At 43.4% G+C, this 144,179-nt stretch overlaps 1 protein-coding gene across 1 annotated transcript; it reads left to right on the forward strand.

The window, feature by feature from the left end:
- Positions 1 to 3,630: 3,630 nt before the first annotated feature.
- On the forward strand, positions 3,631 to 92,811 carry LOC126198809 (venom carboxylesterase-6-like). Its single transcript, XM_049935379.1, has 10 exons — positions 3,631 to 3,789; positions 27,738 to 27,872; positions 34,093 to 34,381; positions 37,566 to 37,751; positions 50,908 to 51,107; positions 60,673 to 60,838; positions 65,744 to 65,925; positions 71,554 to 71,683; positions 76,601 to 76,733; positions 92,470 to 92,811. The coding sequence occupies exons 1-10, from the start codon at positions 3,727 to 3,729 to the stop codon at positions 92,615 to 92,617; spliced, it is 1,632 nt and encodes a 543-aa protein (XP_049791336.1). The 5' UTR covers positions 3,631 to 3,726; the 3' UTR covers positions 92,618 to 92,811.
- Positions 92,812 to 144,179: the final 51,368 nt, after the last annotated feature.

A 144,179-nucleotide genomic window follows, 5' to 3' on the forward strand; every position in this document is an offset into this window, starting at 1 on the left:
AAATGGCGTCTGTAAGTGATGTACGTTACAAGCAACGTACCGTCATTGAATTTCTCACTGCAGAGAAAAAAAACTGTGGGAATACTAAAATGTAGACTTTCACGGCCGGAAATATCATGTCCATTATAATTATCCGGGCTGTTATGCCGTGGTCGGTTGATGAATTTTGTCTCAATTCCCAACGTTTCGTCTCCGACTGCGGGAGACATCTTCAAGGGGATCCGTAGGTCGATGGAAGGTTCAACACACCCATTAGCGAGCCAGAGGGTGTGTTGGACCTTCCATCGACCTACGGACTCCCTTGAAGATGTCTCCCGCAGTCGGAGACGAAACGTTGGGAGTTGAGACAAAATTCATCAACCGACCACGGCATAACAGCCCGGATAATTATAATGGACTGTGGGAATATTCACAAATGCTTGTGAAAAGTCTATGGAGCCTCTGCTGTCGATAGACGTACAGTTAGTCGCTGGGCACAGAGGGTGAGGTCATCATAAGCCGGTTCTGCAGAACTCCACTGTTTGCAGTGGTCGGGGAGGTCATCCCGGCTGTCACTTCTGACATGTTCAAGCGATCTCATGTCATTCGCGAGGACAGACACACTACGCCTCAGGAATTGGGGCCGCATCTGTCAGTCAGCGAAGGATGTGTGGATGCAATTATGGATATTCAAAGGCGTGTGCAAGACGGGTCCCGCGGTGAGTAATGCTGGATCAGAAACCGCACGGAAGAAACATTTGTCTTGATTTGTTGCAACGTTTTTAAGCGGAGGAGAAGGCCTACTTGCCGCGGATTGTGACAGGTAATGAAAACTGGGTTCACCATTTTAAGCCAGAAACAAAACTACAGTCGATGGAATGGCGCCATTCCTGCTCCCCACAGAAGAAAAAATTCAAATCAACGACTTCCTCCGGTAAAATCATGATCACCGTCTTCTGCGACTGTGAAGATGTGATTCTCATTGATGTGAAGCCAAAAGGCGGTACCATTAACTGAGAAGCTTATGTCATCACTTTAACAATACTCAAGACGGGCTTCCGGCGACTTCGGTGCCACAGCAACTCAGGAGATGTTTTGCTGCAACACGATAACGCTCAGCCCCACAAAAGTTGAAAATGGTTCAAATGGCTCTGAGCACTATGGGAGTTAACATCTGAAGTCATCAGTCTCCTAGACTTAGAACTACTTAAACCTAATTAACCTAAGGACATCACACACATCCATGCCCGAGGCAGGATTCGAACCTGCGACCGTAGCGGTCGCGCGGTTCCAGACTGAAGCGCCTAGAACCGCACGGCCACACTGTCCGGCCCCACAAAAGTCTGAGGACTGCTGAACACATCACAAAACTAAGTTGGGAAGTGTTACCACCCCCACCCTGCAGTCCTAACCTAGCCCCCTCGGACTTCCACTTGTTTGGCCCATTCGTGGAAGTGATTTTGAGGACGATGAGGAGGTAAGTCACACAGTGTAGTACTGGCTCCGCCACCAGAACAAGGATTGGTACCGACAGGTCATACACGCCTTTGTTTCGCGCTGGAGGAAGGTCATAGAACGGGATGGAGATTACCTGGAAAAATAGGGAGTGATGATAAAACACCATTCTTTCGTGTGTGCAATTCTCATTATGTTCAATAAAGAATTGTTGAAGAAAAAAATGCGATGCATTACTTTTTGTGCAATCCTTGTAAAGAGATGGCGACACGGCTCAAATAGGATGGTGCAGCACGATACTGAATGTTGATTAACTGCAGACTTTGACTTCACGAATGTACACTTTCGAAAAGACTACAGTTATTTTGGTCATTATTTTGTTTTTGCACTACCCGACCAAAGCAGTGCAGTGGCCTGAGGAATAGTCAGATGTCAATGTAACTTGGTATACGTTAACTCCGTCGCCTGGTATGTAAATGATTAATGCTGTAATTTTGTGTAACAGGTAGCACGACCGCCAGAGCGCATTACTGTTGTTAATATTTAGTGTTGTTGATATATAAGTGGAATAACCTTTGTCAAGGACACGGATATGCAACGTACTGGTGGGAGACAGTGTTGTCAGCACTTCGAAAGGTCCTCATTATGGGTCTCCATTTCGCCAGTTGGTAGAATCGTGCAATGCCCACATATGTGGGGTATTCGGATGTGACTGTGGTCCGATGTTGGACGACATGGAAACGTGAGGGCCGACATACTAGTCGTCAATGTGTAACTACCATCAACGTGGATCGTTATATTGTGCTCCAAGCACATGGAAAATCCCTTTACATCTTCGCTAGCCATCCAGGAAACAGCAATGGAATTCCCGCTCATTCTGTGCGATATTACATCATTGGTCGGAGAACAGCAGCATACGGTCTAAGGAATCGTCGTACCACGCGTAGACGACCGTTAACATTACAAAAGAAACAGCTGGATTTGGAGTGACGTGCCTGGGAAGTATGGACTGCTGATGAATGGCGTCGCATTGTATTCATCGATGAATCGCGGTAGCGCATTACCTCGGATGAGAGGCATTGGCTCTTGTGGCGGTAGCGAGATGGGGAGAAGTCCCATTCTTCCCTGTGCTTTAGAGTGGAAAGCAGTGTTACTCGTCGCGTCATTGTGTGAATTGCCATCTGGCATGACTTCAGTTCACAGCAGGTGGTGATTGATGAGGAACCTCTGATTGTATAACGTTGCATCACGCAACGCACTAGTTCCTCATTTGTTACCTCTCATGCAATGATAACGTGGCACCATTTTTGAACAGGACGATGCTCGTGGGGACTGGCACACCTTCCAATCAACTGTCTGCGTGATGTTGTGGTGCTCCTATTGGCCAGCAAAATCCCCATATCTGTCCTCAATAGAGCTTGTGTGGGACCTGTTCGGATGTTAACTCTATCCCAGTGCCACTATCTAGCTTCCCTCAGGAACGGGTACAACTGCTTTACGACACCTTTCTCAACGGAATCATTTCATTCATCCAGGTCTGTTGTGATCTCTAAAATACTAATAAATACCTTCCAAACCTGTGAAGTTTCGTATCGTTTCCTCCTCTCTTCTGAGTGTGTGGCAGGCGGTGTATTTCGAGATGTTTCTTTATTCAGTTAGTCAAGGCCAGTGGTTTCATTTTTCTACATCATTAACTTGAGCGCACTAATAGATAGGCAGGTGGGGAAAAAAATGTTTTGAGCATTTTATAGGATGTGTAGTGTCAGAAGATAAACTATTCATCCTAAAAACAAGATTCTTTTTTAATAAATCGAAGAAGTAATATTGCATTGAAAACTGTTTAATTTCAGCGTCTGATTACCTTGGTTAACTGTATGACTTAGTAATAGACTCATGATCATTAGATAGTAGTGTCTGACTACCTAGAAGATAACGATCTGGTTAGTAAAGCCATCATAATTCGGTGGTAGGCATTAGAGCGACAAAAAAGTCGTTCTAGAGCTGATATTATCTCATTTTCTTTGTAGCACTTCGAAACATCGTCCAGTCACAAACGAGATTTCAGGATATCATTTGAAGATTAAGAAGGTGATGTCGATAGGCACTAGTAGTTATCTCCGCGCTATCGGTAAACAAAACCATTTAAGTAATACAACATGTCTCGTTATGAGTGTGTTATCGAAAGGGGCGACCGACTGATATCACAGGCGAGCTTGATAAGAACCTGAAAAGGAAGAGCACCCAGGGCCTGTCGAATTCCCGCGCGTAGAGACAGCAACTCAGCTAAGCGAAATGGACCGACTTGCCTGGCAGCTGGCAGCAGCGGTCCTTGCCAGTTTAGCGTTCTCGTGCGATGTGAGTATGCAGCTTGGTGTCTTTTCAGAAACAGTATCAAGTGTTTTCAGAGGACTAGATTGATTTATTAGCCATTACAAGTAATAAAATGATGTTTAACATAGAACAGGCCTGGCTAAGATTTGCTCTTCAGAAGCGCGCGCGCACTCCGCCAGACGTTGCCGAGTCTGCTCAGCACTCAGCTCCTCCCCACTACTGTGCTCTTCCAAGAAGATGTGTGAATGAAATGACCATATGCCGCAGCCTGCACACGAGGGAAACTCAGACGTGTTTGTGACACAGTGCAACTACATCTAAGAGGCGAATAATGTAGCATACTTTCATAAACAGGATTTCATCACGTGTGTTTCTTACCAACTTTTAATTTTTCTACTGTAGCAGTAATTCATATTACTTGATTAAACAGTACCTTAGATAGTGCTAATAGAGTGAGCAGTACAAGAAAGCTTCAGTAGAGACATTTACTGGATTTGCAGGGTGACAATCATTGAACAATATGAAATGAAATCGTCATAATTTCTGAACGGTTTGAGTTAGCTCGTTTAAACTGTACGGTTGGCCGCTGGCCATGATGGGAATAAGTATGTGCATGCACGGTTCGGTTTAGCGACGAAGCCCACTTTCGTTTGGATGGGTTCGCCAAAAAGCAAAACTGGCGCATTTGGAGGACTGAGAATCTGCATTTCGCAATCGAGAAGACTCTTCACCCTCAACAGGTGACTGTGGTGTGCAGTGATCAGTCGCGGAATAAACGGTGCCATATTCCTTGACGACACGCTGACTACCGAATGGTACGTGAAGGTTTTGAAAGACAATCTCATCCCCTTATCCAAAGTGCCCCTGATTTCGACCAGATGTTGTTCATGCAAGTCGGAGCTCGACTCCATCGAAGCAGGAGGGTGTTTGATGTCCTGGAGGACGACTTTGGAGACCACATTCTGGGAAGGGCCTCGTTTTGCCGCCATATTCTCCGCATCTGAACACATGCGACTCCTTTTTGTGGGACTATATCAAAGTCAAAGTGTACAGCAACAACTCCAAAACCATAGCTGAGCTGAAAACAACCATTCAGGAAGTCATCGACAGCATCCATGTTGTGACGCTTCTGTGGGTCATGCAGAATTTCGTTATTCGTCTGCGGCACATCATCGCCAATGATGGCAGACATATCGAACATAGCATAACCTAAATCTGAAAATCTGTAGTGACGTTCACATGTTGAATAAAGTGTGTGCACGCCATAATTTGTAAGTAATTAACGTTTCTTTACTTAGTTCGATAATTGTCACCCTGTAACATTACGTTTTGGTGTTTATAAATTTATACACGTTTAGATTTCAAAATATGTAATACACTGACGGAGGAAAACATTAACAACAAGAAGGAGTCGTGCGACGTAAGAAAAGTTGGTAGGCGTATTTTTACATCTGATAGACGAAGTCTATTCAAATTTCACGGCAGTCGGATAGGAGTGGTGCTAGCACCGGCGTCACTGTGAGGACGCAAATAAGGTTTGCTTTAAAGAAACGCTGTAGTGGCCGTGACCGTTATTACCTTTGAGACCGGATGTGGCGAGCTGATGTTATTCAAGAATGCCTTTGAGGCGGGGTATTACAACAAACGGGACGACTTGGAGCAGGAGAGGCACCACAGGACATTTTAATTTCCACTGTCTATACTTTTACAAATAAATTCATAAACCTTCGTGAGAATTACCAGGAAGGATTCAGGATTCACACTCATAGCAGTGGAAGCTCAAAGACATTTCATCGTTTTTTCATTTACCATTGGCTGCATTTGTTGCGATAGGTACTCTTTCCCTCATAATCAAGAAAGACTCTTCGATGAATTTTGCACAGCATACAAACCATAGTTACAGGTTTAAGAAACTCTAGAATTTTCCAAATCTATTAAAAACTGTGGTAAAAATTGAGATGCTGAAGTGTAAAATTTTGGTTTTTTCTAAAGATGAAGTTCAAAATGTAACAGCTCATTCGTTTTTTTCGTAAAGTAAGTAAATTCTAAAGTTTCATACACCTGTAAGTATGGTTTGTATGATGTGCAATGCAAAATTCATCGAAGATTCTCTCTCACTTAGGATAAAAAAGTGTACCTATAGCAACAAATGCAGGCAATAGTAAGTGAAAAAATGTTGAAGATTCATACGCAAAAAAACTTATTTTGTTATGTTTTTGAACTTCCCGTGCTATGAGTGTGAATCCTGAATCTTTTCTGGTCATGCTGACAATGCCTTATGAATTTATTTCTAAAATTACAGAAAGTGGAAATTAAAATGTCCTGTGGTGCCTCTCCTGCTCCACGTTGGCCTCTTTGACGACTATCCCCTTTAAGGCGACCAAGACGCCACTATCAGCATGTCACTGAGTTTGGGCGAGGTCGTTTACTTGGGCTACGAGTAGTTGGATGTTCCTTCTGCGATACTGCGTAACGAGTGGGCAGGAATATAGCCATTGTGCATGATTGCTGGCAGCAGAGGTCACGAGAATGTACGGTCTTAAGAAGAGTGGGCTCCTGACAGCAACGTGGCACTACCAAGAATTAAGACCATCGTGTTTAGTCCATGGTTCTGGCGCACTGCACTGCATATGCATCAGAAATAAGAGTAGCCGTTGGCACTGTAGTGAGCCGGCCGCGGTGGTCTCGCGGTTCTAGGCGCGCAGTCCGGAACTGTGCGACTGCTACGATCGCAGGTTCGAATCCTGCCTCGGGCATGGATGTGTGTGATGTCCTTAGGTTAGTTAAGTTTAAGTAGTTCTAAGTTCTAGGGGACTTATGACCACAGCAGTTGAGTCCCATAGTGCTCAGAGCCATTTGAACCATTTTTGGCACCATAGTGACAAAACAAACTGTTGTAAATCGGTTACTTCAAGGACAGCTCAGAGAAAGAAGTTCTGAATTCCACTGACCCCAAACCACCAACATTAGTGACTTAACTGGTGTCGAGCAAGACCTCTTTGAAGGTCAGGGTGGAGGTCGTGTTTTCTGATGAAGAATGGTTGTACCTCGGTGCTAGTCATGGCCGTGTGTTGGTTAGAAGACGGCCAGTAGGGGGCCTGCAACTACCTTGTCTTTCTTCTAGATACACTGGACCTACATCTGGAGCTATGGTCTGGGGTGCGATTTCATGTGGCATCAGGAGCACTCTGATGGCTATCCCACGCATCCTGACTGCAAATTTGTACGTCCGTCTGGTGAGTCGACCTGTGCTGCCATTCATGAACAGCATTCCAGGAGGTGTTTTCCAACAGGCTTACGCTCGTCTACATAGCACTGTTGTAATCCAGCATATTCTACAGCGTATCAATAGTTGCTTTAGCCTAATCGATCACCAGATCTGTCTCCGTTAGAGCACATATGGGACATCATCAGATGACAACTCCAGAGTTATCCACACCATACACAAACAACATTAACCATTCCTGTATCGACCCACCAAGTACAACGATCATGGAACTCCATTCCACAACCTGATTTCCGGCACATGTACAACACATTGCATGTGATTCCTCCGATTATTAACGTACCAGCATTTCACATTTGCAATGGTTTATTTCGTGCTTACATTAACCTATGATCTTGCAATGTGAATCATTTATACATGTTACTTACAGAAATATAGGCCCGATATTTCATTACTTATATTTCTGTGTTGCAGTTTTTTTCGTCAGTGTATACATGGAAATATGATTTGTGATGGAGTCAAGCACATGGAGATGCGCTGATTAAAATCTGTTAAACCCGAACGCTGGCTGGACTTTGTCAATTTCAACGGAAGAAAAGACTCTCTCGTACTTACATTGAACCAAAAACTGAAATAATTTAAGCGGCTTGTCTATGTGGTCCAGGATTTCGCTCTTTGGAAGCTGTTACATAAGGTTCTTGTAAATTATTAGGTTGGAAAGTGGGGCGTTGAGCTGCCTCGTACACATCACGTCTATCAGCTCAAGTTGAAGGTAATGAGGTACATCAGAACCCGAAACTAGAATGGTCTGAGAAATAAAACGAAATTAGTATTCAGTCTTTCAAAATCTTAGAATCTATTTGAGAGTTTTCAGAGAAATGTTTCGGTTACTGAAACGCAGTCAGTCAGTCCTGGTTCACAAGTGATTGCCTTGAGTTCTGGGAAATTGTTCCTTATAATTATTTTGAAGCTGAATTTTCCATAGGATTAAATTTTGTTTAACAGCATCACCCTTGTCCACCGTATCTGTTACCAAATGATTCCCTCTTGCATTAAGCCGCATAATGAATCCAAATAATTAGTCATGCCGCCGATAAAAATTTTTGTTACTGCTTTTCTAATCCTTAACTCAGTTTTCCTTGACGCCCACCCGCAGTCAACCAGTATTCAGTGTTGTGCATCAGATCGTCGTTGTGGCTGGTGTTGCACAGACGTTCCAACAAGGGTTTTTCCTGCTTATAATAGTGGGATGGAATATAAAGAACTTCGCTCGGCCATCAGACGATAGTAAAGGTATAGAAATTCTCATCCGGCGTTGAACGATGTGACTTCCCCATTTTTTTAAATTTTTTTTTAAGGAAGGCGTAGACGCCGTAGTTTTCCTAAAGCAGAACGTAAATGTAACAAAACGCAACTACACTCATGCTTATAAATTAAGGATAATTGCAGAATGTGGTGCCACACAACGTGGCACTACACAAAACTCGCGCTAATAGCATAGGCACATAGAGAACACACGCGACACAGATCTGTAACTCCACGGTATTGGTGATAAGCTGAGAAAACCGCACCGAAATACATGTGATACAAAATGCCACTGCTTCCTGCGCATGTACTCCGACTGCAGAATGGGATATGATCACCAAGCACACGTACACAGGCCGCACAACGGGTTGGCATACTCTGGATCAGGTGGTCGAGCAGCTCCTGGGGTATATCCTCCCATTCTTGCAGTAGTGCATGTCGGTGCTCCCGATGTGTCGTAGGGGTTAGAAGACGCGCAGCGATACGTCGACCGAGAGAATCCCACACGTGCTCGACGGGGCTTAGGTCTGGAAAACAGGCAGGCCATTCCATTCGCATGATATCTTCTGTTTCAAGGTACTCCCCCACGATGGCAGATCGGTGGGACCGTGCGTTATCATCCAACAGGAGGGAGGTGGGACCAACTGCACCCCTGAAAAGATGGACATGCTGGTGCAAAATGACGTCCCGATACAGCTGACCTGTTACAATTCCTCTGTCAAAGACAAGCAGGGGTGATTTGCACCTATTATAATACCACCCCACACCATCAAACCACGACCTCCATACAGCTCCCTTTCAAGGACATTAAGGGGTTGGTATCTGGTTCCTGGTTCACGCCGGATGAAAACCCGGCGAGAATCACTGTTCAGACTATACTTGGACTCGCCCGTGAACATAAGCTGGGGCCACTGTTCCAATGACCATGTACTGTGTTCTTGACACCAGGTTTTATGGGCTCTCCTGTGACCAGGGGTCAGTGGAATGCACCTTGCAGGTCTCCGGGCGAATAACCATGTGTATTCAGTTGTCTGTAGACTGTGTGTCTGGAGACAACTGTTCTAGTGGCTGCAGTAAGGTCCCTAGCAAGGCTTCCTGCAGTACTCAGTGTCCGTCTGCTGTCACTTATGGTGAGATATCGTCCCGTACTGTACCGCCTGGACACGTTTCCTGTCTGCTGGAATCATTGTCATAATCTTGAGATCACACTTTGTGGAACACGGAGGGCCCTTGCTACGACCTGCTGTGTTTCACCAGCCTCCAATCGCCCTAGTATTCTACCCGTCACAACGTCATCAATATGTGTTCTTTCAGCCATTTTCAAACACAGTCACCATTAGCAAGACTGAAAACGTGTGCACACTTAGCTGCCAGTGCCACGGTGCGACGACAGCAGGTCAAATGCACCGCATGGTCATGGCCCAAGGTGATTTACACCCACAAACCGCCCACCAGAGCGTTGTTTCACCATGTATCAGCATTATCCCTGATTTATGAGCATGAGTATAGTATTCTTAGCATACTGGTTGGCGTCCGACGAAGGTACTGCCTCGCTCTAGCGGCGTCTGGCTGCCGACCTGACCTTTCCTCCTCGCCACTCAGCCCCAGTCGCCACTTCGCTCGGTGCGCTGGACGGCAGTGCGATCGGAGCGCTGTTTGGTCAGGCCTGACGTATGAAGAAAGAGTCGTGTGGTGTTGTTGGCTGGGAGACCTAGAGCGTAGAATCAGCCACTCAGTCGGAAAGGGTTTTATCCCTCAGAGCAGAGAGTTCCTTTGATCCAGTGTTTGTTGTGCAGCATTCCATTGCCGGTGACTGTGGAATGTGCGGATGGATGTCTGTTGCGTATCATACCATTTTCGGTGACTGCTGTGAGTGTGTGTGTGTGTGTGTGTGTGTGTGTGTGTGTGTGTGTGTGTGTGTGTGTGTGTGTATGTGTGTGTGTGTGTGTGTATAGATATGCATTGCAAAAATTTCCATTTTCAAATTTTACACCGTGTACGACACAGAAAATTTATGGGAGAAATTTAGAATATTACTCTGGTTCATTACAAGCACTTGACGATACAATTGTTACATCAGCATTACCATTCAGCACGTCTGCAACGAATAAAACTGGTTTTCAGGTCACGTGTGTCACTTATTAGCTGCTTAAATAGTTCGGAAAGGCATATTGTATAGATTATTGATATCCTCATCAATCTACTAAAATTTAAAGTGGCTTGATTAACGATACAGGAAGTACCTCGTTGCGGAATACTGACTTCTAGTAAAACCATCAAATTAATCTGACGATAATAACTCCCATTCATCTGTCATGTTTCCTTAATTAAGGACTGTATGCGATCTCTCGCTAACAATTGCTACATTAGCGATAACATACTATTTCAGTTCTGTGTAGTTAACTCTTCTTAGCCGGCTGCTGTGGCCGAGCGGTTCTTGCTGCTTCAGTCCGGAACCGCGCTGCTGCTACGGTCGCATGCTCGGGCATGGATGTGTTACAGCAGTATCTACACAACTCACTAATAGCTAGGCTCGGATTAAAGGAGATAAAGTATGTCTTGTTGCTACCATGCTGGAAGTTCGTAAATGAAGCAACAGACTAAAAAGTTAACTGGCTCTAATCGAGCCGGCCGGTGTGGCCGACCGGTTCTAGGCGCTACAGTCTGGAACCGTGCGACCGCTACGGTCGCAGGTTCGAATCCTGCCCCGGGCATGGATGTGTGTGATGTCCTTAGGTTAGTTAGGTTTAAGTAGTTCTAAGTCTAGGGGACTGATGACCTCCGATGTTAAGTCCCATAGTGCTTAGAGCCATTTGAACCATTTTTTAGCCTATGGCAGGTGTCAGTTACTTAGTGACCCACTCTCTTATCATCCGTCATTTACTGATTATTCAAAAATAATGACCCTTCTCTAGAAACTTCCATTTCAGTCTCTCTTTCACAGGGCTTATGCCGTAGTATGAGGTCCGCTGTTTTCACATTGTAATCGGTCAAAACTCGCCGTAGAAGCACTCTGTCATTGCTTGCATAGTTCATGATTTGGAACATTTTCTCCATTGTTTCGGCCTGTAATTGCAACTTCCTTTGAAAAGCGTAGCTGGAGTCAACCCAAAAAGATACTGACCATCACACCTTGCATGCGGGGCCCAGTGTCAATAGAAAGCGTCGGTCTGTTTCCCATTGTAAACATAATTAGCGCAACTGTGGGCTGTTACTCATACGAGACAAAACTGAATGATAAAATAAATGTGTGTGAAATCCTATGGGACATAACTGCTAAGGTCATCAGTCCCTAAGCTTAGACACTATGTAACCTAAATTATCCTTAGGACAAACACACACACCCATGCCCGAGGGAGGACTCGAACCTCCGCCGGGACCAGCCGCACAGTCCATAACTGCAGCGCCTCAGACCGCTCGGCTAATCCGGCGCGGCAAACGAAATGATATTTAAAGCGGAATTTTATGGGTCCATTCGACAGTGTGGTACGAAATTAGCTTAGAGTGACAAACGATTTGTCGATAGGTGTTAACGGGGGCAGTAAAACGGAAATAATTATCAGTACTCAGGCAGGGACTCAAGTGCGCGGTGACTGCTAGAATGCAGCAGCGCTACTCAGTCGCTGCTGGAGTGATAGTAATTCTTTTTGTTTTACTGTTCCTGTTAATATAGCACTTAGTTAAACTGAGGCCACTTTTCGAATGAACGCGTAAAGTTGAGCTCTAAAAATAATTGTTTTTCAGTTGGGAACACACCGACACTTCCCGTTGACACTCGCCGTCGCATGAAACATGTGTGGACCAGTGTTGGTTTGGGCAGATTGCAGGGACAAACATCTACCGAAACACAAGTGAAAATGCTCCTGACGACTCTTAGGAGAGACACCGTGTAAAGGATGCCTAATACAATATAAGAGAGCACTTCAAGCGAGGATAGAGAAAACAACTAATAAAATACGCTTTGGTATCAGTGCTTCCCATTGCAGCATTGCACGCACAGATCTTCTGTTACGCATTTGTGTGAGTAAAGTTCTGTCCTGCAGAGCCAACTGTTATCGTCCTGACGTTCAGACCTCACGCACCGCCACAAGTAACAGCGAAATGAACACAAATTTTGCAAGCAGCCTCACTACATCCTTTCTTAAACCTCTGCTGTATGGCTGTTGAGGCCGATAATAATGTTTCGTTTGCTTATCGGCCATGTAGCAGCAACAACATTAGCTAAGAATTAGTAACATAATTCCATAGAATAGAGGCGTGTCGGGAGGAATGTTAAAACTCCAAAGAGTGGCACTTAGTATGCTAATGTAATCGTCGCTTGTGTACATTACTTCAACTAATGTTCTGTTAGGGAAAGGTTTGGTTATCTTACTGGCAACGGGGATACCTCAAACTCACGCAGACAGTTCATAGAAACAAATGCCATGTGCGAACGAGCACTCTTCTGCACCACGATGCTGTCGCATGAGAGAAAACACACGAGGACGCAGGATGTCCGAAAACGTACCATCGTTCCATCTGAGTTCCCTCGATCACAAATAGCTGTGACCTGAAGTCATAACCGATGGCTCCCTACACCATGAATCTCGGAGCGACTTCTATGTGCAACTTCAAAACATGGGAAGAATGGGACCTCTTTCCCAGGTCGCCGCCATACAAGCCGACGACTGTCATCCGGTGTAGTGCAGAACTGCTATGAATCACTGAACGCAATCCAACGCCATCATCAGCAGTCACGGACTGCCCCAAGCAAAGCCGTTTGTGTTGCGACGTTAACAGCAGCTATGCACAGTAACTCCCTGGTCTCGCTGATGCTAGTCTCAACCAGTGGTAAAGAGTGACACAGAATTTTCGAATAAGTCCATTACTGGTTCTCAGACGGTAAGCGCTGGTGTGAATGTGCCCTGACGTGCTTCGTGTACAATACTGGGATCCTCTTTTGTTGAAGGCCGATGTGGTGAAATGGAACCTTGAGGGCAAAAATGCCTGCCCTCACGTTCACGTGCACTCCAGCATCGTGCTAGTGTCATATCCGAATGACCTACAAATTTGGATACCGCTTCATTCGACGAACAGACCAAATGGTGACACACAATGAGGCCCCTTCCTAGCTGTGTCAGGTGCTGATGACGCTGTTTCACACGAGTACATGGCATCTCCAAATCCTTCACAGAGATCACCCAACATCTGACGCTTTTCACTCCCCTCATAACCCTTACGAGGCATGGTAATAACAGCAAATACATGCAATAGTAACGCCCTTTGTTGGTCTTTCTACCTGTCACAAAGAATTGCTGCTCTAATCATTTAGTTTCACACCGATGGTGTATATGTGTACAAATTTAAATTGACAACTTACCATGTCTTCTCGGTGCTTCACGTTTTGATCAGGCAGTGTTTACTTGTCCGAAAGAACAGGCATCACACATTCCTATAACTGAATCGCCTCGATGGGTAATGAATCCACCACCTTCATTGTGGATGCACAGTTATGTGCACGTGGGAATCTCAAAATGGCGAGTATGGAGGACATGGTCGGGAACTGATGACAGACAGCGCTAGGTGGGAATGTGGTTCGGCCGAGGGATGTACCGAGCTAGTACGGGCAATTGCGATGAACGCTGTGTGCGGGTGGCGCAATGGTTAACGCAACTACTAAGCAGGAAATCCCGGGTTCGAATCTTCCTCCAGCACACATTTTCACTTGCCGCCACTGGTTCCGCAGAAAGTCCCGATGTAGCTGAATTCAGTAATTACTTCCCTTTCCTTCAATTAAAATAATAGACAATGTTCTGATACTAGAACGGATGTTCGGAGACGAACAATTTCTGTAGCACAGCAACAAACAATGTCAGATGTTGAGGTGGTTGCGAGTGGTTGCATTTTCGTGTGGCATATGTTTGTCCTTTCTCTGATTATATCCTATTGTTACATTAGAGGTTAGAATTGGACATTTTTGTCCGCCAGTTTTCTGTAAATTTAAGATAATTAAAACGTAAGATAATTCCGATTTTTACTCTGCACATGATGCGGAAGGCAGGAGCAAAATGTTTGTACCTGTAGCGTAAAAATTGTCTATCTCCCGACAGGTTTCTTGTTCACTTAACCATACACTCTCTACTCGTCCCTAGAGATAGAAGTATTAATTTAGAAATCATTTCTAGAGGTAAGTATTTTTTATTTAGATAAGATATTTTGCAGTTGTAAGAGCCACCAAACGATGTATGTATTGTAGCGGCAGTACTTATCACAAAGTAATGTATTTTCCATATTTTGTCACAGTAAACTAATATTATTGCTTGTGTTTTATGAAGCTTCTCAGCTCATTTACTAAGCTTTTGACATATTCCAAAGAAATAGTACTGTTTACAATAAACTTCGCTGCAAGCTTTAGCGAGCCTTGTATCACGACTCTTATTTCCAGGAGCTAATGGATGCTATTAAGAGAAGTATATCATTTCACTAACTATGAATCCATACGAAATCGTTATGCACAGCGACTGCATGTTATTGTAAGCAAGGATAGGAACGCAGCAGTCAGTCGCAATCCCACTGGTTTTTCCTTATTCTTACACAAATCTAAATTTCAGATATAAATAGCCATCTTCAGTGCATTTGAGTAACTTATAACCCAACAAACCTCCAGCTGTAGCCTGCATGTCACCACATGACTTTACTGGTGTACAGGCATAAGGAAACTGACTGTTTCCTTCTGCCTGCACACCTCTAAAGACATACAGTGATTTGTACTACTGGGAGTTGTTGGGTTATGCACTAATGATGGATATTTGTACCTGAAATCTGGATATGTGTAAGAATAAGGAAAAACCAGCGGGAATGAGACTAATTGCTGTGTTCCTATCCTACCTAATACATCATTGGCGTATCAACAAACGTAAGGAAAATCATGTTTCGATCAATCGAACCGTCTGTGGAATACTGAAAATTTTCACGTAACTTAAATCACCTTTATATGATTAATATTACAGTTTAATCTTCATATCACAGTCATCAACATACTGTTACTGTTAGATACTGTCTTATCTAAGACACTCCTGAGTAAATAACTTCCCACCACTGGTAGGTAATTCACCTCCCTCGAAGCAAATTACAGAGATAAAGCGGTTTCGTCGGCAATAGTTGTGCACGACTGCTTGACGTGTATGTGTAAAGTTTCATCACCTGCAACGATTACGTACTTCATTTGACTGTTTTATTTCTTGGAGATTATAGCGAAACAATATCTTAAAACAACACCAAAATTAATGCTACCATGTGCTTATCGCATTTCTAGGCCACTGGCGTGTTAGGTAAGCGTCTGTTACTCCCAAACTTTTTTTGAGTTATTAGTCTTCTGACTGGTTCACAGCGGCTCGTCATGAATTATTCACTTGTGTCAGCTTCTTCATCTCAGAGTATCACTTGCAGCCTACGTCCTCAGTTAGGTGTTAGATATATCTCAATCTCCAAAAAAAAGTGTTCGTTGATGTTTTAACAAATGTCCTATCATCTGGACCTTTCTTCTTGTCAGTGTTTTCAGTATGACCCTTCTTTCGTCAATTCTGCGGAGGACCTCATCGTTTCTGATCTAATCAGACCACTTAATTTTTAACATCAATCTCTAGCAAGACATATCAAACGCTACGATTTTCTTATGTTTATGTTTACCCACAATCCGAGATTCACAACTATGAAATGCTACAGTCAAAAAGTACATTCTCACGAAATTCTTCTTTTGATTAAGTTCGACGTATGATTTTAGAAGACTCTTGTCCACCTGCAATATTCTCCTTTTTTTAATGTCCTCCCTGTCTCGCCCATCGTGTGTTATTTAGCTTCCAAGGAAGCACAACTCCTTAACTTCGCTTACTCACTGTCGATGTTAAGTTTATCGCTAATCTCATTTCTGTTACACGTCACTAGTTTCGCTTTCTTCGATTTACTCTTAATCGATTTTCCGTACTCGTACAGCTTTCCTTTTCATTCAACACATCCTGTAATTCTTCTACACACTTGCTGAGGACAGCAATGTTATCAGAAAATCTTATCATTGATATCTCTCCGCCTTTAACTTTAATCCCAAGCTTGAACCTTTCTTTTAATTTGGTCATTACTTCTTCGATATATGGATTGAACAGTAGTGGCGAAAGGCTACATCCCTCTCTTATACTCCGAGCACTGCGTTTTTTGTCTTCCACGCTTATTGTTCCCATCTGGCTCTTGTACATATAGAATATTATCCGTCTTCCCCTATAGTTTACTCATACTGTTCTCAGGACTTCTTTTACATTATCGAACGCAAATTTCATGACGACAAATCCTAGCAATGTTCCTTGGTCTTTTGTAAGTGTTGCTTCCATTATCATTCGCAATGTCAGGCTGCTGCTGTGGCGTCTGTACCTTTCCTAAACGCAAACTGATCGTCATATAACATATTATAAAATTTCCTTTCTTTTGTGTATTTGTCTTGTCAGCAAGTTGGTTGCATAACCAGTAGACTGTGCGATAATTCTAGCAAGTATCTGCACTTGCTGCCTTCGAATTTAATGGAAGATATTTTTCCATGCAATTCGATGGTATCTCCAGGCTCATACTTTGCACACACCATGTTTAATAGTCGCTTAGCTTCCACTTCCCAGCTGAATTCAGAAATTCTGAAGGAGTATTATCTGTCTCTTCTGTCTTATTTGATATGAAGTCGTCGAAGCTATATTTAACCTAAACACTGTATCATCTAAGTCTCCCATTTTAGCCACAGTCATATAATCAGACAAATCCTATCCCCTGTAGTGGTCTTTAATGGACTCTATCCGTTCTCTCCTTATCTCTTATCGAATTTCCATAGCCATTAATGTTGACGTCATTGCTTTCACTTTCACTGAAACCTTTTTAAACCCTTCTCTATGCTGTAAACTTCCTTGCGACAACATTTCTTTTCGAGTTCTTCACAACCGTACTGTGCATTGGGTTCCCTGCATTTCCTGTTTATTTAATTCGTAAATGAGTTGCATTTATTTCTGAATTTCTCTGAACGTTTTTGTACTTCTTTCGCCGAACAGTTGAAGTATTTCTTCTGTGTCCAAAGAGTCTTCGCTGTTACCTGCCTTGCCTCTCCCACTTCTTTGATTCCCGTTTTTAGAGGTGCCCCTGTCAGCTTCAACTGATGTGCCTATGTAGTATTCATTATCGCATAATTAATAGCCACAGTAACCTCATTCCTCGGTTCTACAGTATCCCATATTTTCACATTTATTCTTCCGGACGAGTCTCTTAAATTTAAGCCTGCTTCTGATAACTACTAAATTATCACCCGCACTTTTATCTGCGTACTCCATGCAAGCCAGTATACGATTTCGATACCTCTGTGCAACGGATGCAGTCTAGCTGGAATCTTTCCGTATCTAAAGATTTTCTCCAGGTATACATCCTCCTCTTGTGACTTTTGAACAGTGTATTTGCTATTATCGGGTGGAATTTAAAGCAGAAATCAGTTACAGTTTCTCGTCCCTTTCTTACGACCAAGCCCACTTTCTCCCACAATCCTTTGGTCTATTCCTAACACTACTAAGCGTTGAAATCCTCCTTGATTGTCAGACTATCATGTCCTTCTACACAGTGATTTCCTTTTAGTAGCGTTATGTTCTCCCTCTTCTTTCATCTTCTGCTTGTGCCTTTGGCATATATACCTGAAATTCTGGACATAACAATCCGAAAATTTGCGTCACTGTGATGACCTCTTTTGGTGAAATACTCTGTAGTTTTATTGTCGTTACATGTGATTTGCTATCTTCGTTCTCCATGAAAAACATTTCATACTATCGCTCAATGAAGCACAATTTCCGTACTGGGGTGGCTTGGGAAATGCCTTAAGTTTACGCAAAATAGAGAAACATTTTGTCAAGTGCAATGACCGTCATAAACATTCAATTATATAGGTATGACACAGACATTCTTTTTGTTGAATCCGTCTTAAGTGATCGGTGTGATACATGTCACTAAACTTGGTAAACACGGGAATAAGTTGCACTATGCAGTTTTTATTTACAAATAAAGATCTACAACCCAAATCCAAACCAAGCCAAGAAATGAGAATGGAGAGTCCGAAAACGTGATTGTTGTGTCTAGACCATACAGCCTAGACACAATGAGGTAGCTAGGTGCACGCTAAACTAACGCAGACGGGCGTGAAGTCTGAAACAGGATACTGGATGAAAACTATAAAGAAAAGAAGGGAGCTTCTTTTATACTTAACTTTAATGAATCCTTGGAATACATCTCTCTTGAATATTCGTTAGCTATAAGCACTGATACAAATGGCGCCTTGCTAGGTAGTAGCTATGGACTAGCTGAAGGCTATTCAATCTGTCTCTCGGCAAATGAGAGGAAAGCTTCGTACGTCTGGTCGCAAGCTATGTCGTCCGTACAACTGGGACGAGGTCATGTCCGTGTCTTGTGACCTGCCATGTGGTGGCGCTAGGTTTGCGATTACACAGTGGCGACACGCGGGTCCGACATGTACTACAGGACCGCGGCCGATTTAAGTTACCACCTAGCAAGTGTGGTGTCTAGCGGTGACACCACATTCCTCCCCCGCAAATCGGCGAACGGTCGTGAGATAAGGCTTCCGCCCGCCGTGGGGAGGACCCCATGTTGACGTATGCGATGAGGTGGGGAGCCTAACAACAGACGAGGCTGTGCCACCCGCACCCGGCCATTCGGTCCGAGGGGAGCTAGGAAACGCCTGCAAACCTAGTCCAGGGTGCACGTCAACATGCGGTGTATGCGCACGTAAGGAGCCAAGAGGGGCCGAAGGGTCGACCTCCATGTGGTCGGAGCACCCGACGGGCGAAGACGACATCCGGTCCGGAGCGGGCAAGAGGTCCATGGCGGAGGACGGCTGGTCACGGGAAGCGAGCGGCGGCGCGTGACCCAGGGAGGCGCCAGGCGGTTGCAGCGACGCGTCCACTGCGGGCGGCGCCGGCGGCGGCTGCGGCGGCTGCTGCGGCGGCGGCGCGACGCCATGAGGCAAAAGGGAAGGCAGCGTCGGCAACACCTGGGGATGAGGCGAGCCAGTAGATGGGTCCCCAAGGCGCTGACCGGACGGCCCCGTCGCTGAAAGCAGACGGGGAGCGGCAGAACCCAGGCGACGACAGAGGCGCAGCTGATTGAGATGCCGACGCACCTCACCAGAGGCCCCCAAAACCAAATACATCGCGCGGCCGAGGCAGCGAAGAATGCGCCCAGCGAGCCAACGCTGTGAACCGCGATAGTTGCGATAATAGACAACGTCGCCAGGAGCAAAAACCGGAGTCTGCCGCTGCACAGGAACCTGATGCGGCGGATGCAGCAAAGACATCAGGGTGCGATGAGATCGACCATGGAGCAATTCAGCCGGCGAGCGGCCATCGCGGGGCTGAGAGCGATACGAAGACAAAAAGAGCAACAAAGCGTCCTCCCGAGAATGCGACTCTTTCAATTTCAATATCTGGGACTTGAAAGTCCGGACCAATCGTTCCGCGGCACCGTTTGACTGAGGTGAAAACGGCGCGGACGTCAGATGTTGAATACCATTGGCCTTGCAGAATGACTGAAATTCTGCGGACATGAATTGTGGGCCATTGTCGGAAACAATAGTCTGCGGAAGACCCTCAATGCAAAAGATAGCAGACAAGGCTTGTATTGTGGCAGAAGACGTCGTGGAAGACATCCGGACAACAAAAGGAAAATTACTGAAAGCATCGACCACAACCAACCATCGAGCATTCCAGAATGGACCAGCAAAATCGATATGCAAGCGTTGCCAAGGGGAAGTGGCTGTCGGCCATGCAAAGAATTTCCGCGGCGGTGCGGATTGTTGTTCGGCACACGCCACGCAAGAGGAGCACATATTCGTAATCGCAGCATCGATTCCGAACCAAGTACAGTGCTGACGAGCAAGTTGTTTCGTACGCACTATACCCCAATGTCCTTGGTGAAGAAGCTGTAAGACAGAGGACTGTAACGAACGTGGGACCACGACTCTGGATTGATCATTATCGGAACGCAACAACAAAACACCACGTCGTACAAAAAGTCTCTCCTTGTGAGCAAAAAAACGGCGAACCAAAGGATCTTCGATCCGCGACTTTGACAAGGGCCATTGCGTAGCAACAAAACGCAAAACAGTAGCAAGGACAGGGTCAGCAGCTGTGGCTGTAGCTACACGACTAAAATCAATCGGAAACGATTCGAACACGTCATCGGTTTCCGAATCAATGAACATGCAAGCAAGTTCGGAAGAATCGAATGCTTTATCCTCAGCAACAGGCAAACGGGACAACGCATCAGCGTTTCCGTGCTTAGCAGTGGACCGATACAAGATATCGTAGCGGTACTGCGAGAGAAAAAGTGACCAGCGAATGAATTTCTGCGCTGTACGTGGAGGTACAGGCTTGTTCGGATGAAAAAGCGATGTCAACGGTTTGTGGTCTGTGATGATGGTAAAGTGACGACCATACAAGAAGTCATGGAACTTGGTAACACCAAACACGAGAGCTAAAGCTTCTTTCTCTATTTGTGAATAATTTCTTTGCGCAGATGAGAGCAATTTGGACGCAAAGGCAATAGGGCGATCATGCGAGCCATCCTTGTGCGCAAGCACAGCACCGATCCCGAAATCCGATGCATCTACCATCAACAAAAGGGGTTTCTGGGGATCGAATGGCGTAAGGCAAGTATTTGAAAGTAACGCCGATTTCAACTGGCGAAAGGCGCGTTCGCATTCCGTCGTCCAGACGAACGGAACACCTTTACGGCGTAAACGATGAAGCGGAGCTGAAATGGAAGAAGCATTGCGCACATATTTATGGTAGTAATTGATTTTTCCCAGCACACTCTGTAGCTGCTTCAAATTCTGCGGCGAAGGCAAGTCCTGTATGGCACGGAGGTGCTCTGGACTCGGATGTATACCTTGGGCATTGATGACATGCCCCAGGTAGGGTAAGTCCCGAGCAAAAAAAACACATTTGTCCTTCCTCAAGCGAAGACCATTCTGACGCAATACCTGAAATAATGTTCGGAGATTTTGCAAATGTTCTGCTTCTGTCTGTCCTGAGATCACAATATCGTCCAGATAGTTCGCAGCAGTAGGGACCGACGCACAAATAGTTTGTAAATATTGCTGAAACAAAGCAGGGGCGGATGCACACCCGAATGGCAGTCTTTTGAAGCGATACAAGCCAAGATGCGTATTTACCACTAAGACGCGCTGGGATTCTTCGTCCACAGGTATCTGCAAGTACGCATCTGCTAGGTCCAATTTTGAAAAATATTTTCCCGGGCACAGTTTGTCAAAAAGATCTTCCGGGCGGGGCAAAGGAAAAGTAGCAGTCACAAGTTGAGGATTCACAGTTGCCTTGAAGTCCACACAAAGTCTCAGTTTTCCGGAAGGTTTTGGCAAAATTACTAAGGGTGAGGCCCAGAGAGAAGCCTGCACACGTTCAATTACACCTTGAGATTCTAATTCGTGCAATGTTCTTGCGACCTCATCACGCAATGCGTGGGGAACAGTGCGCGCTCTGAAAAATTTCGGTTGCGCGTTGTCTTTCAGTTCCAAATGCGCTTCATAGTTCTTAGCGCAACCAAGGCCCGGTGCAAAAATGTCTGCAAATTCTTCACAAAGACTAGAAACACTGGCGGAAGGCACAGTCGGATTCACTGATAGGACCTGATTTACTATAGACAAATTAAACAATTGAAACAAATCTAAACCAAACAAGCTCACTGCAGTAGAAGAACGAAGAACGTAAAATGATACAAGTTTTGTTTGTCCCTTGTATGTGGCAAGAAGGCTGCACTGGCCTAACACAGGGATCTGTTGTCCTGAGTAACTAGTTAACTCAACATTTGCGGCACGCAATGGCGGTGCGCCCAGCTGTTTGTACGTGTCGGGATTGAGCAATGAAACTGCAGCTCCGGTATCGAGCTGGAATGGTATCACTTTGCCTGCAAAGTCTAAGTCCACAAAAAGTTTATTGTCCTGTTGACGACAAGAGCGACTGTCACGTGCATTTTGAACTGATACAGGTACAGAAGCACTTGCGACTTTACGGGATTTCCGGCGACGTCGACGCACACGTTTTGTGGGACGAACACAGTCACTGTTAGCTAAAGTGTCACTGGACGGGTGGGAATGAACTACATGAATGTCCATGGGTGAAGGTCCACGAGCCTGATTGTCCTGGGTTTGATTCCGGCGCGAAGCAAAGGGCCTGGAATTATTGAAATTGTCTGATCTAATCTTTTTCTGGCAAACACTTTGTACATGTCCTTTCTTTTGACAGTAAAAGCAAATAGCTTGGCGTGACGGGCAATTTTCACGCGAATGTCTAGTTGCACACCGCGGGCATGATTTCACTGCATTGGCTTGCTTACGCGGCGCACGTGTTTGCAAGATAGGCTGCCGCTGCTGTGCGGACGGGCGCGAGGGCCGCCTAGCGTCCCGGGCAGCGCGGCCGGCGGGCCGGTTAATGTGACACACTGCTGGCGAAGTTTCAAAAGATGCCTGAGCACAGTCAAGTGAGTCTTGCCTATCCAATATGTCTATCACTTGTTGAAGGGAGGGATTTACTAGTTTCAAAATCTGTTCCCTTATGCGAACATCAGAAACGTTCTGTGCTATTGCATCACGCACCATAGTATCTGAATATGGGAGGCCACATTCACAGGCAAACGCACAGTCTCTAGTAAGTCCTTGCAAAGTTGCTACCCACTCCCTATTAGTCTGACCGGCCGTACGTTTTGTACGAAAGAACGTATATCGTTTTGCAACTACATTTACTGTTTCTTTGAAATAGGCATCTAAAGCAGACAAAATTTCTTCGTAGGACAGAGTTGCTACGTCGCGTCGGGGAAACAATTTCACTATCACACGGTAGGTAGACACACCGACAAAAGAAAGCAAAAACGGCTGCCGCTCTTTACCTTGAATTCTGTAGGCTGCGAGATGAAAGTTGAACTGGCTGGCCCACTCAGTCCAGGTTTCGCACTCTGCCTCAAAGGGCCTAAATGGCGGTGCGACAGCGTTGTGTGACTGCGGTAGCGATGAAGCGGCGGCTGCCGCATCGGATTGCAGCGCACGTTGACCCTGGACGAGCTGTCCTAGGGCTTCCAATAACGCCTGCGTCTGCTGATTCTGCAAGCGAAAAAATTCGGACAGTACATCTGGAGAATGTGGCGAAGCCATGACACAAACGAATTAATACAAACTCTTTTACTCGTCGCCAAATAATGTTGTGTCTAGACCATACAGCCTAGACACAATGAGGTAGCTAGGTGCACGCTAAACTTACGCAGACGGGCGTGAAGTCTGAAACAGGATACTGGATGAAAACTATAAAGAAAAGAAGGGAGCTTCTTTTATACTTAACTTTAATGAATCCTTGGAATACATCTCTCTTGAATATTCGTTAGCTATAAGCACTGATACAAATGGCGCCTTGCTAGGTAGTAGCTATGGACTAGCTGAAGGCTATTCAATCTGTCTCTCGGCAAATGAGAGGAAAGCTTCGTACGTCTGGTCGCAAGCTATGTCGTCCGTACAACTGGGACGAGGTCATGTCCGTGTCTTGTGACCTGCCATGTGGTGGCGCTAGGTTTGCGATTACACAGTGGCGACACGCGGGTCCGACATGTACTACAGGACCGCGGCCGATTTAAGTTACCACCTAGCAAGTGTGGTGTCTAGCGGTGACACCACAGTGATCACGACCGTTTTTTGCTACATTAACAAAGTTCCAGTCTCCCAGATTCAGTAAATTTCCAGTATATGACGGAGGTCTGAAGTATCTTACTATGGGTGCACTAATTATAATCCGCACAAAAAGTAACCGATTCCAAACCAGTTTTGTGTGTTTCTTGTCATTCAACAAGATACGTCATGCAAAGGAGTACAGATCGTTTCGTCACGTGTTCATTTAGCAAGCGAGAGTGAATGACGTGCAGCTGTTGTTGTTGTTGTTCCGGTATCCACTCCAAATATTGTTGTTGTTATTGTACTGTACAAGTTTCTTCATATCTAGATAACTGCTACAAGCTGCATTCATTTGAACCTAGATCTTCATAATTTTTAGTCCACACTCTTACCTTCATTATGAAACTAGCTGAGGTACAGTGCTGCAGGAAAAATACTGTCAAGGAATCACTCATTTCATTCACATTGTGCCATAAAGTTCTTTATTTCTCACTACGATTCACTACATACTCATTAGCTATCCGATCTATTCATCTTATCCTTCACAATTCTCCTTACACATTTCAAAAGGCTCTGTTCTTTTCTTACTGAACGGCCTATCGTCCACATTCCCTTCCGTATTGGACTACACTCTGTACAAATACACTCAGAAAAAACTTCCTAATACTTTCACAGACGTTCGAGTTTTACAAATTTATCAGCAACTACCGACCAGTCCCGACTTCGCACGAGTACACTTTTAAGTACCCACGGTCAGACGCAAAACACTTGTAATTACTAAATTACTTGCCCAAAACGTTTTGGATAAAACTGTTATTATCTAAATGCACGAAGCGGCGATCATATTTAATTTGATAAAGGTTCGTTTTTTGTTACCATTATAACTCATTTAAGGTGAAATTTTTCATCGTGTGTCTTGGAAACTAATCTGTTTGTTACTGTGCCTTTGTCTTAATAGATATAACGGAGTGTCCTCGACTTTTCTATAGCTCTGGCAACAATTGCTCCACATCATTTTTCGTATAACTAGAACTATTTCATAGCAAAGGTCAGGAAAACTTGCAAGAGCCACAACTTAGTGGACAAACATAATTATAGTTCAGCGAATTTGCGTGAAATATTTACAAATGAAATAGACAAACATTCCTCATGTATCAATGTATTAGTGAAACCCATATCTAAATGCCTACACTAGCTCCAGTGATTATTCTGTACGTACACAGAGAAAAACTCCGGGCAGGACGTTATAATAAGCGTATATATTCGTTCACGTTTCGCTGCTGTCTTGAGTTGTGGCGGCTGTGTACTGCTTTTCCCATCAGACATGGCCACCTGTGTAACTGACCAGCTCGTAGCTCTCATCATTGCTCCAAGATGTCACTCGACATGGCAGCTAATTAAGGAACTGATAACAGTACATACATTGCACACAAATCGTTGCTTAGTGGTAATACGTTACGTCCACAAACATTCCTCCTGAACGAGTATATCTAACAGTGGGAGCCGCATCAGAATCCCTTCAGTAGTTCCTGAGAGTATTTAAGACATACAGGCAGAAACTGCGGCAGAGTATTTCAATTTTCGTGCTATTGTCAGTCTAAATTTTATGCAGGGTGATTTTTTCCACCGTGTACAAGCTCTAGTGATTGATCAATGAGAGGATAAATGCGCTGGCCGGATTGGCCGAGCTGTTCTAGGCGCTTCAGTCCGGAACCCCGTGACTGCTACGGTCGCAGGTTCGAATCCTGCCTCGGGCATGGATGTGTGTGATGTCAATAGGTTACTTAGGTTCCAGTAGTTCTAAGTTCTAGGGAAATGTGACCTCAGATGTTTAGTCCCATAGTACTCAGAGCCATTTGAACCATTTTTTAAACAAATACTAGAGTACATTTATTCAAACATACTTTGTTCAGAGACCGCCGTCTAATAAGCGCTGTACCATGCAGCCACAGTTACACTGTGTATGGTTTTCTCCTAGAGGATGGTACTGCTCCTAATACGTCAGGCCTTAGCGGCCTCTTCTATCATGGCAACTGGTAATGTTGTGTCCAATTCACTTCTCTTGCTGACTCATCTTGTAGTGGATGTGGTACAGCGTTGTAAGCAATGATTCTGTATTCGATCAAGAGCTTGTCGACATTATGTTTACTTGCGGAAAGGCAAATGGCAACGGGTGGCGGGCAGAAAGGTTGTATTAGGAGACCTACCCCGTCGACAACAACCACGGCATTCAATGGTTGCAACAGTGTTTCGCCGTTTGTCCGAGACAGGGTCGTTTTAGGAAGCATGAAATCATGAAGGACGTACCTGAACTATTCGGACTCTAGATTTGGAGGAAGATTCATTAACAGCGTGAAAGGCTACCGCCGTGTCAATACCAGGCAGTTGGCCCGCCAGTACAGGCTAAGCCAGACGACCGTGCGGAACATTTTCAATTGTTACTATCCTTTTCATCAACAGCGTGCGCAGGGCTTACTGGCGACCGACTTTCCACATCAGGAGCAGTTTTTCCACTAGTCTCTTCACCAGACAACCACCATTCTGGGATTTATGTCAACCAGCTTGTTCGTCGATGAGGCCATCTTTATGCGGAGTGCTATCTTCAGCTTTCATTAGAGTCATATGTGGGATAGTATGCAGAACGCCCATTGTATGGTGACAGGGAATCATCAGCATCCGTGCAGCAGTAATGTGAAGGTCGACATGATTGGCGACCGTATTTTGGGACCTATCTTCCTTCCACGTCGCCTAACAGACCGGAACTATGGGCGTTTCTTGCGGGTGACTTTGCTTCCCCTGCTGGAAGAAGGGTTATGTGGCTGCTACATGATGGTTCTCCAGCTCACTTTGACGTTAACGCCCGGACGCATCTTCTCTGGTCGATGGATCAGACGAGGGGGTCCAGTTGCATGGCCTGCTCGTTCACCGGATCCCAGTCAGTGAGATTTCTGGTTATGTGGCCATCTTAAAAGTGTAAGCAGAGCACATTCCAGATGTGGAGACACTGGAGCAGCGCATTCATGCTGCCTCTGGCACAGCTCGAATGCAACCTGGCCGATTTTACGTGTGAGACAGAACATGCTACGGCGCGTAAACGCATGCGTTGAGTCACATTTGCAACACATACAGTAACGGTGGCTTCACGGTACAGCGAGAATTAGACCGCAGTCTCTGTAACAATGTATGATTGAATAAATGGTCTCGAGCATGGAAACCGTGCATTTACGGAAATAAGTTCATCAGACTTTTTCTGTTCGGCTTCCTGACATCGGTCAATCCCTAGAGTTTGTATGCGGTGGAAAAATCACCGTGTATAATCTCTGCTTCGGTCGTCGACAGTCTGCCAAAATGGAAACCACTCTTAGAGTCTCATTTCCTAATCTATTTTCCTTAAAATAACTTGTTTTAATTCAACTACACTTCATAACCCTCATTTTGCTATTTTCCATATTCACCTTGTAATCTCTTCAAGACGTTGTCCATTCCGTTTCAGTGTCATCTTCAAAATAAAGTTTTTACTTCTTCCCCCTAAAATATAATTCCCTTTCCAAATCTCTGCTTGGATTCTTTTTCTGCTTGTTCAATGAATATTAAGCGGGGTTACTCTACAGCCATGTCTCCTCATTGCTATAAAAAAATAGAAATAGTTTTAAAGTTAGTAATTCAACCCAGATTCAACATCTCTTGCTGACACGTTACCTCCGTCCACAGGCGCAGTACGCGTACGCCACGGTGGAGCAGGGCGACCTGCGAGGCAGCGTGGAGCAGACGGTGCTGGGGACGACGTACCACAGGTACCTCGCCATCCCGTTCGCCGAGCCACCGCTAGGGGAGCTGCGGTTCGTGGTGAGTATATCAACGTCTCTCCTGTAGCCGGCCTCCAGTTGAGCCCCGTCCGTAGACATTACAATGGGTCGATGGCACTTGTTTCACTGCCTGACTGTTCAGACTGTATCACCTCCGTTTTTTATCTCGACCTGATCTGATCGATTAGCAGCCCAATATTTATTATTAACATGACCGTGAACCTAATGGGGCTGGTAATCTGAATTGACTGCTACGGAAGTTGTTACTTTCCAGTTCGTTCTGATCAATACTATAATACTGAATGTCTGGTAATAAGGAACACCAACACAGTTTTACTAATTACGAACTTATATTCCTCTCAAAACACAAAAAAGAGACAGCTACTGCCTTCGTCATACATACCAAATTACGGCTAATCTCAGCACAGGCTTTCTTCATTTTCCATTATCGTTACACGCTAATCCATCACTGCATCCAACACTGCAATCCAAGGTTAGGCCGGCGCGGTAGACGCGAAACTAGACATCGTCACTAGTAACGTCACTGATCACTTTCATAATGATAGTTCATCACTTTCCAGTATTAATTTATTATTTAGGGGTCTAACCACGGCGATGGTGACACCCTTCTCGGTTAAAGACCCTGTATTTCAATAACGGCCTCCACACACACACCATTCCCGCCAACCACTCTGGCGCAACTCGACACTCGATCTCTCAACACGTCACAATCGATTGTTCGCCCTATTGACCTGTGCCGAGTGCAAAGTTATAGTAAGGGCCTACAGACCCCTTACAAGACCATCACATGGAGTGCCCCTCACATCTCTATAAATATCTTCATCGACTCGCTCAAATCGTCAAGCGTTCATCAAATATTTACCCGATTGCTAATATCCGATACGAGTATTTCCGTATTTTTCGGTAATAGAAGCCACGTGACACTAAGCTAAAATCATGTACGGCAACGGTCCCAAAACTGAGCATTATAGCGACCAAGATCTTGAAGGGGAGGGTTGTTTTATCACTTTACTGGGTACTGGGGGCAGGGAGGGCGGGGGGAGGTGACGGAAAGATAAGGGTTTCAGTGAGAGTGGATACGTTGCAAAGAGAAAGGGGCGCGGATAAGACGGTGGGAAGCAGGCGTTTTGTGTTACCTTTCACGGATGTACATGTAGTTACTTACGGAGAGAAATATATGAAAACTCAGTTCCCTAAATATTGGTACGACAATACAAGACAGTTTTTAATACGTTCTCACTGAGCGTACTCTAGCTGACTAACCATACGCTCTGGTATTCTTTATTGTTGCGTTTTTTTTTCTTGTGGTGGCCGGGATACTGTCGCATCCAGCAGATAAATGATTACGGTTGACATCGACCGACTTGACATCTGGAAATGGAGTCACGGCAAATGGGCAAGTGAAAACATGAGAAGTTCAAATGGTTCAAATGGCTCTGAGCACTATGGGACTTAACTTCAATGGTCATCAGTACCCTAGAACTTGGAACTACTTAAACCTAACTAACCTAAGGACAGCACACAACACCCAGCCATCACGAGGCAGAGAAAATCTCTGACCCCGCCGGGAATCGAACCCGGGAACCCGGGCGTGGGAAGCGAGAACGCTACCGAACGACCACGAGATGCGGGCAACATGAGAAGTACTCGAGCAGTTATACTTCGAGCGGATGTTGTTTGATGTGCGTGGTGTAACGGGTATAAGAGCATATATTTTTATATGTGGCACCTTGATCTGAACACACATCAGTGTATTGATTCTTTTTTTCTCTCCGACGAACAATCTTCCAACAAACGCTTCGCAAACTTCACGACCTGTCGTGCACTGCATGGCCCTAACTGGCCCTAACTGAACGAAACCTGGCACTATAGACTAACCGTTTTGCATCCACATGTCCACACTTCAACACGTGACCTGCTTCCTGGGGAAAAGTAGGTGTTAGTAGCTTGTTCTTGCCACATGTATTTGAAGGTAATACCCAACTTAAAAACATAATACTCGTAATAGCCATTACTATTAGTCAGCAAATGACTTAAATATGCCCGCATCTTGTGGTCGTGCGGTAGCGTTCTCGCTTCCCACGCCCGGGTTCCCGGGTTCGATTCCCGGCGGGGTCAGGGATTTTCTCTGCCTCGTGATGGCTGGGTGTTGTGTGCTGTCCTTAGGTTAGTTAGGTTTAAGTAGTTCTAAGTTCTAGGGGACTGATGACCATAGATGTTAAGTCCCATAGTGCTCAGAGCCATTTGAACCATTTTGAACTTAAATATGGTTATAATGTTGGTCAGTACATCGTCTTCAGCCACCAATAGAAAAATTTGCACTTCTATCAGTTACACCCTGAAGAAAGATTAATCAAATGACGTGAATTGCAGACTATTTCTCATTGACTTGATGTAAATTTACGCAACCAGATGTCACCCACACAGTTTGCGTGAATACCTAACATTAATATCGATACCGGCACGCCAAATAATTTATAGGCAACATGAACAAACAATGGTTTCAGTGGAATAAACGACTTTAGTTTCCGCATTACGTCACTGTAAATAGTAAAGACATACGAATGAACGACTTCAGTTCCCGAATTACATCAATGTAAATAGCAAAGACATACATGGGCATGTTCTATCGTTTGAAGATTAATAAAGTAAATCAGCGGACGTTGCCTTTTACTGTCGGCAATAATTATTAAATTTGTTTGGTAATTACTTACAACCACGTCGCGTGTGGTAGGCACTAGGTATCACTTGTTGCCAGGTATGTTCTGTTTGAAACTTTCCGTTCGAAAGATCCGACTGTCTTCATATCGAATGAACTCTAGTTTTTCAAGAAACTGAGGGCGAACTTACAAGACAAATTGAATACCATTGATTAAAATCATATTCGACCAGGAGTTGCTTTATGAATGACACCATAAATACTTCAAAAGATTACATATGAAGATGATTACAGATAAAGTTTTATACGTATTAAAACTTTAACTTACAAGCCTACCGCAATGTCATAATGTATTCTGTGTTGCTATCAGTACTGATACACCAAGTCGGAAGAGCGCAGTATCAGAACAAACCCCGATAAGGGAGTTTCCAAATCCACATGGAATTTTTCACACCTTTAGCAGCCACCGAGTGTTGGAACTGGAACCGCTATAGCAACGTTTGCGTTCTGGTGCGTTGTGGCAATATTCAGTGCAGCACTGAGAAAATCTTCTGTGTCTACTCAGTGATACAAAACGCTCCCTTTAGACACATATTTTCTCAAAATCGTTGAGAAGGGGAAGTACGGCCAGTGATCGAATTAATACCTCAATGTGGATTCATTCCTTAGCGTACATACACTATGTAATCAAAAGTATCCGGAGACCTTGATGGAAATGACCTACAAGTTCTTGGCCCCCCAATCGGTAATGCTTGAATTGAATATCGTGTTGGCCCACCCTTAGACTTGATGACAGCTTCCCCCTCGCAGACATACATTCAATCAGGCGCTGGAAGGTTTCTTGAGGAATGGCACTTAGGAGAGGTATCGATGTCGGTCAGTGAGGCCAAAGTTGTTCTACAGGATTCAGGTTAGGACTCAGTGCAGGCCAGTGCATTACAGGGATGTTATTGTCATATAAACACTCCGCTGCAGGCCGTGCATTATGAACAGGTGCTCGATCGTGTTGGAAGATGCAATCGTCAAACCGAATTGCTCTTCGCCAGTGGGAAACAAGAAGGTGCTTAAAACAGAAATGTAGCCCTATGCTGGAATAGAGCCACGCAGAACAATAAGGGGTGCAAGCCTTCTCCAAGAAAAATACAACCACGCCATGACACCACCGTCTCCGAATTTTACTGTTGGCACTACACACGCTGGCATATGACGTTCACCGGGCATTCGCCATACCCACACCCAGCCATCGGATCGCCACATTGTGTATCGTGATTCGTCACTCCACACAACTTTTTTCCACTGTTCAATCGTGCATTGTTTACGCTCTTTACACCACGCGAGGCGTCGTTTGGCATTTACCGGCGCCATGTGTGGCTTATGAGCAGTCGCTCGACCATGAAATCCTAGTTTTCTCACCTCCCGCTTAACTGTCATAGTACTTTAAGTGGATCCTGATGCAGTTTGGAATTCCTGTGTGATGGTCTGGATAGACGTCTGCCCATTACACATTACGACCGTCTTCATTTGTCGGCGGTCTCAGTCAGTCAACAGACGATGTCGACCTGTACGCTTTTGTGCTGTACGTGTTCCTTCACGTTTCCACTTCACTACCACTTCGGAAATAGTGGACCTAGGGATGTTTGAGAGTGTAGAAATCTCGCTTACAGACATATGACACAAGTAACACCCAATCACCTGACTACGTTCGTAGTCCGTGAGTTCCGCGGAGCACCCCATCCTACTCTTTCACAATGTCTAATGACTACTTAGGTCGCTGATATAGAGTACCTGGCAGTAGGTGGCAGCACAATGCACCTAATAGGTAAAACGTACGTTTTGCGGGTGTTCGGATACTTTTGATCACATAGTGTATACACAACAATCACTGTGTTTGGTTTGTGAGAATGCACTATCAAAGGAACCTTCCAGACTAAGTGCTCCATTTTCATTTTCCGAAGTTTCAATTAAGACAGCATTTATGGTTAGAAATAGTCATTATTTCCAAGAAAAGTCTCTTCACCATCAGATCTGAATTATTATTGCATCTACAAGATACAATTTGTCCGCCCCTCGTGGTCTCGCGGTAGCGTTCTCGCTTCCCGAGCACGGGGTCCCGGGTTCGATTCACGGCGGGGTCACGGATTTTTCCTGCCTCGAGATGACTGGGTGTTGTTGTGTCGTCTTCATCATCTTCATTCATGCCCATTACGGTCGGAGGAAGGCAACGGCAAACCACCTCCATTAGGACCTTGCCTAGTAAGGCGGTGCGGGTCTCCCGCATCGTTCCCCTACGCTCTGTAAAGAAGCATGGGACTCCATTTCCATTTATTTAAGATACAATTGTGTAAAGATTCATGGCAATAAAATATCTCTTTGTCAGTCTCACAAAGATATCGTGTTGAAAAATGCCAAAAATATACAAAAACATGCACTGTCTTTCGTTTTTTTTAAAAAAAAAGCTTGGGGGGGGGGGGATGCTGTGGAGGTTTGATGGACAGGTTTCTGGCGACGATTCCTGGGCAGCAACTGACTCACAATTACTTGTAAAGGATGGAGGACTACTGCTGTAGGCTACCCAAAAGTATGAGTAAATGGTTGAATGACTTCCAGTTTGATATAGTAGTCAGCTAGTATCTGAGAATGGAAACTGCTACACAAAGAGAAAAAGAAATCTTGATAATTTGCTAACAAATGGGGGTGTGGTGCGGAGGAATTGCAGAAGAAGAGCAACGCTTGACGAGAGTAGTTGTCTCAAATGAATGTAGGTTGCAACAGCTATGGAGAGTTGAAGAGGCTAGCATGGGATAGACTGGTGAGGAGAGCTGCAACAAACCACACTGAAGGCCACAACGACAGCACTCCTACCCATGCTCAGAAAAAGTGATGTTCAACTCATTCTTCTTACAGGTCAAGAGACATGTTGTGGATGTCGCCTGACATTCATTAAGTTCCCTATTTTATTGTAGTACAGTATATGAAGTGCCTTTCCAAAACCTATAAGCCTAAAATGAATTTCCAAGTATTTAATCCTAAGTAACGAGCCTAGTCGTACCTAATAAATTCTATCGGTGACCACACTGGTCACCATTTCGAGCAGAGATGGAAATAATAGCCAGCACAGGAAATAACAAGAGAAGAAACGTCTATGACCTGACGTATAGTAGGACTGTACGTGCCATTTCACATCAATAAAACTCTCCGATGCATCCTCAAAGCAAACAACCCCAGCTTAACGATACCTGTCTTAGAAATTTCGCACTGCAGGTATAGTGGGTTACTCTGTTGTGGGTCGCATCCTGATGAAACAAAGCACTTTGAAAGCTTCGAGCGCTGTGGTTTCGATTCTCGATGTGTACCGGTCCACCGGTTCTACACCACCAAAATCAAATTCAGGTTGTGCCTCCCACCATCTCCCAGGTGGCGCTAGCTGTGTGCACCACCAATTCCACAGCGCCGCCTCGTGGGTTTTCGCGACGTGAAAACTGTGCCGTTCTCGTCCATGACGGACACTCCCACTATCCCGTCATGGCATACTAATTCATCATTTACCGTGCGAGCTAGAACAAAGCATTGCCTGTTACAGAGATCCCGGCCCCCTGTTGCCTGGGAGGGCGTACGGGACGCCCTGGAGGAGGCGCCGCTGTGCCTGCAGCCGGACAAGGGTTCCGAGGACTGCCTCTACCTCAACGTCTTCGTGCCGGAGGAGGCGGCGGCGGCTGCCAACGCCTCTGGGGAGCTGCTGCCCGTGCTCGCCTGGATACCAGGCGGCGCCTACGAACACGGAGGAGCCTCGCTGGCCTCCTTTGGGCCAGACTTCTTCCTCGACCGCGGCATCATCCTCGTCACCATGAACTACAGAGTCGCAGCTCTGGGTGGGTATATACGTGTTCTCGTGGTGTTCAACCCTTCCTCACGTTACTCTGCTGTCCATGAAAATTGGAACAGCCTGAAGGACAGCAAGTAACAAATGGTCCAAATTCTGAGCGCTATGGGACTTAACTTCTGGGGCCATCAGTCCCCTATAACTTAAAACTACTTAAACCTAACTAACCTAAGGACATCACACACATCCATGCCCGACTCAGGATTTGAACCTGCGACCGTAGTGATCACGCGGTTCCAGACTGTTTCACCTAGAACCGCTCAGCCACTCCAGCAGGCCAGTAAGTAACAAAATACCTATATAGTACACTAGTATGAATAAATGATTGACTTTGTATGTTCTTTGGGAGGCATGCAGGGTGCGTAATTTAATAGTGAGTTGCTACACTAGATAGATACAGTGGCTCCAACGTGGAAGGGTGTCGAGTCGAACTGAACTTGCATTACAGATTCGAGAATCTTCACCGCGCTGTTTCGATTCATTGTCAGAACATCAACCTTAGGAGCTGGCGAGTGATGAAGTGCCAGTCTCTACGCAATACACAACGACATGCTTTCGATGGGTAGCATCTGGAGAAGGTGTTCGTGAGAGCAACAGTCGAACAGCTCTGCGTAGAGTTATATCACAGCCAAGCGGTATTGCATTATTATGCTTAAATATAGTGTCACAGTGATTTGCAACATAAGGGCACATCTACCGGCCTCACTACACTGTAAACACCTGTCAAACGAGCCAAAGATGATCGTATTATGTACCCAGCTGTAATGATGACGATGAATGTAAATTTGGCAACGTTCGTTCTCTTTGGAAGCTCCTAAATTGGATACCTCCATCGTGATGTTGTATGCGAATTCTGGAGTCATCTGAAAAAGAGTACGTGTTGTTGACACTCCTGCGTCCGGTTACGTCGCGCCTCCCTCCATCAGCTGCCATGTCGGAATAAGCCGCAGCCTTGATTGCCGCACTGAATGTTTGTCGTTCTCCAGATGTCGTTAGACCCATTAGGTTGATGTCAGAGCGCCCCAGATATCAGAATCTAGCTTCAGTGGCAAAAGGCATGACAAAAAGTGTTATTGTAAAAATTCCGGTTTCGCACATTTCAAAGATAAATCTAACAAAATATTACTTCTTTTTCCATGCTTGTCTGGAAATGACAGATACAATCCGAGAAGATTGTGCGTATAAGGGACTCACTGAAAGTAACTTTACTTCACACACAATTATTTCCGTCGGTGCTTGGTGGAACAGCATTATGGTAAATGAAATGCACTGTATTGCATATGTACTACCGCACTAATTTATTAGATTTTCGGCTTACAAGGCCATCATCACAAGTTACAATGTATCTAAACAACATTAGAAAAGAAGCTAATAATCTAAAATGACGCACAACCGTATAGTAAGAGTCATCTTTGACAGTTTGGTGTGGCTCGAAGACTTCTTAAGTAATGAAACACAGTACGTTGTCCTCGATGGTGAGTGTTCATAGGAGGTGAGGGTGTCATCTGGAGTGCCACAGGGAAGTGTGGTAGGTCCGCTGTTGTTTTCTATCTATATAAAAGATCTTTTGGATAGAGTGGATAGCAATGTGCGACTGTTTGCTGATGATGCTGTGGTGTCCGGGAAGGTGTCGTTGAGTGACTGTAGGACGATACAAGATGACTCGGACAGGATTTGTGATTGGTGTGAAGAAAGGCAGCTAACTCTAAATATAGATAAATGTAAATTAATGCAGATGAATAGGAAAAAGAATCCTGTAATGTTTGAATACTCCATTAGTAGTGTATCCCTTGACACAGTCACGTCGATTAAATATTTGGGCGTAACATTGCAGAGCGATATGAAGTGTGACAAGCATGTAATGGCAGTTGTGGGGAAGGCGGATAGTCGTCTTCGGTTCATTGGTAGAATTTTGGGAAGATGTGGTTCATCTGTAGAGGAGACAGCTTATAAAACACTAATACGACCTATTCTTGAGTACTGCTCGAGCGTTTGGGATCCGTATCAGGTCGGATTGAGGGAGGACATAGAAGCAATTCAGAGGCGGGCTGCTACATTTGTTACTGGTAGGTTTGATCATCACGCGAGTGTTACGGAAATGCTTCAGGAACTCGGGTGGGAGTCTCTGGAGGAAAGGAGGCGTTCTTTTCGTGAATCGCTACTGAGGAAATTTAGAGAACCAGCATTTGAGGCTGACTGCAGTACAATTTTACTGCCGCCAACTTATATTTCGCGGAAAGACCACAAAGATAAGATAAGAGAGATTAGGGCTCGTACAGAGGCATATAGGCAGCCATTTTTCCCTCGTTCTGTTTGGAAATAGAACAGGGAGAGAAGATGCTAGTTGTGGTATGAGGTACTCTCCGCCACGCACCGTATGGTGGATTGCGGAGTATGTATGTAGATGTAGTAATATAATTTATAAAAGTAAAAAGTAGCACAATAAATCCACATAAGGGGACCAAACAGTTAAAATGATATAAAATCAGATAATAAACGGCTTCAGTTGTAAAGTATTCACTTGTTCAGTCACGACCGGTTTCAGGTTACTATAACCTAATCTTCGGGTGAAACAAAACCGAAGAGGCACGTGGCCGCTGCACACTGGACGCGTATCATCGTTTTTGTTCACCGGAAGATGGTCTTAAAATTGCCAGAAACAGTTTGAGAATGAACAAATCAATCCTTTATAACTGGAGCGGTTTATGACATGATTCAACGATGCTCAGTTGCGAATATCTCGTCAACCAAATATTACAAACACTATACTCGAAAACTGTGCCTATAACAGATATCACTAATAAATAAACACAATAAAATAAGATTAATAGCTCACAGGACTACTTTAAGAGATATTAAATGTGGAAAGTGATAGAGAAATCAATTACAAGAAAGAATCAATAAAACATCCGAATATATGTAATACTTCGGCTACCACAATAAAATAAAAATAAATGATCACATACAGGAAAATGGAGGAATATGAAGCAGCAGACAGTGTGGAAAGTACTAGAAAATAGACAGGATTATGTGACATTTTGAAAATTCTTAACCGGAAGATAGTGACAGTATTGTAGTATAATACAATGAGTCCTCCACGACCAAGATTGCAGGTAAAAATCTACGTGTTGGTGTAGAGCTGGCTGAAACTTAAGCACACTTTCTGCTTCCAGGTTTCCTGAGCCTGGAGGATGAGCTGATCCCTGGCAACGCAGGCCTCAAGGACCAGCAGATGGCGCTGCAGTGGGTGCAGCGCAACATCGCTTCCTTCGGCGGCGACCCCGCCAAGGTCTCCATTGGGGGAGAGAGTGCGGGAGGCTGTTCCAGTTCGCACCACTTCATCACGCCCAAGTCCGCTGGTAGGTCCATGTATACTCGTACAACAGCCAACGGTGCCTGCCAAATGTTTGTCCACTCTCACAGTGTAGCACTGCAAATTGCTTATAAATCTATACTCATTTATTTAGGTTTGAAGCTCCTTTTGTTCTTTTTCCATGCCCGGCGATTTAAAATTGGGTTGTTTTGAAAATCAGCCTGATGCAAACACAATTTGTTTATTTTTTTGTATTTAGCTACACGTGTTTCGACACCTTTGTGTCATCTTCTGTATGTCAAATTTTTATTTCTGTAAAGTACAATACGAAATTTATAATAATTTAAATATTGTAGGCCTAAAAATTACAATATGTGCAATTTGCTTTGTTTTGCTTAGACGCTCACCTTAAAATTACATCGCAAAATGAACTGTATTGTTATACCCCGGTATATATATGTGTGTGTGTGCGAGCACGCGCGCGCACGAGAGAGAGTGTGTGTGTGTGTGTGTGTGCATTATAACACTCAAACAGCCTCAACATAAAAAAGACCTGTTTTGTCATTCCTTCCCAACCGCTTATTCCAGCTCTCTCTCTCTCCCTCCCTCCCCCCCCCTCTCTCTCTCTCTCTCTCTTATTCCACACGTACACACACACACACACACACACACACACACACACACACACACACATACAAACAAATTACATACATTCAGCTCTCTCCCAGCAGCCACACCACACCAGTTCTGACGAAACATTCAAAATTATCTCCTAAACAAAGACAAGGCCACCGATCAACAAGTGAGCAGTGGCAAAAACATAACACTTTTCACTGAGAACGGAGTCAGAAATGTGTGCTCAGGTCACGTTTTACCACATTCTGTGTAAGTGCATGTGAAGTGAACCAGTGAGCAAAAATTGTGTGAAGAAGAATTGTGTGGCGACAGTACGATGAATAGCCATTGATCGAGACACCAACCAAACATGCAACGGGACGAAAAATGTAAGTACAGAAACGCACATAACCTCTGTCCATGAAACAATTCTTGATAGAAACGCATTAATTTTCTTCGTAGCTAGTTTGCAGATGACACTCTGTCAGAAGAGCGACAAAAAAGAACACACAAAACTGTCGTATAATAATGCATTTCAATTAGCGATGTAATTTTAAAGTGAGCGTCTAAAGAAAACAAAGCAATTTTCTCATAATGTAATTCTTAGGCCTACAACAGTTACATTATTATAAATGTCATATTTTACTTTACAAAAATTAAAAAAACTGACCCACAGAAGATGACATACGGGTGCCAAAACATGTGTGAGTAAATACAAAAGTAAACAAATTGTGTTTGAATAAGGCTGATTTTGAAAAGAACCCAATTTTATAAATCACTAATCGATTATTTGTCAGGTTCCCTTCCGACTGCACTCTACGACCTTGAAGATGTGTGGACATGTAGCTTATTCACCTATGAGTCTCGTACAGGAAAAATCATGAAAAGTCAAAATTCTTCTATGACCTAAGGCTTTCAAAGCGCGTCACATATCTGTGTGGCAAGTCACATAACGTTTTAGGTATGGCTTGAAGTTTTGACAAGTGTCCTAACGTATTGAGAAACATGCCACGCCCCTCTTATGTGCACAACATATACTCTAACACGTGGGAACCCACTGAATACTGTGTGATGGATCTTGTTGTTAGCCCCTTTCCTTCGTGTTCTCATTGTGAGCAGAACGTGCTGAAGACAAGGGCTACCATTACTCCTCCGTTGGCGCTGTATGTCTTACCTTGCAATGATGTTGCTGTGATAAACGCAGTGGATAATTTAGACTGGATTACTATCTTGAAACATGGTACTTGATGGATAAGGCCGTGGCCTAAGTGTAGCGTCTTTGGCTAGTAATGAAAATTAATAGGTTGAGTGGTACATCCCATCAACTGATTCCAAATAAAAATCAACAGCAATGGCGGCCGAATACTATCTGTGGAAGGAGTCACACTCGTTCTGACAAAAGTCTGTTGGCAGTAGGAATAATAAAAATCGTTAGGGATGGAGCACAAGCTCGTGTTAAGGAAGGATGAGGAAGGAAATCCGTCACGCCCTTTCAAAGGAGTCTTCTCGGAATTTGCCTTAAGTGATTTAGGAAAATCACGGAAAACCAAAAATTGCATGATTGGAAAGGGGATTTAACCACCGTCCTCGAGAATACTAGTTCAGTGTGCTAACCATAAGAGAGAGGAAAGGCTAATTGAGTTCTGCAATAAATTTGAGCTACTAATAGTGAATATAGTGTTCGAATATCCTAAGAGGAGGAGGTATACTTGGAAAAGACGTAGAAAAGAAGGGAAGATTCCAGCTATATTCCAAAATGGTGACACAAAAATTCGTAAATCAAGTATTGAATAGTAAGGCGTACCCAGAAGCAAAGGTAGACATAGATCAAAGTTTAATAATAATAAAGAGTAGATTGAAGTTTAAGGGAATGGTCACAATTCACAATTTAATATAGATGAAGAGTAGATAGACGTTCAAGAGGATAGTCTCGGAAATCCAATGCGGAAAGAAACAGGTTACTGAAAGAGGAATGATGAGGTACGTTTGAAGTTTTCGAAAGCTGTAGATACTTCGACAGTGAATATCACAGTAGATAGTTCACTTGGAAAAGAATGGATTTCTGTACAAACGGCTGTCACACAAGTTGAAAAGACAACCATAGGTACAACCAAGCAAACTGCAAATAAACCATGGGTAGCTCGAGAAATACTTCAATTCATAGGCTAAAGAAGAAGGTATAAAAATGTTCAGAGAAAGTCAGGAATACAACAATACATACTGATGAGCCGAAACATTATGACCATCAGCTTAATATATTGTTTGCCCGCGTTTAGAACAAAATACATAAATTATTCGGCGTGTCACGGATCCGAAAGCTTTTTGGTAGGTTTGTGGAGGTATGTGGCATTCGATGTCTACGCACAATTCATGTAATTCGCGGCAATAAGGGGCCGCTGACTTGCGTACGCGGTGAGGGCTCAAGATAGCAACCGATGGGTTCTATAGGATTTACATCAGATGAATTTGGTCGCCAGGACGTCAGCTATAACGCTCCTCAAGCCACTGTAGCAGGGTGTAGCAGTGTTCTTCTCCTGAAAGATGACATTGCCGTCGGGGAGGACATCTAGCATGAAGGGATGCAGGTGGTTTCCAGTTGTCAGCGTGTCTTCGATTACTACCACAGGTCCCATGCAAGTGCAGGAGAATGTCTCCCGTAGCATAATACTGCTCCCACCAGCCTGCACCCGTGGCGCGCTGCTTATTTCGAGTCGTCGTTCACCTCTACGACGGCGCTTGTGGAGACGACCGTCGACGTAATGTAGCAAAAATGTGATTCACCCAGAGAGCCGACATGATTTCATTGATTGACAGTTGATTCTCGATGGTCCCATGTCATATGCAATCGTAATTGATGATGTTGTTGGGTTAACAAGAGAACACGTAGAGATAGTCTGCTGCAGAGCTCAATGTTCAACAACCTACGATGAATGGTGTGCTCTGAAACACTTGTGCGTGAACCATTATTGTGCTCTTTCGGACAGAGATGCCAGAGGTCACCATGTACCGCAGATTACAGACAAGTATCCGAATCCCAGATTCTGTGAAGAGGCGTCGACGTCCAACCACTTAGCTCTTAGTGGTAGTTTCATTGTCATTCCACATCTTTCTGTAGATGCTCAAGGCAAGCATGTGAACATTCGGCCCGCTTCGTTGTTTTCGAGATACCCGTTCACACTATCTGCGTAGTAATAATCTGCCCTTTGTCCAAGTCGCTTATCTCAATGGTTTTCTCCATCTGCAGCCTATTCTTCGCTAGGGTGATGCCCCGTCCGGGTTTGCTCAGCGTACATACTTTTGTTACCGCGTCACGTGTCCGCAACACTACCATCAAACATCGCGATGGACAGTGGTCGTTATAAGTGTAAATCACTTCATAATGAAACAAGCAATACGTGCTGGGCAGCTAGTGATGGAGGAAAATTATGTTGTTGTGGTCTTCAGTCATGAGACTGGTTTGATGCAGCTATCCAAGCTACTCTATCCTGTGCAAGCTTCTTCTTCTCCCAGTACGTACTGCAGTCTACATCCTTCTTAATACGCTTAGTGTATTCATCTCTTGGTCTCCCTCTTGGAGTTTTACCCTCCACGCTGCCCTCCAATGCTAAATTTTGGATCCCTTCATGCCTCAGAACATGTCCTACCAACCGGTCCCTTCTTCTTGTCAAGTTGCGCCACAAACTCTTCTCCCCAATTCTATTCAACACCTCCTCGTTAGTTATGTGATCTACCCACCTAATCTTCAGCGTTCTTCTGTAGCACCACAATTCGAAAGCTTCTATTCTCCTCTTGTCCAAACTGTTTATCGTCCATGTTTCACTTCCATACATGGCTACACTCCATACAAATACTTTCAGAAACGACTTCCTGACACTTAAATCTATACTCGATGTTAACAAATTTCTCTTCTTCAGAAACACTTTCCTTGCCATTGCCAGCCTACATTTTATATCTTCCCTACTTCGACAATCATCAATTATTTTGCTCCCAAAATACCAAAACTCCTTTACTACTTTAAGTGTCTCATTATACAGACTGAATAACATCGGGGAGAGGCTACAGCCCTGTCTCACTCCCTTGCCAACCACTGCTTCTCTTGCATGCCCCTTGACTCTTATAACTGTACAAATTGTAAATAGCCTTTCGCTCCCTGTATTTTACCCCTGCCACCGTCAGAATTTGAAAGAGACTATTCCAGTCAACATTGTCAAAAGCTTTCTCTAAGTCTACAAATGCTAAAAACGTAGGTTTTCCTTTTGTTAATCCAGCTTCTAAGATAAGTCATAGTGTCAGTATTGCCTCACGTGTTCTCATATTTCTACGGAATCCAAACTGATCTTCCCCAAGGTCGGCTTCTATTAGTTTTCCATTCGTCTGTAAATAATTCCCGTTAGTATTTTGCAGCCGTGACTTATTAATCTGATAGTTCGCTAATATTCACATCTGTCAACACCTGCTTTCTTTGGGATTGGAATTATTATATTCTTCTTGAAGTCTGAGGGTTTTTGCTCACCAGATGGTAGAGTTTTGTCAGAACTGGCTCTTCCAAGGCTGTCAGTAGTTCTAATGGAATGTTGTCTACTACCGGGGCCTTGTTTCGACTTAGGTCTTTCAGTGCTCTATCAAACTCTTCACGCAGTATCATATCTCCCATTTCATCTTCATCTATATCCTCTTCCCTTTCTATAACATTGCACTCAAGTACATCGGCCTTGTATAGTCCCTCTATATACTCCTTCCACCTTTCTGCTTTCCCATCTTTGCTTAGAACTGGGTTTCCACCTGAGCTCTTGACATACATACAAGTGGTTCTCTTTTCTCCAAAGGTCTCTATAATTTTCCTGTAGGCAGTATCTATCTTACCTCTAGTGAGTTAAGCCTCTACATCCTTACATTTGTCCTCCACTTCCTGTCGATCTCATTTTTGAGACGTTTGTATTCCGTTTTGCCTGCTTCATTTACTGCATTTTTATATTTTCTCCTTTTATCAATTACATTCAATATTTCTTCTGTTACCCAAGGATTTCTACTAGCCCTTGCCTTTTTACCTACTTGATCCTCTGCTGCCTTCACTGCTTCATCCCTCAAAGCTATCCATTCGTCTTCTACTGTATTTCTTTCCCCTATTCCTGTCAATCGTTCCCTAATGCTATCCCTGAAACTCTCTACCACCGCTGGTTCTGTCAGTTTATCCACGTCCCATCTCCTTAAATTATCAAATTTTTGCAGTTTCTTTAGTTTTAATCTACAGTTCATAACCAATAGATTGTGGTCAGAGTCCACATCTGCTCCTGGAAATGTTTTACAATTTCAAACCTGGTTCCTAAATCTTTGTCTTACCATTATATAATCTATCTGATACCTTTTAGTATCTCCAGGATTGTTCCATGTATACAACCTTCTTTTATGATTCTTGAACCAAGTGTTAGCTATGATTAAGTTATGCTGTGTGCAAAATTCTACCAGGCGGCTTCCTCTTTCATTTCTTAGCCCCAATCGATATTCACCTACTATGTTTCCTTCTCTCCCTTTTCCTACTCTCGAATTCCAGTCACCCATGACTATTAAATTTTCGTCTCCCTTCACTATCTGAATAATTTCATTTATTTCACCATGTTGTTGTGGTCTTCAGTCCTGAGACTGGTTTGATGCAGCTCTCCATGCTACTCTATCCTGTGCAAGCTTCTTCATCTCCCAGTACCTACTGCAACCTACATCCACATTTCTTCAATTTCTTCGTCATCTGCAGAGCTAGTTGGCATATAAATTTGTACTACTGTAGTAGGCGTCGGCTTCGTGTCTATCTTGGCGCCGGCCGAAGTGGCCGTGCGGTTAAAGGCGCTGCAGTCTGGAACCGCAAGACCGCTACCATCGCAGGTTCGAATCCTGCCTCTGGCATGGATGTTTGTGATGTCCTTAGGTTAGTTAGGTTTAACTAGTTCTAAGTTCTAGGGGACTAATGACCTCAGCAGTTGAGTCCCATAGTGCTCAGAGCCATTTGAACCATTTTTTCTATCTTGGCCACAATAAGGCGTTCACTATACTGTTTGTAGTAGCTTATCCGCACTCCTACGACTCCTGGATTACCCCTATTTGACTTTGCATATACAACCCTGTATTCGCCTGACGAAAGTCTTGTTCCTCCTGCCACCGAACTTCACTAATTCCTACTATATCTAACTTTAACCTATCCATTTCTCTTTTTAAATTTTCTAACCCACCTGCTTGATTAAGGGATGTGACATTCCACGCTCCGATCCGTAGAACGCTAGTTTTCTTTCTACTGATAACGACGTCCTCTTGAGTAATCCCCGCCCGGAGATCAGAATGGGGGACTATTTTATCTCCGGAATATTTTACCCAAGAGGACGCCATCATCATTTAACCATACAGTATAGCTGCATGCCCTCGGGAAAAATTACGGCTGTAGTTTCCCCTTGCTTTCAGCCGTTCGCAGTACCAGCACAGCAAGGCCGTTTTGGTGAGTGTTCCAAGGCCAGATCAGTCAATCATCCAGACTGTTGCCCTTGCAACTACTGAAAAGGCTGCTGCCCCTCTTCAGGAACCATACGTTTGTCTGGCCTCTCAACAGACACCCCTCCGTTGTGGTTGCACCTACGGTACGGCTATCTGTATCGCAGAGGCACGCAAGCCTCCCCACCAACGGCAAGGTCTGTGGTTCATGGCGGGGAATATGAAGAAGAAACTGAAAAATAAGTGGAAATTCAGCAAATAGAAGACTAAAAAAAACCTATGACGAAATTAAAATCAGTGGCAGCAACATTCAGAGTGCAAGTGGAACTCCATCATCAAGCTCAGGTGAGAGATCGGACACGAGAAAAGAGTACATTAAAGGAGCCGCTACGACGGGCAGATCTTGCCTGATGACCTGATGGAAGTAGAGATGGGACTCAATATGGAAGACACAGGCAGAGTTTAAAGAGCTTTGGAACACATGCAATCAAACACAGAAGGGATTGGTAAAATTTATTTGTACTTTCTGAAACCAGTGGGGGAAGCGGCAACCAAAAGACTAATTTAAGGCGGTGTGTAGAACCTATGAGACAGGAGGCACAGCATCAGACTTTTGGAAGAATATCGTCCACACATCCAAAACAGGTAGCAAATCAGGTAAATGCAAGATTTTTCGCACAGTGGGCTAAAAGGCTGATGCATCGAAGTGTTGATAAGACTAATATACAGAAGAATGGAAAAGAAAATTGATGATCCGTTAGATGACTGTCAGTTTGGCTTTCGATAAGGTAATGGAAGCAGAGAGGCAGTTCTGACATTGAATTTGAAAATGGAAACTTAACTTAAAAAAAATAAAGACACATTTACAGTATTTTTCGAGTTAGTAAAGGCGTTTGAGATGGTAGAACGGTGCAAGATGCTCGAAATTATGTGAAAAATAGGCGTGAGCTCTCGGGAAAGATGGGCAATATAGTTTCTACAAAAATCACGAGGGAATAAAAACAATTGAGGATAAAGAACAGTGAACTTAAAATCTTCTGGGTTATTAGGCCGCGGCATGTTTCTTCTAAAATGATCGACATTTCGACCCCTCTGCTGGGATCTTCCTCAGGAGCTACCGGTGTCCACTACTGTTAGAACACTGTCAGAGACGAGTGTTGAGTCCTCTTATAAAGGGGGAGTTTTCACGTGTTCGTGCTGGGGAAGTGATAGTATTGGTTAAAATTCATACGGCTACCATTGGTGGGCCATAGTTATAGGCTAATATTCCCGCTCTGATGCAGAATAAGGGGCGTCGGTAGCTCATCTCCTGTGGATATCATTGGCGGCCCATCGTCACTGTACAGACTATTCCACACTTATGCTGGAGAAGGGTTATTGGTTGAAATGCCTCTACCGTTATTGGTTGGTCGTCATCAGTGGCTAGATTCGAAACGGACAGAACTAGAGAGGGGGAATATTTACCTAAAATATTATTGTCCGCCGAGGTGACTTGGAGCGCGTTGTTTATGCCGCTCACACACCGCGGCCGCGTATTTACTTCCTTGATGGCAGGGAGCCACGATGCCGGAACCCTACAGCCGTCCTCTCTATTGAAATTAGATGGATTCTTAGAAACTTGAACCGCTTATCGGACCTTTGTTCTATAAATGTTTGTTTCTTTAGCCAGTACACGTATGTTATTAAAGTCGATGTCAGAGCCACAGTTCTCATGATGTTCCGCTACTGTCGTATTTGCACTTTGTTTTAGCCGCGCGTACCTTAAAGCGTTCTTTAACAGTTCTTCCCGTTTCGCCTATATACACTTTGCCGCAGCCACATGTCATTTGATAGACGCCTGCATTGTGGAGGCAATCAGGTGCATCCGTTTTCCGTAGGAAAAAAGTCTTTTATTTTGTTCTGACTAAAGAAAGATGTCTGAATACCATTTTTCTTTAAAATTCTGCTTATGCGGTCAGTGACCCCAGAAACGAACGGTAACCTGACGGAGTGAGAAGGGGGTTCCTCGTCATTCATATTAGCGGTATAAATACTCCACCTAAAAGCTCTGCCGATTGAATAACAATCATACCCATTTGCCTTCAATGTCCTCTTTAAAAAATTCAACTCCGATTCCAAGTTGTCGTCATCACTGATACAGAAGGCACGTTAAGACAGAGGGTTGAGTACTGCTTGCTTCTGGGCTGGGTGGTGGTGCGAAGTGGTATCTAAATACCTGTTTGTGTAAGTCGGCTTTCTGTACACTCTGTGTTCTAGAGTGTTATCAGATCTTCTGTATACCAACACATCTAGGAACGGGAGATCGACCTCACTCTCAGCCTCCAAGGTGAATTTGATTTTGGGGTGAACTCCATTTAAGAAATTGTGGAACGCATGAAGTTCTTCTTCGCCGTGTGGCCATATAACAAATGTATCGTCCACATAGCGGAGCCAGCAAGAAGGCTTCAAAGGAGCACTACTTAACGCTTGTTGCTCAAAATGTTCCATAAACACCTCAGCTGCAACTGGCGAAATGGGTGCGCCCATTGCAAGGCCGTCAGCTTGTTCATAGAATTCATCATTGTATTTAAAATAGCTCGAACGAAGACATAGTTCAATTAAGTCACAAACATGTGGAGCAACATTCTCTCTTATGATCTCCAATGTATCTGATACTGGGACGTTAGTAAATAACGATGTCACATCGAAGCTGACAAGAATGTCACCTGCAGATATCCTCAGATTGCGTATAATTTCTAAAAAATGTTTCGAATCTTTTATAAAAGTATTTGTTTTACCAGTTATATGTCTCAGTTTGCCAGATAAAGAACAGATAGCTCGGATTAAATGGGTTTAAGATGGTGCTGAATCTCTCGTCCTTTACTATTCAGTCTCAACGTCGAAGAATCAGTAACGTAAATAAAACGAAATTTCAGGAGTTGGATTAAAATTAAAGGCGGAAGTATATCAGTGATAAGAGTCGCTGATGATATTGCTGTCGTTAGTGTAAGTGAAGAAGACTTACAGCACGGAGTGAATGTAATGAAAATCTAATGTGGAGAGAAAATTTATTGAAACCGAAGAAAGACGAAAGAGTATTAGAAATGAGGTTAATTTTAAGCTTAAGATCAAAATTTATGTTTATGTAGTAGACGAAATCAGAGAACTCTGATACTTTGGAAGCAAAATGAAATGTAACAGACGAAGAAAGGTTGGCATAAAAAGCAAGCTACAAAAGACAAAACGGGAATTCCCGAACAATTGTCGTTTATTAGTTACAACATGTATTATGAGAATGAAATTCCTAAGAATATGTATTTGGAGCGGAGTTTTGTACGGTAGAGAACCATAGACTGCGGTAAAACCGGAAAAGAAGATAACAGAAGTATTTCAGATGTGTTGTTACAGTAGAATGCTGAAAATTAAGGGGAGCGACTAGAGGAGGAATGAGGAAGTTCTCCGGTGATTTGCCGGGGAGAAGAAGTGTGGAAATTATTAACAAGAAGTTGAAACAAGATGACACAGTATGTATTAAGACATCAGGGAATAAATGTGTATGCTATTAGAGATAGCTTAGAGCACGAAAGCTGCACGGGAAGACAAGAGTACATACAACATAAAACTGAAGAAACGAGGCAGTTGCTGCTACTCCGAGACGAAGAGTTTAGTGCAGGAGAGTAATTCGCGTCAGAGCACGTTACTAACTCTGTTCTCTAAACAGCTGGTCACAGCTTCAACGTATTTAAAGAACGCTAACAAAGAGAGCACCGAAAGCTGTTGTAACATGTATTTATTCATGGACACCAGCAGTCATTTAAGTCACGGGTGAACATTGCTTCGTGTTAAAGGAAGTTTACTTGGTGTTAATGTTCACTGCTGATTTGATTATGAGTTGACTGTCTGTAAGCTCCAGAGCGAGAAAGTGATTACCGATTTTGTCTTTTCCACTATGCCACAAGAGCTGCTTTTTGTAACGTAGTTCGGTAGGTCAGCAGTTTGCAGACCTACCTGAACGAAGGAGGGAAAGGCGTGATAACAGTCCAGTGACCTACCTTCCATGGCACTTTTAACCTCCACCACCATCCTGCTCTTCAGCCAGTTGCACTCCCAGAACACAATTTATTCCTTAGTATGGCTCTACTGCAAATAAACGTGGTACACAAATTTAATATTTGTTCTTAACCCATGTTGTTTACCAATAAACACTAATTTTATACCATTAAAACGCCAATTTTAATAATTTGCAGTTTCTGCATAGCCTACAGTACGGCACTATTAGTCTTAGAGAAAAGAAAATGAATAGGAGCATGTAAGAAATTTAATGAAGTCTAATTTTGTTCCGCGGAACATTTTCGTTACACGTTGCGATTCTTGAGCTATTCCAGAAAAACATTAAAAAGTGGCCGTCGAATGCCCCTCCACCCCTATGCTCCCCAGTGGGAATTTTTGCTATGATGTTCATGACACTCAATCCCACCACCGTACAAAAATTTGCAGCTGCAGAGGTTTTTCTCTCTATTCCACCTTTTTTGGTCTTGGTAGGCTGGGCTGTTATCGAGCTCCTTTCATGTAATTTCAGTGCTGACAGCGTTCGCGAGTGCGACTTCAATTTTGTCGTCCTCTCATTCTGCGGCAAAATCCTCTTCAGCGAACGTCCGTCACGATCACTCAACAAACGTTCCGTCCGGGTTGTGAGAGGAGATGATGTCGTTCCGCTTTCCCGGTACGCGATATATATCTTAGATACGTTGCGTCGAGAAACATTGAACACTTTGGCTATCTTGGTTACGAAAGCAAGCACCACAGAAGCACCATCAACACGTCCGCTTTAGAATGCCCTCAGCTCCGACATAATGCACTCAAAATTGCTGCTCAGAACACTGTTCTGAAGACGACTGTGAATTGCAACACTTTGAGGACATTGTACAGACGCTGTTCGTGGTCAAATACAACAGTGGGTTCTGCAAGCTCTGCTAGCATCTGCGTTTATGTTCAAGCATGCATATTCCACGGTGTTTCCATATTTTTGTCCAACGCCTGTAAATTACACATGTCGTCCCACACTACGACCATTGCGCAACAACAGTAGTGCCTTGTCAGAAGAAAGTGTGTATATGATCTGGTTTTTCTGTAGATACGGTTTTGTTGCGATTAGGGAAACAGATGCATGAAAGTGTGCGAGTGAAGTGGCAGAACAACTTGAAACTTGCTCCTAAGTTAAAGTACGCTATGCTGTACGATTCTGGTGGACAACACATGTAATTTGCACACAAATTTTGGTGGCATACGGAACAAGTGCAATGTCGCGTCCAGCGGTTGTGAAATGGTGCCAACAAGTTGATCTAAACTGCGCGGATATGACTTATGGTGAATGGGAAGGAAGACTTGCGAAATCGACCACAGAGGACAATGTACAGGCAATCGAGGAAATGACTCGTAGCAATCTGAGATTTTCCGACGATGAGAACCTTCACAAAGCGCTTCTCAAATGGACCAAGGAGCAGATTTCAATCGTCGAGGATATGATCGAGTGGTAAAAAGTTGTAATCCTTGTTTACAGAGACTTGGTGACTTTCTTGAAAAATAGTGTCGTGTACCTGTCACTTTCATTCGAAATGCAGCGTTCAATAAAATTTCTTGCCGTGACACAATAATACGGCCTTACCGCAGTGGCTACACCGGTTCCCGTGAGATCACCGAAGTTACAGCGCTGTCGGGCGTGGTCGCCACTTGGATGGGTGACCATCCGGGCCGCCATGAGCTGTTTCCATTTTTCGGGTTGAACTCAGCCTCGTGATGCCAACTGAGGAGCTACTCGACCGACCAGTAGCGGCTTCTCTCAAAAATACCACCATAACGACCGGGAGAGTGGTGTGCTGACCACACGCCCCTCCCATCCGCATCCTCCCCTTAGGATGACACAGCGGTCGGATGATCCCGGTAGGCCACTCGTGGCCTGAAGGCGGAGTGTGACACAATAATATGTAACTTACCTTTTCGTAGCAACTAGTCTGATGACCACTATTTGCATCTTTTTCCTGCGGTTTGTAAACCATCCCCGAGCAGAACGGATTGGTCAGCAATAAATTTTACTGCCTTGGAGGTCTCCAGCATGTATGTTGGTCTGCACGCAGGTCTGTTCCGGGCCGTGATGATCCAGAACGGGCAGTCGGTGTCTCCGTGGGGAATCTTCCAGAACGCACGTGGTATGGCCTTCCGGCTCGGCGCTCTCCTGGGTCTGCAGACCAACGACTCGCAGGAGCTGGCCGCCTTCCTGCGGCAGCAGGACGCCAACCTCTTCATCGACCGCCTCGACGACCTGCTCACCGAAGACGTCAGTATACACAAATAAACACTTCTACTACGCTACGTGTCTAACGATAAAGCCTCTTTAAAGACAGACCGCGTATCGCACTGCGCTCTTAGCGAAAATGTGGTTTATGCTCTTCCAAGATTTCCATCTACGCTTCTTTTGAAGACAGTTTCCCACTTTACGCTGCTTACATAGCGCCTCACATAAACTGTTCTGGCTTCTATTTTATCCCACCATTTAGATTCCTACACTGGACAATATCAGGATTCAGTGTTCTCTTATAATACGAATACAATATCCATTTCGTAACGAAGAGTTCGTTATCATCTTTATCATGATCATTACCCTTTCGGCATCGATTTCTTACTTTCTATATCCTGGCATTTATTCCGTCTAGTATGGGGCTCATCTTTTCAGGATTTCAGTTTCTTTTTAACTTTGTGGTCGGACGTCGTTTCTGAGACCACCGTCGTAAATATAACCTGTCTGTGAATCGTATTTACCTTGTTCTGTGTCTTATCGTACACTAATGGACAAGAAAATTAGTACACTCTTTCAGAGGTTTACAATTCACCCAATATATTCTGTTGCAACAGTGCATATGTGTGTTCACTAGTTGCGCAAGTCACTTCTCGTTGAATCACATCCCACACGTGCTCGATTGGAGACAAGTTCGGAGAACATACTGGCCAGGGTAGTTGCTAAGTGTCTTGCAGAGGACGTTTTCACGGGTAGTGTGTGGGCAATATCCTATTGGAAAAACACACAACCTTTCTGTTCCAAGAACGCCAAAAGATCGAGTCTAACAACATTCTGCAAGTACCGAGATCTGTTTAGCGCCCCATACAGAAACACCAAAGTTGAATTAAGATTGTTTCTTATAGCACCCCAGACCATAAGGCCTTGGGTGGGACAGTGTGTCTTTGACGAATGCTCCCTACGAAACAGCGCTCTCCATGTCTACGTAGTAAGCGGAAAGGACCGTCACTTGCGTGCGTAAAAAATCTGCCTTCATCGCTGAAGACCACGGAACGCCATTCGATCTTCCCAGTAATCCTAAGACGTCGATGCTGTGGCGCGAGTGGAAGAAGGACTAGAAGTGCTCGTGCCAGAACTTCCACTGCTAGTAACCAGTTCGTAACAGTCCGTGATGGACGGTGGGCTCACAAGGCTAGTCGGTGGTGTGGTAGCTGTACGGTCTGCCATTGCTGCCCTTGCAGTACGATCATCGTGGCGTGCGTCTTTGCTGCGCAGACGCCCAGAACTTCGTGTGTGAGTATGACAATGTTCACGTGACCATGGATATCAGCACTGTTACACAACTGACGTAGCGCGTGGAAATTGTGAGGCAGTTCTCCGAAAGGACCATCTTGTCACTCGTAAGGTGATATCTTCACCCCTTTCAAACTCGCTCATTTGGCATCTCCGTGGCATTGATTGCCTGTTTGCACAACACAGAGCCTTCTAACTACGAGTATTCCATATTGACGGACGACGCTGAAACCATTACCAGTGCATCAATTATCCCTCAGGTGGCATGTCGTCGCATCAAAATCGACATCGGCTTTCCAGGTATATAATTGTTTTTCCTGTAGTCCAATTTACGTAATTTTTCTCTGAGGTGAGATCTGGTGATCAGCCCAGTGTTTGCCTGAACGAGTGTGTGAAATCGCGTAAAAACTACACACAGGTTGCCCGCGGTCGCTAATCTGCCGTGCGAATCCGATCTGGGTCACTCGCTATACGAACTAGTATTACACTTTTGTGTCCATTGTTAGATTGTTCAGTGCATACGGTCTTCAACTATATGTGCCCAGGTTTATGCTACTTGTTTTCTATTGCCTTATGTCCACCTGCCATTTAATCGTTGTTTCGACCTCTTCTTGTCTCTTGGATCCTGCAGAGAACTTCCTTACTGCATTTTACCATCGATTCGCTAGCATCACGTCGAGTCCATCTTAATTTCATTTTCATTACTGTCCTACTTGCCTACAATCATTTCAATGTTACACTGCCTCTTCTAGTTAAGGACGTCATGGTTTTCTCCAGCGAACCACGCTGTAAGCTTTCCTTTTCAGGTAAATTAGTACGTGACGAAAATCCTCTTTAGATTAATCTTCCGTTTATTTTTATTGTTGTTCTACGAGTCAAGGTTTCGAATTGTTGTAAGTATAAAAACTTATAAATTCCTTCTATGGCTTGTTTGTTAACTTACACTAGTTCTTAAAGTTCATTGTTCGGATTTCTTTGCACTGGTGGAAAACAGTACAGTGTCACAATCAAGGAAGTTTGCTCTTTCAATTTCTGTACAAGAACCTGAAAACACCCTCTAGCGCTTCTGAGATTGTTCCAGTGGTACGAAACCACAATGTTTAACTCTCTTTTATCCTTTGAATATATATATATATATATATATATATATATATATATATATATATATATATATATATATAGGGTTATTACAAATGATTGAAGCGATTTCACAGCTCTACAAAAACTTTATTATTTAAGATATTTTCACAATGCTTTGAACACACATACAAAAACTCAAAAAGTTTTTTTAGGCATTCACAAATGTTCGATATGTGCCCCTTTAGTGATTTGGCAGACATCAAGCCGATAATCAAGTTCCTCCCACACTCGGCGCAACATGTCCCCATCAATGAGTTCGAAAGCATCGTTGATGCGAGCTCGCAGTTCTGGCACGTTTCTTGGTAGAGGAGGTTTAAACACTGAATCTTTCACATAACCCCACAGAAAGAAATCGCATGAGGTTAAGTCGGGAGAGCGTGGAGGCCGTGACATGAATTGCTGATCATGATCTCCACCACGACCGATCCATCGGTTTTCCAATCTCCTGTTTAAGAAATGCCGAACATCATGATGGAAGTGCGGTGGAGCACCATACTGTTGAAAGATGAAGTCGGCGCTGTCAGTCTCCAGTTGTGGCATGAGGCAATTTTCCAGCATGTCCAGATACACGTGTCCTGTAACGTTCTTTTCGCAGAAGAAAAAGGGGCCGTAAATTTTAAATCGTGAGATTGCACAAAACACGTTAACTTTTGGTGAATTGCGAATTTGCTGCACGAATTCGTGAGGATTCTCTACCGCCCAGATTCGCACATTGTGTCTGTTCACTTCACCATTAAGAAAAAATGTTGTTTCATCACTGAAAACTGAACGCATCCTCTTCCATGAGCTGTTGCAACCGCGCCGAAAATTCAAAGCGTTTGACTTTGTCATCGGGTGTCAGGGCTCGTAGCAACTGTAAACGGTAAGGCTTCTGCTTTAGCCTTTTCCGTAAGATTTTCCAAACCGTCGGCTGTGGTACGTTTAGCTCCCTGCTTGCTTTATTCGTCGACTTCCACGGGCTACGCGTGAAACTTGCCCGCACGCGTTCAACCGTTTCTTCGCTCACTGCAGGCCGACCCGTTGATTTCCCCTTACAGAGGCATCCAGAAGCTTTAAACTGGGCATACCATAGCCGAACGGAGCTAGCAGTTGGTGGATCTTTGTTGAACTTCGTCCTGAAATGTCGTTGCACTGTTATGACTGACTGATGTGAGTGCATTTCAAGCACGACATACGCTTTCTCGGCTCCTGTCGCCATTTTGTCTCACTGCGCTCTGGAGCGCTCTGGCGGCAGAAACCTGAAGTGCGGCTTCAGCCGAACAAAACTTTATGAGTTTACTACGTATCTGTAGTGTGTCGTGACCATATGTCAAAGAATGGAGCTACAGTGAATTTATGAAATCGCTTCAATCATTTGTAATAGCCCTATATTAGAAACCTGAGATATCATAGTTACGTTCATTAGTCGGTGAGTATGCGGAGCACGCTCAAAAATAATAATTCTACTTCTTGCCACCAGGTGAAAATATGGCGCTGTGAGCACTCAGAATGTGAAATGTTTCCTGCCTTGCCATCAGCATGTCGAGTGGCGACGCGTGCTGATTTCTTTTGTGAAGTTACTATTAGTGTGAAGGCTGAGAGGTCACTGAGAAGAAAGATCGTGCACAGCTGGTAAAGTTGTTTTATCGGAACGGCAGCAATAGCAGTGCTTCATTGCGGGAATACTCCAGCCAGACCCAGCTGCGAAGAGGCCCCATGCCAATGAATCGGCTAAAGAATATGACCAATAAATTTAAAGAAACGGGTGAATTACTTGATGCATCAGGGAGAGGGAGACGGCCTATACCCAGTCAGTTGTTAATGACGTTAATAGCCGACCGTGCAGTACATGTCTCAATTTATGCAGCCAGTGCTCGAGCTGTGCCAGGGGAATTTTCTATCCCACTCGAAATTTCAAGAAAATTTGCAACGCATTTTACGCTGCAATCCTTATAAGAATCAGAATGTGCACCAAATGAAGGCATAAGATAGGCTACAGCAATGTGACTTTGCCCTTCATTTTTTCCACACATGAAAATGGATGACATGTGGCTCGGAAATAATTCTTTGAACGAACGAGGCACATTTTACTCAGCACGGTGCAGAAAATGCACAAAACTATCGCCTATGGGGTTCTATACTGTTGTGCAGGAACATCCAATTCACTCAGCTTATGTGACTGTCTGGCGTGGTTTCACAAGTTTCCTCATTTTTGGTCCTTTTTTCTTCCAGGAGATAACACCTCATGGGTCTGTCAGGTGTGCGGTGTAAATGTTACGTTAGAAGGACCTCCTCATGCAACACGTGCTTCCAGCTTTGCAAGAACACAAGTATGTCCACGCCACCATTTTCATGCACACAAGTCAGTTGCCGGGTGAAAGATTTGCTTCGAGAAACTTTCGGTATTGACTGCATCATCTCTAGGCATTTTCAAGATATGTTCTCCGTCCTAGATCCATACAATATAAGGTGGTCGGGATTTAACCATACAGTAGCGCTGCGAGCCCTCGGGAAAAATTACGGTTGTTTTTCCCCTTGCTTTCATGCATTCGGAGTACAAGCGTAGTAACTCCGTTTTGTTTGCTATTACAAGGCCAGAACAGTTAATAAGCTAGAATATTGTCCCTGCAACTTCTTAAAATGCTGCTGCCCCTCTTCAGGAACCAAACGTTTGGTTGGCCACTCAACAGATACCCCTCCGTTTTGGTTGTACCTATGGTATATGTATCGCCGAAGCACACAAGCCACGCCACAAAAGACAAGGTCCATGGGGAAGGTTACTCCTAACTGCTGACTTATTACGGTGCCATATTTTCCCCTGGTGGCAGTAAGTGAAACTATTACTTTTTCGGCATACTCAGAGAGCACGCCGATTAACGAACATACCTGATGCTTCAGCACCCTGCTATATGTACAGCCCGCACTGCAGCAATGGGAACACGATCGGTTTAATTACAGCCACATGCCATGCATATCACTTCGTGGACTTCCTCGCTTCTGTGATGCAAATTGCATCGTTCTGAAATTAGAGAGCTCCGAATTATAGCGTGTAACATGCTGGTGTGTAATGTAACTTTGTGTTTGAAAAAACCTCAGAAAACTGAATGCGCGAGCTAGAAGAGTTCTTTCACATGTGGAGTACCCTCCCTTCAGCTTGTCACTGCCAGACCACACACGAGGGCTGCGACATCTGCAACAATCCAACGCCATTGTTTCGCTGTGATCGGTAATACTCCGTACATTACCGACTAGGCCCAACCGATTTTCATCTGTTTCTAAAACATAAAGAACAGCTTCGAGGACTTCACTTAATAGTGATGAAGCGGTGCAAGCAGATGTGAGGCTCCGTCACCAGCGTCAAAAATTCTAAAGCGACGGTATTAACGTGTCTTTGGCACCGAAAGGGGTAAAATATTCTGGTATAAAAATTTTTGAAAATTACTAGATGAAATAAAATATCTGACAAACAGCAGTAATAGCTTCAAAAATAAATTGAAATCATATCTTCTTGACAACTCCTTCTATACCATAGATGAATTCTTGAATAGGAATAAATAAATCTATAAATATCGTAAATGCATATTGTGCCATTTAAGGTAATGGGGTAAATAATAGAAATATTCATCCTTAACTCTATATATATATATATATATATATATATATATATATATATATATATATATATATATAGAGAGAGAGAGAGAGAGAGAGAGAGAGAGAGAGAGAGAGAGAGAGATTAAAAAATCTTGTTTCATATGTGCAATTCTTGTGCACTTGACACGCTCCACATCATAATGGCTAACGTAGCGTGCGATTGATCAATGAAACACGCAACCAACTAACTAACTAACTAACTAACTAACTGGTCTCTCGGTGGGAGAAATGCTTTCGTCACCAGGGTGACTTCGTTGAGAAATAAATATATAGACACGAAGAATAAAAGTGTAGAACATTAATAAAATTTGTTATATTTAAAAAAGTTTAAGAGTTTTCACGGGAAAATTTCGAAGGCATTACTTTTCAGCACGACCTCGTATTTCATGTAACGTAGATAGGCAACCCATCTCACACCATGTTCCCCAGGTGTGGATGATGCAACATGGGATGCGTGTCTTCAGGTGTATGATTTTTCTCACCCTATAAGAAGAATATAATAATCCCAATCCCAAAGAAAGCAGGTGCTGACAGATGTGAAAATTACCGAACTATCAGTTTAATAAGTCACAGCTGCAAAATACTAACGCGAATTCTTTACAGACGAATGGAAAAACTGGTAGAAGCGGACCTCGGGGAAGATCAGTTTGGATTCCGTAGAAATGTTGGAACACGTGAGGCAATACTAACCTTACGACTTATCTTAGAAGAAAGATTAAGAAAAGGCAAACCTACGTTTCTAGCATTTGTAGACTTAGAGAAAGCTTTTGACAGTGGTAACTGGAATACTCTCTTTCAAATTCTGAAGGTGGCAGGGGTAAAATACAGGGAGCGAAAGGCTATTTACAATTTGTACAGAAACCAGATGGCAGTTATAAGAGTCGAGGGGCATGAAAGGGAAACAGTGGTTGGGAAAGGAGTGAGACAGGGTTGTAGCCTCTCCCCGATGTTATTCAATCTGTATATTGAGCAAGCAGTAAAGGAAACAAAAGAAAAATTCGGAGTAGGTATTAAAATTCATGGAGAAGAAGTAAAAACTTTGAGGTTCGCCGATGACATTGTAATTCTGTCAGAGACAGCAAAGGACTTGGAAGAGCAGTTGAACGGAATGGACAGTGTCTTGAAAGGAGGATATAAGATGAACATCAACAAAAGAAAAACGAGGATAATGGAATGTAGTCAAATTAAATCGGGTGATGCTGAGGGAATTAGATTAGGAAATGAGACACTTAAAGTAGTAAAGGAGTTTTGCTATTTAGGGAGTAAAATAACTGATGATGGTCGAAGTAGAGAGGATATAAAATGTAGACTGGCAATGGCAATGAAATCGTTTCTGAAGAAGAGAAATTTGTTAACATCGAGTATAGATTTAAGTGTCAGGAAGTCGTTTCTGAAAGTATTTGTATGGAGTGTAGCCATGTATGGAAGTGAAACATGGACGATAACTAGTTTGGACAAGAAGAGAATAGAAGCTTTCGAAATGTGGTGCTACAGAAGAATGCTGAAGATAAGGTGGGTAGATCACGTAACTAATGAGGAGGTATTGAATAGGATTGGGGAGAAGAGAAGTTTGTGGCACAACTTGACTAGAAGAAGGGATCGGTTGGTGGGACATGTTTTGAGGCATCAAGGGATCACAAATGTAGCATTGGAGGGCAGCGTGGAGGGTAAAAATCGTAGAGGGAGACCAAGAGATAAATACACTAAGCAGATTCAGAAGGATGTAGGTTGCAGTAGGTACTGGGAGATGAAGAAGCTTGCACAGGATAGAGTAGCATGGAGAGCTGCATCAAACCAGTCTCAGGACTGAAGACCACAACAACAACAACAAGAGAATTGCCTTAAAATATGTTTTATTTCGTTTTATAATTATTATGTGAAACTTTTGTACGTTCGAAACAGTCAAACTATTCAATATCCATATGAAATTCGCTACTATATTTTGCTAGAAGCAGCACGTCACCTATCGAATCTCCTGAAAGCGTACATCCTTTATCGGTTGTAAACTATGTGAACTGCGTTTGCCATTACTTCTATGTCTGAGTGTTTGTTAAATGATAACAGATATTCATAAGTAACATCTAAGGCACTTTAAGTCAATGTTCTAGTGAATGTACAAATAATTACACAGCGACCGTGACGCAGTAGGCCATACCTCAGCTATATCCGAATCGGCAATGATTATTTAAGAGATGCTGTAAAGCCTTGGCGCACAGGAAAGTGTAAAGACGACCTTGGGAAGGGGAGGGGAAAGAGGAAGAAACGGTACACGCACTGCCGAAGAAGACAGCTTGTTGTGCATACTGGCACATCCTGAATTACGTCATCACACGCATCTCTGGGTTGATCAATTGCAGTGTGATTTCATACACACCGGCATCTTCACGTTCCCACGCAAATTATCGGTGTTTGTAACTGACCCTGCAGACCATTGTAGCACCAGGTAAAATTCACAAGTGTCTACAGCACTATTGACAGTATACCATTCCACTGGATCACTGGCTGCCTGTTCCCAGAACAGTCAAGATCGCCTTCGTCTCTGAAAGCTTCGCACCCTCGACGAACTTTCTGTAATCGATTTGTCCACTCTCTGCCGTTGCTTCGTTCGATGCAGTTCATGTGCATGAGAACCGTCTCCTTCGGGAAAGTACATCATGCACCGACTTAGAGTGGCATAACACATTTGTAAACTGTCCCTTATCATAATGGAATGTAAGATCTGTTCCCGTGCTTGCAGTAAACAATAATCAATTGAAAGTTTCCGCCTTCTTTCTAGAACTGAATTTTCTGTCTTTCTTAAACAAATTTCATCTCAGCGGGTGTTTCTTTTATTGCTTCTGAATGATAAACATACAAAAATTTTTCTGGATTACAAACATAAATATACTGACAGAGCTTGTCTTCTGTTGATTAGATTACAAATGGCATTTGGTTTTAAACTTTCGTTATAAGAATGTCTGCCCAGTGAGAGTAAAAGCAAATCAGCCGCAAGTCAGCATTAATAGAATATGCCATCTGCAAAACAGGGACGTTGGGAAAACGTCAGTGTACGCTAGAAAAACAGACACTGTCTTAACATCCCTCTGTTACAGGTGACAGAGAAAACTCATGTTCATAATCAATCCAAATTTTGTATGCATATATTTCAGAGGCAATAAAAAGAAAACCCAATAAATGTGACACAACTGCGGTGAAATGTGTTTGGGGAATAAAACGAAACTGTGTTCTTGCAAGAAGTCAAGCACTTTTAATTCATTATCAGTTCCTGATATTTGGAGGACGTCGTAGACTCGTCGGTCTATTTGTTCACAATTGACATCTTTATACATCACGGATACATGTATTTTGGGCTATAAAGAGGAAGCTAGTCAATACTCCATATTGACGATATGCAAGACAAACTGCATATAACTGTCAATCCTACTTATTTCTGAAACTATTGTCGATGTTGAAACGAGGTTATCGACAAGTCGTAGTAAGAAAAAATCCGAATATCATGCTGGTATCTTCATTCCTCGTCACTACAACGGTCGCGTTTCAGGAGAAAGCAAGACTGTCCCACCTCGGCTTCGCACCTGTCGTCGAACCCGACGTCGAAGGCGCTATCGTCACCGAACACCCCATCAAAGTACTCAAGGAGGGACGCTTCAACAAGGTTCCCGTCATCACGGGAGTAACATCTGGAGAGGGTTTGCTCTTCGTCACAAGTAAGTGTCTTCACACTAGCGTTAATTACTATCTTGTTATGGTATAACTTTAATATTTATCCTAGTGCTTGTCTACAATTCCATATTATTGCGATATGATCTGGAATTGTAACAAATGTAAGTTATTTCCTGACATGTTTTGTGCACCAATTTGACAGTTTCTAGCTTATAACTTGTATCTTTGCCGTGAGGTTACACTCGTTATTCGCAGGTAGGTGCATGTAGCACTTTATCGCGTTTACTGTTCACACTGATGTTCCAGATAAGCATGTATGTTTTTATGTGCTTGATAATGGAGCCGTACCTAAACGACAACAATTAAATCACTCTTCCACAGCCCTGGGACTGTAGGCCGGCCGCGGTGGTCTCGCGGTTCTAGGCGCGCAGTCCGGAACCGCGCGACTGCTACGGTCGCAGGTTCGAATCCTGCCTCGGGCATGGATGTGTGTGATGTCCTTAGGTTAGTTAGGTTTAACTAGTTCTAAGTTCTAGGGGACTGATGACCTAAGATGTTAAGTCCCATAGTGCTCAGAGCCCTGGGACTGTAGAGAGATTTTACATAACGTTTAATACACTGAAGGTCCAAAGAAACAGTTATAGATAGGCGTATTCAAACACAGAGATGTGTAAACAAGCAGATTACGGCACTGCGGTCGGCAACGTCTATACAAAACAAGTGTCTGGCGCAGTTGTTAGATCGGAAACTGCTGCTGCAATGGCAGGTCATCAAGATTTAAGGGAGTTTGAACGTGATGTTATAGTCGGCGCACGAGCGATGAGATGCAGCATCTCCGAGGTAGGGATGAAGAGATTTTCCTGTGCGACCATTTCAGAAATGTAACGTGAATATTAGGAATCCGGTAAAACATCAAATGTCCGACTTCGCTGCCGTCGAAAAAAATCCTACAAGAACGAGACCAACAACTGAAGAGAATCTTTCAATGCGACAGAATGTCAATCCTAAGGGGCCGGGTTCGATTCTCGCTGGGTCGGAGATTTTCTCCGGTCAAGGACTGGTTGTTGTGTTGCCCTAATCATCATCATTTCATCACCATCGACCTGCAGGTCACCGAAGTGGCGTCAAATCGAAAGATTTGTACCCGGCGAACGGTCTACCCAACGGGATGCCCTAGTCACGCGACATTTACATTTTAATGTGACAGAATTCCAACCATTCCGCAAATTGCTGCAGATTTCAGTACCGGGGCATCAAAAAGTGTCTGCGTGCGAACAATTCAACGAAACATCGTCGATATGGGCTTTCGGAGCCGAAGGCCGAGTCGTGTACCCTTGATGACTACACGACACGAAGATTTACGCCTCGCTTGGACCCGTCAACACCGACATTGGACTGTTAATGACTGGAAATGTGTTGCCTGGTCGCACGAATATCATTTCAAATTATATCGAGCAGATGGGCATGTACTGGAATGGAGACAACCTCAGGAATTCATGGACCCTGTATGTCAGTAGGGGACTGCTGGAGCTGGTGGAGACTCTGTAATGGTGTGGGGCGTGTGCAGTTCGAGTGATATGAGACCCCTGATACGCCTACACACGACTCTGACAGGTGGCACGCACGTAAGCATCCTTTGTGATCACCTGCGTCCATTCATGTCCATTGTGTATTTCGACGAACTAGGGCAATTCCAACAGGACAACGTGACACCCAACACGTTCAAAATTGCTACACAGTGGCTCCGGGAACATTCTTCTGAGTTTATACACTTCGCCTGGCTACCAAATTCCCCAGACATAAACATTATTGAGCAAATCTGCGATGCCTTGCAACGTGCTGTTCAGAAGAGATCACCATCCCCTCGTACTTTTACGGATTTATGGACCGCCCTGCAGGCTTCATGGTGTCAATTCCCTCCAACACTACTTCAGACATTAGTCGAGTCCATGCCACGTCGTGTTGAGGCACTTCTACGTGCTCGCCGTGTCCCTACACGATACTAGGCAGGTGTGCCGGTTTCTTTGGCTCTTCAGTGTCTCACACATTGGACGAGAATCCTCGGATAAGGAAAGGTATCTAAGAAGAACAGACATCCATCAGGACTCTCAGTACGAAATGAATTTCGGCTTAAATTTGATGAATGGTACTTGCACGACCATTACAGAAGTATTAAAGTACTTTAGGCAAACTTTTGATAATTAATAGTACATTGTTTTCTGAAGTCTCAACGCAGCCCTGAATACTATCACATGTGAAGCCTTGTTTCCTTCCATGCCACCGGGAGCAGTAATTAAAACTTTGCATCAATGACGATTTGAGAAGGCGAAGCTAGTCACGCTGCTGGCCTAGGCAGGTAGCACGGCGAAAAACGACTTTCCCCCTGTCGAGGCACTGCCAATAGACTCTTGACACAGTGATAGGTGAGAACCTACGGGACCACACAGACGGAGTATCCCAGGTATGGAGTTCGATGTATCTGCGATTCATTGAGATACTATCAAGCGTCCTGTCCGCCATACAGCATGATGTGTATGCGAACAAATGAGGTAGTACCAAGTGTCTTGTACATCCTACAGTCTACCGTCACGCGGAAGGCAAGTAAAAGATCAGATTACATTCCGATCGTGTGGCAGCACGCCGCATTATCCCATTCGATATGGTAACCGGAACAGGCAATGTCCAACTCAGTATGTGTCTACAACCACAATGAGCAAGTGAATACTTTCTACATACATACTTGAGTTGAAGACTTTTGGTATATGTGAATGTCGGGGAACGGAGAGACTCATGAAATAAGAGATGTTGAAGCATACGGGTTCCTCGGGATCACTATGTACAGATATACGCTGACCAGCTAGTCTCAGAAAATAAATATTTCAAGATATTTGACATCGAACATAAAATACATGGGCTACCAAAAAAGTGAAACTTCAGGAAGGAGAGGACGAAACGAAATTAAACTCCACGGGTTAAGGCGATATTTGACATTACTGTAGTCATTAAAAATCGAGTCAAATTCGCTACTAATCAGTATGGCATTTCGCTCCCCTCTGGCCTGGTTGCAGGCACTGATTCGGTTGGGAACTTTCCCCAAGCTGTCGTATCCTCTTCTGAGGCAAGCTGATCCGCAACTCTTGTAACACTTGAAACATATCGCGGATACTGGTACTGGAACGGAGTTGACATTCGAGCTTGTTCCTCATATGCTCAATCGGGGCAGACCTAGGGATCACCTCGGCTTCACGCAGACAGTTCACTGAGACAAGAGCTATGTGGGGACGAGCACTGCGTACAGAAAAACGGCAAAAGAATACTGTACCATTCGAGTTAACACATGAAGACGCAGGATGTAGGCATACAAGGCGTATATGTTGTATCGTCACAGTCTCCTCAATCATTGACATTCGTGACCTGAAGTCGAACTTGATAGGTCCCCCCACCATGAGCCCGGAAGTAACACCGCTGTGCCTCTCCAAGACATCGGAAGGACGGGAACTCTACCTACCACAGTCGTTGACGATGGTCGTCCAGGAGACAGCAGAACCGCGATTCACCGCTGAACACGATGTGCGCCATTGAACAGCAGCCCATGCTTCCCATTCAGGGCACCGTTCCAGACGCAACAGTTTATGTAATAGCGTTTAAGCCAGTTTATGCGTGGAACGGTAATTCCCTGTCCCAGCTGCTGCTAGTCTACGACCCATGATGCGGCATGACACAGAATGTTGCAGAAGTCCACTACTTGTTCTCGGATGGCAGATACAGGCGCGAAGGGCTTACGGTGTGCTTCGTCCACCATACTACGATCATCCCTTGCGATGGTCAGATGCGGTCGACAGCAAACTTTAGGATGAGTACGTCTGCTCTCTCGTTCTGATGCAGTCCAACATACGACTTCCCAAAAATATGAATATTGCAGGAATTGACCAGCTGGCCGAATGGAAAGTTATACTGAAGCGCGGTTCAAACACTGTCAGGTGCTGATAATGCTGTATCATATTAGTACCCGTCATCACCGTGTCCTTCATAGTGATCAGCCAACATCTGACGCCGTTCTTCCTCCTTTCCTACACTGCCATACCTGGTAACAAGACTAAACGCGAAGAAAACTAATGCAATCGTTGTCTTTCTACTTGTTACAGAGAACTGTAACTCGAGTCATATCATTATCGGCAGACAGTGTGTGCGTACACGAAGTTACATTGAAATGCGACCATCCGTTCTGTGCGTTTCACTTTTTTCATCGGGCAGTGTACTACGTCACCAGTGATACATATCACGGTGCTTTCCTGTCTTTGACAAACACTATATTTGCCTTCCGTACCATTTCGTTGTTGTTGATTATTCCAATCCGCTTCCTATAAAGGGAAGGTTCACAGGACGCATAATGATCCATCAAGAAGTAGTTGATTTGATAACGGACAGAAGGATTGGTACCACCAACGGTTTTTTTTTTTTTTGCGTTATCAATCTGACTGGTTTGATGCGGTGCACCACGAATTCGTCTCCTGTGCAAACCTTTTCATCTTAGAGTAGCACTTGCAAGAGACATCCCAGGCTATTTGCTGGATGTGGTCCAATTTCAGTCTTTCTCTGCATATTTTATCCTCTACAGCTTCCTCTAATACCGAGGTAGATATTTTGTACTGTCTTAAAAGATGTCCTGTCATCCTGTTCCTTCTTCATGACAGTGTATTCACTGCCGATTCAGACCAAGTAAACACATTCAAATTTTTGTAGCTTTCAGTAATAAGGAAAGAATGATGACGTGTTGAGAGATACATTATAGAAGTGAAAAAAACTAGGACAATAGCAACAACAACTGCCACAGCCACAGAACCATTACAGGATGTTGCTGAACGAAGCTGTATGTACATGCTGCAGTGACTCCTAACGCGTGTAAAGTTGTATTAATAAACATCTGCTAAGCGTCTTGTTTCTTGCAGATGAAGGCCTCCTGGCAGACCCGGCGGAGCTGCAGAACTTCAACGACAAGTTTGAGGTCGCCACGGCCCCGCACGTGCACTTACCCACCGAAGAGGAGCGCATCAACGCCACGAGGAAGATTCACGACTTCTACTTCGGGGACGGCGACATCACACTGGACGATGCTCAGGGTCTTGTCGACGTGAGTACTGAAACTTTATCGGTTACAAGTTTCTCCTGCCGTCGGTAGTTTGGCACGCTGATTGCCGTTAGCTGTTTGTCGTGTCTCTTGCCGTGACATTAAACATGTGGCCATTGGCTTAAGCGTGTCCTTTAGCGCCTTTTCGGATACCAATGTGGCTCCACAAAGACCGTGTAATTTGACTGAAATCATCACGAATATTCACCACACACTATCATAAGACCGACACGATTGCATCACTAATGACACAGTCGTCGGCGACGCAACTTATCGGAAGACACGCTGGCCACCAACCCTGTAAATCGCGGGCCCGCAAGCTTACCTTTATGGAAGGTATAATGGGGCGTTTACACAGAATTGGCGGACAGAATTTGCTTTACTGGAAAACAACTTCAGCGTTTCGTCAGATGAGCCGGCCGTAGTGGCCGAGCGGTTCTAGGCGCTACAGTCTGGAACCGTGCGACCGCTACGGTCGCAGGTTCGAATCCTGCCTCGGGCATGGATGTGTGTGATGTCCTTAGGTTAGTTATGTTGAAGTACTTCTAAGTTCTAGGGGACTGATGACCTCAGAAGTTAAGTCCCATAGTGCTCAGAGCCATTTGATTTGTTTCGTCAGATGGTGCATACATTATAAAAAACGAGTGTCCCTCTAGTGTCAGGTGAAGGCGTGGTAGGACCGTTTCTATTAGCAATGTATCTAAATGAAATAGTAGGAAGTATATGATGTATAGATGTAAATAGAAGGATATGCATTTCCGGCGTTACAACACCTACCTGCTCTCTCCTCTGAATTTGGTAGTGGAATTCCCGTTGCAATCTTAATGTTACCACCCTTGCATTTAATGTCACCAAAGATTGTTTTGACTTACCTACATGCTGAGTCTGTCCTTCCGACAATCACTTCTTTTTCGATGTCTTCACATTTTTCCTCCAGCCATTTCGTCTTAGGTTCCCTGCACTTCCTGTTTCTTTCATTCCTCAGCGACTTGTAATTCTGTATTCCTGAGTTTCCCGGAACATTTTTGTACTTCCTCCTTTCATCAATAAACTGAAGTATTTCTTCTTTTACCAATGCTTTCTTCGCAGTTACCATCTTGGTACCTATGTATTCCTTCCCAACTTCTGTGATGGCCCTCTTTAGAGATGTCCATTCCTCTTCAAATGTACTGCCTACTGAGTTATTCCTTATTGCTGTACCTGTAGCCTTAGAGAACTTCAAGCGTATCTCGTCATTCCTCAGTACTTCCGTATGCCACTTCTTTGAGTATTGAGTCTTCCTGACTAATGTCTTAAGCTTAAGCATATTCTTCATCACTACTATATTGTAATCTGAGCCTATATCTACTCCTGGGTACGCCTTACAATCCGTATCTGATTTCGGAATCTCTGTCAGAAGATAATGTAACATAATTGAAATCTTCACGTATCAACCGGCCTTTGCCACTAATACCTGCTCCTCTTGTCGTTCTTGAACAGGGTATTCGCTATTACTAGCTGAAACTTGTTACAGAACTCAATTAGTCTTTCTCCTCTCTCATTCCTTGTACCAAGCCCATATTGTACTGAAACCTTTTCTTCTACTCCTTAGCCTACTACTGCATTCCAGTTCCCCACGACCATTAGGTTTTCATCCCCCTTTATAGACTGTTTTATCCTTTCAGTATCCTCATACACTATCTCTTCATCTGCAGCTTGTGACATCGGCATGTATACCTGAACTATCGTTGTCGGTGTAGGTTTGCTGTCGATTCTGATAAGAAAAACCCTGTCACTGAACTGTTCACAGTAACACACCCTCTGCAATGCCTTCCTATTCATAACGTATCCTACACCTTTTACACCATTTTCTGCTGGTGTTGATATTACCCTATACTTATATGACGAGAAATCCTTGTCTTCTTTCTACTTCACTTCACTGATCCCTACTATATCTAGACTGAGCCTTTTCATTTCCCTTTTCAGATTTTCTAGTTTCCCTACCACGTTCAAGCTTTTGACGTTCCACGCCTCGACTCGTAGAACGTTATCTTTCCGATGATTATTCAACTATGTCCTATTAGAACAAAATTTCAATTTTAATCCTGGTACAAAGTCACTCTCTCATTCAGAATAGCTTTTGATAAGTCTTAAGAAACCAATACTTTTCCCTATATCTAATGTTACGGGTAAATTTGGATGGTGCCAGAAGCAAATAAGGTATTAATATGAAGGAAAAAACAGCGGTAAATCAGTATGCAAATTTACTTTGAAACTTCAGTATATTTGTATTGTTCTGGCATTGTTCAACTTTAATCACTGTTGCAAGAAGCTGTCTTCACTGCCAGCCGGCCGAAGTGGCCGTGCGGTTAAAGGCGCTGCAGTCTGGAACCGCAAGACCGCTACGGTCGCAGGTTCGAATCCTGCCTCGGGCATGGATGTTTGTGATGTCGTTAGGTTAGTTAGGTTTAACTAGTTCTAAGTTCTAGGGGACTAATGACCTCAGAAGTTGAGTCCCATAGTGCTCAGAGCCATTTGAACCATTTGAACCATCTTCACTGACAACGCAATTAAAGTATAATCACAGGCTTAAGAGCTTGTAGGAAGTTGAAAGACAACTGAAAAACTAATTAGAAGGCACAGAGGTAATAAAACGGTTTATTTTAGTACAATCTAATGCAAGTAAGTGGGGCAGCAGTCATCTGAAACAAGAGTAGTAACTGGTACAATGATGCCCTCACTGGTATAAAGTTACCCTGATTGATGGTGCTAAGATCCAAGGTCTCTTGGCAGTGTAATAAATGTAAACAAACCTCTAACTCAATGCAGCCAATAGATACGTCTATTTATGTCACATATTTTGATACTCGAAAACTCATCCACTAAAACGAGGAATGGTCTCTGACCGCACTCGAGAAACTCGCAAAGCTAAGGTAAATCTCGATAACATTTCAGGTCCTCTTGAGAAGTTATCGGCGGTGCTGCGCTCTCTGAGCGACTGCAAGGAACTATTGAACTATTGAACAAGGAAGCACTGAGCTTCACGAGTCGTAATCGTTATTTTCCGTACGTGCAAGGAAGAATTTCAAATTGCGCTTTCTACGTTGGTGTGAAGTGTACAACTTTCACTAATTATTATTGAACAATAGTATATTTTTCAGAAGACAAAAATCGTAGAATTATCATATAACTGTTATTTAAGAAAAACGCAGAACTCACATAAAACAAAAACTTTATTCTTTTTAAAAGAAAAAAACCATTACGCTTTCCTCACGTACGTACACTTAAACAACAGAAAATGCTCTAACTTATAATGCCCAGAAACTCTTACATAGATTTACTTATTATAGACAAAAAGTAGTGTTAGCCACCATAACGCATTTTACTTCCAGTTGTAGCACTAGCGTCGATTTTCGATTAGAGCGAGTTGGATTTTTAGACTGCTGTTTTATTTACGAACTTCCAGCATGGTAGCAACTGCACATACTTCGTCTCTTTTAATACGAGCCTAGCCATTAGTGAGTTGTGTAGATGCTGCTGTAACTCTTTCGCTGCCGTGGTAGCCCACTTTCCATTGCATACGGTTAGAATTAGCTGCCTGATTATTGTAATAGCTTTAGCAAGACAGGGGTAGCTTTATGTAGAAATTTCAGTGTTTGGAATTAAATGGCTCAAGTACACTTAAAATTTGTTCAAAATTGGCCACTCGTCAGCCTTTATGATATGTGTGAGAAGTGTTTCACTAAAAGTTAACCTAATATTTTGATTTGCCATAATCTGTAGAAACGAAATTCTGTATAAAACAAACTTAATAACTGTATTATCAATTTCTGGTTATTTGAGTCAACCTTCTGAGGACGTAGAAACTTAGAGCTAAGGCGTATAGTTTGTACTTATTTCAGTTTAATATATATAATCGTTTACGATGTAACTAAAACCTTTTGTAACAAAAATGATTCTTTTCAAGTTACAATTTTATCTCTAATACAACCCAACAAAAATTAAAATGACGAACACTCCATGGATGGAAAAATACGTGTAAGAAATCGACCAACGTATGCTCCTTTCAGACTGAGATCTGTTATTCTGGTAAGGCAGGAAGACCTTATGTATTTACTCAATGAAATTTAGCATTCAGCAATCGCAAACACTATCTTTTATGAGAACTATTTTGTCCCAAATCATTACGATCGAAACCACAGTGACATGGAGTACCATGAACATCTGAGGTATCAATACCTAGAAATAAATATTTCAAAACGTTACACCACCAGAAATTATTATTTTTGACCTTTAATTCCTTAGAGGGTTAAGCTCCTCCCCTGCCTTGTCGTTTCTGTGATAATGGTTCCGGACACACTGTTTTGCACAAGAGATGAATATGACGTTCGCTGAACGCTAAATTTCACTGAATCAGCACAATCTTCTTTCCTTATCAGTTGCACCTACTTCATATCACAAAAAATCCATTAAATTCAAACGCTCAACTTCGAATCCCTGTCTGTACTACCAGGCCGTCAAACACTCCGCTTAAAGATCTCTCGTAAGCATAGCAACGCCACACATATATATGCTTAAATGCTGATGTGAGGTATGCTTGAAAGATGGCTGTCCTATTTGCTAAAAGATTTCTGAGTTTTGTAGTGGGTCACAAAGAAGAGTTAATTTGTAAATCTGGTAAATGTTGTCAAGCCTTGTAATATCGCTTTAACATTCCCTTTATAATCATACTCATTGGAACAACACTAGTGACCAGAGATCCTGGGCAGAGAGGTTAGTTTTACTTTTATAGAGAGTAGCAAATAGTTAAATGGCTCTGAGCACTATGGGACTTAACTTCTGAGGTCATCAGTCCCCTAGAACTTAGAACTACTTAAACCTAACTAACCTAAGGACATCACACACATCCATGCCCGAGGCAGGATTCGAACCTGCGACCGTAGCGGTAGCGCGGTTCCAGACTGTAGCGCCTAGAACCGCTCGGCCACTCTGGCCGGCAGAGAGTAGCAGTGAGTCAGTATGTATTGGACAGTCTGGCTATGTACTTGCTTTGAGAAAGATAGAAGCTGGTCTGCCGTGTGGTGGAGGCTGCATTATTTCAAACGGATATTGTAATAGTATGTTCCGAAGCAAATTTTGTGGAAATGAGATTATGTGAATGCAGGAATATTTACAGAAGAATTTTTAATATATAGAAACACATTCATAAAGGTAAAGAATGAGAAATGGGAAGCTGAACTTAACAACCGATAACTGAGAACAGAGCCTCCAAGATAAACTATGCTTCATTAAGTCATAACAACAATACACCCTTTAATGAAGTTCTCACAACTAGAGAAATCAGCAAAATGTTTCTTAAAAACTTTCTTGTGTATAACTGCCTTCTTTGACTCTTACTTCAACTATCAGACAAGTCCATATGCTTCACTATAAAATTTCTGCAGCAAACTTGAACCACACTCAGTGTTCCAACAACAAGAAATTACACATTATATGTGTATATATAAAACGTGTAATTTCTTGTTGTTGGAATATATAAATAATTGTCTGATGTACTGAATAGTCTAGATGTAGCGTTTAGGTTGATCTTTCGCGCTGCTACACCGCGTATGAGAACAACTCCTGGCTGACTGCCCTCTTGTGTTGCTGCAGCTGGGGACGGACCAGCACTTTGCCGAGCCGACGGACTCGCTGGTCCGCTACGTGTCGCAGCTGTCCGACCAGCCCGTGTACTACTACCTGTTCGACTACCGCGGCGCCAGCGGCGGCAACACCACCTATGGTACGTAGGCTGCGACACCGGCTGTAGAGCGCTTTTGTTTTAGAAGTGAGATGATTATAATAAATTTAAACTTTTCGCAGTGTGTTTTCACGGAACGTATTAATCGTCATTAGATGTTTGACGATCACCTCTGGATAAAGTCCTTCTTTAGTCTCTCCGCTGCACAAAGATCTCCCAGTACATGTCTCCATTCATCTACATGTACAAGGATAATGGCAAATCACACTGAAGTGCCTGGCAGAGGGTTCATCGAACAAGCTTCCCAATAATTCTGTTTTATTCCAATCTCGAACAAAGGACGGAAAAAACGATCACCTATACCTTTCCGTGCGGTCTGTGGTTTATTATGATGATCGTTTCTTATTATGTAGGTCGGCCTCAATAAAATATTTTCACATTCAGAGGAGAAATTTTGTGATCGAAATTTCGTGATAAAATTTCGCTGCAACGAAAAACGCTTTTGTTTTAATAATGTTCATCCCATGTCCTGTATCATGTCCGTCAAACTTTCTCCCCCAATTCGCGAGAATACAAAACATGTTGTTCTTCTGTGAACTTTCTCGGTGTACTCAGTAAATCCTATCTAGTAAGGATCCCACACCGCGCGGCAGTACTCCAAAACAGAACGGACAAGCTTAGTGTAGGCAGTCTCTTTAGTAAATCTGTTACATTTTCTATGTGTTCTGCCAATATGACGCAGTCTTTGGTTTCTTTTCTATGTGTTCTTTCGAATTTAAGTTGTTTGCAATTGTAGTTCCTAGGCATTTAGTTGAATTTAGGCCTTTACATTTGACTGATTTATCGTATAGTTGAAGTTTGACGGATTCCTTTCAGGTCTCATGTGAATCACCTCACACTTTTAATTTTTGATTGCGTCTGTAATTACATCTTCAACTCTACTCTGTTCGCTGATACATTTTACTGTTATTCCTATTTTTTCGTGTAAATCCCATCAGGCATCTTGCATTTAAAGACCATACCACACTGTTATAAGACAAACTACATAAACACTGCAAAATTTCGCTCTCACCAGCATAAGAAGATTAGTTTTGAAAGTAATATTTGGCTTACCAAAACAAGCACCGCATTTCCTTGTTAAGTGAGACGCAAAAAGTGTCCTAGGAGTCAGAAGAAACCTTCGTCTGGAGAATGAGACAGATGCCTTGCGCGAACTAAGAATTTGTTTACTATCTAGCTATGTAGTATACCTCATTTTTCATGTTGCTAGTCTTAGTTTAGATTAGTTACAAGAAGCGGTTTCTATATACACTGTCAACTCACAAAAATATGACCACCTGTCAAAAACCTGAAACGTTTTGCAGCACGTACAGCTACCGGACCTGCAGAAAGAGAGTCAGTGAGATTCTGGAAGCTACTGACAGGGCCATGGAGCTGTGGAGTCACGCCAACTCCAGGGCCGTGGCCAGCTGTGCTATTTTACTCGGTTGAGGGAGGACCCATGGTGCGAACAGCCCGATCGATGTGCCCCCACAAACTCATGATTGGGTTTAAATGCGGGGAACCGGTGGCTAGGGGAACATGATAAACTCATCCTAGTGCCCTTCGAACCACGCACGTACACTGCGAGTTGTTTGACACGTTGTGCTGGTAGATGTCATCGAGGGAGGAAGAACAAACTGTATGTAGGGGTGGTCATCTTTCCCCAAGGATAAATGCATACTTGTGTTAAACCATTGTGCCTTCCAGAATGACGAGCTCACGGAATACCACGAAAATATTCCCCGGATGATAAAGCTCCCTGCACCTCCTCTTGTTTCCAGATGTTTCACTCAGTACACTCCAACGGTCATTTGTCCTATGATGATGATGAGGTTCCATACTCCAAGGAGTGTAAGGGACGATGCGGGCAACCCGCACAGCTGTACTAACAAGGCCCTAGTGGAGGTGGTTTGCCATTGCCTCCCTCCGACCGTAGTGGGGATGAATGATAATGATGACACAAGAACACCCAGTCATCTCAATGTAGGAAAAATCCCTGATCCCGCCGGGAATCGAACCCGCGACCCTGTGCGCGAAAAACGAGAACGCTACCGCAAGACCACGAGCTGAATCTGTCCGATGGAACGTTAAATGTGATTCACATGAAAAGGCGATGTGTCACCACTCAGTGGACGTCCAGTTACGGTGTGTGTGTGTGTGTGTGTGTGTGTGTGTGTGTGTGTGTGAAATCTAATGGGACTTAACTGCTAAGATCATCAGTCCCTAAGCTTACACACTACTTATCCTAAATTATCCTAAGGACAAACACAGACACCCCTGCCCGAGGGAGGACTCGAACCTCCGTCCCGACCAGCGGCACAGTCCCAGTTGCGGTGTTGGCGAGCAAATTACATCCTTCGCCACCCATGAACGGCAGTCATCATTGGTGTGTTCACCAGACGCCTGCTGCGGAGGCCCGTAGTCAGCAATGATCGGCGAACGGTCGTTGAGGAGGCACTCCCTTTAGCCCCTTTGTTGATCTGGGCAATCAGCTGCTCATCCATCCACCCGTACACATCTCCGCAGCCCTTGTTCACGCCTGTCACCTGGGGCCTTTGGTGCACAACAGTTATCTCGGCTACGGTTTCAGATGGCGCCATTTTACTATGCATGGGATACTTAAGCCACAGCGTACAGTTTATAAACTCAAACCTTTTGGGAAATGTTTTAGCTCTTGGCCCAAATGCCAGTGACCATGCCATTTTGGACGACCGACAAATCACTTCGTTTCTGCATTACGACAGCGTCTGCACTGTTTTCCATGTTCTCACGACACGCTTCATATCCCCTCCACTACTAGTGCTGTCACCTGCCGTCTGTGATTGGTTATTGCACGATGAAGTCGAATATAGCAGATGATCACATTAATGTCGCTGGGCCATCTACGTTGGTATTTCCAGTGAGTTTTTTTGGTTGTGAATTAGTTCGTTAAGTGATGAGTATGTGCGTTGTTTCATTAGGCTATGTAATTGATAATCCTTTCACACTGTAATAAAACCAGCACAGGCATTTTACACCGTAAAGAACGATGAGTCATTTACAGTGTGTTCTGTTCAAGGGGCGTCAAAGACGAAATGTGATGTAACAAGACCAGTCCTAATCAGAGGGTTCAGAAATATAAAATGGCTCTGAGCACTATGGGACTTAACATCTATGGTCATCAGTCTCAGAAATATAAGAAAGTTTGTTTCATCACCATAGGTCACATAAGTAATGAATATCAAAATACATCATATGATTTAATTGAATCACGGAGGAAGAATGTCAAGAATTAGAGCAAGAAACGTCCTTACACCCATTTTCAATAAATTAGTCATCTTTCAAACAAAGAATGAATTTGTCTTCAACCAAAATATAGTACTATCACATAAACTATAGCTTTGTGTAAAACATGATTCACTTTCAGTGACAGAAATATTCACGGAAAGAATCTGACACATTACACTATTAAAAAAGGCCCGGTCTTACGGAATATGTTCACAGATGTATGAGCGTTCGAAGACTTCTTATGTTATAGAAGGCAATACTGGACGGTAAGTGTGCGTCGGAGAGAAAAGCATCGTCAGGAGTGCCCGAGGTATGTGATCTGGCGGATGATCTGAGCATCGGTTTAAGACTGTTTGCTGATAACGTTGCAGTGCCCGGGAAGTGTCATAAAGGGTGACTGTACAAGATTTTCTATTTGGTTAAACGAATGGAAGCTTATTATGAGTCTGGAAAAATGTAAATCAATGCAGATGTGTGTGAAACACAAACCTATAATCTTCGAATACAGTGTTACTGTTGTGCTGCTTGCCACAGTCACGTCGATTAAATATTTAGGCGTAACGTCGCAAAGCGACGTATTATCGAACGAGCTCGTAATGTTAATTGTAAGCAAGAGGAATGATTGATTTCAGTTCATGTTTGATGGAGACTGTGTAGAAAAAACTTTCGTGACCACTTCTGGGTAATGCTCAAGTCTCTGGACTCCCCACCAGGTCGGAGGTCGGATTAAAGGTAGACATCGTAGCAATTCAGAGGTATAGGGCTATATTTATTACCGGTAGATTTGATCAACACATAAGTGTTACGGAAATGCTACGTGAGTTGCGACAGTAATCCATGGAGTGATGAAGGCGTTCTTATCGCTAGAAAGTATTGAGAAAGGTTATAGAAGGGCGTGACAGGCTGCAGAATGGTACTGCTGCCACCAACATACATTACGCCTAAGGACTGCGAAGACAAGAGTGCTCGTGGATCGTACAAAAGCATATAATCGCTTTTCCCTCGCCCTATTTGAACGTGGAACACAAAAGGGTAGGACGAACAGGGTACCTTCCACAATACTCGTAAGGTAAGGTAACAGTATGTATATAGAAATAAACGGATAAGTAGACAAGTCGGATGGAAGAACTTGTAGCTGGTGGAGGCAAGTTACGTTCTCTCTTGGGCATACGTAGTTTCGAAAAGTGTTCCACGTTTATGAAACCTGAAGTCAGTGAGTGAACTTTGTGACTAAGTAAATCATTTTACATTACGGTAGACGTACAAGAATTCCGAAAGAACATAGCCCTGAGAGAGGATGATAATATAAACAATAAACCCCTGATATGGTGTTCAGTTCTCTTGCGATCGGAAATTCTTTCATTGTTTTTCTTTTTCAGTCGCTCTGATGGACAAACGCCTCTCACGTAAATAACCGAATTAGAATAATCTCTACAGAAATTAAAGCCTATCATCGATATACTGTACGGACATCTTTACGTGATTGACATATGTCTTCATGTGCAAGTAATTTTTTATGGTGATGAATACGTTTTTACTAATGGACGAAGGTCACCATTTGGATTTACAAAATGCTCTACGAAGTTAACATGTCTCACTATTTGCTTTGTTGGCAACCTGGTGTTACTATAAAGGAATTATCTCTCATAGGTACCCCTCACGCAGCGGAAACGAAATTCCTGTTCCTTAACACCGCTAGCACTGTGGAGTGGGACCCGAACACTCTGGAGGGTGCTTTGAGACAGAGGATGGTTGACACATGGAGCAACTTCATAAAGTTTGGGTGAGTATGCAAAATAAGGTATTTTCAAGAACTGCTTGACAGGTAAATTTACATTATTCCCTGCTTCTCTCCGCTAACTTTATGTAAATAGTCGCCTTGCATCGAAGAAAACATTGTTATACACCGGTCAGAATCACCAGATCGGGTTGTTGGCTGAGGTTTATCGCGGTACTAGGGATTGGGAGTTTTGTTAAATTCTATAGGTTATGAGCAGTGATTAATCAAAAAAATAAATACTGAATACTGCAATATTATTCACTCTGTACTGTAAGATTATTTACTCTGTTAAATATTGTGGGCTAGCATGAGACTCTGAAATAACCCAGTACCACGATAACATACGTACGGACATTGACTATTCCGAAGTACGCACGAAATAATATTTTATACACAGTGCGCGACTCACCGCCTTCTAACAAATAGTTCGCGTGGCGCTGCTATTATGGAGAGAAAATATACGTGCTTTTACCCAAACTGTAATGATTAATTTGGTTCTCAGGGGCTACTGGTCATTTATGTACCAGGTTTCACACAGAAACTGATACATTTTTTATGCTTATCAAACGGAATATTTTTCTGTATTTACTATTCGTTATCTGCAAGGCAAAAACTGAGGAGAATCACATCTGCCGTTAAGCAGCCAATCTTAAACATACTGAAATCATTCAGTACGAAAACATTAATGAATGGAATTTGTCCTTACTTTACTAGCTTTGAAACTATTAAAAGATCAAAATACATAAGTCCCCCGCATTTACATTTAATATTAAAGACTGAATTTCTAACTAAAAAAATATCGTCAGCGTAATGGCCGACCAAATGCTGCTAGGGAAAGACAGCTCCCCACAACACGAAGTTCTGAAATAGAGTTATTAACTACAATTAATTGTTGCTATTATGGGAGGTGCTCACTTCTTCAATAACCAACACTTTCTAATAACAATTGGAATATATTCTGATAACTTACAGACGACTTACATTAAATATCAGACTGTGAGATGATGGCGGCCTTCCGCTAGACGAAGCAAGCTAGGAAAAAAAATACAACCCAAAAAAAAAAATCTCTGTTCTTCTTCATCTACATTACACATATACTATAAACAAAAGGCTATTTGTTCAACGCATCGCTGGTTTCGAGCTTTACAGATAATAAACTACACTTTTTAGTATTTGATATTCATCGCGCACGTGGACAGTCTTTCAGCAATTCATAGTTCACACCTCACTATTTTTTAGCACACAAAAAGTCCTTTTAATTTTTCTCGAAATGTCAATTTATGGGGAATTCCGTAACAGTTTATATACAGGGGGCTCCGTCAGTCCTGACCACCTCAGTCAGCTTTTAGTTCTGAAACAAAATAAAATAGGTATCAAAGCAAATGGTGAACTACCAGTTGGACATAAAGTCTTTCACTGCCTTCCTCGTGGTCTCGTACCTAACAAAGATGTGAGCAACAATTCATCTTTTTAAATAACACTCCATATTTTTATTCGGTAATCCAGTTACTCTCCTCAACGCCTGTTTAACAACGTGTCTCAGAGCAGCTTCCTCCTCTACTATTAGCTCACAGTGCAGCAACATAGGATAACGCAAGGAAAATGATCGTCGATCATTCAGTCAACCGTCTTCAGTTGAAGACTTATGCGAGTACAATTTACACCAGCACAGAGATGAGGGTAGAAATGCTACTCATTTGTGGAGAATGTGCGTTAACAGCAGAGTAGCTGCAATAATGATTTCTTATTTACAACACGGGTGCATGTGGTACAGTTGTGTAGTACTTTTAAACGATAGGTTGCATTTCTACCTCCAGTTCGTTGGTGTACGTTGTATTCACACACACTAACTCGAGACAGTAGAGAGAATGACTGGTGTGCATTTGAAAGCTGTCATCTTCTGTATCCTCAGCACTCAAGCCAAAATTTAAGCAGTTTGTAACTGTTTATAGCCGTTATTCCGACGGAACCTATTAAACACGCATCACTATTCATTATGGAACGACATGTAACATTCACAGGCCAGTCCAAAACAAACTCTTGAATAACGAAAAGTAGTGATTGCCAAATACCATAAAAAAGGTAGGCGACTTAGTGAATTCAATGTTTACGAACTTTTTGTCAGTGTGTTAGAAATCGCCTCGTAGGAGGTCATCCGTGCAATGCACATGTTGTGCAATTTGCATAATGTGAAAACTCTGAACATTGGTTCAATACAAAAGCCCAGAGCTATGAACAAAAAACGAATTATTGTTGGGTGAGATCTGATCTGTAGTGTACGCTGACTGCACTGCTGTATTTACCATCAGTCTGCTGCATGATTACTTAACCAAAAACGCTGAAAATCACGTAACATAGAAAACACAATAATATATAATAACATAGCGCTGGGAACTATGCAAGATATTGGTGTGTGTGAGATGCAATTAAACATTGGGTAGTGAGCTTACATAAGAACATTGTCACGGAAAAAAAACGACGAAAGTTTCGGGAAGACAGGCACATTAATACCATATTTGCTAATAACTTGCTATACTAGAAAAATCACTTTTTTAATGGAATAGGAAGATGTACATTCAAACTCATTATTTAACATCGAGTTTCAGCATATTGAAAAAGAAATAGATAACATTACAGGATCTACAATATAATCGAGTCGACTTGTTATTGAGTGAGAGGGGGTATTTTATACAGATTATTCATGGGTGGCAATAGGATAAAAGAGTCATTCAAGAAGTAAAAAACCAGGATGTTTTAAGAGTCTATTACGAGAATGGAATACGACACTTAGGAATTTTTCAGTATAATTCCCCATACTTATCCCAATGCTGGACTATCTTCTGAATTCCACGTGCAAACAATTTTTGGGGGCGTGTGCGTAACTAGTTATCCCCTACTGCCCGGACTTCATCATCAGTGAACCTTGAGCCACTATGAGCGTCATTCATTGGGTTAGAAATGTGATAATTTGAAGGTACCTTCTCTGCCTCGTGATGACTGGGTGTTGTGTGATGTCCTTAGGTTAGTTAGGTTTAAGTAGTTCTAAGTTCTAGGGGACTGATGACCGTAGATGTTAAGTCCCATAGTGCTCAGAGCCATTTCTTTGAAGGTACCAAATTCGGTAAATATGAGGGGGTGGGTGGGGTGGGGGAGTGGTGGGGAGGGGAGGGACAAGGAGATGGACTTTAGGCATTTGATGGTGACTAATATGAATCTAGCGCTGGGTGGCTTCGTGTTGTCACTCAGTAACACGACGCCACTAGAAACCAGTCCTAGACGCTTCTTCAAAATTTGTTGGTTTCACATTTTCAAGCATAGCTTTGGGTAAGTCACACTGTTCATATTTTGACTTCGCTTCATGTAATGTCCAAGAACTGCTCCCTTATTGAGACAAAACGAAGTCAACATGACGTTAACAGCACTTATATCAGTTCGTTTCTTCTGGGATTTTGAAGATGAAGATTGTCGCCACTCCACTGATGCCTGTTTTCGTTTAGATGCGTAAAAATGCACCCACATTTCATCTATCGTTACAATACTGTGAAAAAATAACTCCTTTTCAGCCTCGTACTGTCGGAAAAGCTCCCTCCATACATTCATGTACCTTTCTTTCATTTCTGATGGCAAATGTTTTAGAACCCACCTCGGATACACTTTCTTGAACATCAGTGCATCACGAACATTATGGGGTGCTAAGCAGACACTAATGTTCATCGTCGCTGCAATATTTAACTCTCGCACTGTTGTTCTCCATAACTGCATAGACAGAGCGTCATGAACGTGACAAATCCCCAACAATTTTTACAACCCGTTTGTAAAGAACCTACACACTCGACCACGTGTGTTCGACTCAAACAGCTTTCACCATACTGCACTGCTATCTAATGGTGAATTTAGATGGCTTTCACCCCTTTAGCTAACATAATTCTAGTGACACTCTGCTGCTACATGCTGGTGCAAACCTGAAAGGGTGCTGTTACTTTTTCACTGATCCCCAGCATCCTGTTCGCGAGACAGGCGTGCCAACCAGATCTGACAATTGTTCTAGCATATCACAAAAGAAACGAAGGGAAACTTGGTCGAAGTTTTGTTTTTTTATATAACTTTATACAACTTTATTTATTGAGTGGACCTTGTACAGTGATATAATGGTCCACGTGGGCACACGACTGAAACCCGTCTTCGGAGAGCTATGTTAAGTGTTTATATCAGAATGCCACCTAAAAGTAGATTTACTGTGTGTAACCGCGACATCGGAAACATGCAGGTGGGTGATGTTTGCAATATGTTGCTCAAGCCAACTGCATGTAGTGATCTCACAGTCAGATCTGCAGCGACGTGTATTAAAACAGCGAACTACGACTTCACAGCCGAGCGTCACCAGGGCAAGCCATCAGAGTAACTGGGAACACCACATCGCAATTCAATTCCATCTCTGGCAGAAAGCATCCGATTGTCGACGCAAGCCAAGAGCCTCCCCGCGATATGGAGAGTGTCTTGCTAGGCCAAAGAGCTAAGCAAGATAGTGCTCCATAGGTACCAGATTGTTTATGTGCATGCCTCCTTGAATAAGATAGGACAGCGTCATGTTGATGTATCACTGAGACGAGTCGAGACAAAAATAAACGTATTTCACAGATTTATTGTGTTTCCATTTATTTTCTGTCAACTTTAGTAAGAGGACGAGTTACATCACCCAGCATGGCTGCACTATGTGCTAATATGTGAGAGTCAATCTCGTGTTACATTTTTAGTAACGTCATCATGGCGTGAATACTATATTACGAAAAGTTTTTGAACAGGTGTTGCTGACAGGAAGTGGCTCACCAGACAAAAATACTGAGAAAAGAGGAACTACTGGTCAAGTCTTAGAAACTTTACAAGGAAGAGAGTCTTCTTGATTAAGGTCCCCCTGACAGCTGAAGAACATTTACAAGGAAGAGAGTCTTCTTGATTAAGGTCCCCCTGACAGCTGAAGAACATTTGTTTCGTATCCTTTTTATTTTGCTTCTGGACGAAAAGTTATTTGGGGCGTTCAAGAAAAATTAGACACTTCGTATGGGGATGGGACTAGACGGATCTTTATGGCACCTAAAGAAAACTGATCAAAAATTGTACAGAAATAAACGAAAGCAATAACCCTAATAGCACATCGATTTCCACTAATTCAGTGTTATATTTTGAATGACTCCGCCGGCCGGTGTGGCCAAGCGGTTAAAGGCGCTACAGTCTGGAACCGCGTGGCCGCTACGGTCGCAGGCTCGAATCCTGCCTCGGGCATGGATGTGTGTAATGTCCTTAGATTAGTTAGGTTTAAGTAGTTCTAAGTTCTAGGGGACTGATGACCTTAGAAGTTAAGTCCCATAGTGCTCCGAGCCATTTGAACCATTTTGAATGACACCATTTTGCCTTCAGTTGTTAGTTTACGTTTCATTTCCGTTAACAATTGCGGGTATCGTTCAAATTTGCTGATGAAACTCCACTACACTTTTAAGGTTTCAGTACCGTAAATGTTGCTATGACATCCTCTATTTCCAAAAGCTAACATCAGAACGAAAGCACGTGTAATAAACTAACATTTCCACACTTTTAAATGGAGCAGAAATATGAATTTCACATAACAATAAGCAGACCACAGACCGCAGAACGTACGAATGGCTCAAGTCAGGATGGCACAAACAAGACATTAACGTTTATCTTCCACCGGGCATCAGGTCGGGTACTGAAGTGTGAGCGCTTGGACACAAAACGGGCAGTCTATACCAACAAGCGTAGTCTACTTCACGGCGCAGTTATGACTGTGCTGGAAACATCAGGTAGGAAATTTTGTGTTGTGTTTGCGGGAAGATCGTTAAACTCAGAGAAAAAACAGCTGATATACTGAAGAGGGCAAACATTTTTAAGGTACTAATTATTACAATGTCTGTAACTTTACGCCTAATAACATCCTGTACATTCACACTTCAACGCTACACATTAATCCGAACGACAAATTAATCGCCGAGACCTTAGCTGTAGAAGTCTGCATTTTCTGTTCAAAAACTTTACATCTCGAAAATAACCTCGATGTCTTTCTGGAAATTCTTTCCGAGCAATGGTTTCTTCTTCCAAGGAAAGACAGTAACGGCGGTGCGGCAATACTTTAGAGGCCAACCAAGCAGTGTAGAATGATCTGGGACTTTGTCGTGGAGCAAATACACCCCCTTCAACAAATCCTTGCAAAGCTTCGTCTTCATAGCCTCTCGTAGCCTCACCAGGAGATTTCGGTAATACGCTCCTGTGACAGTTCGCCATTTACGACCATAATTTGTTACCACTACGCCAGTACAAAAAACTTCTCAGCACTACCATTTTAGGCGAGGATGAAGACACATGTTTCCATTGCTCGCTTTGCTCGTTTGTCCTGGGTGATAGTGATATACTCTAAGCGGAAAACGATGTATCACGAAAGAATTAATCAGTAGACGTGAGGTGCATTTTAGAAAAACGACCCACCCCGAAAAAATCAGTAAATATGAAATACAAATACAGACAAACAAATCATAAAAGTTTCAGAAAAATTGGATGATTTATTCAAGACAGAGAGATACATAAATTAAGCAAGTCAGTAAAGTCAGTATGCAAGCGGTTATTCGGCTTGGCATTGATTGATAAAATTGTTGGATGTCCTTATGAGGGATATCGAGTCAAATTCTGTCAAAGTGGCGCGTTAGATCTTCGAAATCCCGATATGGTTGAAGTGCCCTCGCCTTATTGCTCGAAACACTCTCAATTGGGGGTTATCCAGAGACTTTGCTGGCCAAGGTAAGAATTGGAAAGCGCGAAGACAAGCAGTAGAAACTCTCTGCATGTGCGGGTGGCCATTATCTTGCTGAAATCTAAATCCAGGATGGCTTGCCGGCCGCAAAAATTTATAACTTTGCATTTTCCGCCGATACCTCTATGGATTTCAGTTTGTGACCAATTTGCATAAACTCCTCCGAGGTGGATCGTGTTTTTTTTGTGTGTGTTTGTGTGTCAGAGTGTATACTAAGCAGTCACTCATGTAAAGAGAACATGCGGACTCGCCTGACACACTGCAACATTCACTGGATTGTTTCGGTTGGCATTCTGAATTGAAATGAGCAGTCTCGAAACCTAGCGGGTCGACCAATTTCCTAAAAACAGATCCGTGGTTCTTCTTCTTCAAATGTTTAGCCGTGAGGTTGGTTTGCAGCAGAGCGCCATGCCCCTCTTCTGTCTGCCTTCCTCTTCATTTCCACGTATGTGTTACATCCAACGTCATTCATGATCCGTTGTATGTATGGTATCCTTGGTCGCCCCGCCGATTCCTTTCTTCAATTGCTCCTTCTGCTATTGTTCCAATGATGTTGTAGTGTAGTAGGATGTGCCCTACAAGTTTGTCTTATTGTTTGGATGTGGCTCCATAGAGATATGGTTACCTGTACTCTTCAAAGCATCTCTTCTTTTGTTACTTTGTCGCACCAGGTGATCTTCATCGTCCTTCTATAGCACCACATCTCCAGGGCCTCTAGCCGTCTTCTCTCTTCTCTTCCAATTGTCCAAGTTTCACATCCGTATAGGGCCACACTCCAAACGAAAGCTTTCATGATACCTTTCCTTATTACCAGACTGATGTTCTTGCTGGTGAGTAAGATACTCCTCCGATCAAATGCAGTTTTGCCTTTTGTATTCTGCTCGCAATTTCTTTCCAGATTCTACAATCCCTATTGTTTTTGCTTCCCAGGTAACTAAATTCCTCTATCACTTCCAGCTCCTCTCTTCCAATTTTCATTCTCAGAGGTTCATATTCTGCTCGTGTACTGCATACCATCCCTCTAGTCTTTTTCCTGTTCGTTCTCATTCCATGCTGATTGCATAGAATCCTTTCCATTGATCTGAGGACTTCCTGTAGATCTTCTTCCGTGACTATAGCAATATCATCTGCATAACGTAGCATGTCTGTCTTCTGCACATTAATTTTTTTCCCCACCTCAGTAGTTTCTCGAACTTGGTCTGTAGCTTCCTGGATATAAGCGTTTAATATAAGAGGAGAGAGAGAGCACATCCTTGTCTTACCTCTTTACTAATATTTTCTTCTTGTTCCTACTGACAGTTCCTAATCACTGCCACCTCATTCTTATAGAAACTGAGTATGACACGGATGTCTTTGTACTTCATTCCACTTTTCCTCAGCATTCTGAACATCTGTTGCCAGATAACGTTATCAAAAGCCTTTTCCAGGTCAACAAAGGCAATATAAGTGAGTTTATTTTTCTGTAATTGCTTTTCGAATAGGAGTCTCAGTGTCAGAATCGTTTCTTTTGTTCCCAATCCCCTACTGGAACCAAACTGATCTCCACTCAGCATATCCTCCACTTTCTCTTCAATTATCTTCAGAACAATTTTTATGAGAATTTTTGATGCATGTGATATTAGGCTTAAAGTTCGGTACTATTCACATTTTGTAGCTGCTGCCTTCTTTGGTACAGGAACAATGATACAATTCTTGAAGTCTGTCGGTGTCTCTCCTGTGTTATAGATGGACCTAATAAGCTTAAGCAGCATCGTTTTCAAGCTGTCACCAGCATTCTTTATTAGTTCTGCAGGGATGTCATCAATACCCGTTGCTTTGTTCTCCCGTAGTTCTTGTAGAGTTTTGGGAATTTTTCCTTACAGAATGTCGTCTTCCTTGTCATCTTCGTCTACTTGTTCTTCTCTTTCTTTTACTACCTCCAAAAGAGGTGTTCCGGCATACAACTACTCTACGTTTTCTTTTCATCTCTTCACCATGTCTTCAACAAACAGCATTTTCCCTTATTTATTTTCCATTTTGCCTGAGACTGCTGTTTTACGTTTGTTAAAAAATTGATTTGCCGTTCTGTAGGCTAAATCATTTCTTCCGTATACATATTTTCTTACACTTCCCTGCACATTTCCTCAAGAAAATTTTCTTTTGCTTTCTTATCTTCTCTATTGACTAAATTCCTTAGTCTTCTATATTCAGCTTTTCCTTGTTCAGCAGTTGCATTTTTGTATAATCTCTTACTCTCTAAAAGATCAATAATATCTGCTGTAATCCATTTCCTCTTGGTTTTGGTTTTAGTTTTTCCAGCCATCTTTTCTGCTGCTTTGTATATATCAGATTTAATTTGATCCCAGTCTTCATTTACTCCACCATGTTGAAAATTTTTAGCTAGGTTGTCTGTTTCGTGAGCATAGACCTTGGCCAGCCCATCAGTTTTCAGTTTTTCTAGTTTCCATTTAAGTTTTAATGGCTTCTTCATCAAACATTTGAATCTGAGTGAATTTGTCATCAGAACCAAGTTATGATCACTGCCTATGTCTGCAGATGGATAGCTCCTGCAATCTTTTACCTGGTTCCTGAAACGTGCTTCCTCTAGAATGTAATCAATCTGTTGTTCCCCCTGGTCTCCAGGGGCCATTCATGTGTATCTTCTTCGTCTGTGATGTTGGAAAAGTGTGTTTGCAACAACTAACTGTTGCCTGGACCAGAACTCGAGTAGTCGATCTCCTCTTTCATTTCCTCTTCCAAGTCCATATTTGCCACAATTTCTTCCTCCAGTTCTTCACTCACAACCGCATTCCAGTCCCCCGTGACAAACTCAGGTTTTAATCTCCCTTAACATTTCTCATCGCATTACTTATTTCTTCAACGACTGCATCTTATTCTTTGGATGTTGGCATGTATATTTGTATTATCACAGTGTCCTTTGGTTTTGTTTCAAGTTTGACTAGTATTATTGCCCATATACCTTGACACGTGAGCCATAGATTTTCCTCAAAATTATTCCATCCCCATTCCTGGTCTATCTTGGTCAGTTCCGGTGTTGATGACTCTGTATTCTCCAGACCAGAAATCACCTGGTTGGGGCCATATCATCTCCGATATGCCTAGGATATCGATTTCCAGTCGTTCCTTTTCAAGTTTTACATTTTCTAGCTTGCTACACTGAAGCAGTGTTCTCACATTCCAAGTTGCTATGTTAAAATCGAGATTCTTTTTCTTCACCTTATCTGTATCTTCTGTAAACCCCACCCAGAGATCCGATTAGGGGACTATTTTATCTCCGGAAAATTTTACAGAAGATACTGACATGGTTTAGTGCTGATGTTGGAATAACCATAGTTCTTTAATGTGATGGTTTCCCGTTGTCTTCCACATCCTATGCCGTTGACCACCAGCTGGTTCTTCAGCCTTTGGAAATGATTTCTCATTTCCAGAGCAAGAGGGTGCCCTGCCCAGCAAATGCTGGGATGATGACTTATCCCATCATTCCTCGGCCCCTGTCTACGTTATCCATCACATGAAGTGACGTTGCCCACTTTCTACCGCGTGGACGTCTAGATCAGGAGTTTCCCTTCATCGGGTCTAGGAACTTAACGGCATATCCTAGTTCCCTCCAGTACTTTAGAGAGCAATACGTGGTTGTATTACCCATTTTAGATTGTCGACTCGATTGTAATGTACCGGTATTCAACCATCACAGCCTTTGCTTCTCTTATAGTTCTCCTTCAAGAGAGATAATATGACATTTAATTTTTCGTCACTAAGTTGCATTTGACCACACTGGAAGTGTCTGCACGACCTCACCACTGCCTGATATGAAACTTAATTACCGAACGGTACTCATTTTGCGGCGTTTTGTTTCGGATCCTCTAGTTTCATGCTACTGAAATGCGGTATGAGGGTTGGAATGTGTACAGATACTATATACATGTCATGACAAAACTTATCTCGTATTCCATGAAGTTTTGGGGTTGCAGCCGGATAACGCGGACTTCTTGCCACGATATTTCGGCAGACAACCATTCATTCATCTCGAGGTGAGTGCTTATCAACAGAGACTGCTAGTTCACATCCTAACTTCATACCAAATATTGTGCCCTTCTTCGTTCGGCAAAGGACGATCTGGGGTTGCAGAGGGCTGGAATCTGCACAATACCTTGACAGTGTGGCAAAGCCTGCATTGGTCCGCCAATGCTCACAATATATTGTGAAAGATGCGTTGGACATGATCACCACACACTCCTTTCGCAGCCCAGTTAAGTCAGACATAGCTGAGCGTTCTATCTCCACAGGCAATTTCTATGTTTTTTTTTCTTCATTGTTATTTTGCATCTCAGACAAGGTGGGCTGGCAGCCACAAGCAGTACAACAAAAGAGAAAACCAATGAAGACAGAAAAGTAACACAATGGCGGTTAAAAAACAGTAGATACAATAATTTAAAAAAAAAAACCATGAAGCCGTTCACGCTCGACGAAAAACAAGAAAACTGTCGGCACTGTGCACAAACACTGATGATTTAGACGACACACGTGAACGAAGGAGCGTGGGCGGCGAAAAACACAGAATCACAAACACGTCGGCACACACACGAAAAACTGATGGCGATGACCTCTGGTGCATGAATGTCCACTTAATGTGTGCCATTCCGGGGACCTGCCAAGAGGGGAAGAAGGTGGTCGGGGCGGGAGAGAGGAGAGCAGAGATGCCAGTTGCAGGTCGCAGAGGATATGGGGGGAGGAGTGAAGGTATGGGGGTATGGGAAGCCCGGGGGAGGAGGGAGGAGGAAGGGGAGGGAGGGAAGGGAGAGAGAAGGGAGAGAGGGTGCCCTGAGAAAAAACACAGGAAGTGGGGTGGGAGGGGAGGCACAAAGTTGATAGGAGGTGTAGATGGAGGGGAGGAGGGCATAATCAGGGAGGGGGAGCTGGCGGAAGCCACCTAGGGAGAGGGTAAGGAGAGTGGAGAGATGGAGAGCAGGTGGGACGTGGAAATACAGGCGCAGCAGTGGACGGGGGTGGGAGTGGATGTGAGAGACAAGCGGGTGAGGGGGATCTAGTTTACGGGAGGTGTAGATGATCTGTATCGGTTCGAGGAAAAGGAGGAGGTGGGGGAACGGGATAAGGTCGTACAGGATCCGCATGGGGGAGGGGAGACGGATACGATAGGCGAAGCGAAGAGCATGGCGTTCGAGGATTTGAAGGCATTTGTAAAAGGTAGGAGGAGCGGAGATGCAGGCAGGGTGGGCGTAGCAGATGTTAGGGTGGATGAGGGATTTATAGGTGTGGAAGATGGTGGAGGGGTCCAGACCCCATGTACGGCCTGAAAGGAGCTTGAGGAGACGGAGTCAGCAGCGTGCCTTGGCTTGGATCGTCCAGAGATGGGGGGGTCCAGGAGAGGCGACGGTAAAGGATGACGCCAAGGTACTTAAGGGTGGGGGTGAGGGCGATGGGACGGCCATAGACGGGAATTCCATGGATTATTCTGCCGCTTAAATCTTGGCATCGACGGGATTCTTCTGGGATCGGTGGAAATAGGTACATTTCGCGCAAGATCTTGTTCATCGTGATGGCGGTTTTCAGCTGTATAAGTCGTGGGAGCCGTTGATCTCTTTAATTTTTTCAGAAAGAGAACACTTTATTACTAAAGACAGTTTAGCGACCATTAATTTTATCAGTTTTGACGTCCGTATCTCATCTCCTCGAGAGCACATTCCGACAGAGAGCGCGCATGCAGTTCCAACATTACGTATGTGCCTGCGCGCGATAGATGGAGCAATATTCGAAGAAGATGCGGAACTCGACAGATGTCGCTCATGTAGCGTCTGCCTTTGCACCAGTTTTTGGCAGTCAGTTAGCGACATGATCTAACAATTTCCAGTGGTAAACACCCCCGAAGATGGGTGAATGCTTGTCAGCCGAAATATCGTGACCAGAAGTCGACGTTATCCGGTTAGCAGTCCCGAAACTTCATGCAATACTCTTTGTGCCTGGAAAATTTCAAGAACCACAACTTGGCTCGTTTACATTAAGGAAACCTGAGAAATTATTTGTGGAAAATAGGGCATTTGCTGACGAACATTGTGATTACCGCTGCAGACTCTGATATCCTGTAAGACAATGAGTGTTCGATGAACACTTCAGGCTTATTGAATCTGCTTCTTTAGCTGCCAAAAGTAAGTGACCTCTAAACTATTGAGCACCTGCACCACTAATTTGCGTTAGGTGATGTTATGCATTCAGAAAGCTACAGCATAGTGATTTAACAAGAACAATAATTTCGCGCATACGTTCGTACCCAAAATCTAAAATAACAAACATCTCGTTATTAATCACTGAATTTTTACGTATCGCTATACCTAATAAGGAACTGCATGGTACCATATGAACTACCTAACACATTACAAAGGGTGCTAAATCAGCGTCTCGGCTCCTACACAAAAATATATTATTCTTGGTGTATGCGACACGACTAATTAGTCAGATCACACTGTCTGTCAAACCCCACAACGTTACAAATGATGAGCATGTTAAGACAAAAATTCTGGTGGTCATTCATAGACACACATGTTACAAAATTGGCTGATACGATCACGAGCCATCACATCTCTACGTCGCATATGTGAGGGCTCGTCAACATAAAATTATCATTTTTTGTGGTCATAATTTCCTGCGGAGGAATTTAATCTTCTGATATTCGGTTAGCTTAATATACACTCCTGGAAATTGAAATAAGAACACCGTGAATTCATTGTCCCAGGAAGGGGAAACTTTATTGACACATTCCTGAGGTCAGATACATCACATGATCACACTGACAGAACCACAGGCACATAGACACAGGCAACAGAGCATGCACAATGTCGGCACTAGTACAGTGTATATCCACCTTTCGCAGCAATGCAGGCTGCTATTCTCCCATGGAGACGATCGTAGAGATGCTGGATGTAGTCCTGTGGAACGGCTTGCCATGCCATTTCCACCTGGCGCCTCAGTTGGACCAGCGTTCGTGCTGGACGTGAAGACCGCGTGAGACGACGCTTCATCCAGTCCCAAACATGCTCAAAGGGGGACAGATCCGGAGATCTTGCTGGCCAGGCTAGTTGAGTTGGACCAGCGTTCGTGCTGGACGTGCAGACCGCGTGAGACGACGCTTCATCCAGTCCCAAACATGCTCAAAGGGGGACAGATCCGGAGATCTTGCTGGCCAGGCTAGTTGAGTTACACCTTCTAGAGCACGTTGGGTGGCACGGGATACATGCGGACGTGCATTGTCCTGTTGGAACAGCAAGTTCCCTTGCCGGTCTACGAATGGTAGAACGATGGGTTCGATGACGGTTTGGATGTACCGTGCACTATTCAGTGTCCCCTCGACGATCACCAGTGGTGTACGGCCAGTGTAGGAGATCGCTCCCCACACCATGATGCCGGGTGTTGGCCCTGTGTGCCTCGGTCGCATGCAGTCCTGATTGTGGCGCTCACCTGCACGGCGCCAAACACGCATACGACCATCATTGGCACCAAGGCAGAAGCGACTCTCATCGCTGAAGACGACACGTCTCCATTCGTCCCTCCATTCACGCCTGTCGCGACACCACTGGAGGCGGGCTGCACGATGTTGGGGCGTGAGCGGAAGACGGCCTAACGGTGTGCGGGACCGTAGCCCAGCTTCATGGAGACGGTTGCGAATGGTCCTCGCCGATACCCCAGGAGCAACAGTGTCCCTAATTTGCTGGGAAGTGGCGGTGCGGTCCCCTACGGCACTGCGTAGGATCCTACGGTCTTGGCGTGCATCCGTGCGTCGCTGCGGTCCGGTCCCAGGTCGACGGGGACGTGCACCTTCCGCCGACCACTGGCGACAACATCGATGTACTGTGGAGACCTCACGCCCCACGTGTTGAGCAATTCGGCGGTACGTCCACCCGGCCTCCCGCATGCCCACTATACGCCCTCGCTCAAAGTCCGTCAACTGCACATACGGTTCACGTCCACGCTGTCGCGGCATGCTACCAGTGTTAAAGACTGCGATGGAGCTCCGTATGCCACGGCAAACTGGCTGACACTGACGGCGGCGGTGCACAAATGCTGCGCAGCTAGCGCCATTCGACGGCCAACACCGCGGTTCCTGGTGCGTCCGCTGTGCCGTGCGTGTGATCATTGCTTGTACAGTCCTCTCGCAGTGTCCGGAGCAAGTATGGTGGGTCTGACACACCGGTGTCAATGTGTTCTTTTTTCCATTTCCAGGAGTGTATAATAAACACGCTGTACTAGTTTCATTGTTGGTATGTTTGGTTCTCGCCTGTGAGAGGCTGGCAAACTGCAGCGTTCGCCTACCGCAGCAGCAGGTGTGCGAGATTGCAGAGCCGCATATTGTAGATGTTGTTAATGAAGGTCTTGCAAAAAACACCGTGAAGTGCATCTTTTACCATCCACATAGTCCGGATATAGCCGCTGGCGACTCTTCTATATTCCTTAACCTGAAGAAATATCTTCGTATCTGGCAGTTTCCTTCTTAAGAAGTAGTAATTAGAACTGGCGGAGGCGATTCTGAAGGACCTTACAAAAAACAAATTTGTGATACGCCTTTGCAATCTGTCTGAAACCCTGGGACTAGTACATCAAATTCGTATGAGGCTAGTTTGAGTAGGACACCCAACGGTATGAGGTTGGGTAATGGTATGTATGTTTCAAAAATATTATGATCATTCTTTATTAAACTTCCCTCGTAGTATTTTGTGGAGGTCACGGAGCGAGCGGGCCACTGTCCTAAAAGAGAATGAACGTGTTCTATGGTACAAATAATTCACCCGATCATTATAGTTTTACAATATTGGATGTTTTTTGTATGCTATACGTTTAATATAATTAACCTGACAAAGACTTGACTTTGTGAAACAATGATTCATTACGGAAACCATCAATCATGTATTGCAGGGATCCAAATGCTGGCAATGACAGTGTGAGGTGGGAGCCATTCAGCGTGTCGTCACCAAACTTCCTGCACATCACTGAAGAGTACAGTCTGGAGCAGAACAAGGATAAGGAGCGGATGGACTTCTGGCACGAGAACATTCCCATGTGAAACTGCGTTCGGCTGGCGAAGGAGGACGACCTTCTGACAACAGTGTGTCGTAAAAGTTCTACAAGACGTCTAAGAACTGCGAAATTCATAAGTTAAATGCTGGTATAGTTACTACACAAATACTTTATTGTCTACTGATGTTTTGTATTACATTTTTATGTTGGAAATACAAGATCCAGTTTGATGACTAGTTACTCACTCCTCCTCACTTAACGACAGATGTTGAAGTAATCTTAATAACACATAGATACACTTTCTTCGAAAATATTCTGGACCAAGACCAATCGAATGATCTTCAACTGATATACAGTAGGTACTAATACACGCCATCAAGAGTGGATTGGCCATTGCTAGACGTCCATCGAAATCCAAAGTAGTAGTTAAGCATAGTAGCATACCCACACCTGCACTAGATCGATGAAACTTAAACTTTATAGATAAACCGAAACAAATTTATACAGCCCAACCAAAATTGTGTAGGATGTGGTACAGAGAGTGTTTTTCAACCACTGGAACGTCTAAATAAGTAAGCAATTACATTGCCAGATGTATTATGAATTGGAGAGGGATCCTACATAACTCCCTTTGCCTGATAACGATTTCGTCACATAATATAGCGTTTATTGTGTGATATTGTAGTAACCGAGTCATCCGAATATATCTCAAGGTCAGGCATAATGAGTATACCTACTAACATTATTTCATTTACAACATTCAGAAAGAGATCAGGTCAACCAATATGTCTTTCCTACACTTTTCTGAATTCGCAGAAGGCTCTAATTTTCCACTGTCTACATGTTTCTAAATTCTGTGAATGGAATTCATCAACTAGTGCCTCTTTCATCCCGTAAAATTTTCAGAGAGCACTGAACCATCTTCTCATCTACCCTCAAGAGAGCTACAATTTAAACTGTAGTATATTAGCAACGTTCTCCAATATATCTAAATTACTGAAAAAGTATTATCAAAAACTCTCCACTTTTTTTCCTATCGCCAGTGAGTGTTATCATGTTTTCGTATACTGACGACTTCTCTCAAATATGATTCCTCTAACGAGAGGTGTGGTTTTCCTGCATCTCTATTCCGCTTTTCTTAATATTAAAGATTTGTCAACGATCTGTCAAACAGACTTCACTGACTTCGATCATTTCAGGGTTCATCTCAGAGTTCATAGCTTCTGGAATCATGATAGTTGATTAATATAAGAAAGAAGGTTCGAACATAATTAGTATGTATCCGGTCCGTTATTTAAGATCTGTTGGTCCAAACCGCATTGCGATCTGACAAGGATCTTGCAATATTCCACACTTGGTTAAGCGCTGGATTCAGAATTTGCTGTAGCGTGTGAAGGAGGAAGGAATCCACTGTCGCACTTTGTGTCGGTAGAGTACCCGGCAATGACAAGTCACAATGGCGGGGGTTCCGAGCGCGGCCACAGAAAAGTTTTTGGAAACCTGGCTTAGGAATACGAAGGACAAGAACTAATAGTTGACGCAGTTTGTGGAGTAGACACACCTTAGTATCAAGCAGGAGGATCCATCCCAGGCCTTGTAGTCTGAGAAAGGAAACATAGTCCATCCACAAATTACGTTTTTTATGAGTTGGCATGAAAGGAAAATATAATTTCACGTAGCATTCTGAAAGAGTCTACACAGGAAAAACTGATGTAGTGCACTATACTCTCAAAAGGAAAAATATTATTTATGTTGCTTGTCTGATGTCACAGTAGTCCAAAAAGTCATAAATAGGGGTGACAAACCATTGTGTAAAAGGAAAGCTGAGGCAGGACCTGAGTCAAATAGGAGAACCACCTCAGCTGAAAAATACGAGGTGCATTCAAGTTCTAAGGCCTCCGATTTTTTTCCTCCGGACTGGAAAGAGATAGAAACATACGCATTGTTTTAAAATGAGGCTGCGTTCATTGTCAATACATCCCAGAGATGGCAGTACCGTACAGCAGATGGTATTTTACCGCCAGCGGCGAGAATGAGAACTGTTTTAAATACTTAAAATGGCGACGTTTTCCTTACTTGAACAGCGTGCAATCATTCGTTTTCTGAATTTGCGTGGTGTGAAACCAACTGAAATTCATCGACAGTTGAAGGAGACATGTGGTGATGGAGTTAGGGATGTGTCGAAAGTGCGTTCGTGGGTGCGACAGTTTAATCAAGGCAGAACATCATGTGACAACAAACCGAAACAACCTCGGGCTCGCACAAGCCGGTCTGACGACATGATCGAGAAAGTGGAGAGAATTGTTTTGGGGGAGCTCCGAATGACTGTTGAACAGATCGCATCCAGAGTTGGCATTTCTGTGGGTTCTGTGCACACAATCCTGCATGACGACCTGAAAATGCGAAAAGTATCATCCAGGTGGGTGCCACGAATGCTGACGGACAACCACATGGCTGCCCGTGTGGCATGTTGCCAAGCAATGTTGACGCGCAACGACAGCATGAATGGGACTTTCATTTCGTCGGTTGTGACAATGGATGAGACGTGGATGCCATTTTTCAATCCAGAAACAAAGCGCCAGTCAGCTCAATGTAAGCACACAGATTCACCACCACCAAAAAAATTTCGGGTAACCGCCAGTGCTGAAAAAATGATGGTGTCCATGTTCTGGGACAGCGAGGGCGTAATCCTTACCCATTGCGTTCCAAAGGGCACTACGGTAACAGGTGCATCCTACGAAAATGTTTTGAAGAACATATTTCTTCCTGCACTGCAACAAAAACGTCCGGGAAGGGCTGCGCGTGTGCTGTTTCACCAAGACAACGCACCCGCACATCGAGCTAACGTTACGCAACAGTTTCTTCGTGATAACAACTTTGAAGTGATTCCTCATGCTCCCTACTCACCTGACCTGGCCCCTAGTGACTTTTGGCTTTTTCCAACAATGAAAGACACTCTCCGAGGCCGCACATTCACCAGCCGTGCTGCTATTGCCTCAGCGATTTTCCAGTGGTCAAAACAGACTCCTAAAGAAGCCTTCGCCGCTGCCATGAAATCATGGCGTCAGCGTTGTGAAAAATGTGTACGTCTGCAGGGCGATTACGTCGAGAAGTAACGCCAGTTTCATCGATTTCGGGTGAGTAATTAATTAGAAAAAAATTGGAGGCCTTAGAAGTTGAATGCACCTCGTAAGCTTTCTATTTGTTTGTTGTATGCCGACAAATTCTGAATACGTACATTCACATAAACAGTGCTTTTAGTTGGTGTCGTTAAAGTATGTTTTGATATTTACATTATTTACAGCTTTAGATGAAGGTAGTGTATTGAACAAAACTTGTGTCACTTAATACGCTATCATTCAACCTAATGTTGGTAAGTTGATGTTGAATATCTGGTTTTATACTTTCTCAGTGTTGTTAATATATCATCACTCACGACCCTCCGCTTGCGACTGTGGATTTAGACTATTCTGTGTCTTGGAGAATATCGTGTCAGCAGAAGGAGAACTATCCTGGTGTTTCTTTTCCTGAGTTCCATGCGGCGGAGCAGCAACTGTTTATTGTACTTTTATGCCATACTAGCTGTTTCGGTGAAGGTGGAAGTGTCTCGACAATCGGAATTAGTTTTAGATGATTTCTGCTGATTATCAGTTGCACCTCTGCATAGTTTTTGTAACTATACACCATCCAAACAGGAGGACACATGGCCTCAACAACGTACCAAACCTCCACGGAGGTTTGTAAATGTAATGTTTAGTCAGCTATCCCGTTTGGGAGCGCAGCGCGTGAACAACTGGCAGGTAAGGTTAACAAGTCGAGCTTCTACAGCTGGTCTTCGAGTACACAGCGTAATAAGGTAGATCCGTGCTGTAACTTAGTCATGCGCTCCCGTTAGTCTTCCGCTTTCTGGTCCAGGCACTTTGTTATATATTACGTCGCAGTTTTTGGATTTGTAAACTGATGTATAAATAAGTCAGGAATAGTTCATCAGTGAAGTGTGGACTATGGCAGGTCTTATTCTCATGAGCAGCAAAAATGGTAAATGAATTTATTTACTAACAGGGAGAAAATAAAATATTCCAAGTGTATTCCGCAAGAGGCAAAAATTCAGTGTCTAGAGTTCTCAACCTCGGTCGGTAAAACCAGACTGCTACATCAACTCGTTCATAATTCCTGTACAATAATCGCTGACCAACTCGCAGACACAGTCGGAAGTTCACCGAGCGCAGGAGCGGCCAAAATAAACTGAACACGTTCGCAAATGCTGGTTCACTTTGTCAATTTCTGGACTTGTAAAAGAATGGATCTTTCTGCCGTAGCGCATTACTGCACCGGAATATAAAACTTTCTTAAGGTGTTTCCTACATAAGGCTCCGTATCAAGGGCCACATTGGATAAAAACTGCGAACGTAAATTACGACCAGTCTGCACTCATTGGTTCACTGATTGATGAGAGAACTGTTTACTTTATGTTTTCTAAAGATGTCTCGTTGATTCCATTGGAATGGAGTCGCAGGAACGAATCGAGAGTCCAATTCTGGGGCACTGGGATCCGATCATAGTTTGTAAATGTCTTTGTGTCAGTTTTCTTTTTTATGAGGGTGGAGGGAAGTGGGGCGGGGAAGGAATCGGGCTTTACTTTTCTGTATCGCCCTGCTGAACTTCTTGTGGTTTGCAGGTTAAACCTGGACTCATTTTCTAGACTTAGCTTCCATGTTATATTATTCTGTTACAGTTAACTGTGAAATTTGCAAATCGACGTACTTGTAGTCAAATAATAAGTTTCAGGGATTGTTTTCCTGTGATTGGTGCAAATTTGCGTTATTGTGTTGTAAAACATGTCAGTAAAGCTTGTGTGCAGTGATACGTATAGCGAGTATGTAGTCTCCTGTCAGTTGTCCAAATTATTACACGTGTTTTTGTAGTAGCGGTGGTTGTTTCTTTTGTATTAAATTTCATTATAAGAACGATATAAAGTGCAGCAAAGTTCTTGCATTGGCAGATATTGCTTTTGATGAGTCTGATAAGAACAAAACAGGTTAACGGGTGGTATACGCGTTTCGAGGAAAGTCGTGAAGACGCTGAAAATGATTAGCGCTCTGGACGTACCAGCACGTCATCAACCAATGAAATTGTGAAAAGAGCGAGAAAAATGGTTATTAACGATCTTTGAAACACAATCAGAGAAAAGGCTGAGGATGTTGGCGTATCAGTTCTAGCATGCTATGACATTATTTGGGATATTTTCAGTATGAGGCGTGTGAGAGCTAAATTGTTCCTCAACTGTTAAATATCGCACAAAAACAGCTACAACGAAAGTCAATGTTAAAATGAACAATGATGCAGAACTACTGAAGTGTGTCATAACAGATGATTAAGCGTGATACAACGTCGAAACTAATGCTCATTCGTCCCAATGGAAGCATGCTGTATCGCCAATCTTTGATTACGACATTGTGCGCCAAGATTCCTTGTCGCAATGCCTAACGATCAATAAGGACTGCCACTTTCCACTTTGAACGGCGTTTACGTGAAGCTGTCCGAAAAGAAACACCCGGGTTTGTGGCGAAATAAGCCATGGCTTCTACGCCATGGTGATTCACCTGCTCGCAGTTTTTGATGATTTTTTTGGTCAAAAACAATACTGCAACGATGCCTCCCCACACCATAATCGCCAGGCATGGCACTGTCCGACTTTCTTCTGTTCCCAAAACTACAGAAAATCTCAAACGGTCGTCGCTCTACAAGCACGGATGAAATTAAAAACGCGGGAGCTAAGGGAGCTAAAAGCTATCCTAAAGATCTACTTCCTGAAGTCTTTCGTGGATTTCATAATATCTAATGGAGGCTATTTTGTGCTTCATCTTGTCCTTCTTATTCTTCCTCGGCTCTTCGCCCTAGGAGTTTGCTGTACTTTTGCTCAAATCTATTCAAATAAAACAACCGTTATTGAGATGCTACTTTTTTTTTTCGTGTCTAAATATTTATTTCTCAAAATATTCGCCCTGGCGGGAACGCATTTCCTTCAACAAGAGACCAGTTTGTGGATACCGTCACTGCGGAATGTTTGACTTTGTTGGAGCCACAGCGTCACTTCTGCTAGCACAGCTTCTTCGTATCAAAGTGAAGTTCTTGATTACGTTTTGGAACGAGATGATAGTCGCATGGGGTCAAGTCGCAACTGTATGGAGGATGATGAATGACAGAAAATCCAAGGCATCGGATTGTTGCAGATGTCGTAGCACTCGTGTGTGGTCTGTAGTTGTCATACTGAAGTAGAGGGTGTCCCATGTGTGAGTGAATTATTCGAATCCGAAACTCGATTACTGTACGCTTTTTCTCACCCATCGGCATAGTTACGTTACAGACCGGTACGCTAAAAATCGGAGCTCTCTAGCGACAGAGAGCTAGAGAGCTTGAAATGTGCGGACATGAAGAACGAAGTTGTAGAATGTTAGGAATGTTTGTTTTCTTTAAAAGGCTTTAATAGTTTTCAAATAAAAAATCGGGGGCATTACTTTTAAGCGTGCCCTCATAGTATAGGTTGTATACAGTCTTTTGCGCTGCAACATATGTCTTAATAACATATACGCGTTTCGTTTGTTTCAATGCATCTTCATTGGTCACCGCAACAATTTTATTTATTGATCTATTTTTATAAGTCTGTTTGTGAAGATCGCAATCAGTTCTGCTGTTATATTAATACCGTTAATCAGTATTAAATTATAATTATTACTCGCGTTTTCCTTTTTTTTCTTTGTTATCTAGTTAATTCCAAGAAAACTTAGCTATTCGACCTCAGTGGCACTGAATCGATAACCTACATGCAGAAGAACATTAGGAATCAGATACAAAACAAAAATTCGTGACTAACAATTGTAATTTAATACTGTTTGTCAACAGTAATTTAAAACATGAGGACCGTTTGCGATCTTGGCATACATATTTTTAAGGAAAACCACAATTACACAGTGATAACAGAACATGCTTTGAAATGAAGCGAAACACATATGCTCTAAATAAGACTTCATTACAGTCGCAAAAGACGGAATGTACGCTACTGGCCATTAACATTGCTACACCACGAAGATGACGTGCTACAGACGCGAAATTTAACCGACAGGAAGAAGATGCTGTGATATGCAAAGGATTAGCTTTTCAGAGCATTCACACAAGGTTGGCGCCGGTGGCGACACCTGCAACGTGCTGACATGAGGAAAGTTTCCAACCTATACTTCATACACAAACAGCAGTTGACCGGCGTTGCCTGGTGAAACGTTGTTGTGATGTGTAAGGAGCAGAAATGCGTACCATCACGTTTCAGATTTTGATAAAGGTAGGACTGTAGCCTATTGCGATTGCGGTTTATCGTATCACGACATTGCTGCTCGCGTTGGTATAGCTTCAATGACTGTTAGCAGAATATGGAATCGGTGAGTTCAGGAGGGTAATACGGAACGCCGTGCTGGATCCCAACGGCCTCGTACCACTAGCAGTCCAGATGTCAGGCATCTTATCCACAAGGCTGTAACGGATCGTGCAGCCACGTCTCGATCCCTGATCACATGGGGACGTTTGCAAGACAACAACCATCTGCACGAACAGTTCGACGACGTTTGCAGCAGCATGGACTATCAGCTCGAAGACCATGGCTGCGGTTACTCTTGACGCTGCATCACAGACAGGAGCGCCTGCGATGGTGTACTCAACGACGAACCTGGGTGCACGAATGCAAAACGTCACTTTTTCGGATGAATCCTGGTTCTGTTTACAGCATCATGATGGTCGCCTCCGTGTTTGGCGACATCGCGGTGAACGCACATAGGAAGCTTGTATTCGTCATCGCCATACTGGCGTATAACCCGGCGTTTGGGTATGGGGTGCCATTGGTTACCCATCAAGTTCACCTCTTGTTTGCATTGACGGCACTTTGAACAGAGGACGTTACATTTCAGATGTGTTACGACCCGAGGCACTACCTTTCATTCGATCCCTGCGAAACGCTACATTTCAGCAGGATAACGCACGACTGCATGTTCCAGGTCCTGTACGGGCCTTTCTGGATACAGAAACTGTAGTGGACTGACAAGGCAGCCAGTCCACCGTGACGGGTAGCCGAAAGGGCACACGTACACACACGCCGACTGGCGCGAAGTCTGGAACAGGATACGTGATGAATGTGATAAAGAAAAGAACGTAGCTACTAGAACACTTACTTTTATATCGTCCTTTGGTATACAGCCTTCTTGATGATACAAGTGAGACTATCTTGAGATACATGCAATGGTACAAATGGCGCCTTGCTAGGTCGTAGCCATTAACTTAGCTGAAGGCTATTGTAACTGTCTCTCGGCAAATGAGAGAAACGCTTCGTCAGTGTAGTCGCTAGCAACGTCGTCGTACAACTGGGGCGAGTGCTCGTACGTCTCTCTAGACCTGCCGTGTGGTGGCGCTCGGTCTGCGATCACACAGTGGCGACACGCGGGTCCGACATGTACTAATGGACCGCGGCCAATTTAAGCTACCACCTAGCAAGTGTGGTGTCTGGCGGTGACACCACATTCCTCCCCCGCAAATCGGCGAACGGTCGTGTGATAAGGCTTCCGCCCGACGTGGGGAGGACCCCATGTTGACGTATGCGATGAGGTGGGGAGCCTAACAACAGGCGAGGCTGTGCCACCCGCACCCTGCCATTCGGTCCGAGGGGGCTAGGAAACGCCTGAAAACCTAGTCCAGGGTGCACGTCAACATGCGGCGTATGCGCCCGTAATGAGACAGGAGGGGCCGAAGGGTCGACCTCCATGTGGTCGGGGCACCCGACGGGCGAAGACGACATCTGGTCCGGAGCGGGCAATAGTTTTATGGCGGATGATGGCTGGTCACGGGAAGCGATCGGCGGCGCGTGACCCAGGGAGGCGCCGGGCGGCTGCAGCGAAGCGTCCACTGCGGGCGGCGCTGGCGGCGGCTGCGGCGGCTGCGGCGGCGGCGTGACGCCATGAGGCAAAATGGAAGGCATCGTCGGCAACACCTGGGGATGAGGCGAGGCGGTAGATGGGTCCCCAGGGCGCTGACCGGACGGCACCGTCGCTGAAAGCAGACGGGGCGGCAGAACCCGTGCGACGACAGAGGCGCAGCTGATTGAGATGCCGACGCACCTCACCAGAGGCCCCCAAAACCAAATACATAGCGCGGCCGAGGCAGCGAAGAATGCGCCCTGCGAGCCAACGCCGTGAACCGCGATAGTGGCGATAATAGACAACGTCGCCAGGAGCAAAAGCAGGAGTCTGCCGCTGCACAGGAGCCTGATGCGGCGGATGCAGCAAAGACATCAAGGTTCGATGAGGACGACCGTGGAGCAACTCAGCCGGCGAGCGACCATCGCGGGGCTGAGAGCGATACAAGGACAAAAAGAGCCACAATGCGTCCTCCCGAGAGTGCGACTCTTTCAACTTCAACATCTGTGACTTGAAAGTCCGGACCAACCGTTCAGCGGCACCGTTTGACTGAGGCGAAAACGGCGCGGATGTCAGATGTTGAATACCATTGGCCTTGCAGAATGACTGAAATTCGGCAGACATGAATTGTGGGCCATTGTCGGAAACAATAGTCTGCGGAAGACCTTCAAAGCAAAAGATAGCAGATAACGCTTGGATTGTGGCAGAAGACGTCGTGGAAGACATCCGGACAACAAATGGAAAATTACTGAAGGAATCGACAACAACCAACCATCGAGCATTCCAGAAGGGACCAGCAAAATCGATATGTAAGCTTTGCCAAGGGGAAGTGGCGTTCGGCCATGCAAAGAATGTCCGCGGTGGTGTGGATCATTGTTCGGCACACGCCATGCAAGAAGAGCACAAATTCGTAATCACAGCATCGATTCTGAACCAAGTACAGTGCTGACGAGCAAGTTGTTTCGTGCGCACTATACCCCAATGTCCTTGGTGAAGAAGTCGTAAGACAGAGGACTGTAACGAACGTGGGACCACGACTCTGGACTGATCATTATCAGAACGCAACAACAAAACACCACGTCGTACAAAAAGTCTCTCCTTGTGAGGAAAAAAATTGGCGAACCAACGGATCCTCGATCCGTGACTTCGACAAGGGCCATTGCGTAGCAACAAAACGCAAAACAGTAGCAAGGACAGGGTCAGCAGCTGTGGCTGTAGCTACACGACGAAAAGCAATCGGAAACGATTCGACCACGTCATCGGTTTCCGCATCAATGAACATGCAAGCAAGTTCGGAAGACTCGAATGCTTTATCCTCAGCAACAGGCAAACGGGACAACGCTTCGGCGTTGCCGTGCTTAGCAGTGGACCGATACAAGATATCGTAGCGGTCAGCGACCACATAACGCAATGCGTGGGGAACATTGCGCGCTCTGAAACATTTCGGTTGCACGTTTACTTTCAGTTCCAAATGTGCTTCATAGTTCTTAGCGCAACCAAGGCCCGTTGCAAAAATGTCTGCAAATTCGTCACATAGACTAGAAACACTGGCGGAAGGCACAGTCTGATTCACTGATAGGACCTGATTTACTATAGACAACAACTGAAATAAATCTAAACCAAACAAGTTCACTGCAGTAGAAGAACGAAGAACGTAAAACGACACAAGTTGTGTTTGTTCCTTGTATGTAGCAAGAAGAGTGCACTGTCCTAACACAGGGATAGCTTGTCCGGAATAACTCGTGAGCTGAACATTTGCGGCACGCAACGGAGGTGCGCCCAGTTGTTTGTACGTGGCGTGATTGAGCAATGAAACTGCAGCTCCGGTATCGAGCTGGAACGGTATCACTTGTCCGGCAAAGTCCAAATCTACAAAAAGTTTATTGTCCTGCTGACGACAAGAGCGACTGTTTTGTGCAACGTGAACAGACACTGGTACAGAATCACGTGCGACGTGACGGGAGTTGCGTCGACGGCGACGCACACTTGTTGTGGGACGAACACAGTCACTGTTAGCGAGAGGAACACTGGGCGGAGTGGCACTAACCATTTGAATGTCCATGGGCGAAGGTTCCCGAGCCTGTGTGTCCTTGTTTCGATTCCGGCGCGAAGCAAAGGGCCTGGAATGGTTGAGTGTCTGATCTGAGCTTTTTCTGGCAAACACTTTGAACATGCCCTTTCTTATTATAGTAAAAGCAAATAGCCTGGCGTGACGGGCAAATCTCACGCGAATGTCTAGTTGCACACCGCGGGCATGATTTCACTGCATTTGCTTGCTTGCGCGGGACACGTGGCTGCGCGGACGTGCGCGAGGGCAGGTGAGCGTTCCGTGCAGCGGGCCCGGCGGGCCGGTTAATGTGACACACGGCTGGCGAAGTTGCAAATGATTCCTGAGCAAAGTCAAGTGTGTCTTGCCTATCCAATATGTCTATCACTTGTTGAAGGGAGGGACTGACGAGTTTCAAAATCTGTTCCCGTATGCGAACATCAGAAACGTTCTGTGCAATTGCATCACGCACCATAGTATCTGAATAAGGGAGGCCACAGTCACATTCAAATGCACAATCCCTAGTAAGTCCTTGCAAAGTTGCAACCCACTCCCTATTAGTCTGACCGGCCGTACGTTTTGTACGAAAGAACGCATACCTTTTTGCAACTACATTAACTGTGTCTTTGAAATAGGCATCTAACGCTGACAAAATTTCTTCATCTGACAGAGTTGCTACGTCGCGCCGGGGAAACAATTTCACTATACACGGTAGGTGGAGATACCTACACACGAAAGCAAAAACGGCTGCCGCTCATTACCTTGAATTCTGTAGGCGGCGAGATGAAATCCAAATTGTCGGGACCATTCCGGCCATGTCTCGTTGGCCGCCTCGTAGGGCCTAAATTGAGGTGCAACAGCATGGTGTGGCTGCGGTAGCGATGAAGCGGCGGCGGCCGCGTCGTTTTGCAGCGCACGTTGACCCTGGACGAGCTGTCCAAGGGCATCCAATAAGGCCTGCGTCTGCTGATTCTGCAAGCGATAAAATTCGGACAGTACATGTGGAGAATGTGGCGAAGCCATGACACAAGCAAAGTAATACAATACGAACCCTAAAGTCCCTTTTTAGACTCGTCGCCAATGTAGTGGTCTGACAAGGTAGCCAGTCCACAGTGACGGGTAGCCGAAAGGGCACACGTACACACACGCCGACTGGCGCGAAGTCTGGAACAGGATATGTGATGAATGTGATAAAGAAAAGAACGTAGCTACTAGAACACTTACTTTTATATCGTCCTTTGGTATACAGCATTCTTGATGATACAAGTGAGACTATCTTGAGATACATGCAATGGTACAAATGGCGCCTTGCTAGGTCGTAGCCATTAACTTAGCTGAAGGCTATTCTAACTGTCTCTCGGCAAATGAGAGAAACGCTTCGTCAGTGTAGTCGCTAGCAACGTCGTCGTACAACTGGGGCGAGTGCTCGTACGTTTCTCTAGACCTGCCGTGTGGTGGCGCTCGGTCTGCGATCACACAGTGGCGACACGCGGGTCCGACATGTACTAATGGACCGCGGCCGATTTAAGCTACCACCTAGCAAGTGTGGTGTCTCGCGGTGACACCACATTCCTCCCCCGCAAATCGGCGAACGGTCGTGTGATAAGGCTTCCGCCCGCCGTGGGGAGGACCCCATGTTGACGTATGCGATGAGGTGGGGAGCCTAACAACAGGCGAGGCTGTGCCACCCGCACCCTGCCATTCGGTCCGAGGGGAGCTAGGAAACGCCTGAAAGCCTAGTCCAGGGTGTACGTCAACATGCGGCGTATGCGCCCGTAATGAGACAGGAGGGGCCGAAGGGTCGACCTCCATGTGGTCGGGGCACCCGACGGGCGAAGACGACATCTGGTCCGGAGCGGGCAATAGTTTCATGGCGGATGACGGCTTGTCACGGGAAGCAATCGGCGGCGCGTGACCCAGGGAGGCGCCGGGCGGCTGCAGGGAAGTGTCCACTGCGGGCGGCGCTGGCGGCGGCTGCGGCGGCTGCGGCGGCGGCGCGACGCCATGAGGCAAAATGGAAGGCATCGTCGGCAACACCTGGGGATGAGGCGAGGCAGTAGATGGGTCCCCAGGGCGCTGACCGGACGGCACCGTCGCTGAAAGCATACGGGGAGCGGCAGAACCCGTGCGACGACAGAGGCGCAGCTGATTGAGATGCCGACGCACCTCACCAGAGGCCCCCAAAACCAAATACATAGCGCGGCCGAGGCAGCGAAGAATGCGCCCTGCGAGCCAACGCATTGAACCGCAATAGTGGCGATAATAGACAACGTCACCAGGAGCAAAAGCAGGAGTCTGCCGCTGCACAGGAACCTGATGCGGCGGATGCAGCAAAGACATCAAGGTTCGATGAGGACGACCGTGGAGCAACTCAGCCGGCGAGCGACCATCGCAGGGCTGAGAGCGATACAAGGACAAAAAGAGCAACAATGCGTCCTCCCGAGAGTGCGACTCTTTCAACTTCAACATCTGTGACTTGAAAGTCCGGACCAACCGTTCAGCGGCACCGTTTGACTGAGGCGAAAACGGCGCAGATGTCAGATGTTGAATACCATTGGCCTTGCAGAATGACTGAAATTCGGCAGACATGAATTGTGGGCCATTGTCGGAAACAATAGTCTGCGGAAGACCTTCAAAGCAAAAGATAGCAGATAACACTTGGATTGTGGCAGAAGACGTCGTGGAAGACATCCGGACAACAAATGGAAAATTACTGAAGGAATCGACAACAACCAACCATCGAGCATTCCAGAAGGGACCAGCAAAATCGATATGTAAGCGTTGCCAAGGGGAAGTGGCGTTCGGCCATGCAAAGAATGTCCGCGGTGGTGCGGATCGTTGTTCGGCACACGCCATGCAAGAAGAGCACAAATTCGTAATCGCAGCATAGATTCTGAACCAAGTACAGTGCTGACGAGCAAGTTGTTTCGTGCGCACTATACCCCAATGTCCTTGGTGAAGAAGCCGTAAGACAGAGGACTGTAACGAACGTGGGACCACGACTCTGGACTGATCATTATCAGAACGCAACAACAAAACACCACGTCGTACAAAAAGTCTCTCCTTGTGAGGAAAAAAATTGGCGAACCAAAGGATCCTCGATCCGTGACTTCGACAAGGGCCATTGCGTAGCAACAAAACGCAAAACAGTAGCAAGGACAGGGTCAGCAGCTGTGGCTGTAGCTACACAACGAAAATCAATCGGAAACGATTCGACCACGTCATCGGTTTCCGCATCAATGAACATGCAAGCAAGTTCGGAAGACTCGAATGCTTTATCCTCAGCAACAGGCAAACGGGACAACGCATTGGCGTTGCCGTGCTTAGCAGTGGACCGATACAAGATATTGTAGCGGTTGGCGACCTCATAACGCAATGCGTGGGGAACATTGCGCGCTCTGAAAAATTTCGGTTGTGCGTTTACTTTCAGTTCCAAATGTGCTTCATAGTTCTTAGCGCAACCAAGGCCCGTTGCAAAAATGTCTGCAAATTCGTCACATAGACTAGAAACACTGGCGGAAGGCACAGTCTGATTCACTGATAGGACCTGATTTACTATAGACAACAACTGAAATAAATCTAAACCAAACAAGTTCACTGCAGTAGAAGAATGAAGAACGTAAAACGACACAAGTTGTGTTTGTTCCTTGTATGTAGCAAGAAGAGTGCACTGTCCTAACACAGGGATAGCTTGTCCGGAATAACTCGTGAGCTGAACATTTGCGGCACGCAACGGAGGTGCGCCCAGTTGTTTGTACGTGGCGTGATTGAGCAATGAAACTGCAGCTCCAGTATCGAGCTGGAACGGTATCACTTGTCCGGCAAAGTCCAAATCTACAAAAAGTTTATTGTCCTGCTGACGACAAGAGCGACTGTTTTGTGCCACATGAACAGACACTGGTACAGAATCACGTGCGACGTGACGGGAGTTGCGTCGACGGCGACACACACTTGTTGTGGGACGAACACAGTCACTGTTAGCGAGAGGAACACTGGGCGGAGTGGCACTAACCACATGAATGTCCATGGGCGAATGTTCCCGAGCCTGTGTGTCCTTGATTCGATTCCGGCACGAAGCAAAGGGCCTGGAATGGTTGTGAGTGTCTGATCTGAGCTTTTTCTGGCAAACACTTTGAACATGCCCTTTCTTATTATAGTAAAAGCAAATAGCCTGGCGTGACGGGCAATTCTCACGCGAATGTCTAGTTGCACACCGCGGGCATGATTTCACTGCATTTGCTTGCTTGCGCGGGACACGTGGCTGCGCGGACGTGCGCGAGGGCAGGTGAGCGTTCCGTGCAGCAGGCCCGGCGGGCCGGTTAATGTGACACACGGCTGGCGAAGTTGCAAATGATTCCTGAGCAAAGTCAAGTGTGTCTTGCCTATCCAATATGTCTATCACTTGTTGAAGGGAGGGATTGACGAGTTTCAAAATCTGTTCCCGTATGCGAACATCAGAAACGTTCTGTGCAATTGCATCACGCACCATAGTATCTGAATAAGGGAGGCCACAGTCACATTCAAATGCACAATCCCTAGTAAGTCCTTGCAAAGTTGCAACCCACTCCCTATTAGTCTGACCGGCCGTACGTTTTGTACGAAAGAACGCATACCTTTTTGCAACTACATTAACTGTGTCTTTGAAATAGGCATCTAACGCTGACAAAATTTCTTCGTCTGACAGAGTTGCTACGTCACGCCGGGGAAACAATTTCACTATACACGGTAGGTGGACACACCTACACACGAAAGCAAAAACGGCTGCTGCTCATTACCTTGAATTCTGTAGGCGGCGAGATGAAATCCAAATTGTCGGGACCATTCCGGCCATGTCTCGTTGGCCGCCTCGTAGGGCCTAAATTGAGGTGCAACAGCATGGTGTGGCTGCGGTAGCGATGAAGCGGCGGCGGCCGCGTCGTTTTGCAGCGCACGTTGACCCTGGACGAGCTGTCCAAGGGCATCCAATAAGGCCTGCGTCTGCTGATTCTGCAAGCGATAAAATTCGGACAGTACATGTGGAGAATGTGGCGAAGCCATGACACAAGCAAAGTAATACAATACGAACGCTAAAGTCCCTTTTTAGACTCGTCGCCAATGTAGTGGTCTGACAAGGCAGCCAGTCCACAGTGACGGGTAGCCAAAAGGGCACACGTACACACACGCCGACTGGCGCGAAGTCTGGAACAGGATACGTGATGAATGTGATAAAGAAAAAAACGTAGCTACTAGAACACTTAACTTTTATATCGTCCTTTGGTGTACAGCATTCTTGATGATACAAGTGAGACTATCTTGAGATACATGCAATGGTACAAATGGCGCCTTGCTAGGTCGTAGCCATTAACTTAGCTGAAGGCTATTCTAACTGTCTCTCGGCAAATGAGAGAAACGCTTCGTCAGTGTAGTCGCTAGCAACGTCGTCGTACAACTGGGGCGAGTGCTCGTACGTCTCTCTAGACCTGCCGTGTGGTGGCGCTCGGTCTGCGATCACAGAGTGGCGACACGCGGGTCCGACATGTACTAATGGACCGCGGCCGATTTAAGCTACCACCTAGCAAGTGTGGTGTCTGGCGGTGACACCACAGAAAATGTCCGACTACTGCCCTGGCCAGTACATTCTCCAGATCTCTCACCAATTGAAAACGTCTGGTGAGTTGTAGCCGAGGAACTTTCTCGTCACAATACACCAGTCACTACTCTTGATGAACTGTGATATGGTGTTGAAGCTGCATGGGCAGCTGTACCTGTACACGCCATCCAAGCTCTGTTTGACTCAATGCCGAGGCGTATCAAGGCCGTTATTACGGCCAGAGGTGGTTGTTCTGGGTACTGATTTCTCTGGATCTATGCACCCAAATCGCATGAAAATGTAATCAGATATCAGTTCTAGTATAATATATTTGTCGAATGAATACCCGTTTCTCATCTGTATTTCTTCTTGGTGTAGCAATTTTAATGGCCAGTAGTGTAACATGCATTATTTCTATAATAGCGACAGTGGAAACGGGGCTCTAAGAACAAACACCGTTGTATCTAATTTAATTGTCTTTATCTGAGAATTCTTTAATATAGTACCAAATTTGTCCAAGGTACTTGTCCGCTCTTTAACGTCCCCAGGCGGCGAACCTTTTCAGTTACGTAGTTCAACATGGTTCAAATGGCTCTGAGCACTATGGGACTCAACTGCTGAGGTCATTAGTCCCCTAGAACTTAGAACTAGTTAAACCTAACTAACCTAAGGACATCACAAACATCCATGCCCGAGGCAGGATTCGAACCTGCGACCGTAGCGGTCTTGCGGTTCCAGACTGCAGCGCCTTTAACCGCACGGCCACTTCGGCCGGCAGTTACGTAGTGATACCAATAAAAGATACAAGTGGAGGAGCCTTCAGCTGAACTATTAATACTTTCTGGCGTTCTTGCAAATCTATCGCTCTCTGGAATTCTGGTTGTTGACAGAGCCGAACGCATCCGTATGTTTTAGCATTAGTCTACCTATTAACGCAGTGAGAACTTAATTATCGTCCCACAAGTAAACAATGTGATTGTATAAAACTTTCCTATTTATATGAAATGTTTCCACAGTTGCGAATGTAGACAACCATCAGCTGTATAACAAAATGACAAGAAAATCTGTGCTTGACCATGACTCGAACCCTAATTACCATCTTATATTGAGAGGTCGCCTTACCATTAGGCTACCCGAGCATGTGCCACGGCCAGCCCGAACTCCCATACGTCGTCCACAATGTTTCTACAACCAGCAGTGGTACATTCATTATGTATGTTATCGTATACAGGGGAAAAATTTTAATTGAAAGTCACTTGCTCGGTGTAGGGGAATAAATACGATATTGCAGTTTCTGTGTTGTTCAGAATTACGATGCAATGTTCCTTCGGACGTGCATGCATGTCTGAAGGGACATTGCACCGCAATTCTGAACAACACAGCCACTGCAATATCGTATTTATTCGCCGTATTTATCGCACTTTCTATATATTGATTATAATCAAGACGGATCACGGCCTAAATCAAATTCTGCAGTCGGAAATCTAGCAGAGCCTGACTGGATATTTCCGCCAACAGGAAAGCGATCACAACGACATTAGAGGTAGTACTTTCATTTCCACCGAAGCCCGACTGCCTTCATTTACAATAGGAATTCAGCATCCCCTATAATGCGGATTATGAGAGTTCGTTTTATACATAAAGGATGCAACTGAATTCCATTATAGAGTGTAGAGTAATAGCCGCTACCGACTGAATAAAAGATTATTTCATTTAACACAGGAATGGTGTAGCTGGAGTATCGCGTCCACATTCCTTTTATAATAACACCAACATCTAAAACTTCACTACGTCACCATATTAGCTGCAGTGAGTGCTTCTGAAGTTACTAACATGTAAAGCGTCACTACTGTATCTACATCTACATTTATATTCCGCAAGCCACCCGACGGTGTGTGGCGGAGGGCACTTCACGTGCCACTGTCATTACCTCCCTTTTCTGTTCCAGTCGCGTATGGAAGAACGACTGTCTGAAAGCCTCCATGCGCGCTCGAATCTCTCTAATTTTACATTCGTGATCTCCTCGGGAGGTATAAGTAGGGGGACGCAATATATTCGATACCTCATCCAGAAACGCACCCTCTCGAAACCTGGCGAGCAAGTTACACCGCGATGCAGAGCGCCTCTCTTGCAGAGTCTGCCACTTGAGTTTGCTAAACATCTCCGTAACGCTATCACGCTTACCAAATAACCCTGTGACGAAACGCGCCGCTCTTCTTTGGATCTTCTGTATCTCCTCCGTCAACCCGATCTGGTACGGATCCCACACTGATGAGCAATACTCAAGTATAGGTCGAACGAGTGTTTTGGAAGCCACCTCCTTTGTTGATGGACTACATTTTCTAAGGACTCTCCCAATTAATCTCAACCTGGTACCCGCCTTACCAACAATTAATTTTATATGATCAGTCCACTTCAAATCGTTCCGCACGCATACTCCCAGATATTTTACAGAAGTAACTGCTACCAGTGTTTGTTCCGCTATCATATAATCATACAATAAAGGATCCTGCTTTCTATGTATTCGCAATACTTTACATTTGTCTATGTTAAGGGTCAGTTGCCACTCCCTGCACCAAGTGCCTATCGGCTGCAGATCTTCCTGCATTTCGCTACAATTTTCTAATGCTGCAACTTCTCTGTATACTACAGCATTATCCGCGAAAAGCCGCATCTACTAGGTCATTTATATACATTGTGAAAAGCAATGGTCGCATAACACTCCTCTGTGGCACGCCAGAGGTTACTTAAGACATATATGGCAGTACAATAATTATCATGTTAACTAATAACATATTTTCGTGCAAAAAGTGGAAAATGTAATGTGGAAACTATATGTATACTTCAGCTACATTGATATCCAGCACTAAGTATGGGAACATGTAGATGAATGTATTCCACCGGGAGACTGGCCCAAGTCCGAAACAGGTCTTGTGTTATGAGAGTTTGTTAACGAGCACGGAGCTAGGCTCTGCTTAATGTCCACACCTAACACTATCTCACGTACCCGCACTGACCCCAATTCCACCACAAACCAGCCATCTCCGCTAACATTCATCAAGTTAATTTTCATCTACATCTACATCTACATGATTACTCTGCAATTCACATTTAAGTGCTTGGCAGAGGGTTCATCGAACCACAATCATACTATCTCTCTACCATTCCACTCCCGAACTGCGCGCGGAAAAAACGAACACTTAAACCTCTCTGTTCGAGCTCTGATTTCTCTTATTTTATTTTGATGTTCATTGCTACCTATGTAGGTTGGGCTAAACAAAATATTTTCGCACTCGGAAGAGAAAGTTGGTGACTGAAATTTTGTAAATAGATCTCGCCGCGACGAAAAACGTCTTTGCTTTAATGACTTCCATCCCAACTCGCGTATCATATCTGCCACACTCTCTCCCCTATTACGTGATAATACAAAACGAGCTGCCCTTTTTTGCACCCTTTCGATGTCCTCCGTCAATCCCACCTGGTAAAGATCTGTCACCGCGCAGCAATATTCTAACAAAGGAAGAACGAGTGTAGTGTAAGCTGTCTCTTTTATTCATTTATTAACTCTTATGACTGACCTCTCAATTATCAACTAGCCTGTCTTGCAATATTCAATAACACATTAGAGATACTATTAGAAATCTGTATCATTAGGTTTAAGTGTCATTAAAATTTTTGTGTTTACACCACAGATTTACATAGCTTGGGTCCGATGAACCCTGTGGTTTATCTTGTACTGTCAATAAATTTGACTGAGCTGTAATCAATTACATTTTGCCGGAATTCAAGGAACACGTTATTGGCACATATACGTGTTGTTGTGATCGTAAAAAATACATTGTTACAGTTTGCAACTCAGTTCAATTGTCAGAAAGCGTCGTGTAAATACTGCAGTAGATAGTCACGAGTGTGTGAAGCGGTGTAGAAATGCTATAGCGTTTTGCTATACAGCTGTGTTGAGTTTGATGTTAGTGCTAATCTCAAGCCCAAATTTTTAATCAGTTCTTATTCAATAGGTAGCTGAAGATGACGATTTTCTTTCAGATACAAGTTGTGCTTCCGATGAAAACCATGAAGATGTATCTCAGGTAGTGGCATGCAACTTTTTGGATTAACAATATATATGGCGAAAAGGGAACGGCAATGCTCTAGAAGATCACAGCGAGCGGGAGCGGACCGCAGAGGGGGCGCCTGGTGAAGGGGAAAGGCCACAGGCATAAATACTGGACCAGGTCCACTCGAGGAGTAGTCTTGGGTTGCACCTGATGAAGGTAACGAGTTACGCTACCGAAGTATCGTGCAAGTACGACGCTGATATCCGGCAGAACACTCGGCAACCCAAGATGTCAAAATAAATTATGTTTAATATTGCTACTATGTACTTTGATTCCTACCTTTAGCAACCAGTATCCCGCATTTCCCAAGTTCATTAAAAAACAAATAATAATAAAAATGTCTAGCTTTACACGTATCAGATTCTAAAAGATCACTAATTTGTTCAATTTAGAAGTGTCAAGTTTGTACAGTATTCCGACTTCACTTGGAAAAAAGAAGGTTTTCCACCAAGAAGTGGTTTCGAAAGGTCGCGAAAATAAACAAACATAATTTGGTAAAGGGGACAATAGGAATTTACAAGTTCGTGACGAAATGAAATAAAGGTAGTGATTGAACGATAATATAAAACGATGTTACGGCTATCTGTCACGTCATATTACATTAAAGGATACCGTCTTTGTTTAGGAATAACGTGATAACCCCACAACGACTTAGAAAGATTGTGAGAATAAACCTCTGGAACTTTGGTAAGAGGGACAATAGAAACTAAGTGTATGAAAACAAAATAGACGGTGTTACCTGAACGATAATAAGAAATGATCTGTAATCGTATTACCTCATACCGTGTTAAAGAATCCCGAATTTAGTTAGAAAAAACATGATAAGGCTACAACCGTTTCGAAAGATTTTCAGAGCAAACAGTGAAAATTTGCTAGGATGAAAAGTGTAAAAACAAAAAGTATATGGCGAAAACAAAGCAGAAGATACTGCTATAGACAATAATACGAAACAATATCAGTTTCGGTTATCTAGCAGCCTCTACTACATCACTCTTACTTGTATTACTATATTTTCATCATCCTGTAATTACTGTGTAAAATGAAGATGTATTTCAGTTTTACTAAATACTTTCAATTATGTAGGTTGAAACGCGTACGTTTCATATGTAATCATTACCAGCGATGGCGAGACATGACAGAATCTCTGACCAGAGAGTTGTTTATCGTTGCTAGTCTGCGCTTGACCGCACGAGAATTCAGTTGTGTGTGTGGAGTCGGCAGAACGAGTAGTCAGTTGCGAGTTGCACTCAGTCGGCAGTAGTAGTAGCGAGTGGACGGTTGTACTGAGCGGGCGTCGACATGGGTCGGCGGCGTGCTCTCCTTACATCTCTGGTCACGGTTCTGGACGAGGTATATTGTTATCGAAGGTAATGAAGCAGCTTTGCGCTCTGCTAATAACATATGTTAATTGTAATTAATTTGTTCAAGAATTGTCCCTATAATAATGTTCTTTTAAAGTAACTGTTTTAAACAAAAAGATTCATTTCAAGTTAAATAATATTTCCTATGCATTCCCTCCAAGAATCAAAATTAAACATGGGCCAGCATTGCACGGAGCTGTGCCGAAAAATAAGAGCAGATGTAGAAGCAGTTTACTGAGGTAAGAATTTTGGTTTTTGTGTTCAGGTTTAATTATTGCACAGGGCCGAAGGTCAGCGCAGCTACCCTTATAAAATTTGTCAGGTTCATCTTAACGTTAATTTTGTGGGGACTTAACATTTTTTGCACATTTTTGTTATCATTGAGTTTTATTACTGTGGGAAGCTAACATTTGGCACTATTTGCATTTTTATTCAATTCCTTTCATTTAAAAAATTTTGTGGGGAGGTTACACTTGGCGACATCCGGACCAGGATCGTATTTCTTAGTGAATCTTCTGATAAGTAGTCAGATATCTGCTCTTATTTACTTAATATAATTAGCATTTGGCGCAACGCTTTTACTAATTTTGTGACTTTCTTTCACAGATCATCGGCAATTTGTTGCTCTTTGTTGTAATAGTGTTTGTTCGATTTTGCATTGTCTTTGTTTCATTTGTGAATAATTGTGATTAGTGTTAAAATGCCGCGAAAAACTGTTAATAGTACATCGCGAAGTATAATGAGTGAAATAACCGACTTAAACAACTTGACCGATAGTACTTGTGACACACAGTGTAATGATGACAACCTTCCATTTACGGACAATCAATGTGTACCGACCACTAATAATGATTGGTATTTTAATGATGAACAAACGAATTCAATTGTGTCCTCTGTTAATTTGACGACAATTGATGACGCGGGACGTTCTGTTGCAATGAGCGCTGCCCCACTTAACACAACCGGTTTGCAAAATGCACGTGACGAACAGACGAATTTTTATAATGAAAATGAACAGGATACCCAAAGTAGGACAGATTTTCTTGATTCCGAGGTAGTGACTAACAATGCACGTCCGATTAGCAAACATTTTCAAGAATCACAGAATATCCAAATGGATACACAAAACGTGACAATTGCAGATACACCAACACACAGCACAGAGAATAGAGTTACTAATTTTGGCTCGGATCAAATTATTACACTATTGCTACAACAGAGTGAGGATAACAAACAACTTAGGGAAAGTTTTAAACAACTTAATAAAAAAATAGACAGCAATTCCAAACAACAGAATGAAAGGCAAGACAACAATCACAAACAACTTAGTGAAAATCACAAACAACAACTTAATGAAAATAACGAAAGTCTCAAACAACAGCTTAATGAAAAATTAGACAACAATTCCAGACAGATTAGTGAACAGATTAGAGCCGTTGCCGCGCAGTATCATGATACTAAGGAACAATTACGTGAGGAAATTGAGACTTGTGCTAGGAAAAATAGCGAAGAAATTAGATCTGTTGCTCAAGAATTAAGGGATATGCAATCAGCTGCAACAGAATCACTTAGAGACGAAATTAATGCAGTCGGTAAACAATGCTCTGAGAAGGCAACACAATTACGCGACGAGTTTAAATTAATGACAGCAGAAATTTCGAGCACAATGGATGCAAAGATAGACGCAAAATTTGAACAACAGAACAGTCAAATCGACGAGCGTTTTAATCTTCACCTACAAAACAGTGATGCGCGTTTCCGTAAATTTATACAGGAACAGAATAAAGTAAAACGACAAGTCATGGTAACAATCACTGCACAGAGACAGGATGATAAACGTAAATTGTTTGCGAAGGCAAAAACATACGTAGACAACAATATTGCTACAGTGTCAGACAAAATTAATACCATCGAACAGTTGAACACCGAATTGCGTGATGAAATTTCCGATCTTAAATCAAAAACAGATACACAGTAGATTTTCAAACAGTGATAGACAGACTCGAACAATTAGAACTAACACAGAATTCTGATGTTATCAAAGTAGACGTTAAAATATTGAGCGAAACCACACGTAAAATACAAAAACAGATTAACGCTTCTGACACTAAAAACGATGATCAGGTAAAAATACTGACTGAAAAATATGATGATTTGGCCAGTCGTATTGATGTTATTGAAAGTAATAATGACAGCAAATCAGACGATACGGCACCGATTTTGTTTAACCAAACACCTGAATTCCAAAATTTACAGCAGACGATCAGTGAGATAGATTCGTCTAATAATACATTACGTAGAAAATTGTCAAGTTTACAGCAAGAAGTAACAGAGATGAAAAATGTTTCAGCGTTTAACACATCACAGCAGACGCCACTTTGCGAACATTTGTCAGATTCACACAGCGTGTGTAATTTAGATTCTGAACAGTCACAGACAAATAGATTCTCATACAATCCTGAACCTGTTCCGACATACAGAGACGATAATTTTGATTACAAACATTTTCTATCAGTGAGAAAATTTAAAGTATTTAAAAATGACAGAACACAGATTCACCCACTAGATTGGATACAACAATTTAGCTTTGCTTTTCCACCGACTTGACCCGTAACACATAAACTTGAATTTATTTGCAGTTTTTTGGAAGGCAAACCGGCAACTCGTATGAGACCGATCGCGAGACAATGCTATTCGGTAGAAGAATTTCAGAATACTTTTCTGTCAGCGTATTGGTCAAAGACGACACAGCGCGGAATTAAGGATCAATTAATTAGTTTACCAAATTATGAGAACTCAAATTTTCCCAGTGTCACACAATTTTTTGAGCACATGGTCCAACAAAATCAGTACTTAAGTTAACCATACAGTGAATCTGCACTTATACAATTATGCGTTTCTAAATTACCACGGTCATTAAGAGTGTCACTTTTAACGGGTCAGCAAAAAGAAAATATCTCGGCATTCAGGGATCTGTTACAGCTTTTGGAAGTGCAGCAATCGGATTATTCCTTTATAAACAAAAATTTTTCATATAATAACCAAGGCCAACAAACTTACAGTAAGCCGGCCGAAGTGGCCGTGCGGTTAAAGGCGCTGCAGTCTGGAACCGCAAGACCGCTACGGCCGCAGGTTCGAATCCTGCCTCGGGCATGGATGTTTGTGATGTCCTTAGGTTAGTTAGGTTTAACTAGTTCTAAGTTCTAGGGGACTAATAACCTCAGCAGTTGAGTCCCATAGTGCTCAGAGCCATTTGAACCAAACTTACAGTAATTACGATCAGCCACGTAATTTCAATAGCAAAGCTAACAGACGCTTTAGGAACGACAACCACCAAAACTTTAATAACAGACAAAATTCTAATTATCAATATTGTCAAAATTATCAGCAACAGGATCCACATTTTGGTAACAATAGAAGTTCTCCACCGCAACAGCATGAAAGTCAGCTGGTTAGCATACCTAACCAACAATGTAATGCACAAGGTCAACCAAACTTTAATGTTACGCCGCGTGGACGTATAGTCCTTGGTACAACAAATAGTAACGCACGGCAGCAAAGAAACAACTACGTACAGAAAACACAGTATTTCAATTCCTATCGCAATGCACCGTATAGAAATGGCTATCACGACAGACGTAAAAATAATGAGCACAATTTTCAGCGTACATATAATAACAATCGGTCTTACCAACAGCAAAATCATCCGCAAGAACATATTCTCATGAATGAACCAGATAGTAGATATCATCCAGAGCGTAATACGTCTGGTAGAAACAACAGAACAGTTCAAATAGTTGAAATGCCACAGAATCCTCCTGATAATAATAACACGTCAGATAGAATTTGACTAAATACAGTGCAGGTTGCATCTTCCAGCAACGTAAGCAATACTTCAGATACACAGAATCTTATTCACGAAAATGTTATTACTTTCGACGACATCCGGGACACTCTTTTGCAGGAAAGACCAGTTGTTCAAAAAACCATTTCACACCCTGTCATCGAAATTAAAATTGGTTCATCGAAATTCTCAGCAGTAATCAATTCCGGATCACCTATGTCAGTAATAAATGAAGAAACTTTCAACGAGTGTAATAAAGAGAATACCTATCCTACATTACCATTAGGCAAAACGAAAGTAAAAGGAGCAGTATCGAGTAAAGGAGTAGATGTAAAATTACAGACACATTTATCATTTTGTATTGCAGGTCATACGTTTCACTCAAATTTTTGGATTGTTCCATTATTGACAACAGACATTATTTTAGGTACGAATTTTCTGGTACAACACGATGCCATTATTGACTTTCAAAACTCATATTTAATGTTGAAGGATGAAAATGTACAACTAGCTTTAGAATTTCAGCACTCTTTATCTGCAGAAGGACAAACAATCGTACAGAGGTCACTTCTGCATCACGTAACATAGACTGTAATTCCACATTGTTCACAGATACGTACGTACACAACTATAATACTCCAGACGAAGCCGACTATGACGTTATTCAGATGATTTCTGATAAAGTTAAACAAAGCAGTGCAAATACAGACGACGAACGCACGCAACTACACAAAATTCTTTTACAGCAAGCTCCAGTTTTCGACAATATTCCTGGTACTATGTCCGGTTTTATGTATGAATTTCAAGTCAAACAGCACGACACATTGAAAGCCAAGCATTATCCCATTCCATATATTCATAGAGAACAAGTTAAGAAAGAATTGCAAGCTATGCTTGACCAAGGTATTATTGAACCGGCAGTTAGTCCGTACATAAACCCGCTCCATATTGTTAAGAAAAAGGATGGCTCACTTCGCCTCGTGCTTGATTCACGTCACATCAATGACATAACTATTAATGAAACAGATCGACCACAGACACTAGAGGAACTACTACAGAAATTTCACGGTACTGCTATTTATTCTACATTAGATCTGAAATCGGGATTTTGGCAAATTCAGCTCCATCCGAACTGCAGAAAGTACACAGCATTTCTCTGTTTTGGTGACTGTTATCAATTTTGTAAATTACCATTCGGTTTAACTATTTCTTCAGCAGCTTTTATTCGCGGTTTGAACACAATACTTCCGACAGAACTTAAAGACAGAATCACAACGTACGTAGACGACATTCTTATTGCTGAAACTAATTGGTCTGAACACAATCTGATTCTAGAACAACTGTTGCAAACTTTTTGTGCACAAGCACTCACAGTTAATCTCAATAAATCGCACTTTGGTAAAACTTCTATAAAATTTCTTGGACATGTAATTTCAGCAGAAGGCATTATGCCTGACCCGGAAAAACTTCAAGCTTTAAGCGAACATTACCGTTCCTACGACGAAGAAACAACTACGCAGCTTTTTGCGTTTAGTTAACTTTTTTCGTAAATTTATTCATTACTCTGCTTTAGATACCCCCATATTATGTCAATTGACAGGTAAAAACACTATTTGGTGTTGGGATAGGCAAGCACATTCTGAGTTTGTGAACCTGAAAGAAGCCTTGTTGAATGCACCACTTTTATCGCACACAGATCTTAGCAGAAATTTTTCCATTGCCACCGACATTTCTAACACCGCTTTAGGCGTACATATTTTTCAGGAAATTGAAGAAGATGGCTCAACTGTAATTAAAAACATCGCATTTGCAAGTCGCATTCTGTCACCTGCTGAACGAAATTATTCTGTTACAGAACTGGAAACATTATGTGTAGTATGGGTTTTCACGAGATTTCGGCACTTTCTTTATGGAAGACATACCACCGTATACACAGACCACAGAGCGATACAATTCTTACTTTCGGCTAAATTCACTCACGACAGATTAAGCAGATGGAAACTTTATCTACAGGAATTTAATTTTACAATAGTTCACATTCCCGGCACACAAAATGTTATAGCAGACGCACTATCTCGTTCTCTTAGCAACAATCAGCAAGACGTCGCAACCAACTTCTGCAATGCAAATTCCAGCGTCATGTACATTCAACAAGTTGCATTTGAAAATTTTATTTCGTCGTCATTACAGAACATAGCACAAGAGCAGAGTAAAGACAACGTATGGAAGGAGATTAAACACCTTTGGCAAGATAGGAATAATGTTACTATTAGAAACCATTACACTGTACGCAATGACATTCTGTTTCGCCGCTCTCATCCTGACAGCAACAATTGGTTTTTATGCATTCCTGACGAGCTTGTTAACAAATTAATCTGGTATAGTCATTTAAGTTATGCACATTACGGAGCTAGAAAATGTTTTCTTATACTGAGACAGAACTGTTATTTTGCCAACATGGAGAAACGTATACGACGAGTTTTAGCGTCATGTAAAATCTGCCAGAAAGTTGAGTCAGACACAACTTCACATATTCCTCCATTATATCCCACTGTACCTGTTAAATTGAGACATATGGCTGCTGTAGACATTTTTGGTCCGATTCCCAGAACTAATAGAGGTTTTTGCTACATCTTTGTCGCTGTTAAACTCACTTCAAAATTTGTTACCTTCACTCCGTTACGCAAAGCTACTGCTAAAACTGCTTCGAAAGCATTTGTAAAACATTTCCTATTTCATGTAGGGCATGTGATGAAAGTAATTTCCGACAATGGATCACAATTTCGATCTGCTATATGGACACGTATGTTACGAGCTAGAAACATTTCTCCGATATATATATCCAGGTACCATGCTTCTTCGAACCCTTGTGAACGAATAATGAAAGAAATTGGTAAACTGTGTAGAATTTACTGCCATAAAAGACACATTGATTGGGACACACATATACTCTCATTCCAAGGTGTAATTATTTCCATACCGAATGAATCTACTATGCTATCTCCGTCTGTTATACTGAAAAATGTTGAACCAAATAACAAAATTAAAGAATTAGTAAACTTTACTACATCTCGTCGACTACAACACCATGAAATAATTGACATTGCGCTGAACAACATCAAACGTGCCGCCGAGCGCCGGAGAAGACAGCAAAAACAGGTTTGTATACGCCGTGACTTTCACATTGGACAGTAGATATTAGTACGTACACACTATTTATCCAACAAAATAAAAGGTAGGTGCAGTAAATTTGAACTTCTATACTCAGGTCCATATCGAATTCGCAGCATTCCTCACCCCAATGTTGTACACGTCGAAACTTTGAGAACCAGAAAATCGAAAGGAAACCACCACATATCTAACATCAAACCCTTTATTGAATGAACATACTTTATGATTTATCACACTGCAATGCCATTTCCCAATTTCTTATGACCACTTATACAATTATATTCATGTGAATACTTACTGATGATTATCGCATTTTTTCTTGGCAAGTGCCCGGCTAGGTAAGGTTAGCAGGTCGCTTTTCTTGTCGTTACGCATCAGACCGTGCATATTTTCCAGATGAACTTACACTTTTTATGACCACTTATGCAATTATATTTATGTGACTACTTACTTATGATTATCATGTTTTCAGACCATGCATATTTTTCCAGGTGAACTTACACATTTTATGACCACTTATGCAATTATATTTATTTGATTACTTACTGATGATTGTCGTATTTTTTTCTTGGCAAGTGCCCGGCAAGGTAAGGTTAGCAGGTCGCTTTTCTTGTCGTTACACATCAGACCGTGCACATTTTTCCAGATAAACTTACGTATCTTATGAATAATTATGCAATTCTATCTAGTGACATATTAATTTTATTAAATTCTCTCTCCATTAAAGTCTTCAATTCTCGCCTCTATTAACTACACAACATACAAGCTGAACACAAAGAAAGTCACATTTCTTGTCATCATTTTTTATGTATGTACGATTGTTTTCCTGTTTGTTTGTATGCACTATGAATTAGTTAAGATATAGCAAACACCAGTTGACTTTGACATTTTTGCCTTATGATATCTCAACATCGTGACTACTTTACTTCTTTTTTTGCTGCATTATGATATTCTGTGCACATTTTTTGCCTCTGAACACTGTCTATGTTTTTTGACATAATACGTTTTCTGTCATACTATGCTGTATGCTTAATTATATCACTATAAACCAGTTTTTATCTAATGGGTATATGAATTAAATGCAAGACATTAATCTTTGTTCATCATTTTCAGAAAGAAATAACGTGTAAAGGAAATAAATTAAACAGAAATGGGAATTTCACCTACGGAATAAACGAAAGAAGATGCAAAAACCTTATGAGGAAGAGTAAATGGATCAGAATTAACAAGCATTAACAAGCATATACTATACACATCGTAGAATAGCAGTCTTAACTAATTTTTTCTTTCAGAATACGAAGCGATTGATGCAGGCTGTCAGACATAACTTCACATCTTAGTTTTAGTGAGGAAATATGCTAGAAATGAGGAATAGTTGTCTAATGAATAATGAAGTGATTTTTTGTGCAGATGATAATGAATGCTGATGAATAATGATGAAGAATATGCTATTATGGATAATGAAGTTTTTTTCTTTACAGATGAGGATAATGTTGAAGTTATGTATTTATGCTATGTAGTTATTTAAGTATTTGTTGCAGTTCGTTTTGACAGTATGTGTTATATTGCATAGTAGGATGACTGAAGGTTTTGGAAAGGACAGCTAGGGAACACACATATTTTTTATACACATTTCACTACTTGTTAATTCGAAGTTCACTACTTTTCAGCATAAAATGCGTTTCTTCTTTCAGCTTAATAATCCATTTTTGTATATTTTTGCAGGAGAAATTATTTATGAAATTAATGTGCTATAAGCAGTCGTTCATTAAATCTATGTCATTTATGAATGTGATTACATATACTCTACTTGTTTCATAATCTTGCTACAGCTGACTCATGACGAATGACGTTACACATTTTCATTTACAGCAACAACCAAAAAGCAATTTCTTTCTTTCCTCTGTAATTACCCAACGCAATGCATTGCGAACAAAAAAAATGTATTACCAGTCCCAAATAATGATACCAGTTTAAGAAAGTTCTGAGTAACACTGATCAGCTCTGAGTAGTATGTCACCTGAATAATGAATTTTGAGTAATACTGAATGATGTTTTCCAACCACAGACTTTGAGTAATAGTTACAGTCTAATAATAATGCTTTGTAACTGGGAAATGAATGCTACTGATTACTATATTGAGATGACCAATGATTAATTATGAACATTATTCTGTAATACTATGTTATTGACTACCTCCTATTTTATGCTTTGTAACTGGGAAATGAATGCTACTGATTACTGTATTGAGATGACCAACGATTAATTATGAACATTATTCTGTAACACTATGTTATTGACTATCTCCTGTTTTATGCTTTGTAACTGGGAAATGAATGCTACTGATTACTATATTGAGATGACCAATGATTAATTATGAACATTATTCTGTAATACTATGTTATTGGCTACCTCCTGTTTTAAGTTATGACTTCTGATGATTTGTAATTAGGCAATGAGTGCCTATGTTTTGTGTAAATGACTTCTGATGATTGTAATTGGGCAATGAATGCCAATGTTCTCTGTAAATAACTTTTGATGATTTGTAATTAGTCTATAAATGCTAATGTTCTTTGTAAATGGTTTGTAATTAGGCAATGAATGCCAATGTTCTCTGTAAATGATTTCTGATGGTAATTAGGCAAAGAGTGCCAATGTGCTGTGTAAATGACTTCTGATGATTGTAATTAGGCAATGAATGCCCATGTACTCATGAACATTATTCTGTAATACTACGTACATGGTACAGAAATGTTCAATGACTAGGCGATGACTGCCACCCATTACTAGTGTAATTCTCAATGAAGACTAATATGTGACTTAATGTCCTTCACCTTCTAACCTAATTACCTGGAATTACTGCAATATCCGTTTTTCCTGTGTATCCTCATGATCATGGAGCACTATCCTTGGTTTTTGCACTAATTCTATGTTGCTATAACAGACAAGAACGTGGTGTTGACACGACATGCTGTCCACCACAATGAGCGAGTAGATGTTATTATGGTCCCACTGTTTGGTGTACTTAATGTACTGCTAAAATGATAACATGGAATATTACTACGACATTTCAGTGTCTTGGCTACACTGACTAAGACTTCAAGAAAAAGAGCTTCAGATTGTCTCACTTGGTGTTGTGCTTCTGTAGAAAGATATGGACTTTCAGTGCAGCTGCGTGCAACCTAAAGTGCTACAACCATGACGCAATCCTTCCTATTCCTTTCCTAATTCTTGTAAAATGAAAAACTCATATACAGTGCGTGTGCACTTCCTTTCATTTGTTAATAAGATCAGTTGTCCTGAAATTACTAAAGACTTCTATAGTGCATGTGCACTTTATTTCAGTCCTTCATATGTTCATTTGTTGAAGAAGAATACTAGAGAGTATTACAGTGCGTGTGCACTCTATGCCATTTATTAATATGATTTCTACTCATTTTGTGATTTGCTGATATGTTCTGAACCACAGTGCGTGTGCACTTTTGCCATTTGTTAATATGTTTTGTACTGAACTTCAGTGCGTGTGCACTTTTGTCATTTCTCAATATGATTTGTACTCGTTGCCTATACATTTGTGATTTCCTGATATGTTCAGTACTTCAGTGCGTGTGCACTTTTGTCATTTATCAATATGATTTGTCTTCATTGCATATACATTTTGTGATTTGATGATATATTCTGAACTACAGTGCATGTGCATTTTTGTCATTTTGTTAACATGATTTCTACTCATTGTATATATATTTTGTCATTGTCTGATATGTTCTGTACTCGGTGCATGTGCACTATATTTACCTCATATTCTACACCTATGTACCTGTATATATTCTGTAATTGTAAAGTTAATTAGTTAAGAAAAAATGTGTTGCTCATGGCAAGTCCAAATGACTCACCATCGCTGCCAAATTTTTGCCCCCCCAGTGGAGGGTTATGAAACGCGTACGTTTCATATGTAATCATTACCAGTGATGGCGAGACATGACAGAATCTCTGACCAGAGAGTTGTTTATCGTTGCTAGTCTGCGCTTGACCGCGCGAGAATTCAGTTGTGTGTGTGGAGTCGGCAGAACGAGTAGTCAGTTGCGAGTTGCACTCAGTCGGCAGTAGTAGTAGCGAGTGGACGGTTGTACTGAGCGGGCGTCGACATGGGTCGGCGGCGTGCTCTCCTTACATCTCTGGTCACGGTTCTGGACGAGGTATATTGTTATCGAAGGTAATGAAGCAGCTTTGCGCTCTGCTAATAACATATGTTAATTGTAATTAATTTGTTCAAGAATTGTCCCTATAATAATGTTCTTTTAAAGTAACTGTTTTAAACAAAAAGATTCATTTCAAGTTAAATAATATTTCCTATGCATTCCCTCCAAGAATCAAAATTAAACATGGGCCAGCATTGCACGGAGCTGTGCCGAAAAATAAGAGCAGATGTAGAAGCAGTTTACTGAGGTAAGAATTTTGGTTTTTGTGTTCAGGTTTAATTATTGCACAGGGCCGAAGGTCAGCGCAGCTACCCTTATAAAATTTGTCAGGTTCATCTTAACGTTAATTTTGTGGGGACTTAACATTTTTTGCACATTTTTGTTATCATTGAGTTTTATTACTGTGGGAAGCTAACATTTGGCACTATTTGCATTTTTATTCAGTTCTTTTCATTTAAATATTTTTGTGGGGAGGTTACAAGGTGTCAAGTAAAGAACAAAGCGTGTTTAGGGATTCAAACTTGCAACGTCACTAAGCACCGCGCCATATCTGCTGAAAGGAGTAAATCATGAATTTAGCACTTAGACAACTAAAGTATAGTGATATAAGTGCTTTTATATGTCTTAATATTGAGTGGTATTGAATAAATGTGTTACAGACCTTCGAAATTGATTGGGCATCGACTGAAGCCTCTGCTTTTAATATGGGGTTCTTTTAGCTATACATCCATTTCTGCCCTCTGATTGACGCCACTGAATACTGTGATTTCGCAAAGCCAAGTTCTGTCATGGGAGATCTCTCAACTGGAGTCGACCCACGAACTGGGCTCTCACGTGCATATACGCAGCCTGCTATCAATATTTGACCAGGCTCTGATTTGAGTAGTTTTCAATGTCAGCTGCTTAAATACAAAACGCACACAAGACGCTACACATGCATAGGGAGACAGCAGTTAAATAACAAAGCGTCATTGACACACAGTAGAATATTCACATACGTATCTTTCGAAACAGTTAATTCGAAATTGCTATAAAGGAATGGATCTTTAACATTCATTCATGTACGAGCATGACTTGAATTCTTGCTTGTAAATGTCCGTTGTATGTAGCACGTTAGTGCACTCAAGTTCAGGGGGAAAAAAAGACAGAACAATCTGAATGACTAGAGATAGGTCGTTCATACTCATAGGACATGTAAATCAGTATGTTCTGCAGAAATGATTAGCATTTGAACCATGTCGACCCACGGGTTCGAGGTCAAGACCAATATCGTGGCGCAACACCACCTACCAGTAAGATGTGGCTGCGGCTTTGGTTGTCTGTATGAACTGAACGTATTGGAACAATCTGACGTGAGAAGACTTTCAGAACGCCTCGCAGATGTATGCACGAACCGTACCGTAAAATCAGTAAGTTTGAAAGAGGGCGCAATATTGTCATGTGAGAATGTGATGGATCCATCTGGGAAATTGCTCTTCGTGTGGGACGAAGTGATTCGGCAGTGCAACGGATATGTACAGAATGGTTGATGGAATGCCGTAGAACACGATGAAATGGGTCAGATCGCACCTCCGAGAGCATCCTCCGAGGACATTTATACCTCATCCGAATGGCATTGCAGGAGACATCTGCCTCCTACTCGGCTCTGGCGCAATAGTGGAACAGTGGAACACGTCGCACGCTATCAGGGGTGACAATCCGTGGCCGTTTATTACGGCGTGGTTTACGTGCGCGTCATCCACTTCTCCACTTACCTTTGAAGAACGTGTAGAAACATCATAGGGCGAATCCAGGACCTGTTTGTTTGAAAACAATGGACACATTTCGGTTCGCCATAGACAATGAGAGTGCATCACAGTGACTGCATTCGCAGGAGACAAACTGCGCCTTATGATGTGGGGTGCTACTGGGTACAAACACAAATCACAGTTGGTAATCACGGTTGGTGTGTGCCCAGGTCACTGTGGCCAGTGTCACCTACGTGAACGACATCCTGTAACCTGTAGCCAAACACTTTCTGCACAACACCCCAGACGCCAGTTTTCACCATGACAATGTTCTACCACAAGTTGCTGCAGGAACACGTGCGCTCCTGGTGTCACAGGATGTCAGCCTTTTGTCCTGGCCCTGCAGATCACCAGACTTGTCGCCAACTGAACACGTGTGTGGTATAGTGAAACTACGGGTGCGGCTCCTCGACCCAATGCCAACCAACACAGATGAACTTTGGTATCAAGTAAATGCAGCATTCACAGGGCGCTATTGGTGTCTTATACGCGGCGATGCCATCATGCATGAAACAAGTTAGCAGAGCCGATGGCGGACCCTGTGACTATTAGACTACAGGACACATGCTGAACTGAGGCGAATGAAATGCTAATCATTTCTGCAAAACACACTAATGTACATGTCCAGTGAATATGACCGTCCTGTATCTAGTCGTTGAAGGTCTTCTGTCTTTTTTTTCTTTTTTTTTTTCCTGAACATGAGCGCATTGCCGACTGGCGTGGCCGAGCGGTTCTAGGCGCTACAGTCTGGAAACGCGCCACCGCTACGGCCGCAGTTTCGAATCCTGCCGCGGGCATGGACGTGTGTGATGTCCTTAGATTAGTTAGGTTTAAGTAGTTCTAAGTTCTAAGGGACTGATGACCTCAGAAGTTAAGTCCCATAGTGCTCAGAGCTAGCCATGAGTGCATTATCGGATTACTGTTTCTCCGTGCCCTCTCATATTGTTCCGCCTAGCCCCCCCCCCCCCCCCCCCCGGGGAACAAGATCGTAATGAGACACAAGCAGCGGAGAAGCTCTTCAGAGGCCTCAGCTACCTGAAAAACAGAGTAAGCTTGTTTTGCAAGTTAGTACAATTTCATTCTATCCATCTGTGGGTCGAGAGTTCAGTGGATTATGCATGCTCTCCAGTTAAAAACTTCACCGGAGGCTTCTAGAAATAGCCTTTTGTATCCACGTGGCAGCTATCAGGGCTGCTGGGGATCACGTGTGTCATAGGAGAGGGGTGGTGAGGCTTGCCTTAGTCGTGAAGTTGTGTTCAGTCCTGGTTTAACAAAACTTGTTCTAGGAGCATAATTTGTTTGCGTAGGTGATTAACTAATTATATTATAGCTTGTTCATAGCGAACACTTGAGTCTTTATTCACTTGAGTCTTCATTTCGGGAATTAGATAAGAAATTTTTATTTCGCGATATAGATAAGTAACAGTTTTCAGGCTGGACTTACGAAACATTGCGCTCATAAAGACAAGCAATTCACACAACAGTTGATGGGACTATATCAGAAAATTTCAGTTTTGTTGTATAAAAAATTTCTTGGTTTACATGTTGTTCTGTAACAAATAAACCGTATTGTTACACATGTATTTTGTTTGGTGAGCCTGGGACTGAAGAAGAATGGACGGCAGGTACGTTCGGGGTGTGTGCTAAAAAAGTCGAAAATGAGAAAAAAAAGAAAAGCAAAGAAACACCAGAATTCCAGAAGGCACCTTCAAAATCAAAAGAGTTTTCAGTTGCTGGGTCATGAACGAACTGAACAGTCAACCTATGATGAAGACAGACTTCTAGCCACAAAACATAATGCTACTGCGCAATAAAATGGATTAGTAACTAGGATGATGTTTGTTTCTTGGGCAAGCAAGGGCTTGCGTTCAAAGGAGACTTTAAAGATGAAAGTTCCGGTAACAAAGGCAATTACGTTGAATTACTAGACCCCTTATCTAAACCGGAACAGTTTAATCGTGATCACTTGCCGAGCACTTCTGTGTTCAAAGGAACGTCAAGCACAATTAAAAATGAATTAATTGACTCGGTTATCGATTTAAATCAAGATCGCATTAAAGAAAAGTTACGGTCGTATGATTTCGTCGGAGTGCCATAAGATGGAAAGTTTGATGTTCCTTGTTAGTCACAGATGAGTATTGTCCTCAGGTTTTGTACACAAGACGGTCCCATAGATATTTTGGCTTTCAACAGTGTTTCTAGTGACAAAACTGCCCAGGGATTATCAGTAATTGTACTCAATGCACTTGATATTTTGGGAATTACCGAGAAAATAGTGAGCCAAACGTATGATGAAGGTTCAGTTCGGCAGATAAACGTGGAAGTGTCCAAAATGTTGCTGAATAAAAATGTCTGTGACCTATATTTTTGTACTGTTACGCTCATAGACTTAATATAGTGCTGTGACATTGTTCTAAAAATATCAAAACAGTTAAGCTTTCCATCTACAATCTTGTAACATTGTATTCATTGTTTAGCAAGAGCTCAAGGAGGATAAAACTCTTAGAAAATAAATCATTCAGGTTGCGTCCATCATGTACTGCATGCTGGAATTTCAGTTCGCGATATGTTCAGACAATATATCTTAAATATTGACGTTTTCCAAAATTCACCACAAATGTTGAAGACTGGAATGCAGAGTCGTTCAACAGTGCTTCTGGCTTCAGTAGGATTCTTAATAAAACTCAATTCTTTATCCTGCTTTGTCTTTACAAAGAAACAATTGTATCTGTTGACCATCTCTATGCACTTTTTCATCACAAAATCTTATGAGATTTTAGATAGTAAGAAACTGCAAATGGAAATGCGTTTTGTAGATTTTTAGAATATTCTGTTTATGGAATTGCTCCACAGGACTCACTTCAGAAATTAAATTCCCAACAATGAAATTAAGCGGGCTTCTCACAACTCACACATTCTTCAACAAATAACGACTGGAAAATGAGTTAGTACACAATTACGCTGCCAAAAGCGAATACTTACCATAGACCTTCTGACGCTCATAATGGACAATGATCTTCAAAATATTTGTAAGGTAGTAGCAAACTTTATCAAATTGATTCTTACAGTTGTTGTCACTACAGTTTCTTATGTAAGAAGTATGAGCGTCCATAAAAGAATAAGAAATTGTCTTCGCAGTTCAGGCTACGTTCTATCTGCACAATTGTCACAGAGAGAAGCCTGGTTAAACAAACTACAAGTGATCAGTAATTTGAAGAAAAATCGACGCATGTGTAAATATATAAGCCTATCCAAAATCAATCCATTAGCTTCAACATCTTGTGCGATGCGTCGCAGTCAGCGAGACCTTACGTTTTAGTGCACTAAAATTGCAATGGAGACCCTTCAACAATGTAGTGAGGAAATAATCAGCTATCCGAATTATTGTCGGAGGAGAGCGATACAATGTAATAGTGGCATGGAAACTGCGCAATTTGAATAACGTGAACCGAGGCAAAAATGTCTACTACGCAAGGGGTAAAGTGAAGCACACCTTGACGGTTGTGGAGAAAAGTTGGAATTAAATTTACATTTATATTTTTCCGTGACCTGAAACACAAGTTACACACAATAAAGAAATCATTCAAAAAACATAATAAAAGAATGGCTTCTTTTCCAGTATTCCGAAGTTTGTTCAGGCCTTAATCATGTAGAGAGTATTGGAAGAACTTAGAAGGTCAGGAGAACTACCATCAACTCAAAAGGAGATCTGAAAACGAAGTTGTGGAAAGAATGGGTTCTTATTGGGCCTGAGGGCACCGCAAGAACCGCTAGAAACGTAAGAGAGCGTTTAAAAGCGGCTACAAAGCAGAAGATATATTCTACAAATTGCAGAGCTCCAGCATTATTCCTATATTCTAGTGCTGTGCTGTGAAATATTGTTTTTGTAAATATTATCTTGCTATGTTACTTTCGAAATTAGGCTTTTCGTTTATTCAAATTTCATTTGTTTGTTGAATATGTGTTTGAAAATGAAACACTACTCGAAACGGCGAAGAGACAAACGAAATAGAAAGAAACCGAATATTAATTGCAGTCCTTGGATATTATAACGTAACACAGAATCACCCACAATAAATCTTGATTTACAGGTCCGTAGTGAACCCCCTATCTACCGCAAGGGGCAGCAGCTGCCTGACGTGAGCTCCACGACAGGCAACTAGTGTGGATGCGGGCCGCTAGATGGCTGTGGTGTGCGGATATTGCATCTTACACAGCGACTTCGCATTAGCTGAACGCCTTTGATGGCGACATACCGGAAGTTGCAGTGGCGGTGAAGCGACAGTAACTTGATTTGCGTCCTTCTATTAAGCCATTGGGCAGAATGCATATGATATTTTCGGCAATTTTTCACGACTGCTTGCTACCTTGGATGCAAGTTATCGTCTCTACCGACCATTTCTTGCTGAAGGCATAGACTGTTCGTATCTTCCCTATTCTGTTATGTTTCTTTTTAGAAGCTCGACTTCATTTTACCCTTTCGAAGGTTTTACAGTCATGGTCCCATCTTTGCAGTTGACTAACAGCATTTGAGGAGGACGGCAGCACTGAAAGAAACTGAGGCACCAACCAAGGCATGAGACAAAACGTTTTCGTTGTCTTGGTGATTAGGCACTTCGAAGACTAATGTTTGTCATATAATAGATCATGCAATAAAAAAGGTAATATTAACAGTAGGGTACCGGTATAATGCCGCAGACATACAATTTTCCCAATCACATTAACGAAGATGCAAATGACTTCATTGATGTTGTTGCCACAGTAAAACTTTGATGTAGGGTGAAGAGTGTAGTAGTAACCACAGCATTTCGTAGTTTCTTTACTGTTTTCACTTCTTTGTCTCATGAGCCTCAGTTTCTCCGCCGTCGATTATATACGAAATCTGGAACACCGTGGCAGTTATCCCTCAGATCCTAACATCACGAAATGCTCTCAAAAACTGATCACTAATGTTTTCTTCCCCCTTTTGCCTTTTTTACTGTCTCTGAAGTAGGATGATGGTCTTATATGAACCTCCTCAGTTGTCGTTCATCTAATTGGCTTACAGATGTAGTATTTCCTTCGTTGCACTTTATTTATGTTACAGAGTTGTTAAAACAATGTTTCCTACAAAAAAGCAACCTTTCAACGAAATTAAATAAGTAGCTTTAGCAGAATCTCATTATTAAGATACAATACATCATAAATGCACCCTTAATATTTCATAATATATGAAAATGCTCGTCAGATTCGTTTTCTTCCACAGTTTATTTTGGCTTTTTATAAAATTAAATAAGTAGCTTTAACATCGTCTCATTATTAAGATAAAATACATCCTAGATGCACGCTTAATATTTCATAATCTGTTAAAATGCTGATTAGTTTCGTTTTCTTCCGCAATTTTGGCTTTTTATAAAATTAAATAATTAGCTTTAACACCGTCTCATTATTAAGATAAAATACGTCCTACATGCACGCTTAATATTTCATAATCTGTTAAAATGCTGGTCAGTTTCGTTGTTCTCCACAATTTGTTTAGGCTTTTTACAAAATTAAATAAGAAGCTTTAACACCGTCTAAGTCCGACTTCCTTTCATGTCATATCAAGTCTGAGCTTTTGAACTTCGTTGGTGGTGTTAAGACCATCAACTTTACCCGTTTTCTATAATTTACTGCCAAGCGCCTGATGAGATGTGGGCATCAGGCTTCGACAGGCCCTTATAAGAAGAGAGCAGAATCGTTCGACGTGTGGTGATACAAAGAAGTGCTGACGTTTAGATAGAGGGGTTGGATAAGCAATGAAGAGGCAGTAATCGATATGGGGAATAAATGTTATGGCACCAATCGACTAACAGAAGGGATCGTTGGGTAGGAAACATTCTGAGGCATCAAGGAATCTTAAGTGTGGTAATGGAGGGGAGAAAACAGAGCAAATAATCAGTAAAGTCATAGAAGTACTTGATACGTTTTTACTCAGCTGAAGGCAAAGACTGTCTTGCATGGACAAAATGGACAGGTGATTGAAATCAGTTTGGGAAGCATTTGGTAAACTATACATAACATTTTGAAACTGAAGAATCCGTGTTATTAACGCTTTGTTTTATACGTTTAAGACATGGGCCCAAGAGCTGAGAGCTGCTTGGCAATTTATGGAGAGATGATTATAAATCTCCATGCCCGTAAAAGCGACGACTCTACCATCTGTACGACGTCAGCAGAGCCAACATGAATGATCTTCCTAATTTCCGTGTGGTTAAAATACGAAAATTCCATGCAGTTTTAAATTTGTTACCTTCGTGTGTATACGCAAATTCTTGTACGTACCAAATATGTACTCTGTAAATATACCAATGAGCCAAAACATTACGATTACTTACTTAAATAGGTGTTGCCCGACTTCTGGAACGCAATTCAGCAGTGATTCTGCGTGCCATGTATTCGACAAGCCTTGTTATGTGTCCAGAGGTTTGTAGCACCAAGTCACACACTTCCCGAAATTTACGGGCAGTTGTTTTTTGGGGGCAGAGCTGGTGTCCGATAGCGTTCCAGTTGGGATTTCATCGCATTTTGGTGGCCAAGACATGAGTTCACTACCATCCTCCTCAAACCATTGCAGCACGATTCTGGCTTTGTGTCACTGACAGTTATCCTGCTGGAAGATGGCACCGCCGTTGGGCGAGACATCAAGCATAACGGATTACAGATGATCCCTAATAATGTTCACGTAATCCACAGTTGCCATGGTGCCTCCAATGACTACAGAAGGTCCCAAGGGAGCCCAGGTGAATCTCCCCCGTAACATACACTACTGTCCATTACAATTGCTACACCACGAAGATGACGTGCTACAGACGCGAAATTTAACCGACAGGAAGGAGATGCTGTGATATGCAAATGATTAGCTTTTCAGACCATTCACACAAGCTTGGTGCCGTAGGCGACACATACAACGTGCTGACATGAGGAAAGTTTCCAACCGATTTCTCATACACAAACAGCATTTGACCTGCGTTGCCTGGTGAAAGATTGTTGTGATGCCTCGTGTAAGGAGGAGAAATGCGTACCATCACGTTTCCGACTTTGATAAACGTAGGATTGTAGCCTATCGCGGTTGCGGTTTATCGTATCGCGACATTGCTGATCGCGTTGGTCCAGATCCAATGACTGTTAGCCGAATATGGAATCGGTGGTTTCGGTAGGGTAATACGAAATGCCGTGCTGGATCCTAATGGCCTCGTATCACTAGCAATCGAGATGACAGGCATCTTATCCGCATGGCTGTAATGGATCGTGCAGCCACGTCTCGATCCCTGAGTCAACAGATGGGGACGTTTGTAAGACAACAACCATGTGCACGAAAAGTTCGACGACGTTTGCCGGAGCATGGACTATCAGCTCGGAGACCATGTCTGCGGCTACCCTTGACGTTGCATCACAGACAGGAGCGCCTGCGATGGTGTACTCAACGACGAACCTGGGCGCACGAATGGCAAAACATCATTTTTTCGGATGAATCCAGGTTCTGTTTACAGCATCATGATGGTCGCATCTGTGTATGGTGACATCGCGGTGAACGTGCATTGGAAGCGTGTATTCGTCATCGCCATACTGGCGTATCACCCGGCGTGATGGTATGGAGTGCCATTGGTTACACGTCTTGGTCACCTCTTGTTCGCATTGGCGGCACTTTGAACAGTGGACGTTACATTTCAGATGTGTTACGACCCGTGGCTCTACCCTTCATTCGATCCCTGCGAAAACCTACATTTCAGCAGGATAATGCACGACCGCATGTTGCAGATCCTGTACGTGCCTTTCTGGATACATAAAATTTTCTACTGCTGCCCTGGACAGCACATTCTCCAGATCTCTCACCAACTGAAAACGTCTGGTCAATGGTGGCCGAGCAACTGGCTCGTCACAATACGCCAGTCACTACTCGTGATGAACTGTGGTATCGTGTTGAAGCTGCATGGGCAGCTGTACCTGTACACGCCATCCAAGCTCAGTTTGACTCAATGTCCAGGCGTATCAAGGCCCTTATTACGGCCAGAGCTGGTTGTTCTGGGCACAGATTTCTCAGGATCTGTGAACCCAAATTGCGTGAAAATGTAATCACATGTCAGTTCTAGTATAATATATTTGTCCAATGAATACCCGTTTCTCATCTGCATTTCTTCTTGGTGTAGCAATTTTAATGGCCAGTAGTGTAATATTCCTCCTACCGGCCTGCGTCCATGGGGCGCTGCATGTCTGGAGCAGCCATTCGCCTGGATGACGGCGTCTCTGGTCACGACCACCGACCTCGTGTGACAAAAAACGGGATTCATCCGCCCAGGTGACACGATTCCATTGTTCAGTGGTCCAATCTCAATGAACCCGTACCCACGGTAATCATAACTGAAGATGTTCTTGGATCAACATGGGAACACGTAGGGGTCCCCTGTTGCAGAACACCATGTTCAGCGCTGTGCTGTGTACGGTGTGCTCCAAAACACTTGTGCCGGCTCCAGCACTGTACTCTGTCGTCAGATCTGCCACAGATCGCCGCCTGTCCTGCTTCAGAGAGCGCCAAGCTCCGATCTATGTTCTTGTCGCGTGCTCGTGGTTTCAGTATTCTTCAACCACATTCCATAGATGCTCACGACAGTAGCACGCTAGCAGCCGACCATCTTTGCCGTTTCCGAGATGATCGCTCACAGGCATTGGGCCACAACAATTTGACTTTCGTCAGAGCCGCTTAAGTCGGCAAATCTGGGAATCTGAGCCACGTATCACCGGTAAAATGATTCCCCAGTCGCCTCTGTTCTCCTCATATACTTCTCCTGTCTCGTCATGTATCTTCAGCGCCATCAGGCAGCATACAACCTTGTGGTGGGCAAGGTAATAATGTTTTGGTTCAAATGGCTCTGAGCACTATGGGACTTAACATCTGTGGTCATCAGTCCCCTAGAACTTAGAACTACTTAAACCTAACTAACCTAAGGACATCACACACATCCATGCCCGAGGCAGGATTCGAACCTCCGACCGTAGCAGTCGCACGGTTCCGGACTGCGCGCCTAGAACCGCTAGACCACCGCGGCCGGAAATAATGTTTTGGGTCGTCAGTGTAAATATGTATGTAGTAAATAGCTCCCTCTTCATATACTGCACTCTAATAGTTGTAAAAGGAATGAAGCCACCATATCTGAATGGTACGGTTAACCTACCGGTACGTAAATATTGGTCAGTATTAATGGCGTTAATAGCCTGTTATATACTTGACAGATGTGTATTAGCGCCAGTAAAAGTGGCAGTTGTAATTTTAGTTTTCAATTTACAATGTTTTTCTACAATTATTTTAATAATCATGTATGGTTTATAAGACATGTACGCGTGAACGCCCGAAAAAGCTAAGGATATTTGCCTTTTTTAGTGACATTAGTGTTTCTTTGTGTTACATTGTTTTACATTAGGCTTGATGATGTTTCAACCACTCTGAGTCGCTCGATAAGAAGTGGTTTTCCGTGCTCTTTAACCTTAGAATGTGCCTGATAACAGAGCGTACGTTAACTGAATACAACCAACTTACCCCTTTTTACGTAGGACGGCGGCGCCAGATTTGTGACGTGTGGCGCTCGGCTACCAAATGTGAGCTATCACTTTTTAAGCTGAAACAGTGTATTTATCTTATTCTATTTCCACAGTTCTGAAGATCTCGCGCTGATCGAGTGAAACGTGTAAAAATAAAGAAAAACAAACATGCGAATTGTGGGAGCTTCCCCTGCAGGTAAATGATGTGCTCGCTATATAGGAGCAACATGTATGCTTCTAGCTAGAGGCCTTCATGTAGAGGAAAGTCTAGAAAACGCCTATATCCGAGTAGTGGTTGTCAATTGCCTGATGAGGGGGAAGATGGTGACATATATTCTCGAATATCAACTTCAGGATCAGTGATTGATGTACTGTGAGAAGCATATGCTACTTTCTGCATCGGAATACAGCAGACGTGTTGCGACGAGAAATTGCCGATACTTGTCACTAAGAATAAGTATTTGAAACTTATCTGCCACGTTATGATTGTAGTGTAACAGACGAAGAGCTTAGTGGGTGAAGCATACATTGTGACTGACGCTGTTGTATGTTGGGTGAAGAAAAATTCGTACACTCTGACTTCGCAACGCGATTCCTCACATACTAGCAATACAGAAATGTCTCTCAGAAAATTTCGTCCTTCACATGTTCCGGGGAGTAAATGGACATTAAAGATTGGCAATCTGGCAAGATTGTAATCACGTTACGGAACTCCTGTCGCGTTTTGGGTCAGCATACAGGGGGTCGAGGGTTCGATTCTGGGAAGAACCTTATTTGTTTAATTTCCTATAATTAATCTGCATGGTACAGTATCTCTCGTCTTAATCGTCATACTGCGATTGCAGTGGGTCTTCTACAAAACATTTTAAGTTACGTACTACGCACACATAAATGGAAATACAGTCGTTTTCGTCGGTCAAATGTAAAGAAACCTTTTACATGTCTTGGACGCCAATTGTTTCACACCACTGCATCTGCTATATTCCAAACTGTTTCGTGTGCAATCTGCCTCAATGGTCCCATTGATTAATAGCAACTATTATTCATGCCACGTATAGGTCCATAACATTTCGTTAGGGCCTTACTTCACCAGCAGGGCTAGCAAGTGATTTGCAAATAATTTCGGTGAGACCACTGAGGAGGGTACGAAGAAAACAGGTTTGGAATCTAGTAGAGGCAGTGGTGTGGAACAATTCGCGTCTACGACGTGTAAAAGCCTTCTTAAAAGATGACCAGTGAAAACGATTGTATTTCCATTTCTGTGTTCGCAGTACGTAATTGCAGATATTTTGTGAAGACCCACTGTAATCATTAATGACGATTAAGATGCCAGATACCATACCACGCAGACTACTTTTTACATTTAAAAAATTGCCTCTACCCAGAACCGAACCCTCGACCTACTGCATGCTAACACGAAACGCTATACACTGCAACCAGCTTAAAAAGAAAAACTTACTTTTTTTCACACCAACGATATCACAGAGGTCGACCACGTTAAAAATGTTACAGCTCGTACAATTAAAGTGAAAGTAGTTCGAGATTTGCCTATAGCACGCTGACTACATTTTTAAACACGTACACGACAATCGTTATTCATTCTTTTATTTCATTGTAAGATCGTAAACGCTGCAGGAGATGTACAGCTACAGTCTTCATCTTACGGAGGACAGCTTTCGATCAGGTGGGTGTTGTATCCGCGTGAAGTGTAGCAGCAGCCGTTACGCTAGCCTTCGCTGCATGAGAAATCCTTCTCAGAGACTGCGTTAAGTTGGTCTTCTGAAAGGATGGATTCTTGGTTTTCCGTTTCGTGTCAGGTATGTATCCACACTCTGGGTTCCTGAGTTTCGGTTTCTTTGTGTATCTTCTTGGTCAGCGTCACGCTCTTCAAGATCCTTTCTCCCAGCTTGGGTACATCAGAATATGATGAGCGTATTACATTGATGTAGTGGGTTTCTTCTTTCAATACCCAAATGAATGTTGCACATGAATGCTATTCACAGCTGCCGGCCAAAGTGGCCGAGTGGTTCTAGGCGCTTAAGTCTGGAACCGCGCGACCGCTACGGTCGCAGGTTAGGATCCTGCCCCCGGCATGGATGTGTGTGATGTCCTTAGGTTAGTTAGGTTTAAGTAGTTTTAAGTTCTAGGGGACTGATGACCACAGAAGTTAAGTCCCATAGTGCTCAGAGCCATTTCAACCATTTTGAGCTGTTCATAGCTCATAAAAGTAAAGTGAAGGAAGGAAAGTTGCTTCTTCTCTGGTGGCAGCTTCTCACCACTTGGAAACGAGATTTACTTCGCAGTAATATGTAACCGTTAGTTTAAAACAAAGAAAATAAAAGGAAAGAAAAAATTTCTTCAACAGATTACTTAACATTTCTCCTTTGACTATTTACAGTTTTCTTGACTGGCGTGTGTGCGTGTGACTTTGTCGCGCTTGTGTTCCTCAATTATGTGTGTGTTGCTTTTCCGAACAAGAAGTAATACAATGTAGTAAAGTGCAAAGAAGAAACTTTTGGAACAATTGTTTATACTTAGGATGTCTGATTCAAATTATGATGTTGTTTTGTATAGTCAGGAACAACGTAATAATTTGAAAAACGTCCTAAGTACAACCAGTTGTTCCAAAACTTTCCTACTTGCACTTTACCTCACAACTGAGAGTCATTCCACATTCTATTACTTCATGTTCGGAACAGCAACTTACACGTAGTTGAGCAACACAAGAGCGACAAACCCACATGTACACACGCCAGTCAAGAAATCTGTAAATAGTCAAAGGAAAAATGTTATTTCACAGCAATGCTCCCCTGTTTACAGAGGTAGTTACCGTACAAGTGATTACAGTGTTACCCAACTGCCAATTGTTAACGCTCATTTACTGCCCGTGATATGAGCAGGACGAAATTTTGTGAAAGAGATTGTTGTATTGCCAAGATGTGAGCAATAGCGCTGCGAAGTCTGAGTGCGGGAATTTTTCTTCATCCTGCATACAGGACGGCCACAAACAGTCTGAAAATGCTGTAAGGTTGTTGCAGTGGAGGTTGTGCTGAGAAATACTCGATTGTAATATTAGGGAACATTACGTTGGTGGTGCTGACGTAAGCTGACTGCGAATGTCTACCGTATTCGAAATTCCTCTGTATAAGGATGGTTGGTTCTGAGATCTGCTTGAAAACACACTGTTGTTTGTACAATGCTCCCTTTTTACTGCTCGAAATCCTGTACACCGTGTAAGACGTGTATATTTCTATTGTCTATTGTCAAACCACAATTTATGAAAGATGTTTATATTTTATTAATAGGATTAAGTAGGAATAATTAACATTTGTCATGTTGGAAATACACTCCTGGAAATGGAAAAAAGAACACATTGACACCGGTGTGTCAGACCCACCATACTTGCTCCGGACACTGCGAGAGGGCTGTACAAGCAATGATCACACGCACGGCACAGCGGACACACCAGGAACCGCGGTGTTGGCCGTCGAATGGCGCTAGCTGCGCAGCATTTGTGCACCGCCGCCGTCAGTGTCAGCCAGTTTGCCGTGGCATACGGAGCTCCATCGCAGTCTTTAACACTGGTAGCATGCCGCGACAGCGTGGACGTGAACCGTATGTGCAGTTGACGGACTTTGAGCGAGGGCGTATAGTGGGCATGCGGGAGGCCGGGTGGACGTACCGCCGAATTGCTCAACACGTGGGGCGTGAGGTCTCCACAGTACATCGATGTTGTCGCCAGTGGTCGGCGGAAGGTGCACGTGCCCGTCGACCTGGGACCGGACCGCAGCGACGCACGGATGCACGCCAAGACCGTAGGATCCTACGCAGTGCCGTAGGGGACCGCACCGCCACTTCCCAGCAAATTAGGGACACTGTTGCTCCTGGGGTATCGGCGAGGACCATTCGCAACCGTCTCCATGAAGCTGGGATACGGTCCCGCACACCGTTAGGCCGTCTTCCGCTCACACCCCAACATCTTGCAGCCCGCCTCCAGTGGTGTCGCGACAGGCGTGAATGGAGGGACGAATGGAGACGTGTCGTCTTCAGCGATGAGAGTCGCTTCTGCCTTGGTGCCAATGATGGTCGTATGCGTGTTTGGCGCCGTGGAGGGGAGCGCCACAATCAGGACTGCATACGACCGAGGCACACAGGGCCAACACCCGGCATCATGGTGTGGGGAGCGATCTCCTACACTGGCCGTACACCACTGGTGATCGTCGAGGGGACACTGAATAGTGCACGGTACATCCAAACCGTCATCGAACCCATCGTTCTACCATTCCTAGACCGGCAAGGGAACTTGCTGTTCCAACAGGACAATGCACGTCCGCATGTATCCCGTGCCACCCAACGTGCTCTAGAAGGTGTAAGTCAACTACCCTGGCCAGCAAGATCTCCGGATCTGTCCCCCATTGAGCATGTTTGGGACTGGATGAAGCGTCGTCTCACGCGGTCTGCACGTCCGGCACGAACGCTGGTCCAACTGAGGCGCCAGGTAGAAATGGCATGGCAAGCCGTTCCACAGGACTACATCCAGCATCTCTACGATCGTCTCCATGGGAGAATAGCAGCCTGCATTGCTGCGAAAGGTGGATATACACTGTACTAGTGCCGACATTGTGCATGCTCTGTTGCCCGTGTCTATGTGCCTGTGGTTCTGTCAGTGTGATCATGTGATGTATGTGACCCCAGGAATGTGTCAATAAAGTTTCCCCTTCCTGGGACAATGAATTCACGGTGTTCTTATTTCAATTTCCAGGAGTGTAATTGTGGTAGCAGGGAATGTCTGCACCAAAGTATTGTTGGCAGGAGAGACCGCACATTGATATAATTTTAAAAAGGGCGGGAGAGACCGCGTATGAATACATTTTAAGAAAAGAGCGGGAAAGACCGCACATTGATACATTTTGTAATGGTAGCAGGGATTGTCTGCACCAGAAAGCTTTGTTGGCGGGAGAGACGGCACTTTAGAGTTCGTAGGAAGTCATTAGCAAGCGAGAAGTGAAGCGAGCCGGTAGCAGGTCTGAAGTGAGAGGTTGAGAGGAGCGGTGTGCCTGCCAGCCACCAGCTACGATTTACAAGAGATGTACAGAGACATCAGCTAACTATTATCATAAGAGGGACTAATATTATTGAATTATTTTTTTGAGAAACTCAACACTACTAAAGGTATGTTTGCGCAATGCTAGTTGCAAGATTATTGTAAAAAGTAAGTCCCATTTGAACGTTTGTAAAATCATTTCATTCAGAATATAATTAATTTTTGTCAGCAATATTGTATTACTGATTATAATCCATCCTAACAACGATCAACGTAAAACTTTGCTAAATTTTATTGTTGTCAAGAAAAAGTTTAACTATGAATTACGTTACTTCAGTCAAATTAATTAAAGAATAACGTTAACTTTGCTATTAAAGAATAACGTCAGTTTTGGTAATAAATACAGCCACTTATTATGACAGCCCACTAGCAGCTAATAGAGTATAGTAAAACAGAGTAAGTATATTCTTGTGGCAGTTCGATGTAGCAGTCAGATGGCGATCCAGTAACAGTAAAAAAGGTAAGGAACAGTTTTGGGGATATTGCAGGTAACGAGTGAGGGCCACGACGACGACACATTCTATGTTTCGTCGAAATAATCAGAAAATCAATTTTAATAAGCAACAATTAAATTTGTATGCGAAGATTGAGAAAGAGAATTAATTTCGAAGGGAAGATTTCATTTGTTATTATTAAGCAAGAGATAGAAATCCCAAGGGATGGTTTCATAGGTTACTGCAGAAGGGAAGGTTGCGTAACAAAAGAGATACAGATGAGACGGGAAGGTTTCAACCGCAAGGCTTTGTTTACTAGTGAAGGCTGTTCGCATGTTTGGGCACACGTGAATCCAGGAGGTACTCGACAGCGATTCGATGTTAATGTGTGGACCGGCATTCTCGATGATAGGTTGATTTTTCTTTTTCACCTTAACGGACGGAGATATTGCATCTTGGAGGCTTAAGTGTTGCCAGAATTGCTGGAGTATATACCTCTGAACGTTGGACAAAGCACATATTTCCTGCACGATGGGACGCCAGGCTATTTCAGCAGTGCTGTAAGGAATCACCTGAGAGCTTCCTTTCGGGAAGCTAGAATCTATGGCTCGGGCAAGATAGCCCTGTGGCCATACGCTTCACCTGACCTCCAGTGTTTCGATTTCTGCTTCTGGCGGGATATGAAGCAGCTGCTGTATGAAACCGGTGTGGAAACAGTAGAAACCAGCTTCGCTAGAATTGCCGTCGCTGCTGGTATCATTGCGGACATGCCAGAACGTTTCGCACAGACACGACAAACAATGGTCCGACGACATGCTGAGTACATTCAGGTCGCCCATTCGAGCATTTCCTGTGAATGCCATTGCTGTAATTAGCGTGCTTCACTACCTACCGTAAATCACCAACAGCATTAGAAATTGCCGTCGGGACCTATGTAGCGTAACTAAATATATTTGTATTGATGTGCTCTGCATTCTGTATTAATTTGAACGAATAGTTTCAGAACACCCAGTATTCAGTTTAGTAGTCTTAATTCTTACAGCGTAGTGCGTAATGGATGTAATTGTAATAGTCAACATACGTGTAACAGGAAAGAATCATATCACTGATGAGAACTACGATTCGTTCACGTAGTAAGCGCAGTGCTATGAATCTCTGCTCGAACCAATTTATGCCCTACCTGCGGAAGGCACCTGCCGATTCGTAAACCAGAGCGACCAATTTGCGCGGTATACTGCCGCTGTCAAAGGCCAGTAGTCTGAGCTTAATGTCCGACATCGAGCAGAGAGTAACGGCCTTGCTCTCGCTTCTCCCTCACCTACCCTCCCCGTATCCCCTTTTCCGTCGTACTGTTACTTAATTGGAATTCCTCTCGTCAGATATATTGAACAGATACATTCCTGCTAAATTTTGCACAGTGCCCAATTGCATACACTGAACTGTTATTAGTGATGTTTTTGGCAGTACT

Source organism: Schistocerca nitens, chromosome 8, assembly GCF_023898315.1.
Source record: "Schistocerca nitens isolate TAMUIC-IGC-003100 chromosome 8, iqSchNite1.1, whole genome shotgun sequence".
NCBI lineage: Eukaryota > Metazoa > Arthropoda > Insecta > Orthoptera > Acrididae > Schistocerca > Schistocerca nitens.

Coding starts and splice junctions, on each gene's coding strand:
- LOC126198809 (XM_049935379.1), top strand. CDS start 3,727: ATGGACCGACTTGCCTGGCAGCTGGCAGCAGCGGTCCTTGCCAGTTTA. Junction 37,752..50,907: donor CATCACGCCCAAGTCCGCTG/GTAGGTCCATGT, acceptor GTCTGCACGCAG/GTCTGTTCCGGGCCGTGATG. Junction 51,108..60,672: donor ACGACCTGCTCACCGAAGAC/GTCAGTATACAC, acceptor GTCGCGTTTCAG/GAGAAAGCAAGACTGTCCCA.